At 51.6% G+C, this 139,758-nt stretch overlaps 5 protein-coding genes across 10 annotated transcripts in view; all 5 read right to left on the bottom strand.

The window, feature by feature from the left end:
- EFHD1 (EF-hand domain family member D1) overlaps positions 1-13,740 on the bottom strand; it is a 39,401-nt gene extending 25,661 nt beyond the window's left edge. Inside the window, exon 1 of the mRNA XM_002917955.4 lies at positions 12,999-13,740. Within this exon, the coding sequence (XP_002918001.1) occupies positions 12,999-13,306 (308 nt within the window). The 5' untranslated portion in view covers positions 13,307-13,740. The remainder of the gene's footprint in view (positions 1-12,998) is intronic.
- A 49,470-nt stretch (positions 13,741-63,210) lies between these two features.
- EIF4E2 (eukaryotic translation initiation factor 4E family member 2) lies at positions 63,211-93,684 on the bottom strand. Of its 3 annotated transcripts, XM_011223353.3 has the most exons (8): positions 93,296-93,684; positions 87,291-87,405; positions 85,708-85,842; positions 80,240-80,344; positions 78,904-79,056; positions 78,670-78,806; positions 71,945-72,022; positions 63,211-65,809 (listed from the first exon to the last, which is right to left on the bottom strand). In XM_011223353.3, the coding sequence occupies exons 1-7, from the start codon at positions 93,313-93,315 to the stop codon at positions 71,977-71,979; spliced, it is 711 nt and encodes a 236-aa protein (XP_011221655.1). In that variant the 5' UTR covers positions 93,316-93,684; the 3' UTR covers positions 63,211-65,809; positions 71,945-71,976. The 3 variants fall into 3 exon arrangements, with proteins under 3 accessions (XP_011221655.1, XP_011221656.1, XP_011221654.1); XM_011223354.3 differs by lacking the exon at positions 71,945-72,022 and having other exon boundaries at positions 93,296-93,681; XM_011223352.2 differs by lacking the exons at positions 63,211-65,809; positions 71,945-72,022 and adding an exon at positions 76,696-76,961 and having other exon boundaries at positions 93,296-93,676.
- A 2,001-nt stretch (positions 93,685-95,685) lies between these two features.
- On the bottom strand, positions 95,686-101,128 carry CHRNG (cholinergic receptor nicotinic gamma subunit). The gene is made up of 12 exons (XM_002917956.3): positions 101,074-101,128; positions 100,738-100,877; positions 100,452-100,496; positions 100,151-100,260; positions 99,432-99,587; positions 98,573-98,670; positions 98,064-98,264; positions 97,751-97,865; positions 97,426-97,540; positions 96,490-96,706; positions 96,134-96,267; positions 95,686-95,859 (listed from the first exon to the last, which is right to left on the bottom strand). Exons 1-12 carry the CDS (start codon positions 101,126-101,128, stop codon positions 95,686-95,688), a joined length of 1,560 nt encoding a protein of 519 aa, XP_002918002.1.
- Positions 101,129-105,734: 4,606 nt separating this feature from the next.
- Positions 105,735-113,667, bottom strand: CHRND (cholinergic receptor nicotinic delta subunit). 4 transcript variants are annotated; one of them, XM_034655397.1, is made up of 12 exons: positions 113,538-113,667; positions 113,101-113,246; positions 112,626-112,670; positions 112,014-112,123; positions 111,753-111,908; positions 111,426-111,535; positions 110,315-110,515; positions 108,984-109,095; positions 108,766-108,880; positions 107,710-107,914; positions 107,502-107,620; positions 105,735-106,803 (listed from the first exon to the last, which is right to left on the bottom strand). In XM_034655397.1, the coding sequence occupies exons 1-12, from the start codon at positions 113,587-113,589 to the stop codon at positions 106,621-106,623; spliced, it is 1,554 nt and encodes a 517-aa protein (XP_034511288.1). In that variant the 5' UTR covers positions 113,590-113,667; the 3' UTR covers positions 105,735-106,620. The 4 variants fall into 4 exon arrangements, with proteins under 4 accessions (XP_034511288.1, XP_034511289.1, XP_034511290.1 ...); XM_034655398.1 differs by lacking the exon at positions 112,626-112,670; XM_034655399.1 differs by lacking the exons at positions 112,626-112,670; positions 113,101-113,246; positions 113,538-113,667 and having other exon boundaries at positions 112,028-112,095.
- Positions 113,668-113,989: 322 nt separating this feature from the next.
- PRSS56 (serine protease 56) lies at positions 113,990-119,288 on the bottom strand. The gene is made up of 13 exons (XM_034655401.1): positions 119,189-119,288; positions 118,447-118,554; positions 118,001-118,054; positions 117,696-117,885; positions 117,208-117,307; positions 116,971-117,130; positions 116,590-116,732; positions 116,183-116,345; positions 115,819-115,995; positions 115,569-115,733; positions 115,419-115,481; positions 114,959-115,065; positions 113,990-114,576 (listed from the first exon to the last, which is right to left on the bottom strand). Exons 1-13 carry the CDS (start codon positions 119,286-119,288, stop codon positions 114,292-114,294), a joined length of 1,815 nt encoding a protein of 604 aa, XP_034511292.1. The 3' UTR covers positions 113,990-114,291.
- Between the last annotated feature and the right edge of the window lie 20,470 nt (positions 119,289-139,758).

Raw genomic sequence — 139,758 nt, 5'->3', positions numbered from 1 at the left:
AGGCTTCCCCAAACAACCCAAGGCTTCCACACCAACTCGGTCAGGCCCGGGGCAGCCCCAGCAGTGCCCCCCACCCCCGTCCTCCAACTCCAACCCAGGAGTCAGCGAGACAAATGGCAGGGGGAGGCCCTGAGGGAAGGGGAGGCCAGGGGCCCCAGGCCCAACCCAGGGGACTGTGGGGGACTCAGCCATCCCTCCAAACACGAAGGAAAAAGCAGCCGGGCTGGCAGCCCTGCGTCTCCCATCCCCACCCCACTACTTCCCTGCCGGCCAGCCCTTTTCTGTGTCCCTCTGCTGGGCTGGCGCCACCTTAAATCAGCAGCCCTTCTGGGGGCCCTCAGTGGAAAAAACATGGGGCTGGAACCAGAGGAACTAATTCAGGCTCTGCCTGCATGCTGAGCGGTCACACGATCTTGGGGACAACCTGAGAATGCGGTGGCTTACCTGTTTCCACATCTCACTTACAGGCCTGCGTCTGGGTGGCATGTGGGTGGTGGAGCTGCCAGAGGGAACGACACAGCCCCGGCCACGGCCCCCCTCCCTCTGACGGGCCGCGTGGGCTGCGAAGCACCCCAGAGGCAGCAGGCAGGGCCATGGTGCAGCTCCAGAGGCGGAGCTCAGACCCCTCTTCAGAGGTCAAGGCACCCCTACCCTGCCCCGACCCGGGGCTGGCCCTGGGGTGGGCATGGGGATTGGAGGAAGAGGTTAGCCATATTCAGGCATAAAGACCAGTCTCTGCTTTCCCATGGTAAACACTCTGGAAGGGAGGGGAACCTCACAAGAATCAACCATGACTAAGTGTAATCAATTAGAAAATGGGAGGGGAAGCCCCTGGGTGGCACAGCGGTTAAGCGTCTGCCTTCGGCTCAGGGTGTGATCCCGGCGTTATGGGATCGAGCCCCACATCAGGCTCCTCGAGCCCCACATCAGGCTCCTCGAGCCCCACATCAGGCTCCTCCGCTATGAGCCTGCTTCTTCCTNCTCCCCCTGCTTGTGTTCCCTCTCTCGCTGGCTGTCTCTATCTCTGTCGAATAAATAAATAAAATCTTTATAAAAAAAAAGAAAAGAAAAGAAAATGGGAGGTATGGGAGAGGAGGGGGGAGGGGAAGGGCAACAGCCCAGAAAGAGTGGAGCCAGCTGGGGCAACCAGTAACAGAAGAGTGCACTAGCCGGCTGGGGTGGCCTGACAGGTTATCATGAGGAGCCTGGACCTCATCCCATGGGCAACTGGGAGCCACTGAATGTTGTATGTTGTCCTGGAAACACAGAGGAATCTGAAGACAGAAGCAAGGTAATGAGATTTGGGCTCTGGCAAGAGGTCACAACATATAAGATGGATGGGGGAGGCCAGCTGCCCCAGGCACGGTGGTCAGGCAGCCTACAGAGGCTGTGCCATCCCTGGCCCGGCCTGGCTCTGCAAGGGAGGGTGTCAAGGATGGCTGAGATTCAGAGCCTGAGAAGATGAGGGGGGGGATGACATTAATGGGAGAGGCTAGTGGCACAGGAAGTACGAGTATAGGCCTTCTGGGTTCAAAGCCCAGTTCCACCACTTACCTGATGTGTGACGCTGGGCAAGTTACCTAGCTTCTCTCTGCCTCAGTGTCCCCATCTGTGAAATGGGTATGACAACAGTACCCACCTCACAGTGCTATGCTATATAAATGATAAGATCAGGGCCTGCACACAATAGGTACTCCACAAGTGATGGCTGTTCGGTGTTTTGGGGGGAGCCCAGTGCTCAATAAAGTTGACCACTGTAGGGTGGGGCGGCGGGAGCGTGAGGCCTTCAGGGAGGGGACAGAGACCCTGTCACTGAGGCCAAGCAGCACAGTGCTGGGCAGGATCAGGGACCAGCACTTCTCCAAGGCCAAGGCAGAGCTCACCAGGTCCCCCTGGGCATAGAGCTGGGACGGTCAGCAGCCAGGTCTTGTCCGTAGAGGGTTGATGCCAGGCCTGCTGTCCCAGGCCTAACAGTGTTCCCTGAGCAGGGCTCAGTGGCCTGGGGGTTCCCCTTAGAGGTGTCTAACCCCAGAGCTGACATCAGCTGCAGCCTCAGTCCATCCTTCCCACCAGGAAGGGGCGGAGGGGCCGGCCCTGGAGACACAGTTTGCAGGTCCTGGACAACGTCCTTCTGCTTCCTGCAAATCTGATCCAAGCTAGCAGAAGGCTAAGTGCGTACCGTCCACCCAGAGGCAGCCACTCAAGGGGAGGGACCAGGCAGCCACACCACTTGCCACTTCAGAATCAGACCCCAGTGTGACTGGAGTCCACCGCTCCTCGCCCTGTACCCCCCCAACACTAAGGCTCTGCCTGGCCTGGAACCAGGAACTGGCACAGGGAGGCTGCGCTGGCACTGGCAACCCAGTCTCTACCACCAAAACCAAAGAATTTACCTCCATCCTGCAACATAGTAGGGGAAGCCAGGCTAAGACTAAAAGACAATAAAATAAGGCCTGGATACCCCTCCACATACCCGTCCACCCACCTCTCGCACAGGAGAGGGCCCTTAGCAACACAATACTAGGAGCTGCTGAAAGGAAGGAGAGACATCAACGTCTATTACTGCCAGCCAAGATGGCGGCTGGCCCCCTGCACTTACCATCTCTCTACCTGTAGACCCCTCCTAAAGGAGAGGAAATCAGTGATACGAGAGTCACGATGATAAAGAGAATACAGGAAGTTTGGGGAGGGGGGCTTGGGAAAAAAGGAGGCATCAGCAAACAGTTCTCAAAGACAAAAAGCAGACTAGGAATATAATTGGCTATTCTGCCCAAGGAAGCCAGTTGGGCCCTCCAAACCCAGGGGGTGTTCAGCCAAGCTCTTGGTCAGGTGGAAGGGTTACCTGGGGCAAAAACAGGAGCTTTACTGAAAGTTGGCCTAGAGGACAGTTGACACAGACACATCCCCCTCCCCACCCCCAAATACACAACACTCTTAGCTGCCAGGGATCTACAACCACAGGCAAAGAGAGAAATCAAAGGGGCTCATGATTAAAATGGCGGCAGTGAGTGTCCTAGAGGAAAGACCTCTACATTCAGGCATCCAAGAGCCCCCAGTAATTGGCTGCTCCCTGCCTGGTCTCCAGAATCCAAGCCTGCTTCTGAAAGCCCCTCCCGTACATACAAAAACAAAGACAGACACAAGAGAGCCATGGTCAGGAAAAGGCCCAAAAGGAGCACTGCTGGGCTCCACCCCTCCCTTCCTCCCTTCCAGAACCTCCATTCTGGCCAGGTTCCTGCCCCTTAGGGAAGGGCAGTCAATGACTGGCCTGGGTGGGCCCATGACCCAGTGCTGGCCAAGGGGATGCCAGGGACTGGCTTACAGGATCTGTCTGGAAAATACTGCATTGTTTCAAAGAACCGTAGGTCTTTCCTGCCTCTGATTTTGTCACAGCTGTGTGTGACTTGGCGAGCTTGCCACCTTGCTACCAGCCCCCAGATGAAGCCAACACTAGGACTGGAGGGGTGCAGAGGACCAGACCTAGGTCTCTGACAGCAGCAGCCAAGCATGCCCAAGGGCCACCCTTGTCCTCTGGACTCCCTGTTATACGAGCTGATTCTTCACTGATGAGTTCACGGCAGGGTTTTCCATCACTTGAGCCAAAGGCCTCCCGACTAGCACAAGGAGAACGGCATAGATAGTCTCAGCATGACGTTCAGGAACTGGTCCCTAATCTGATGGCGGCGACCCCTTGGAGAAGAACAGCATCGGGCTTCCACTCTCCAAGTCATAGTATCTTCATTATTTTACAAGAGATTTTGAACAGGGACATCATACTTTTACAACAAAAAATCATTTTCTTTTAGTTGTGAGATTCTAGTCTGTTCCCTCTAGACCAGTGTGGGTTTCAGCTTCGGGGAAACGGGCCTTAAACTCCACGGAGAAGCTGGATCCCCTCAGCAAATGGATGCCCGCAACCCGATACACGACTCTCAAGGGCCCAAAGATCTGAGGTGAAAAGCTCCTGCTCCAGCCACGGGGCTCAGGGAGGGCAGACGCCCAAGGCCAAGGTCTCTGCCACCAAGTTAGCTTTACTTTTTCCTTTCCTGGAGTTTTTAAGTCTTTCTAGGGCTTGTCCACAGCCTGGCTCAAACACCTTGGACTACCTCTCAAGGGAATTAACACCAAGGCCGCCCCCTTCCCAGGGGATAGGGTCACACTGGGGACCCCCACTGTGGGGTGCCAGCTGCCGGCCCCCTTTGCTGGCCGAAGAAGCTGATGCGTTTGTGGCCAGGGCTCCGGGCTCCCTCCTCCGTCCCCTTCTGCCTCTCTTTCCCTCAGGCCCTGAGGCCCGCCTCAGGGAGTGAAACCCAGGCAGGGCCTGAGTGAGACCAGCCCAGATTCCCAGGGCTTGGGATTCAGAAGACTCCAGAGGGACTTAATTGCCTAGAACAGGGACAGTAAACTACAGCCTGCAGGTCAAATTCCACTCCCCAAGTCTGACTGGAGCACAGCCTTGCTGGTGGGTACCATAAATGGTGGGTTCTGTCCCACAGTGGCAGTTAAGTCGTGACAGCAGGGACCCGAGGGCCCACAGGCCAAATAGATTTACTGTCTGACCCGACTGAAGGAGTTTGCCCACCTGTGGCCTCGAAGGAAACCAGAAGGTCATACAGTCCATCCCCCAACCTCCCAAAGCCCTGCCCCAAATTTCTCACCCCAAGAAGTCAGACCACCCGCATCACAGTGAAGCCCCCGGAGAAAACGGCTTAACACCTTCCAGACAATTCTTTCCATTTCTCAGCAACTCCAACCGTGAGAAAGTTTTCTTCTCTACATTGAACCAAAACTGTAGTCTCCCCTCCTTGTGGCCGCCATGGTCACCTGGGTCCTCACCGCACTCCAGGCTGTCAGCTGCCATCCTCCGCCTCGAGGACCCTCAGTCCCAGGGCCTTCGGTGCTTCCGTGTCTCAAGGACCTGGATCAGTCCTGGCTGGCTGCTCTTCCCTGGCTGTGGCCAGAAAGACCAAGACCCCCTATCCTGAATGCAGCAGCCTGGGGTCATAGTGCCCCCCAGCGTCTTCACGGCGGCTGCTAGGCCGCAGGAAGGGTCTTGTATGTGCGTGGTGGACGGCCTTTCCAGGACTCGCATTCCTCTCTGTCAAGCAGCATCATTTAAATCCAGCTCCCTGTAAAGTTCATTTGAGCTTCTCGAGGGCAGTGAGTCCTCCGGATCAATCTGGATAACCAGCCCCCAGCAGGTGCTTCGCTGAATGAGGGGAAGAATGAATGGTGAATGGCTCAGAAACAGGAGGTCAAAGGAGGCTCGGCATTGCCATCATTACGGTACCACAGTGGATTATGGTGAGCAAATGTATAGGCACTGCGGGCCGTGGGAGCCCAGAGGTGGGAACACTAGGGAAGGGGTCACAAAGTGTCATGCAGCCCCGGAACCAATGAGTCCATGCCTGGGGTCCATGTTCTTGGCAGGTCGCTGACCCCAAACCAGGTTTCATCCTGCAGGACAGTGCGGTCCTTGCTCCAACGACCCAGAGGCCCCTGCACACGGGCCTTCCAAGGAGCACCTAGGATTGAGGACCAGTGGTGCTCTTCGATCACCACCACTGATGGGACACAGGAGCTGAAAGAGGCTCTAGAGGCAGGACACCAACATGAGGGGGAGACGAGCACTGAGCGTGTGAGGGTGAGCGTGAACGTGAGCACACGTGTCAGCAGGTGTGAGTGTGCAAGGGTGCACACGAGGCACAGATCTTCACGAAGCAGGAAACTGAAGGCGGATGTGGGCCAAATCTAGAGCACGTGCTGGGCTCCTCACTGGAGCATCTCTCCCTGGCTCACAGACAGGCCTGGCAGCCACAGCTCCCAAGACCCCACTCGCTCAGCACATTGTCACAGACCCACTGCCTCGGCCGCATCACGAAACCACACTCCCTAGCCCAGCGGAAATCAGGCCCTCCTCCAACCCAGTGGCAGGAGGCATTTCTATTTACTAGTTGGACTCGGGGTACAACAGGGCTAGAGTCTACACGAAGTCAGAGTCCCCTAGACATCACAGCTTGGAAAGCAGGTGCTTGTTACCTTATCTTGCAAAGGAGAAGGGAAAAGGGATGTTTTTTGCAAAATTTAAGATTTTAATAACACTGAATTTCAACTTTCATCGCTCCGTTTCAAATTCCTCTTACTCAAATTCTCATAACATGGGAAGGCTCTGTAAGGAGGGTGGAGGAGACTTCCCAGAGAGAGATGTGGGGAGCAGGGAAGGAGGAAAAAACTTCCTGCAAAGATCTCACTGCTGGGAACCGCAGAACGTCCGTCCAGCCCCCCTCCATGGCAAAGGGCTAGAAACAACCGTGCTTGAACGGGGCTGAGAAATAGTTCTAGTTCCAAGTCAAGGTGCCTTTCTTCCGGAAGCCGAGGCCCCAAAACAGAAGCCAGCCTGGGTTCTGGCTGAACGCCCCCCAGGAATTCAGATGAGCCCAGGGTTCTCTCTCTTCACCCTCAATCAGCCAGGGTCAAATGTGCAAAATCCAGTGCAGGTGAGGGAATGTCAACTCTTAGGCGGGTCACTGTGGACTGAAGCCACAATCGGGAGTCAGAAGCTCTTGCCTTTCTCTAAGGGGAAGAAGAGCACCTAGCTTCTATTTCTTTTCACGCAACTTTCCCATCCTCAAAGTCAATTCACTCAAAAGATGCACCTGAGAGTGGGTGCACTGTCTCTCTACTCCTCCTCCTCCTCCCCCCTCACCCCCTCCTCCACCCCCTCCTCGACTTCATCTCTACAGCAAATGCCTCCCCTCCAAGTCTACACCCCTTTCTCCCTCCCTAGTTCCATAACATCCTCGCCTTTCCCGGGCTCAGGGGTGATGCGGGTGTTGGAGGGGCGGCCATGACCTCACTGTTTCGGATTCTCCATAAAAAGACAACTCTCCCAGAGCCAAATACTCCTCTTCCCACCCTCTCTTTGAGGAACTGGAGCACAAGCTTCGAGTATAGCTGCAAAAACATCACAGGCACATTTCAAGATTGCTGCATTTGGGTCCTGCCTCTACGTGGCTGCCCTCAGTAGCTCCCTCTGCGAGAGGCCCCTGGAGAAGCCCGGGGGGTAATTAAAATTTCCTGTCTAGCCTTAACCTCCACCAGCTCGTGTTACAGCCCTGGACACACACACACACACACACACACACACACACACACACACACACATACACACAGAGTCAGGTTCTTCTGGGCCTCCTCGTTCTTCATTTAAAATCAGGCCACTGTTCTCTTGGCTCGGGCTATCCAGTAACACACTTGGAAATGAAGAGGGAACTTTCTCTGGCCAGGTGGAGGATGCCTCTGGCTTTCCACACTCACTCGAAAATTCTCTTCCTCCTACAACACACCATTTGGGAGCCAGGGTCATGCGCATGGGATGCCCTAAGGATACGAAGACAAGTGACCCCCAGCCCAAGACCCCAACATGCTTGCAGGCTGGGGAGGATCCGGGTTTTTCTCCAAAGCTTGACAATGTAAGACATCCCTAAGCAAAACACTTTCTTTTCTTTCTTTTTTCCTTTAGCAAAACACTTTCAAATAGGAAAATCAGATGTCAAAGATCAAGGCCCGTTCCGCAGTACGTGCACGAATCTTTCTAGCCCTGAACAAAAAGAATGGACGTACTTTGTACTCGTCAAGTCAGGTTCTGAATGAACTAAGGCGACATCACAGCCTGGATCTAGAAACTCTGATTAAACAGAAATTCTTGCTGAAAGTAAGTGCACTCCTGGCACAGGTGGGGGTTTTCTATTGGTTTTGTGTTTTGTACTTAGATGGCAAGTCCATTTCATTAGGATGGGGCTCTGGGAAGACTGATCCCCCTTCTGCTGGGGGCAGGGAATCATGCTGGCTTTGTTTAAGGCTCTGACATTCCCCCACTCCCTCCACTCAGGAGACGAGGAGGAGCCCGTCATGGGGCCACATGGACTGGGCAACTCTGCTCGCTTGCAGTATTGGGGTGAATAGGACCCCCCCAATTCACAGCCACCCAGACCCTCAAACTGTGATCTTATTTGGAAACAGGATCACCGCAGATGTAATAAATTAAACTAAAATGAAGTCATACTAGATTAGGGTGGGCCCTAAATCCAGTGACTAGTGTCCTTACGCCATCAAGAACACCTGACCAGACTTAGCAAGGTGGAGCTGGAGCAGGGTGCCCATAAGCCAAGGGGTGCCAGGGCCTGCTGGCTACACCAGAAGCTACAAGAGGCATGGAAGGATTCTTCCCTAAAGCTTCTGTAGCTAGCAGAGCCCTGCCAACACCGTGAGTTCAAGTGCCAAGCTTCAGAAGGGCAAGAGAACACATTCATGCTGTCTGGAGCCACCAAGTTACGGGACCTTGTTAGAGCAACCCTAGGACACTCCTCCACTCCTCCCATCCACAGAGCCTGGAAGGGCAATAAGGGAGGGCACAGCCCCAGCGAGACCAATGACTCAGCAAGCGGCCAGGGCGCCACTCTCCAGCTCAAACTGCAGGAGAAATCAACTTCAGAGGATAATTCAGACACTGCAAAGTGGTTTTGAATTTTTTTTTAAGATTTTATATGTGTGTGTGTGTGTGTGTGTGTGAGAGAGAGAGACAGAGCACGAGTGGGGGGGCGGTCCCAAAGGGAGAGGGAGAAACAGATTCCCCACTGAGCAGGGAGCCCGATGTGGGGCTCGATCCCAGGACCCTGAGATCATCACCTGAGCCGAAGGCAGATGCTTCACCAACTGAGCCACCCAGGCGCCCCCTGGTTTTGAATTTTAAGCAGAAAAGGACAACACAAAGTTTGCACATCCACCAAAATGACAGCTATGTGACCATCTGAAACCGAGTGCCACAAACCTCGTGGGCCCTCGCCGTGGGCCCGGCGTGGAGTTAACAATCTGCTCCACATGCATTAGCTTAGTTAATGCCCACAGTAACCCCACAATGCCCGTACTGTTCTAGCCTCACTTGACAGAAGGGGAAACCGAGGCACCGAGGTTTTCAGTAACCCTCCAGGTAGCAAGCTGTAGAGGCAGGGCCTGAACCCAGGAAGCCTGGCTCCCCATTCCTGCTCTTCCCAGCCTCAGCGCTGCTTCTGCAGTGGGTTCAGTCTGGAAAGCCAGGCGATAGGAAATAAGCTGGGATTTTAACATGCTTTGGCTTTTATTTATTTATATGTAGAAAAGCAAAGGGAAAAGGAAAAGGGACGAAGAGGCCACACTTCGACAGGGGAGAGAAGCATGGTACCACCGACCAGTGGCTGCAGACACACTAGTGGCTGCAGACAGGTGTCGACAGGAAGGGGTTTCCTGGCCCCACCCTCAGGGAGTGGCCAAGGCGGCAGCAGCTAGGGGTCAATGCAGGAATGGGCCAGGGGACAGAGGAATGAGCAATCCGGTTTTCAAGATGACCTACCTATGCATAGTTGAAAAATTGCTGGGTTTTTTTTTTTGAAGTCATGCAGGACAGCAGGAAGAAGAACCCACAAAAGAGGGCCAGCAAGGAATCAGGGCTGGGCTGTGGGCAAAGCTGGGACCAAGGAGCCCCTCAGCAGGCAGCAGAGGGCCAGCAGGACAGGCGGCACTGCCAGGCCAGGCCAGGTGGCAAATCCCCGAATGCCAAGCCCCACAGCAGCCTTTCCAGGTGCGTGCGGGCCCACGGCCTGCCCCAGCCTGGGCAAGGGTAGCAGGGACAGGAGATGGGCTGATGGGCTCAGGCAGAGAAGGTCCCAGAGTCAGCTGGCCATCTGGAGAGGGGTGGAGGTGGCAGGAGGGCAGGGAGGTCAGGGGGCTGGCAGGGGGACGGGCCAGACTTAGTGACTGCGGGCACGGCAGGGCCCCTTCACAAGATGAGGGGTTCCATCACCTAGCGTCACTGCCACGTGCTGAGCCGTGCTGAGCCGTGTCAGAAGTAGCCAGGTGACAAATCTCTCAACCCAGGGCCGGCTGACGCTGATGAGGTAGGGACAGCCAAGTCCCGGCTGCCCCCCAGGTGTGAGGAACGGGTAGACGCACAGAGAGGGAAAACCAACGAGCTCAGAGAGTGGGTGCTGAGTTTGTGGAAGCTCGGGGGTTGGGGCCATGCAATCCCTGTTTCTGCGGGGTATGGGGAGCCTGAAGCTCGGGCCGGGCACAGGGACACAGGGCTGGAGCCAAAGTGGGGGCACGATCTGCAGCAAAGGGCTCCCCCCTTCGAGGTCGCATGCCGTCTCAGCAGGTCACCCGTTCATCTCCCCAAAACCTGATGAAAGGAACAACTGCCTTCATTCTACAGATGAAAGGCCAGAAGTGGTTAAGCAACTTGCCCAGGTCAATAGTCACAGCTAATGACCCCTGAATAAGGGGGCTGTATCCCCACCCTCCCCACATTCAGGATGCATAACTGGGTCTTGATACCAGGTTGGGGGGGGCCTTGACGAACACAGTGGAGAAAGAAAGGTAGCACTTTCCGGGGGCCCTGCCCCAGTGGCCACAGCAGCTACCTGGGAGGGTAGCCATTGTGTCCATCTTACCAGCAAGAGAACCAAGACTTAGAGAGATTAAGTAGCTTGCCCAGGGTCACAGACCCTAGGCCCCATCAGCCCTGTGTCTGTCTGAATCCGAAGGTGGCACCCTTCCCCCGCTGGTGCTCGGCTGACTCTACCCAGAGGGGCACTCTGCCTCTCCTGCCTTCCTGACACAGCACGCTGATTCCCAGAAAGGCTTCTGTGCACCAGCTTGGGCCTTGGATCCCACTCCCTGATGACAGGAGCTGCCAGTCCTGCCACAGGACACTCACGGCTGAAGGGGAACTAAGCCGCAGGCCTGAGCCTGCCCGCAGTCTGCGTCCAGGATGACCTCTGAAGGTCATCACAGCCAAAGCAGCCAAAGCATCCTTCCTCAGCAAGAGCCCCCAAGATTTGCCAGTGAAAGCCCTTCTTCCCCACCGCCAAGGCCCAGCTGCTAGGGGTGGGGCACGTGACTCAGCCTGGCCAATGGGAGCCACAAATTCCCCTGGCCACAGCAATTGGTTCAGAGCCAGTAAGAAACAATACTAAAGCTAAAAAGAGAGAGACAATAAGGCCTTTGCTGTGGTTACTCTTTTCTACTGGACATACTGGAGCTGCTGTGGCCTGCCTGCCACCACTAGGGATAAGCCGCCTGAGAATGGGGACAACACAGAGAGGAAGCTGGCTTAAGAAAATGAGAAACTAAGCACTGATAGCATCATCTGAGCACCAGATCCAGCCATACCTGACACCAACTGTGAGCCAATTAACCCCTTTTTGTTTATGCCCATTTTCGTTGAGAGTGACAGAAAACACAGCCTAGAATTCTGCCTGACGCCACAGCTCTGGAGAGCTATCCTGTAATGCCAGGCACAGGCTGGGACCCTGGACCACACGCTGTCTTTCCTTCAGGTTGACCCTGTTTCCTCAGAATGCCGCCTTGCTTGAAGACCCTATGTGGACTCCCTGTATCACTCTCAGGCAGCCAACAAACAGATTTATCCTTTCACACACTGTTCTTCAGGGGAAAAAGCAATAGCATAAATAAATAAAAAGAAGCCCAAGTCACCTCAAAGCAACCTGAAGATGGAGGTCCCCAAGATGCACTCCCCCCAATCCAGCTGGACTGGGAGTAACTGCTGGGACATGGGAGCAAAGGAGCCTGAGCAATCCTCCCCAGAAAGGCATAACCCCAAGCATAACCCCAAAAAAATCAAAGGGGCGCCCACAAACCATTCACCCATTGCTTTTCCATCTCCACCCCAGACGTTTTTGTTTTGTTTTTTGCCGGAAACTCAGCCTTCCTTAATTATCCAAACTACACCCACTAGGTATGAACACCAGAGAACAGTGCCTGGAAGAAAGGGAAATCAGCACGTGGAGGAAGCAGAGGAGGCAGGGAGGCTCCGGGTGCCAGCCTCTGCTGACCTCCGCAGAGGCCGAGGCTGGACGGCAGCCCAGCCTCAGGAAGGGGCCAACGCTCTGGCCACACAGTGCCTTTAAATAGAACCTCCACGCGGGAGGACAAACACATTCCAAGCGCTTTTAAAAACGCCCCAAGCATGACCTGGCCAGAGGCCTCTGCTCCCCCAGGCATTTTTCCGGTCTTGGCCCAATTCTGGAAATAATATTAATAGCTCGGTTAGGACCTCAGGGTGTGCAAAATACTGTATGGCCTTAAAAGGCTGGGACGATGACTGCCCTCACTCTCCAGATGAGGAAACTGAGGTCCAGGGACCTCCCAGAACGCAAGGTTGAATAGTGGGGGCTCTCTACGCTGCCTCCAACGCCCAGCAGCTTCCCGGCTCGGCGCGGCTTTCATCAGAGCAAGCCCCCGTCGCGCCGGCTGCCAGGGGCTACGTCCTCCGACGGCCGCCTCCTGCCCAAAACGCCATAAGGGGTAAAACAGATATGGCGACGCCACCAGGAGGCTCCCTGGACACACTCCTCCAGGAACGTCCCGATCTTTTGCAACGAGTTTAACCAACTCTCAGTTCTCAGCTTCTTTGAGTACATCAGACCCTGCGCGGCAGCCAAGGATAACTTTCCGCTTTTGTTTTAAAAGATAAAAGGACAATGGGGCTAATTTCTCCCTTGGGAGATAAAGTTAAAGCTGGCAGGTGAGGCGCTGCGCGATTCTGTTTCCTAGAAGTTGCGCTGCGGGCACATCTTGCAACCAGCCGCGGAGGGGGCGGGACAGGCCGTCGGGACCCGGGAGCTTGGGACGCGGGCTCGGCTGTCCCAGGGAACGTCTGAGTTCAGTCAAGGAGAGCTGCGGCCACTGCTCTCGGTGTCCCCGCCCAGCCAGGTCCCCCCCGCCGCGCCCGCACGGGCTCCGGGCGCGCAGAATCTGGGGGCGTGGGCTAAATGCTAAGGGCACCCCGGATCTCCTACATTATCTCACCCTGTCCCACCAAAGCTGAGCCAGGACTCTGGGCCAGAAAGATCCGCCCACCCCATCTCCCCGCTCCCTCCCTCTCGGGTCCCCGGGCGCAGGGTCCCCCGGGGCGCACGGCGCAGGGCTGCGCGGGCGCTCACAGTTTGAACATGCTCTCCAGGTCCTTGATGAGGCGGCGGCTGAACTCCGGGAACTCGGTGTAGGGGTTGAAGATTTTGCAGCGGCGAGGCCGCGCGGTGCCCTCGTTGATGTCCAGCCGTCGGGTCAGCAGCGCACTCAGCTCCGCGTCCGCGCTGGCGGTGGGCACCCGGGCGAGGGACTGGGACTCGGATTCGGGCTCGGGCTCCAGCGCCGCGAAGGCTCGGGGCGCGGGCTGGGGGCGGCCCTCCTCCGCCTCCTCCCACTGCAGTCGCCTCTGCAGCTTGCGCGCCAGCTCCTGGCTGGCCATGGCGACGGATGTGGGGACCCAGGGACGCGGAACCCGACGCGGGGACGGGCGGACCGCGCGCTCCTCGCGGGCTCGCGGCTCGGCGACGCTGTGCCCAGGCGGCCGGAATCCGGCGGTTGGGTAGAACTGCGGGCGGGAGAGGGGGGCGGGCGGGGCGGAGCTGCGGCTTTAAGGAGGCGCGGCGGCTGGAGGACCCGCCCGCTCGGCCAGAGGCCGCAGGTGTGCCCGCGTCCGGGGGACGCTCACCCGGCTGCCCCTTCCCCGGGACTCCGGACTGGAGGCTGACCGCCCCTCAGGACGGAAAGTGGACCCTCGGATCAACTCCGACCTTGCCTCCTGCGCCCGGTCGGAGGGATCCTGGGGACCCCGCGGTCCCCGGGGAAACGGCAGCGGGAAAGTCTCATGACCGTTTGGGCGGTTCCTCTCTCGTTCCACAGACGTACGCCGACTGGAGGTGCTCGCGGCCCAGGACAGGCTGGAGGTGGGAAAAACCCAGCGCCCCGGGGTGACGCCCACTGGTCGCGAGGTCTGGGAGTGGGAGGCGCCCGCAGGGAGTTGCTGAGTTTCTGACATTCATTGAAAATAAATGTTGCTAATATATACTAAAAATACTAAAGCCAACAGAAAAGAGAGCAAGCAGGGGTGACAAAACTCGTGGCTCCCCCCAGAGGCAGGACCCCCGCGTGGCTTCAGGGGCTTCAGCTTTTTCCGTGAAACACACAAGAAAGAAAAGAAAAGGAAACTCAAGAATAAATAAATAAATAAATAAATAAATACATAAATAAATAAATCAGCATTTTTAACAAGCGGGTAAAACAAGTACGGTCGTCATTCTCCCTAAGGAAGGCTGATGCCGACGGCTGTTACATCAGCCAAGCGTTGTAAACAGCGCTCGGCGCCCGCCTGGACTCTCTCTGCTCTTNTCGTCATTCTCCCTAAGGAAGGCTGATGCCGACGGCTGTTACATTTTTTTTTTTTTTTTTTTTTTCCCCCGCTGGGTTGTGCGGCCTGCCAGGGGCTGAGGCATCTATAGAGGCCTAGTGAAAAAAAGTTATTTAAGGGCGCCTGGCTGGCTCGGTGGGAAGAGCCTCCAACTCTTGATCTTGGGGTTGTGAGTTCCAACCCCATGTTGGGTGTAGAGATGACTTAAAATAAAATTTTTTTAAAAAAATAGAAGAACCTAATAGTTTTGCCTTTTCTTTCACTTGTGAGTAGAACGTAATATTGAAGATTCTCTGGTTACTGAGAGTGGATTTTGAATGCAATTCAACGTTGTCATTTAAGTTTTTCTAAAGGAGGAAACACTCTTTTTTACAGCTTTATTTAGTGTTTGGACTTGGGCAAACGCTTGGGGTACCATCACTGCGATCGAGGTCATAAACATATCCATCACCTCCAAAAGCTTCCTTGTGTCCCTCTGGTTTTTGTTTTGGGGAGTTTTTGGTAAGAACACTGAATATGAGATTTACCCTTTGAGATTTTAAAATCCATTTGTTACTACATACCCGTGTTAGACAGTGGGTCTCTAAGGAAGCACTTCCGCGTAGTGTGCATATGAAATATGCTGTCATCGGGGTGCCACTCAACAGGCATCTCACCTGCAAGGGACAGAGTTTGGGGGCTGTGCCCACCCCTGGCAGCAAAGCCACAGATACCCATGATGCTCAGCAGGCAACACCTAGCCACGCCCAAGAATGAAGTCTCAGTATCTCACCAGGGACCCAAGGTGAGTCACAGTCACTGCCGTGGCTTGGAAAAGCCCTGCTCCCCTTCTCCCCTTCAGAGTCCAGCTGGGTGCCTGACAAACTCAAAACATGATTGCCGAGTGATGGGTCAGTATCAGCACTTACTAGGCAAATATGACCCATGTCTTGTAAAATAAATTTCTTTTTAAGATTTTATTTATTTATTTATTTGACACAGCACAAGCAGGGGAAGCTACAAGCAGAGGGAGAGGGAGAAGCAGGCTCCCTGCTGAGCAGGGAGCCCGATGTAGGACTCGATCCCAGGACCTGGGATCATGACCCAAGCCGAAGGCAGACGCTTCACTTACTGGGCCACCCAGGCACCCCTGTAAAATAAATTTCTATATAAAAAAGAGTAAAGGGAAAGGGATCAAATTACGAACAGTTGTAAATGCTGGAAGTCAGATCATTTCCATTCTCTTTTTTTAATTCTCATTTTTCTGAATTTTTTACAGTGAGTGTGTAAACTGTTATAATCGGAAAACAAATGTTGGGGTGCCTGGGTGGGTCAGTGGTTAAGCGTCTGCCTTTGGCTCAGGGCGTGATCCTGGCGTTCTGGGATCGAGCCCCACATCAGGCTCCTACGCTGGGAGCCTCCTTTTTCCTCTCCCACTCCCCCTGCTTGTGTTCCCTCTCTTGCTGACTATCTCTCTCTCTCTCTCTCTCTCTGTCAAATAAATAAATAAATAAATCTTTTTTAAAAAAAAATGTTATTGTTTAAAATGAAAAGGTGCCAGAGGGTGGGTATTGGCTGTAGAGCAGCTGAAAGTGCCTCACCCTGTGTCATCCCACGAGCTTGTTGACCGTCCTCCAGAGTGGCCAGAGGACGGTCTGCATTTCATCGGGGGATCAAATGTGTTTTAACTCTTTTGCGCAAACTTCTTCTTCAGTGACTGCTGTGTAACAAACCATCCCCAAACCCGGTGGCTCTAAACCACATTTACTTTGCTCACAAATCTGCAATCTAGGGCCGCCTGGGTGGCTCAGCCGTGAAGCATCTGCCTTCGGCTCTGGTCATGATCCGAGGGCCCTGGGATCAAGCCCTGCATCAGGCTCCCTGCTCAGAAGGAAGCCTGCTTCTCCCTCTCCCACTCCCCTTGCTTGTGTTCCCTCTCTTGCTGTCCCTCTCTGTCAAATAAATAAATAAAATCTTAAAAAATCTGCAATCTGGGTAGAACTTCATGGGACAAATGTCTTTTCTGATCCATTTGGTGTAAGCAGGAGCAGCTCCAAGGCCGGGGGCAGGAATGACTGGAAGACTCATTCCCTCACAGATACGGAATCGAAGCTGGCTAATGCTCGGGTCTTCCTTTGCTCTGTTGGCTGGAGCTCCTACACACAGCCCCTTCATAGGGCCTAGGCCTCCTGAAAACATGGTGGCTGGGTTCCCCGTGCAGGCTTGTAAAGAGGGAATCGCCTTTTCTTCTTCTTCTTTTTTTTTTTTTTTAAAGATTTTATTTATTTATGTCAGAAAGAAAGGGGAGGTGAGGAGCGGAGGGAGAGGGACACGCAGACTCCGTGCTGAGCACAGAGCCCAAAGCAGGGTTTGATCCCAGAACCTTGAGATCAGGGCCAGAGCTGAAATCCAGAGTCAGATGCTTGAGCATCTGAGCCACCAAGGCGCCCGAGGGCGTCGGGAATCAGCATAGCTGAGCTCTACTGGCCAAGGCAGTCACAAGGAGAGAGAATATAAATCTCCACCTCTCGGTGGAGGAGTGACAACATCACATCTAAGAATAGTGAGTGAGATGGGATACATACTATTGTGGCCATCTTTGGAAAATACAATTTGCCTCTTCTCCCTCTGCAGGTCCCTGCAGGACTGAGTCCTATGCCAGTTCTGTGGCTTCTGGGCAAGAACAGATAGATCTTTCAGGCCGGATGGGTTGGCACAGGTTCCAGGCCCTCTGGGAAGGGCTGACCTGCAAGTCACAAAGAAGACGGAATGAACCAACTTCCAGAAAGGGAAAAACCTTTCCAAGAGAGCAGAAAGCTGGGGACACTTCCATCCTCAGAGGCATTTGGCCTCTTGCTTGTGTTTGCATGACCAACTTCTTTAACAAGTCAAAATCTCAAGGCTCTGATTTGTTTTAGAGGAAAATGTTTGGGGGCACCTGGGTGGCTCAGTCATTTAAGCATCTGACTCTTGATCTCAGCTCAGGACTGGATCTCAGGGTTGTGAGATCGAGCCCCGCACTGGGCTCCACGCGGGGCAGAGCCGACTTAAAAAAAAAAAAGTTTGTCCTTTAAAAATTAAGTCATTGTTGATGCCATGTGTTCTTTCCGAATTTCTTCATACTATCCCTCATTGAAGTGAAAATATTCTCTCTTTTTTTTTTAATACATTTTATTTATTTATTCAACAGAGAGCACAAGCAGGAGGTAGGAGCAAGGGGAGTGGGAGAAGCAGGCTCCCCGCTGAGCAGGGAGCCCCATGTGGGACTTGATCCCAGGACCCTGGGATCATGACCTGAGCTGAAGGCAGATGCTTAACTGACTGAGCCACCCAGGCACCTGAAGTGAAAATATTCTAAAATTAGACAGTGATGATGATTGCACAACCCCATGAATATATAAAAACCACTGAATTGTACCTTTCAAAAGGATTAATTTTGTGGTATGTGAATTGTATCTCAATAAATCTGGTAATTAAAAAATGGCAATATAATCCATTGCCTCTTAACATAAATGAGAAGAACATTGTTTTCCATATTTGTATATGTCTTTCTTTTATTTTCTTTTTTGAGGGGGTTGGTGCAGAGGGAGAGAGAGAATCTCAAGCAGACTCCTTGCTGAGCGTGGAGCCTGACAACGTGGGGCTCAATCCCAGGCCCCTGAGATCATGACCTAAGCCAAAACCAAGAGTCAGACGCCCAACCAACAGAGCCACCCAGGTGCCCTGAAACTCAAATATTATTGATAGCAAATACTACCAATTGTTCACCCTGAAGTCACAGGTTCTCCTTGTTCATCGTCCAAGAAAGTGTCTCCAGGGGCGCCTGGGTGGCACCGTGGTCAAGCATCTGCCTTTGACTCAGGGCGTGATCCTGGCATTGTGGGATCGAGCCCCACGTCGGGCTCCTCCACTGGGAGCCTGCTTCTTCCTCTCCCACTCCCCCTGCTTGTGTTCCCTCTCTCGCTGGCTGTCTCTCTCTGTCAAATAAATAAATAAAATCTTTAAAAAAAAAAAAAAGGAAAAAAGTGTCTCCAAATACCCCCCTGTGAATAACCATAGTTTGTCGATTGTTCTTTCAGGTAAGAAATAATGTTCCCGGGGCGCCTGGGTAGTGCAGTCGTTAAGCGTCTGCCTTCGGCTCAGGGCGTGATCCTGGCGTTCCGGGATCGAGTCCCACATCAGGCTCCTCGGCTAGGAGCCTAGGAGCCTGCTTCTTCCTCTCCCACTCCCCCTGCTTCTGTTCCCCCTCTCGCTGGCTGTCTCTATCTCTGTCACATAAATAAATAAAATCTTAAAAAAAAAAAAAAAGAAAAGAAATAATGTTCCCTGGGAAAGGGGCCTCGTCCAACTCGTAGTGCAGTCAGTCGTATACATGCTTTTCTCCAGATAACTGCCACACTTTGGTCTTCAGCAGAAGTGCTTCATGTGTACTTCCCAAATATTAATTCAAAAGACATGCACTGAGATCAATGAACAGAAAAGAGAGCCTAGAAATAAACCCACACTTATATGGTCAATTAATCTATGACAAAGGAGGCAAGGACATACAGTGGTGTTATGGAAGGACGTGTCAGCACCGCTAACTCAGGAAGCCAGTGGGTGAACCGGCGCTGCCAAGGCCACCGGCTCCGTCCCTGGGAATCCCGAGGGGACTGGACAAATCGAAAGCACTGCTCACGGCTAGGTTTGCAAACACTGTTGCTGAGCAAACTCAGATAAACTCATCACAACAGACACTAATAACTCAAGACACAAGGGTTTGGAAAAGGGCAGAGGAGAGCTTTATTTCAGGTGCCGCCAGCCAGGGGAGGTGGCAGGCTCGAGCTTTAACAGGTGGCCTCTGCCAACAAGAGGGACCCCGAGAGTTTTATAGGAGAAGTTCAGGGAGGTACAAGAGAGCAGGAAGAGTGGATGGTCATGGGTGCGGGGCAGTAAGCGTTCAGCCCTTGACCTTGGGCGGGGAAGGGGATTGTGGGGTGTGGTCTTCCAGGCATTCCATTGCTGTCAGGGATTTCTGGCTTTGTGGTTAGAATGTTCACGTCATTGTGAAAGCCCCAAGAAAGTGTGATGAGAAGTAACTCTTGGGGTCTGTCACTGAGCGAGAGGGCTCCCTGACAACGGGGAAAAGATGGTCTGTAGCAAATGGTGTTGGGAAAACTGGACAGCTACATGTAAAATAACAAAACTGGACCATTTTCTTACACCATACGCAAAAATAAACTCAAAAGGGATTAAAGACCTAAATGTGAGACCTGAAACCACAAAAGCTCTCAAAGAACACATAGGCAATAATTTCTTTGACATCAGCCATAGAAACATTTTTCTAGGGGTGCCTGGGTGGCTCAGTCAGTTAAGCATCCGACTCTTGGTTCCTGCTCAGGTCGGGATCTCAGGGTTGTGAGATGGAGCCCCCAACCCACTCCAGGTTCAGTGAATCCCCTGCCGGAGATTCTCTCCCTCCTCCTCTTCCTCCCCCTCTGCCCTTCCCCTCAGCTCCTGTTCATGCACTCTCGCTCTTAAATAAATAACTAAATAAAATCTTTTTAAAAAAAAGGAAACATTTTTCTAGATGTGTCTCTTCAGGCAATGAAAACAAAAGCAAAAGGAAAGCTATTGGAACTACACCAAAATACAAAGCTTCTGCACAGTGAAGGAAACCACCAACAGAACAAAAAGGCAACCACGCGAGAAGGCATTTGGAAATGATATGTCCAAAAAGGGGTTAGTATCTAAAATATATAAAGAATTTATACAACTCAACACTAAAAACCCTAAATATCCAATTGAAAATGGGCAGAGGACATAGACATTTTTCCAAAAAAGACATACAGAAGGTCGACACGTGAAAAGATACTCAACGTCTACCGGCAGGGAAACGTAAATCAAAACCACGATGACATATCACCTGACACCTGTCGGAATAAAAACATGAGAAATAACAAGTGTTAACAAGGATGCGGAGAAGAAGGAATTGTGCACTGTTGGTGGGGTGCAAGTTGGTGCAACCCCTGTGGAAAACAACATGGAGTTGTTTAAAAATAGGGGCACCCGGCTGGCTCAGCTGGTAGAGCATTCGACCTTTGATCTCAGGGTTGTAGATTTGAGCCCCATGTTGGGGATAGAGATTAGTTAAAAAATAAAAATTTTTTAAAGATTTTATTTATTTAGTTATTTAGTTATTTGACCGAGAGAGAGAGCACAAGCAGGGGCAGTGCCACCCAGGTGCCCCTAAAAAATAAAATGTTAAAAAGAATTAGAAATAGAAATACCACATGATTCAATAATTCCACTACTGAGTATTTACCCAAAGAAAATGAAAATACTAATTCAAAAAAATATAAACATCCCCATGTTTTTTGTTTGGTTGGTTTTGTTTTTGTTTTAAAGATTTTACTTATTTATTTGACAGAGGCAGAGGGAGAAGCAGGCTCCCCACTGAGCAGGGAGCCCGATGTGGGACTTGACCCCAGGACCCTGAGATCATGACCTGAGCTGAAGGCAGATGCTTAACTGACTGAGCCACCCAGGCTCACGTAGAGATTTTATTATTAAATAATCTCTACATTCCACATGGGGCTCAAACTCAGAACCCCAATATCAAGAGTTACATGCTCCACTGACTGAGCCAGCCCGGGGCCCCTGCAGCCCTATATTTATTGCAGCATCATATACAACGGCCAAAATATGGAAGCAGTCCAAGCATCCATCGATAGATGAATGGAGAAAGATGTGGTGTCTATATACAATGGAGTATTACTCAGCCATTAAAAAGAATGAAATCTGGGGCATCTGGGTGGCTCAGTCGTTAAGCTTCTGCCTTCGGCTCAGGGCGTGATCCTGGCATTCTGGGATCGAGCCCCACATCAGGCTCCTCTGCTGGGAGCCTGCTTCTTCCTCTCCCACTCCCCCTACTTGTGTTCCCTCTCTCACTGGCTGTCTCTCTGTCAAATAAATAAATAAAATCTTAAAAAAAAAAAGAATGAAATCTTGCCATTTGCAACAACACGGGTTGATCTTGAAGGTAAAATGCTAAGTGAAATAAGGTAGCCAGAAGAAAGTGATTTCACTCATATGTGGAATTTAAGAAACAATAGGGTAAACAAGGGGGAAAAAGGAGACAAATCAGGCTCTTAACTGCAGAGAAGAAACTGGTGGTTGCCAGAGAGGAGGTGGGTGGCGGGATGGGTGAAACAAAGGGGATGAAGAGTACAATTATCTTACAACCATTTTTAAAAATTAAGTAATTGGGGCGCCTAGGTGGCTCAGTCAGTTTAAGCAGCTGCCTTTCTCTCAGGTCATGATCCCAGGATCCTGGGATCGAGCTCCCCCCGCCCCAGTCCCTGTTCATCAGGGAGTCCGCTTTTCCCTCTCCCTCTGCCTGCCGCTCCCCCTGCTCATGTGTGCTCTTGCACACTCGTGCTTTCTCTGTCAAATAAATAAAATCTGTAAAAAAAATAATAATAATTAGTCAAGTAAAGTAATCTCTACACCCAATGTGGGGCTCGAACTCACAACCCTGAGATCAGGCGTCTCCTGCTCCCATGACTGAGCCAGCCAGGTGCCCCAAGAGCACACTTACCTTGATGAGCACTGAGAATTGTATAAAACTGTTGAATCACTATATTGTACACCTGAAACCGATGTAACTGTATGCTATTTATACCTACATAAAAAAAAAAGAAACGTGTACTGAAGAATCAGAATCTATTAACATTAAGAATTCTCCTTCATTAAAAACGTTGTTCTGTGAAAGGGAGGCTGATGTGCAGGGGGCAGGAGCGCCTGGCTCTGGGGGTCCCAAACAGACCAGGTTCAGCCGCTCACCACGGACAAAATCCAAAGGCAGAGGGACAGGCAGTGGTGGAGCGAGAAACGAATTATTTCAGTGAGGCTGACTCTGGCAGGACAGGGGTCTAGCAGCTCGGAGATGGTCTCCAAAGTGCCGAAAATACTTTCAGGTTTGTATGAGGAAAATGTGGGACAGAGGTCAGTGGGTACGTGCAGGTGGGCCGTGAAGGGCAAATCCATCATGGTCCTGGGGTCAGTCCTGCGGGGTCTTCCTGGTCCAGGGCAGGCCTTATCGCCTGAGGGGTAATTTTGGTGCCTTCAGGGGACCTTTTGCCCTCAGGGTCTTTTGTCTGAGTTAAGAGATCAGCTGGAAAGAAGGATCCTCAATTAGAAAGTTTGAGGTCAGGGGCACCTGGGTGGCACAGCGGTTAAGCATCTGCCTTCGGCTCAGGGCGTGATCCCAGCGTTATGGGATCGAGCCCCACATCAGGCTCCTCTGCTATGAGCCTGCTTCTTCCTCTCCCACTCCCCCTGCTTGTGTTCCCTCTCTCGCTGGCTGTCTCTCTCTCTCTGTCAAATAAATAAAATCTTAAAAAAAAAAAAAAAAGAAAGTTTGAGGTCAAAATGGAGGTATCAAGTCCTCTTTCAATTTTACCTAAGTTACAACCTATTTCCACCCACATCTCACACCAGTGTTTTATTTCTGCCTTGGTCCCATTTGTTTTCATTTATTTTGTTGACTGTTCCCTGCCCGCCCCTAGAACGTAGGCCCTGAGGGCAGGGACCTTGTCATGTTTTGGGTGTTATAGGATTTCTTTTCCTTTAGTGCCCCGGGTCTTGGTCACGCCTCTTGGAAGAATGATGAGGTAGGCGGGAGGAAGAGCGGTGGGCCACAAAGCAAGGTTCGTTGAGAGTTCATAAGGTTTATTGAGTGATAGAACAAAGCTCCTGAAGAGGGAGGGGACCTGAGAGGGTTGCCACTAGAGTTTCTAAGTCTAGGGGCCTCCATGAGCCTGTTAGCCAATCAGGTTTTTGTCATCTAGCTATCACGTGGGAAAGGGTGGAGGGCACCCTCCAGGGGTGGTGTCAAATCCTTTTAACGGCAGTTTCCTCCTAGGGCGGGGCCCCTTGTCCCTGATTGCCTTTCTCCCAACTGTCCTTCATCATGGGGGACAGCCCCAAACACCTACAACGGGAGCAGGGCCTGAGTTCAGAGGATTTGAATGAATGAGGTTTTTTGATTTTTAAGCCAAATGCCGCAGAGGAGGGAGTCCACACTAGGCTCACTGCACTTCTGTGGACGCCAGACGGCAGAATCAGCCGCAGTGCCCGTCGACGGGGGAGGAGTTGGGTGCTTTCTGCTTACACACACAGAGCAGAATACTTGGCCGCCATTAAAAGACACAAGGTAGATGAATATCTCTTAAAATGTGGTCCAGAGAACTACTTTATGAATCTAAGACATCATTGACCTTTTGCAGTGTGTTTGCACCAATGGCATAAAAGCAGAGATGGGTAAAACTGATGTCCCCTTAGCCTACATCAAGGCAGTGGCACCAAGCTCTACTGAGAATCATTGTATTCTCCTGTTTTTTGTTTTGTTTTCCTCTCTCTTGTTCTGTAGTTTTTAAAGAGGACTTGAACTACCTCCATTTTGACCTCAAACTTTTTTTTTTAGATATAAACTTTTCATTTGAACGTTTATATATTATATACAGGGATGTGATATTTACAAGGCAGATCATTTCCTTCTTCAAAAGATTATATGCTTATTATTTGCACTTTATCCTATTTTCTTTTTTTTTTTTTAAAGATTTTATTTATTTATTCGACAGAGATAGAGACAGCCAGCGAGAGAGGGAACACAAGCAGGGGGAGTGGGAGAGGAAGAAGCAGGCTCATAGCAGAGGAGCCTGATGTGGGGCTCGATCCCATAACGCCAGGATCACACCCTGAGCTGAAGGCAGACGCTTAACCGCTGTGCCACCCAGGCACCCCCTATCCTATTTTCATCTCTACATTTAAAAGAGATAAATTACAGAGCATCCAAGGAAGAGCAGGAAAAAGACAAAAGAATTGAAAATATGGTCTCCTTAAAAAAATTAAAGGGATTTTTGCTCCCCGTGGAATAGAGAGGGGTGTTTTATAAGTAACTAAAATCCTGTTAAAGGTGGATATTGACCCCTTTTTCCATCCCTGTAAAATGGGAGACTTAGGGGTGCCTGGGTTGAGCATCCAACTCTTGGTTTTGGCTCAGGTCGTGATCTCAGGGTCACGAGATCGAGCCCCATGTTGGACGCCGTGCTCAGCCCAGAGGCTGTTTGAGGTTCTCTCTCCCTCTCCCTCTGCCCCTTTCACTCATGCTTCTGCTCTCTGTCGCTCTAAAGTAAATAAATCTTTTTTTTTTTTAAGGGAAGACTGAATGTAGATGATTTAAATTGTTGCAAGGCGGGCAGGGGGCAGGGGTGGTCACCATCCATCCATCCTTGAAAAAAGGATTGCTGATGCTGGAGTAGGTCACCAAGCACAAGAGGGTGGTCCCTGAGATCAGTGTGGGTGGGAGGAGGGGTGGAAAGAGGAGTGGAGAAGTGGCTGGGGGCTTACTCCACGGCCTCCTGCCATTTCCCAGGTGTCTGTAATTAATGGGACCAGCCCTTTTGCCTCTGACTACGACCTCACCCGCATTGTTGCTGCTTACCAGGAAAGGAATGGTGAGTCATAGGTATAGTTCATTCAGCCGCTTCTCAAGGACCTTCCAGGTTAGTGGGACCATTGGACAAAAACCGAATTGGAGCCCTTGGGGTGCCTGGGTGGCTCAGGTCATGATCCTGGGGTCCTGAGATCGAGTTCCACATCGGGCTCTCGCTCAGCGGCGACCTTGCTTTTCCCCCTGCTTGTGCTCACTCTCTCTGACAATAAATAAAATCTTAAAAAAAAAAAAAAAAAAGAATCGGAGCCCTTGTCAGGATGAAAATATCAGTACTAGTGAATACTCAGTGACCTTGACCTCAGACTTTCTAATTGAGGATCCTTCTTTCCAGCTGCTCTCTTAACTCAGGCAAAAGACCCTGAGGGCAAAGGGCCCCCTGAAGGCACCAAAACTACCCCCTCAGGCGATAAGGCCTGCCCTGGGCCAGGAAGACCCCGCTGGACTAACCCCAAGACAGTGATGGATTTGTCCTTCACCACCCACCTGCACGTACCCACCGACCTCTGTTCTCATATAAACCTGAAGTATTGTCGGCACTTTGGAGACCGTCCCCGGCCGCCAGACCCCTGTCCTGCCAGAGTCAGCCTCACTGAAATAATTCGTTTCTGGCTTCACCACTTGGCGAGTGGCCGAACCTGGTCTGTTGGGGACCCCCGGAGCCAGGCGCTCCTGCCCCCCTGCGCCCAGCTACAAAATGGCCAGGAGTCTCCTCTGGGAGGTACATTGAAATAACGGCCAGGAGAAAGCTGAGTGGGGTGCTCAGAACGTAAACTCAAGCTGGAGGAACTCTTCCCTGGATGTCAGCATCCCATCTACTTTCTTCTAACTCTTTCTTAGAGAGGTTTCCGGAAGATTCAATTATTTCTGCCTTTTCTCGCAGGATTTCATCCCAAGAGCAAAGTTTCGGGTCTTTGTTTTTGTTTGGGAAACCCTGAAAGTGACTCCTATCTGTCCCCAGGCTGGCTGCATCATCCCCAGTGGAAAGCCCACCGGCACTGCCTAAATGGGTTTTCTCCCCTTTCTTAGAATCCGTAACCACACCTTGCCTCCACGGGACCCCCTGGAAGGCCCTGGAAGGCCCCCGGCTGGCACGGTGGCAGAAGAAAGTCCTAGTAGAGAACTAGGGAGCAAAAGCTGTGGAGCTTTTTAAACCTGACTCCAAGCCTCAGGCCAGACCCTGAGGCTCCAACCCCAGGTCCCCAGGCCCCTTAGGCTCCAGGCATCCATGTCTGTGGCCTTGGAGACTCGTCAGGGAGGCCCCCCCAGGGGGGCAATGAGCTCAGACTCAGGTTCCCTGGGTGGCCTCAGCTTTCTCTTCAAAGGTCAAAGAGACTCCAGATGGTGAAAGCTGCAACAGAGAAAATACTCACCTCCCTATTTCTCACCTGATAGAAGCAACAAAAAACTAGGAGTGGGTGAGGTTGGACCCTCCCACGGGCCTAGGATTCCCGGCAGGGGCTGTCAGAAGATAATCCCCCCCCACCCGCCCCATCTTCTCCTCACCCAAGCCCCTCAGGGTCAGTGCCACCCTGGGGAGCCTTTTCCTCCCAAAGTTCCCCCAGTCAGTCAACTGTTGGTCCCGCCCCCTGAGGCCACTTGATTTTCTCCCCTCCCTGCCCCCCACCGACCTCAGGCCAACCCAGGGCTTGCAGGGAAGGGCAATGGGTGGCAAGGCCTCCCCTTATGGGGCCTCACCCAGGCCAGAGGGATTGGTCCAAAACAGTGCTGTCCAAGAGAAACAATGCATACTTTTTATTTTAGAATGTGTATTTTGGGGATGCCTTGGTGGCTCAGTCCGTTAAGCCTCTGCCTCCGGCTCAGGTCATGATCCCAGGGGGATGGAGTCATACATGGGGCTCCTTGCTCAGCAGGAAGCCTGCTTCCCCCTCTGCCCGCTGCTCCCTCTCCTTGTATGCTCTCTCTCTGACAAGTAAATAAGTAAAATCTTAAAAAAAATGTGTATTTTGTATTTTAAATTTTCTAATAGCCACATTATAAACAAAGTCTAAGAAAACAGGTGAAATTAATTTTCGCAATATTTTATTTAACCCAATACATGCCAAATATTATCTTCTTAACATGTAGTCAATATAAAAAATATTAATGAGATATTTTGCGTTATTTTATTTTGTAGCACAGCCTCAAAATTTGTGGTGTGTTTTATACTTCCAGCTCCTCTCAGCCCGTCCAGACACATTTCCAGTGCTCAGTAGCAGCTGTGGCTGCTGGCTACTGTCTTGGATAACTTGGGACTAAGAGACAGGTCAGAGTGGTCTGCTCCCTGGCTCTGACCCTCAACTGAGACATTCCTGTCTGGCCTCATCTCTGGCCTCCAGGCCCTCTGGTCTGAACCTAGGCCATTGACTTTTCCTCAAAATGCAAGGTACCCAATCTACCCAGATCCGACCCAGTGCTCCATGGATGCTAGACCTTTCTGGGATAGGATCCGAAAATAAAGACCAAAGGGTGCCACTGGCCCCAGTCCCCGGTGTCCTTACTGGTTTCAGTCTGGGGTCCCAGCAATGGCTGTAGGAAGCTCGTGGGTTTGGGTATAGCTGCTCCAGTATGAAGAGGGGACACTCCTGAGATTCAAAGGTTTGCCTCGTTGCCCGGAACTTGCTGATGGGACCATTTCTTAAGAAGTTTGAGGATATCGGCACGTCTGGGTGGCTCAGTTGGTTGGGCATCTGACTCTTAGTTTCAGCTCAGGTCATGATCTCAGGGTCATTGGATCGAGCCCCTCGTCAGGCTTCATGCTCAGTGGGGAGTCTGCCAGAGATTCTCTTCCTTTCCCTCTGCCCCCTGCCACATGCTTGCTCTTTCTCTCTAACAGTAAATACATAAATCCTAAAAAAAAAGAGAGAGAGAGATTCTCTTTCCCTCTCCCTCTGCCCCTCCCTCTCCCCAAATAAATAATTTAAATAAATAAATAAACCTTAAGAAGTTTGAGGATATTATACTTCATTAATCCCCTAAGTTCCCAGACAGTCTTTACATGTAGCACAGGGTAAGATGGCCTAAGCTATTTTTGGCTCTTCCCTTCAGACACAGAACCAGAAGCCCTTAGTCATGGGGCCAGAGTTGGGAGGAGGAGGGCAGCAGTATAAATTCTGGCTCTCACTCAGAGGCTGTGTGACTTTGAGTAAGTTACTTAACCTCTCTGAGATTCTGTTTTCTCATACATACAGCAGAGGTAATACCACCTACAAGACATACAAGGATGTTCTGACAACTGATTGCATGTAAAGCACTTAGCAGGTATTGAATTAACGTCACCCTGCTGATAGATGTTGCTGCTAAGTCAAGCTTTGTTTATTGATCAACATACAGGTAGCAGAAAGACTTGGATCAGCCACATCTGGACAGAGACCCTTTTAATATCATATTGGCTGATACCTCTGAACTGTGTGGTTTTTAAAAGTTAAGGCAAAATTTAAGAACACCTTGGACCCATGAAGTAATCACTCCCCATAACCTCCTCCTCCCAGCCCCTGGCAGCCACTAATCTGCTTTCTGTCCCCATGGATTTGCCTGTTCTGAATATTTCACATAAACACAAGCACATGCTACTAGGTCCTTTTGTGTCCAGCTTCTTTCACTTTTCGTCACGTTTTCCAGGCTCCTCCAAGTCGTAGCCTCTGTCAGAGCTTCATTCCTTTTGGTGGGTGAATACTATTCCGTCATGAGGATGGACCACTGTCTGCGTCTCTGTCCACTTATTGCTGGACATTTGAATTGTTTCCCTTCCCTAGTTTTCATGGCGAATGCTGCTGTGAACAGCACGTACCGCACACCTTAGGGCTGGAATTGCAGGGCCATGGGCTAATTCTGCAGAACGCTTCTGAGGAGCCTCCAGAGTATTTTCCACAGTGGCGGCATCTTTGACCTTCCTCCCAGCAATGTAGGGGGGTTCTACTTGCTCCACATCCTTGCACCAAGCATTCTCTCTCTCTCTCTTTTTTTTAAGATTTTATTTATTTATTTGACAGAGAGAGAGACAGCAAGAGAGGGAACACAGCAGAGGGAGTGGAAGAGAGAGAAGCAGGCTTCGCATTAAGCAGGGAGCCCGATGCGGGGCTTGATCCCAGAATGCTGGATCATGACCTGAGCTGAAGGCAGACGCTTAACGACTGAGCCACCCAGGTGCCCCTCTTTTTTTTTTTTTAATATTTTATTTACTTATTTGAGAGAGCAAGCAAGAGAGAGAATGAGCAGGGGGGAGAAGCAGAGGGAGAGGGAGAAGCAGACTCCCTGCCGAGCAGGGAGCCTGACACGGGACTTGATCCCAGGACCCTGGGATCATGACTTGAACTGAAGGCAGACGCTTAACTGACTGAGCCACCTAGGCACCCCCACTGAGCATTCTTATTACCAAGTAAAGAAAGGCTTAAGGAACTAACCGGCACATGCCAGCTCTCCATCGCCTGTGTGGACCTTTGTTAAGGTCAAGTACAGACATTGGGATGAACAGGCAGTTCACAGAAGAGGCAGCCTGAATGGTCCATAAAAGTGGACCGATGCTCTCTGCCTCACTGCTAATCAGCGCAATGCAAATTAGAACCACAATGGAAGAACACTTCCTACTCATTGGAGTAGTAAACATGAAAAGGTCAGACCAGGGGCGCCCGGCTGGCTCAGTCAGTGGAGCAGGGGACCCTTGATCTCAGGGTGGTGAGTTCAAGCCCCACGTTGGGTGTGGAGCCTACTTTCAAAAAAAAAAAAAAAGAAAAAAGATTGGCCAAAGCTTAGCTTGGCTGGGTGTAGACAGTGAGCGTTCTCATACACCACTGGCCGAGAGTGTAAATTCCCACAACCGTTTGAAGATTCGCATAGTTTACTGCTAGTAGGTATATATCTTAGAGGAATTCACACAAAGTCAGAGATAAGAATCCAAGGAGACATGTTTAAAAATATTTACAGCTATTGGGGCGCCCACCAACTCTTGATTTCAGGTCAGGTCATGATCTCATGATCGTGATCGAGCCCCACATCGGCTCTGTGCTCAACGGGGAGTCTGCTTCTCTCCCTCTCCCTCCCCCCCAGTTTGTGCTTTCTCTCTCTAAAGTAAGTAAATAAATCTTTTAAAATATTTATAGCTATTGATGGAATTCAAGAAACACTACCCCAAAATATGGCAACTGGACATATTGAACTTTTTTTTAAAGATTTTTTTTTTATTTGAGTGAAAGAGAGAGAACGCGTGAGGAGGGGAGACATAGAGGGAGAGGGAGAGAGAGACTCTCAAGCCGACTCGCCACTGAGTGCTGAGCCCCACGTGGGGCTCGATCTCACAACCCTGAGACCATGGACCTGAGCCAAAATCAAAAGTCAGATGCTTAACCGACTGAGCCACCCAGGCGCCCCTTGAATATTTTTAACTGAAGGAATTGAAGAAGTGGAAGATGCAGGAAGAACTTTTTGACCTTCCCCTGAAGCAAGTCACAGACCCCCGGTGAGAGGTGCCCTCTCGATACCCAGAGGAAGGAGTGTCCTTATCTCCAGGACGCCAAGAAGAATCTGAAAAAACCAGCCTTGTTTTCCCCAGTTCACTACCCTGAGCTCACACCCCCTTGTCTTATCACATTTTTCCATGATTTTTCACTCTTCATCGTCATCAGATCCAGCATCAAAACGTTCAAGTGTAACTTTGGGTCTTCGTTTTCTTGTGAAGGCGCTCATTCACATCAAACTTACAGTAGATACACTTGTGTGCTTTTCTCCCGTTAATCTGTCTTTTGTTACGGAGACCCAGCCAAGAACCTAGAAGATATTTCCTCCCCTACACCACATTGTCGTAGGAGGCAAAAAATGGAAACAACCTAATGAAAACACCACAGGTATGCCCATCAATTTGCTTGACTCACAAAAATAATGTTGAGTGTTAACGTTGGTAAAGAAGGATACACTCCTATGGCCATACCAAAGAGAAATGCACACGTGTGCACTGAAAGACATGTATCATAATGTCCATGGCAGCTTTTTAAAAAATTTTCATTTTTTTAAATTAAATTTTCTAATTTTTTAAAAAGATTCTATTTGTAAGTAATCTCTACACCCAGTGTGGGGCTTGAACTCACAACCCTGAGATCGAGAATCACACACACCACCGACAGAGCCAGCCAGGCACCCAATGGCACACAAATTCAGCTTAATTTAAAAAAGCCCCAAACCGCAAACAACCCAAATGTCCATTCATGGTAAAATAGATAAATAAATTGTAGCAAATTCACGCAATACAATTCTACACGCCCGTGGAAAGAACTGCTTGAACACGTAACTTGTGGGACTCTGTACACATAAGGTCAGGAGAAAGAAGCCGGCATAAAAGAATATACCCTGAATGTTTATATAAAGTTCAGATTAAGCAAAAGTGACATTTAGTGTTAGAAGTCAGGGATGAGGGTTGGGGGAGCGACTGGGAGGGGGCCCAGGATGGGTGCCTGAGTTCCTGGGAGAGTTGTGTTTCTTGACCTGGCTGGTCACTAGAAGTGGTTCGTTCTGCAAAATTTCATCAAGCAGTATGCTCGTGATCTGCGTGCTTTTTTTTAGAGAGAGATTTTATTTATTTATTTGTCAGAGTGAGAGAGAGAGCGATCAGAAGCAGTGGGGGAGGAGCAGAGGGAGAAGCAGAGTCCCCGCCCAGCAGGAAGCCCAATGCAGGACTCGATCCCAGGACCGTGAGATCATGACCCGAGCCGAAGGAAGACGCTTAACCGCCTGAGCCACCAGGTGTCTGTCTGTGTACTTCTTTGTATTTATGTTTGTGGTGGTTTTAAAACAGGGCCACAAATTGCTTGACACTCCTCCCATGGTCCCCACGCCTTGAACTTGGGTTTACCCTTGTGATGGGTGGATCAAAAGATGATGGAAGTTGGGGCACCTGGGTGGCTCAGTTAAGCGTCTGCCTTTGGCTCAGGGAGTGATCCCAGGGTCCTGGGATCGAGCCCCACATCAGGCTCCTCCACTGGGAGCCTGCTTCTTCCTCTCGCACTCCCCCTGCTTTGTGATTCCCTCTCTCGCTGGCTGTCTCTCTCTCTGTTAAATAAATAAATAAAATCTTAAAAAAAAAGAAAGATGATGGAAGTAATGTGACGTCACTTCTGAGAGGAGGTCATAAAAGGCCACGCTGCTCCCTCCTTGCCTGTTGGGAAGGCTCCTTCTTGCCACCCTGTCACCCTGCAAGACGGCTGGCTGCTCTGAGTCGCTCTCGTCGCCTTCCCGCCGGGGAGCCACACACGTGAGTCAAGAAAATCCTCTCGAGGAGATAATGCTAAGTGAAATAAGTCAAGCAGAGAAAGACAATTATCATATGATTTCTCTCATCTATGGAACATAAGAACTAGGATGATGGTAGGGGAAGAAAGGGATAAAGGAAAGGGGGGGTAATCAGAAGGGGGAATGAAGCATGAGAGACTATGGACTATGAGAAACAAACTGAAGACTTCAGAGGGGAGGGGGGGTGGGGGAATGGGATAGACCGGTGATGGGTAGTAAGGAGGGCACGTATTGCATGGTGCACTGAGTATTATACGCAACTAATGAAGCATCGAACTTTACATCGGAATCCGGGGATGTACTGTATGGTGATTAACATAATATAATTTTAAAAAAATCATTAAAATAAAAAAAAAAGAAAAGAAAATCCTCTCAGATGGGTACCCTCTAGGCCCCCACTCTTCCAGCCCCCACCAGTGAGGTGGCCCCAGCTCAAGTCCCAGACATTCCGGAGCAGAGGAGAGCCACCTTCCCTGAGCCCAGACTCCTGACCCGGAGGGCCCACAAACATAATAAATTGGTGGTAGCTGTTTTATCTCACCAAGATTTTTTAAAATTGTGGTAAAAAACATATAGCGTGAAATTTATCATCTTGATCATTATTGCACGTGCAGCTCAGTCAGTGAACATAATTAAGTATGTTCACATGGGGAGCACCCAGGTGGCTCAGCCGGTGAAACGTCTGCCTTCGGCTCAGGTCATGGTCCCAGGTCCTGGGATCGAGTCCCGCATCAGGGCATCGGGCTCCCTGCTCATTGGGGAGCCTGCTTCTCCCTCTGTCCCTCCCCCTGCTCGTGCTCTCGCTCTCTGAAATAAATAAATAAATAAACAAATAAATAAATAAATAAATAAATAAAAATCTTAAAAAAAACCCTATATTCACATAGTTATGCAACAGATCCCAGACCTTTCCCATCTTGAAAAACGGAAGCGCTATACCCATCAAGGACAGCTCCCCTTTCCCCCTCCCTGCTGCCCAGTGCAGCCACCATGCTTTCTGTGTTGATGAGTCTGACAGCTCTAGGAACCTCCTGTGAGAAGGATCATAGACATTTGTCCTGTTTTTGTGACTGGCTTATTTCACTTAGCGTCCTGGCCTCCTGTTGTATCCATAATGCTGACGTCACTAGTTTCCAGGTGGTTCCTTACACCACAGCAAACAGCTGCAACAACGTTGTGCCTCAACCAACGTTAAAGGGAAAAAAATGACTACACTTTAAAAAAAAGTGTTACCCAGCAGAGCATTCCTACAAAGATCAGGCAACACGCAGACGCTCAGGGAATGCAGCACCATGACCTCTTCTTGAAAACACAAACCTTTTCCGTGCCAGACGGCATCAGGCAGGGATAAATCCCAATAAACAAGACCAGGCGTGGAGAAGATGCAGCGGAAGGGCTGGGGGGTGAGTACGAAATCTACTTAAATATAAAGATTAAAGAAAAGAGGGAATCACGGTTCCTTGGGTGAGTCTGTATGATATAAACTTTGAGTTTGTAAGAAAAAGATGTGAAAATATTTATTATCTATCACTGGATGTAACTTCACGTGTAGGACTGAATAGAGCTACCCACCTGACTCTGCGCATACGTACACGGTGGGGCAAAGTCGGAGGACTGCGACAGAGTAACATCTTCCTCTAAGTATCAGAAAAGCAATCAACTCTATCTACCATCGAACTTTGCAGGGGGTTTTGTTTGTTTAATTTTGGATGATTACAAAAACAGCAGCAAAGAACGAGTGATTGATTCCTCTGATCCTCGGCTCCTTGGAAAGGGCCCAGCGCTGCCCTCAAACCCCACGCCGGCCTGAGGTTCGTGGTATTTGCTCCCTTCACCGAGGGTCACAGACGGCAAGTGCCTGGCGCAGAGGCACACAGCTGGTCGTAGGGGGGACCAAACCCAGCGTGTCTGCTGTCCGATCCTGACCCCAGCCCCGAGCCCATCCCTGCAGCCTGCGCAGCCCCCCCCCAGCATTGAAAAGCCCTCTCCTCCAGTAAGGAGAGTGTCCAGGACCAGGTGCTGGGGGCCACGTCTGCTGCTAATTTGGGGGAACTTGGAAAAATGGCCTATTCTCAGTTTCCACATCTCTAGGATGATCTTTTGTTTTTCATTCAGTCATGCAATAACAACAGTTGAGGGGCCTGTATGCCAGGCCCGGGGTCACAACGGGGCAGAGTGCTGTGATGCAGGGAGCCCTGGGAACCTCTGGACAGCGAGGGGTCAGGGAAGGTCCCTGGAGGGAGGAAGGACACTGGAGCTGGTAGCTATTCCAGGCCGGGAGGGTGTGCCCACCAAGGGGAGCAGGCACAAGGCAGAGAAGTGAGCCCTCATGGGGGGGTGGGAGGGTACCCCAGACTCCTGGTAATCTGGATCCTTTTTCTGCTACTTTCCATTCATTTTGCCTCTTCTAGAATTTGATATAAATGGAGACATATAGTATGTGTTTTTTTATGTCTGGCTTTTGCCATTCAAAATGATTTTGAGATTCATGCATGTTTTTATTTGCATCAGAGTGGCAGTCTGGGCTCTTTTTTTATGGCTGAATAGTAGTCCGTTGTGTGGATACACCCATTTATCTACTCATCATTCATGAGGGGTGCCATAGGCTGAATATTTTTGTCTCCCCCAAATTCACATGTGATGGCATTTGGAGGTGATTAGGTCATGAAGATAAAGCCCTCCTGAATGGTTAATGCCTTCTAAAAGAGACCCCAGAGAGATCCCCTTCTGCTTCTGTCAAGTGAGGACACAGCAAAGATGTCTGTCCGTGAACCAGGAAGCAGGCTCTCAGCAGACACCATGCCTGCCAGCACCTTGATCATGGACCTCCCAGCCTCCAGGACTGTGAGATCTAAAACTCTGTTGTTTATAAGTCTCCCAGTCCAGTAATTTGCTACCAGCAGCCCTAACGGAATAAAACAATAAGCACTGAGATTGTTTTCAATTTGGAGCCATTACTGGTAAAGCTACTATGGAAATTTGCATCTGAGCCTTCGTGTGGACATATGCTTTCCTTTCTTCTAATTACCTAGGATGGCATAAGTTAGATGTGTTTCAATTTTTAAGAAACTGCCAATCTGTTTTCCAAAATGGTGTAGTATTTCTATTGCTAGAAAGAGTATGTGAGTTTCCTTTGTTCCATATCCTTGCGATACTTGGCACAGTTGGTCTTTCACATGGTAGCCATTCTAAAGGGTGAGTAATGGTGTCTCACTGTGCTTTTAAGTAGTATTTCCCTAATGACTAATGATAGTAGCCAGTTTTGCTTGTCTTCATTGGCCCTCCCTGTATCTTTTTTGGTGACGTTTTCAAACCTTTTGACCATTTCTTTTGAGTTGTTTGTCTTATTATAGAGTGGTAAAAGCTCTTTATATTTTTGGATTACACTCACTTTGCAAGATACACATATTGTGAATATTTTCTCCTAGTCTGTGGCTTACCTTTTAATTTTCTTTTTTTTTTTTTTAAGATTTTATTTATTTACTTGACAGAGATAGCCAGCGAGAGAAGGAACACAAGCAGGGGGAGTGGGAGAGGAAGAAGCAGGCTCATAGCAGAGGAGCCTGATGTGGGGCTCGATCCCAGAACGCCGGGATCACGCCCTGAGCCGAAGGCAGATGCTTAACTGCTGTGCCACCCAGGCGCCCCTACCTTTTAATTTTCTTACTGATGTTTTTTGAAGCCTTTGCTTGTTTTGGTGTCAGTAAAACATCCAAAAGAGGGAGCAATTTCGTGCAGGGGTGGCGCTCCAAGCCCAGCAGACTGGGCGTCACTCAGCAATGAGGATAAAGTGAGGCTGAAATGCGCAGACTCTGACGCCATAACTGCTGTCTGGGGGTGGAAAGGTTTCCCCACTTCGCTCCTGGCAGGTAAAGGGCCCGGCAGGCCAGGTCTATGCTGGGCACTGCCCCCTGCTGGCCACTTGACCCTGCGGACTCCCGGGCCCTGGCTGGTCTGAGGAAGCCTCCACCAAGTTGGGAGAGCATGGCCACCCAAGTCTCAGAAGGCAGCCCCCCTGTTGGAGGTCCCCGGGAGCCACCTGGCTGGGAGGCTGCTGGGCCCCCCAGGGGGCGTGGGCCTCTCCTACCTGCTCTCTCGCTGTGGATGTGGGAGAGGCGTCCTGTTGGCAGCACGTCACTGGGACAGATCTTGCCTCGAGGGTTTCACATTTAGTTCTTGGAATCTCTGCAGTTTGGGAGGACACGCAGAATGCTCTGCCCGAGGGAGGGAGTCTCCGACGCGGAAGTGGCTCCACCGGTGGGTGGTAGCTGGGGGCACCGCCGGACACCCTGCGTTCTCTGCCATTACCCCAACCGACTGCCATGCAGCACCCAGTCCTGGGCTGGGCCTTGTCAAGGATTTCCTCATCCCCCAGGCGACTGGAGCCCTCGAGCTGTGGAAGCTCTTCTCAGAAAGGTAGTACCTGGGACTCTGGGGGTGGACAGCCCCCTCCCAGGATGCCACTGTGGACCAGGGTGCAGAGCTGGTGTCCTCTCCTGGGTTTAGGGCTTTGGACCGGCTCACCAAGGCTGTCATCTTCTCAGGATGGACCCCCTTCCCAGTGTGCTTGTGGGGTCAAGGGACCCTGGAGACCCAGTGGGCAAGGGTGGGGGGCCTGGTGGGGCAGGTTGTCATTCTAGTTCCCTCGCGCCTACAGATGGGGTCTGGAGCTTCCTCCCTCTGGGTCTGACTGGGGCTTGTCAGCTGGGTCCTGCAAGCTGCAGGTGGATTCTCAGGGACACGGAAACAACAAAAGAAGATGGAAATTGGGGGCACTTGATCTTCCTCTTGCCCTGACCCTGCTGGCATGTTCACCTATGGACTCTTCCAGAATATTTTAATATTATTATTTTTTAAGTAGGCTCTGCGCCCAATGTGGGGCTCAAACTCATGACCCTGAGATCAAGACCTGAGCTGAGACCAAGAGTTGGACGCTCAACTGACTGAGCCACCCAGGTACCTCTATTCTAGAGCATTTTTAAATGCAAAACACAAAACACATAGTACTACAAAGGAAACCAATTTTAGTGAAACACAATGACCAAAATATTTGAAAATGTGTCCTATGTGGTGCTTCTTGGTTAATGCAATAACAGTAGGTCTAATAATGTCAATATTTTCAGAAGAGAATAATGTAGACGGTATTCAACTGACTGAGCCACCCAGGCACCCCTAACTTTGTTTTCATTTTAAGAGCCTTTACGCTTCTCATGCTTTAAAAAAAAAAAAAATTTGTAACAGAAGTTAACCTATCCAAATGCATTATGATAATAAATATGTTTGAAGTTACTTTGTCATTGTACTTTATGCTTTTTCCCCTGGTTTTCCTTTCTTCTCTTCCTCTCTTTTGTTATGAAACTCAAGTGGTGTGCACATACAATATATTTAACAATCATTGGTCTTTATCTCAGATGTTGAATGGTTAATATACCTCCAGATACATTAACAACTACCATATCGGTTTTTGAAATCATCCCTTATTTTAAAAAGGTAATGAAATTTTATGCCTGAAAGCTGCTAAACCAGTCAGGTGAATTACCATATTCCTTCATTTTGAGCATGCCTGAATAAACATTTTTACTATTTCTTTAAAAAAAAAAAAGTCAAGTTGTTTTTTTTGTTTTTGTTTTCTTTTCCCCTAGCAACTGCAATGTTATTCGATTAGTGGTTGCCTTAAAAAATTTTTTTTGCCTTAAATTTTTAAAAAAGAAAGAAAAAATATCTGAATATATATATGTATACACACACACACACACACACACACACACACACACACACACACGGCATGCTCTACTGACTGAGCCAGCCGGGCGCCCCTGAACTTACACCTCCTTGATGAACAATGTCAAGAATAAAACACATTCTGTGCCTGCCCACCTAGATAATTGAGAGATCTGGCACACTGGGGTTCTCTCCCTATTTGCTCCCAGAACTTGCGGATTCCTTCGTCGGGGATTGGGTGTCTACTGCGTGCAGACACAGTCCCAGGCACCTGACCGCTAGCTGCTAACCGGGAACATAATGAAAGCTCCCGTTCAATGAACACTCAGTGGGCGCTGCACTCGGTGCCCGGAGCTTTACACCGACGGCCTCGCTTCCGTTCCCCAGACTCCCGCGGGCTAGGTTCCTTCTTATTTCGTCTTCTCAGTAATCTCGCTCTAGCTGGAATCGGGATCTGGATTTTAGAAATAAACCGTTCCGGGATGTCCCCAGCTTGGAGTGGACCGCGGAGGTGAGCCCCGTGCGCTCTCCCAAGCTCAGGGCGGCGCGGAACCTGCCCAGGGCGTTTGCGGCCCCGCGCGGGCCCCCCACGCGATCTGCCCGGGGCAGCGCAGGTGAGTTCCCACCTGCTGAGAGGTAAGGAGCGTGGGCAGCAGGTGCCTCCTCTCACCGCCATTCCAGATGAGAATGACTGTGGACTTCGACACCCCGGGCCCCCGACTGCAGGAGGCTGCGGAGTCTGACCAGCCTTCAGTTAGCTATTCTCCTGCAGGGACAAACCCCAGGGCGGGTTTAAACTGCAGAGGATTCCAACCTCGCGCCCCGCTGAGAATTTAAAACTGGCAGTGGCACCTAGTGGCATCCTTGAGGAATGACCGCGTCCCTGCACCCAACCAGACCGGAAATTGTATGGTTAAATACTGTACTTGAAATTTGCTGAGAGTAGAACTTAAATGTTCTCACACACAAAATAAGTAATACTTATGTGAGATGATGGATGTGTTAAGTAGCTAATTGGGAGAATTCTTTCACAATGTATACTTACATCAAATCATCATGATGTACCTTTGAAATATCTCAAAATTTTGAAGATTTTACTTATCGTACGTCATGTTTTTTAACATTAAAAAATACTTAAAAAATTTTATTTATTTATTTATTTATTTATTTATTTATTTATTTATGAGAGAGAGAGAGCACAAGTGGGGGTAGGGGCAGAGGAAGAGGGAGAAGCAGATTCCCTGGTCAGCGTGGAGCCAGCCTGGGGCTCCATTTGAGGACCCTGAGATCATGACCTGAGCCAAAATCAAGAGTCTGATGTTTAACCGACTGATCCCCCTGGACGCCCCTATTTATCTGAGAGAGAGAGAGAGAGAGAGTGCAGCACGCGTGAGCCAGTGGAGGGGCAGGAGGTGGAGGGAGAAAATCCTGGGCCGACTGCGCTGAACGTGGAGCCCGCCCCAGCATCGACCTCATGACTCTGACATCATGACCTGAGCCTAATCCAAGAGTCAGAGGCTTAACAGACTGAACCACCCAGGTGCTCCAGAAATATAATTTTAAATGTCAATTATACCTCAATAAAACTGAAATTAAAAAAAAGAGAAGTTTGCTGCTTAATGTCAAAAATTAAAGACTTTTTTCTTTTTTACTAAGATTTTATTTATATGAGAGAGAGCACAAAAGAGCAGAAGCAGTGGAGAGGGAGAAGCAGGCTGCCCATTGGGCAGGGAGCCTGATGTGGGACTTGATCCCAGGACCCCAGGATCATGACCTGAGCCAAAGGCAGACACTCAACCCACTGAGCCACCCAGGTGCCCCAAAATTATAGACTTTCAAGCCTGAAATGGGCTTTAAAGAGCACTTAAGGCAACCCTCCCATTTTATGTCTGGGGACAGTCTCTCCCACGTATAAGGACAATGCTCTCAATATGACAGGTCATGACCTGAGGAGACTGAGTGGTGACACTTTAGAGAAATGCCTCTGTTAAGAATAAATCATGAAAAGGGGCACCTGGGTGGCTCGGTCAGTTAAGCATCCGACTCTTCGTTTCAGCTCAGGTGGTGATCTCCGGGTCCTGAGATCAAGCCCCACGTCTGGCTCCACACTCAGCACAGAGTCAGCTTGTCTCTCTCCCTCTGTGCCACCCCTTCCCCCCGTTCACTTTCTCTCTCTCTCAAATACATAAGTAAAATCTTTTTAAAAATAAGAATAAATCATGAATGGGGTGCCTGGGTGGCTCAGTCGTTAAGCGTCTGCCTTGGGCTCAGGGCGTGATCCCAGTGTTCTGGGATCGAGCCCCACATCAGGCTACTCCATTGGGAGCCTGCTTCTTCCTCTCCCACTCCCCCTGCCTGTGTTCCCTCTCTCGCTGGCTCTCTCTCTGTCAAATAAATAAATAAAATCTTAAAAAAAAAAAAAAGAATAAATCATGAAAAGGGAGACAGACGGCCTGCATATTTACCTGCACCTAGTATGGCTTCTGAAAGCACACCTGGGCTCGGACCCGGCCAGTCCCGAAGGAGCATGTGGTTTGGCGCACCCTCTTCTGCAAACCACCAGTTTGTCAGTGACCCTCTTAAATTTGCTTCAAAGACTGAATGAAACTCATTATGCTCATAGCATTTGTTCTGTGTGCTTTCCCTTCATTCAGCAAATATTTAGGGATGACACTCTGTGCCAGGCACTGACTGGGGTTTGTGCTGGAGATCCAAAGAACACACTGCTCTTGGGGTCTTGGGCTCAGAGCACGAATGGTGGAGACAGATACCAAGAAAACATTCACATCACTGCACACTAACTGTGATACACAGCCAGGACGAAAGGTAGGACAATGAGAAAATATTACAGGGGACTTGACCTGATCTCACAACCTTGAGATCGAGAGTTGCATGTTGTACGGACTGAGCCAGCCAGGAGCCCCTAAAGGTCACCTTTTACGTCTTATTCCTATGCCGAGTATTTTTTTGTTGGATGCCAGACATTGTGAGACATGTGTTTTGGCTGTTGGATTTTGTTGTGTTCCTTTAAAAAGCACTGGAGTTTTTATGGTGGGCAGTTCGTTTACCTGCAAATCATGTTGATCTTTTTGTTTGTTTGTTTTTCTTAAGTTTTTATTTATTTATTTTTTTTTTTTTAAAGATTTTATTTATTTATTTGACAGAGATAGAGACAGCCAGTGAGAGAGGGAACACAAGCAGGGGGAGTGGGAGAGGAAGAAGCAGGCTCCTAGCGGAGGAGCCCGATGTGGGGCTCGATCCCATAACGCCGGGATCACGCCCTGAGCCGAAGGCAGACGCTTAACCGCTGTGCCACCCAGGCGCCCCTTCTTAAGTTTTTAAACTTTTGTTTAAGTAATCTCTTCACCAAACGTGGGGCTTGAACTCATGACCCTGAGATCAAGAGTCACATGGTCTTCTCGCTGAGCCAGCCAGGTGCCCCCACTTTGATCTTTTTGATTTGTTTTAAGCTCTTTCAAGACTGGTCCGGAGTAAGTGTGGCCGGTCTGGGATCTCAACTGAACATGCTACCATTCAGTGAAGTCTCCTACTTAACTTTGTCGGGTCGGGACTCAAACAGTTCTCATTCTTACCAGGTTTGGGGATTGTCCAGCTTATGGCTCTGCAGTATTCGTTCTTTTCCGGGAAGGCATTTTTGTCAGTCCCTGTGGAGGTTCTCCACGTGCAGGTATAAAGTGGAATTTGGCCAAGGGACCCTATGCAGAGTTCCAGAGCTCTGTATCTGCTTCGCTCTCTTCCTGCCAGCCCAGACCTGTCCATTCTTGGCCTCCAAACTTCAGTCTGTGTCTCTTCAACTCAGCGAGATTGCTGGGCTTTGCTTGCGTGTCCCTTCATTGTGCTTAGTCTGGATTTTACTTGCAGGTGGAAAGCCTGGCAGGTGGTACTTCTTTGGTCTTGACCCTCATTCTAGGTCTCCCCTAGAGTGGACTTAATGTAGCAACGCGAAGTGACCGCTAGATGGCGATGCCGCGCCCATTACATTCCGCCCAGAGGCTCAGCCGAAACGCGCAAACATCAACCCGCTCGGTCATCAGGCGCTTCATTGATCCCCACCTCGTGCCCGACATTGCGCTGGGTTCTTCGGGACTTTAGTTCGCTTGATCCTAATAGAGCTTCAAGGCGTAGAGAATCATTCCCTTCCCAGATGAAGACCTGAGGCGCAGAGTGTCCTGTGTGACCTCCCTGAGGCCACGTAGCTAGCAAGCTGGAAAACCTGTGCCCGCCCCACCTGCCTTGCAACTGCTCCCCCCCCACCCCCCGGATTGCACTTCCGTGTTGAAATTGTTTTTCTAGATAATGGGGAGTCACGGAGAGAAAAGCCACCTACCTATGGTGAAGGAAGGCTGAGACTTTGGGGGCCACAAGACTTTGACGACTTTGTCCTTAATTGAACTAACATCCCTCCACGATTGGGGGCTGTGGCTTAGTGTTTGGGTGTCTGACTCCATCAGCAGCTGAGGAGACAAAGGGGACACAGAGACATCCAGGGAGCTGGGACAGGCCCTGGAGGGAGGGGTCTGCTGAGGAGGGGTGCCTGGGGCCTCCCCAACTCTTCCTAGGCTCCACAATTACTAGATGCCCAATCTGTTAAATTGCTTCCTTTCCCAAGCCTCAGCTTCCTTATCTGTAAAATGGGATCACAATGACCTGGCTCTCAGTGTTTGGAAGGACAGAATAAGAGTATGTATAAAGACACAACTCCAAAGCAGCGTCAGTGCTAGTAAGAGAGAGTTCCAGGCATGAACGGGAAAGGGCAGCTAGGAGAAGCGTGCCCAAGGAAACCAGGAGCACTTGCAGGAGTGACAGAGGGGCGCCCGGGTTTCCAGTACAAGCCACAGGGGGTGAGAGGGACTCTTTCAGACCTGCAGAATCTGGGGTGACAGTGACAACTTGTGCGGAGTGGGCAGGTAGGGAGAGGAAGCAAGAGCCCAACACTAACCTGAGAACCTGTTGGTGGTGGGAGAAGCCAGGAGAAAGGGGAGCAGGANTTTTTTTTTTTTTTTTGTTGTTTTTGTTGTGGGGGGGGGGGGGGGGGGGGGGGGGGGGGGGGGGGGGGGGGGGCAGAGAGGCCCACCCAGAAAGCCGAGTGAGATGGGCCAGCCGAGGCCAGGGAGAATGCAGAGGGTGCAGGGGTGGGTTCCGGGGTCCAGGAGAGAGTGGGTGCCTGCTGGCCCAGAGCATTCGTTTCAGAGCCTGGGAAGGAAGAAGAGAGAGACAAAGGGTGCAGTCATGAGAAGTAGTTGGTTTTAGCTGGGAAAAGAGAGACCAGTGCAGAAGGAGATAAATGAATGCTGAAGATGAGGGAAAACGCTGGCAGCAGTCCCGCCAGGGGCGCTAAGTATGTAGATGTTCCTAAATCAAATCCTACGTTGTACACACACACACACACACACACACACGCACACACACACACGCACGCAGGCACACACACACATCCTACAGAGCCAAAAAACATTAGAATAAGCTGGTTTTCAGTAAAAGGTAAACACCTTTTGTGTAAGAGAAATATACAAACACAATACCTATTCTCTCTACCATAATTTCATTAAAATATAAAGAAAAATATATTTGCAATCACAACAAAAAATATAAAGTACTTTGGAATGAATTCAACAAAAATGTTGTAGGACTTAGATTTTAAAAAAATTTTTTTAAAGATTTATTTATTTTAGAGAGAAAGTGGGAGCAGGAACAGGAGGGGCAGAGGGAGAGGAGAGAGGGAATCTCAAGCAGACTCCCCGCCAAGCACAGAGCCCAACATCGGACTCGATCCCGAGACTGATGAGACCGTGACCTGAGCCACAATCAAGAGTTGGACACTTGGCGTGCCTGGGTAGCGCAGTGGTTAAGCATCTGCCTTCAGCTCAGGGTGTGATCCTGGCATTCTGGGTTTGAGCCCCGCATCGGGCTCCTCTGCTGTGAGCCTGCTTCTTCCTCTCCCACTCCCCCTGCTTGTGTTCCCTCTCTCGCTGGCTGTTTCTCTCTGTCAAATAAATAAATAAAAAATCTTAAAAAAAAAAAAAAAAGAGTTGGACACTTAACTGCTAGCACCACCCAGGTGCCCCTAGGACGTAGATTTTAAAATGAGCAAAGTTAAAAGTAAACAAGAAAACTTTGCTGAGAGACAACAGACTTGATTAGAGAGGAATGTACAGCCTGAACCAGAAAATAATATACAGTGGTATGAAAAATATATATTTTAATTCCATATTCAGTTTAATCATCAATCAGTAGTTAATCATTAATTAATGATTAGTTGGTTCTTCAAAAATTAATTAAAAAGATGTTTATTTTATTTTATTTTATTTTATTTTATTTTTATTCTTTAAAGATTTTATTTATTCATTCGACAGAGATAGAGACAGCCAGTGAGAGAGGGAGCACAAGCATGGGGAGTGGGAGAGGAAGAAGCAGGCTTACAGCAGAGGAGCCTGATGTGGGGCTCGAACCCATAACGCTGGGATCACGCCCTGAGCCGAAGGCAGGCGCTTAACCGCTGTGCCACCCAGGCGCCCCAAAAGATGTTTATTTTAATAGAAAAATGCCTCTGGGCATAAACAGGCAATTTACTATAATTAATTAATGATTAGCCACTAATGAATATGCATTAATTCTAATACATATATGAGAACAGACAAGAAATATTTGAAAAAGAGTCATGATAGAAGACTTTTTTACTGTTACTAAAACACATTTTTTTTTAAAGATTTTTATTTTTTATTTATGTGACAGAGAGACAGCCAGCAAGAGAGGGAACACAGCAGGGGGAGTGGGAGAGGAAGAAGCAGGCTCCCAGTGGAGGAGCCTGACGTGGGGCTCGATCCCAGAACGCCAGGATCACGCCCTGAGCCGAAGGCAGACACTTAACGACTGTGCTACCCAGGTGCCCCTAAAACACATTTTTATTATTTTTCTAAGATCTTTTATTTTTATTTTTTTTATTATTTTTTTTTAAAGATTTTATTTATTTATTCGACAGAGATAGAGACAGCCAGTGAGAGAGGGAACACAAGCAGGGGGAGTGGGAGAGGAAGAAGCAGGCTCATAGTGGAGGAGCCTGATGTGGGGCTCGATCCCATAACGTCGGGATCACGCCCTGAGCCGAAGGCAGACGCTTAACCGCTGTGCCACCCAGGCGCCCCCAAGATCTTTTATTTTTAAGTAATCTCTGCACCCAATGTGGAGCTCGAACTTACCACACCAAGATCAAGAGACTTATGCCCCACGGACTGAGTCAGCCAGGCGCCCCCTAAAACACATTTTTTATTTTTATTTATTTATTTATTTAAAGATTTTATTTAAAACACATTTTTTATTTTTTTTATTTTTTTTTAAGATTTTATTTATTTATTCAACAGAGATAGAGACAGCCAGCAAGAGAGGGAACACAAGCAGGGGGAGTGGGAGAGGAAGAAGCAGGCTCATAGCAGAGGAGCCCAATGTGGGGCTTGATCCCACAACGCCGGGATCACGCCCTGAGCCGAAGGCAGATGCCTAACTGCTGTGCCACCCAGGCGCCCCTAAAACACATTTTTTAAAAAATATTTTATTTATTTATTTGAGAGAGAGAGCTCGAGAGCGCACATGTGTGGGTGAGAGAGAGAGCTGGAGAGCTCTGCACAAGTAGGGGAGAGGAGGAGAGGGAGAAGCGGGCTCCCTGCTGAGCAGAGAGCCTGACTCGAGTCTCAGTCTCAGGACCCTGGGATCATGACCTGAGCAGAAGGCAGATGCTTAACCAACTGAGCCACCCAGATGCCCCTAAAACGCATTTTTAAATTGTGCTTATTAAAACCATATGTTATGACATAGGAATAGCCATTCAGATCTATAGATCTGAACAGAAAGTCTACACATATGTGATAATTTAGTATATGATAAGGGAAGCATTTCAAGTTCTTGGGAAGAATGTTTAACAAATTGTGTTGTCTTTTTTCTTTTAAGATTTATTTATTTATTTGCGAGAGAATGAGAGTGCACACGAGGGGTGGGGCAGAGGGCAAGACAGTCTCAAGCAGACTTGGAGCCGAGCATGGAACCTGTTGTGGGGCTTGATCTCATGACCCTGAGATCATAACCTGAGCTGAAACCAAGAGTCGGAGGCTCACAAGACTGCACCACCCGGGTGCCCCAACAATGGTGTTTTTAAAAATGTGGCTCACATCATAGGATGAAAATAGGGTTAGCTGCCTATCCAATATTTTAAGCCACATTTATTCCAGATGTGGTAAGGATTTCAATACAAAAGTGTAAAACCAACAAACAAAAAAGCGGCAGATTTACTGGAAGAAAACTTGGTATAGGTTAACGTTCACGTAACTTTAGAACAGGACAATTAAAGTAAAGCAAACATCATAAAGAAAAATTTGATAAACTTAACCAGGTGAAACATTTAAATACCATAAATAAAATTCAAAAGCAAATGATGACCTGGGAAAAATGTTTGCAACAGATATGACAAGAGATCAGTACTTTTAATTTCTACAGAGCTTTTCAAAAATCAATTAAAAACAGTTTATTTTAATAGAAAAATTGTCTTTAGGCAGAAATAGGCAATTTACAAAAGAAAACAAGTATGAATACCCAACAAATACAATGTCCAAAATAGAACAGTATAATTTCTTTTTTTTAATGATCTGTTTATTTGAGAGAGAGAGGGAGAGAGAGAGAGAACGCAGTGGTGGGGAGGGGAAGAAGGAGAGGGTGAGAGAGAATCCCAAGCAGACTTCAAGCTGAGGACAGAGCCCAATGCGGGACTCCTCACAACCCCGAGATCGTGACCTGAGCCAAAATGAAGAGTTGGACACTTAACCGATGGAAGCACCCAGGTGCCCTGAGCAGTATTATTTCTTACATACCAATTAGTAAAGATTAAAATATAATAATAAAAGCCAGAGTAGGAGAGTGTGCAGGAAAACAGGTACTATATTTTCTGGAGGGCAGTTTGCTGTACCTTTGAAAAACATGTAAAAGGTGTGTAGTTCATATTGCAATTCCTAATATGCCTGAGATCCCTGCCCTATATTGTGAAAAAAAAGAAAAAGAGTGATCATCGGTTGTTTTTTTTTTAAGTTTTTATTTATTTACTCGACAGAGATACAGACAGCCAGCGAGAGAGGGAACACAAGCAGGGGGAGTGGGAGAGGAAGAAGCAGGCTCATAGGGGAGGAGCCTGATGTGGGGCTCGATCCCATAACGCCGGGATCACGCCCTGAACTGAAGGCAGACGCTTAACCGTTGTGCCACCCAGGCGCCCCCCCCCATTTTTAAAAAATATTTTATTTATTTATTCGACAGACATAGAGACAGCCAGCGAGAGAGAGAACACAAGCAGGGGGAGTGGGAGAGGAAGACAGGCTCACAGCAGAGGAGCCCGATGTGGGGCTCGATCCCATAACGCCGGGATCACACCCTGAGCTGAAGGCAGACGCTCAACCGCTGTGCCAACCAGGCGCCCCCAGAGTGATCATCTTAATCCAGCTAGGATAACCCCTCTCTCTCACCACAGCGATTGGCCGGGTAAGCCAGTTCCCTTCCCTTGGCCAAAGGACTGGTTTAGGTTTGGCCACTTTACCCTATTTGAGCTAAAGAGATTCAAAGGGAGGTTTGCTGGGGCTTCTGGGAAAGATTACTTGTTCTTTGGCAAGGGCTCCCAGACTTGCACCCTCCCTCCTTTTCTGGAAGGAATGGAGTACATTAAGAACCCTGGAGGTGGGGCGGCCATTTTGCCACCATGAGGGATGGCGCCAAGGATGAAGCTGTCCTGAGGGAGGCAGAGTGAACAGAAGAAGAGGACTGGGTCCTTGATGGTACTGTGGGACACTGTGGATCACAGCAACCCCAAAGCCTGCTCTACCCCTGTACCTTCTTGTTTTGTGTGCCAATAAAACCCCTCTATCACTTAGTCTGGGTTCCCCCCTAGAAGCAGGCCTTGAGACAAGGATTCAGTGCAAGTGGCTTATTTGAGAAATGATTCCAGGGGCTCCTGGGTGGCTCAGTCGGTTAAGCATCTGACTTTGGCTCAGGTCATGATCTCGGGGTCCTGGAATCGAGCCCTGAGTCAGGTTCCGCACTCAGCGAGGAGTCTGTTTCCTTTCCCTCTGCCCCTTTCCTCCTCCCCTCTCTCTTGCTCTCTCTCTTTAAAAAAAAAAAAAAAAAAGTGATTCCAGGCAACACCAGGAGGAGAGTGTGGAAGTGAGGCAGGGGAGGGAAGCGGGTGCTGTGAAGCCCCTTTCCACTGGGGGCAGTTGGAGCCCAAACCCACCAGGGAGCTCGGATACAGCATAACACGTGCTCCCAAGTTACCCCAATGGAGAGGCAGAGAGGCAGGGAGGCAGGGTATTTATAGGGCTGCTCAGTACCCACCATGAGAGGGAGGCTGCCTCCGGGCGCATTAACCAGCCGGGACTGCCCGTTTGCCCCCGCTGCGCTGCCGGGAGAACAAAAGTGCTGAAGTGGAGACTCCTGCTCACCACCGCAAAAGCAGCCTGGGTCCGGGGAATGAATGCCCCGGGGCTATAGGCCGGGCACCAAGGCAGCGGAGAAAGCTGCTCATTGTGCTGTTTGAAGCAGGTACGAGGTGCATCCGCTTCGACCCCGCACTGCCCTTGATGGCAGCTTACCCTAAGGAGCAGCGGAGGGTGGTTCTCAGCGCAGAGTGCCTTTGTGGGGAAGAGCCCAGGCTTTGGGGCCAGTACCTGATTTCTCTGTGCTCCAGGGGACTCCCCTGTCAAGGAGGCATCCATCAGCGCCTGCCTCGAGGGCTGCTTGGGGATATACGCAAAGGGCTTCTACCAGGGATGCACAGAGTAAAAACACTCAGATGTTAATTGTTATTAAAATTAATGCCCTTGGTAACAAAAGGTTGGAAATTCACATCCATCCATACAGACTATTAAGTATATTATAGCAATTCACAGGGTAAATTGTAACAGGGCCATCAAAAGCCCACAGCCCATGGGGCGCCTGGGTGGCTCAGTCATTGGGCGTCTGCCTTCGGCTCAGGGCGTGATCCCGGCTTTCTGGGATCCAGGCATTTAAATCAAGCATCACCCCTCATGCAATTTTTTGGACTTTTTAGTATGGAAGTCCCACATCGGGCTCCTCTCCGCCTGCTTCTTCCTCTCCCACTCCCCCTGCTTGTGTTCCCTCTCTCGCTGGCTGTCTGTATCTCTGTCGAGTAAATAAATAAAATCTTAAAAAAAAAAAAAGCCCACAGCCCTACAGACTATACCCACGGATACAGATGCTCGTGATACATTGTTAAGTAAACCCAGCCCTTTACAAGCCTGAATGTACACTTGTGCCACAGGCGGCTTGCTGGTTTGATTGGTACTATGATTGGGTGGACTGTTGCCGGGGCTGGAAGCTGGTGAGGAGGGCACAGAACCTCTCTGGACCACTTCTGCAACTCCTGGTGAGTCCATGATTATTTCAACATAAAACACGAAAACAGGGGCTTTTGGATGGCTCAGTCGGTTTAGCGTCTGCCTTCAGCTCAGGTCATGATCCCAGGGTCCTGGGATTGAGCCCCGAGTCAGTCTCCCTGCTCACTGGGGAGCCTGCTTCTCCCCCTTCTTGTGATCTCTCTCTCTGTCAAATAAATAAATAAAATCTTCTAAAAAATAAAACACAAAACAAGAAAAACCTAAAGAATAATCCCATTTATGAGAGATCTCTAATGTGTATATGCTATACATTTATACACTTTGGTAGTAAAAATATTGTTTCTGGGGGCGCCTGGCTGGCTCAGTCAGCAGAACATGTGACTCTTGATCTCAGGGTTATGAGTTCAAGCCCCACATTGGGTATAGAGTTTACTTAAAAATAAAATCTTGAAGAAGCAGGAGAAGGAGAAGAGGAAGAAGGTTCTAGAGCCTTTTCCCCCTCCTATCTGTACTTTCTGTAATGGAGCAGTTTTAGGTGTGCAGGAAAAATTGAGCAAAAAGTATAGAGTTACCAAATCCCCTCTCCCCAGTTTCTCCCATTTTTAACATCTGATTTAGTGTGGTATATTTGTTGCAATTGACAAGCCAACGTTGATACGTTTTATTAACTAACATCCATAGTTCACACTAGGGTTCACACTTTGTATCGTACATTCCACGGACTGTGATAACTGTATAGTGAATGAGCCAGCACTATCATACAGAATAATCGTTTCACTGCCCTAAAAATCCTCTATGCCCCACTTCTTTATCCTCCCTGCTGCCACAGCAACCACTGAGGTTTTCACTATCTCCATAGTTTGGTCTTCTCCGGAATGTCACATAGTTGGAATCCTCTACTCTGTCGTCTTTCAGACTGGTCTCGTCACTTAGTAATAGGCATTTAAAGTTCTTCCTTGGCTTTTTCATCACTGGATAGCTTATTTCTTTTTATCATTGAATAATGTCCCATTGTATCCCATTGTATGGGTGGACCACAGTTATTTTTTTTATTTTTTAAATTGTTTTTTAAAGATTTTTTTTTTATTTATTTGACAGAGAGAGAAAGAGAGAAACCCAAACACAAGCAGGCAAAGTTTCAGGCAGAGGGAGACAGAGAAGCAGGTTCCCCGCTGAGCAAGGACCCCGCCCCCCCATCACGGGACTCGATCCCATGGACCACAGTTATTAAATTAACATTTTTTTAAAGAAGAAATCATTTAGAAAGGGGGATAGAACGTATTTGGTAGAGACGAGGCAGAAGGAAAAGGGCGTACAGAAAGGCACCTAACAATGGTGCTGTCCTCGGGCGAGAAGGGAAGCTTGAGCCTGGCAGCGCATTCCGAGGGGAGAGGCATTGCCTTGCCTGAAGGGGAGAGGGGCTGCGGAAGGGAGGGCACCGGCAGGAGTTACTTAGTGAGCCCTGGGCCTCTGGGTCTTGGGAGAGAAGGCAGAGGCATGACAGGTGCAGGAAGGGTTGATATCTTATGCCATGTTGACCTGTGTCTTGAGGAATTTCCTGTGTAGCTCATGGTGGATTTCGAAGCACCCCTGTCTACCCCTTCCTGGCAGCTGCAGTCTGGAAAAAGTTACCACTGAGCCATGATTTTATAAATAAGCTATGAGCGTGTCCCAGGAGGGCAGTACCTCAGAGCCTGGACATTTAGCACCTCTGTGGCCAAACTGGCAGGCTGCCTGATGTCACTGGTGCCAGGGCATAATTCACCAGCCGACAACAGCCCCATAGCCTGTCTGACACCGCTGCGGGGGTAGCTACAGGACGCAGCGGATCCCCCACACTCCCCTGTTCTGACTCCCAGATTCTAGGATTGATTGGGGCCTAAACAGGCATCTGGTCTACCTTTGGGATGACCCATTCGCCAACAGAAATCATCTTATTCTTCCTCTGTTAATCTCACACCAGTTGCCCCCTATGTTCCTTTTATGTTCTGATCATCAATTAAAATTTGGTGGTGGTTTTTGCAAGGCTCAGCTCATTTGTATTTATATCTTACCAATAGTTGTTCTAGAGACTCAGCTTAGTGTTGGTATGGTGCCCTTTTCCTGCCTTTTTGCCATGATTTTTGTTGATCTGTGACCACCTTAGCATGCCTTAACCTGGGAGGGGACAGTCTGACCACTGTCCCATCAGTGACCCATAGCTGGTGGCAGTGCTGCCTACATTTTAGACTCCAGCCCCCTGACTTGTGCAGAACACCCAGAGCGTACTCAGGGTGGGGGATCAGGAGGGGCTCCTTGACAGGCAAAGTGGGCTATGCTTCCTATTCTTGGGTCTACCCACCCCGTCCCTTTCTGCTGGTCCTTCAAGGGCCACACCTCCTCTCTGGGCTCTTTATCCCCTGCCACTTGGGGTCCCAGCACTTTTCCTCCTGTTGTGGTCAGGGTGGGATGGGGGGCCCATATATTCCTATTTGACCTCATAGCATGGTCTTTTTTGACCTGAGCTCACAAAAGTGTTTCCCTTGTGCCAAGTGGGGCTCACGCTTATTTCTTGTCAGGCTTAGGAACTTGCTCTGGAGAGTAGAAACCCAGGCCCTGCCTTGGAGCAAGATCCAGGCATTTAAATCAAGCATCACCCCTCACGCAATTTTTTGGACTTTTTAGTATGAAATTATTTTATTTTTAAAGATTTTATTTATGTATTTGAGAGAGAGCAAGAAAGAGAGAGAGGCGAGGAGCAGAAGGAGAGGGACAAGCAGACTCCGAGCTAAGCCCAGAGCCCCACACAGGGCTTGATCCCATGACCCTGAGATCATGACCCAAGGTGAAATCAAGAGTCAGAAGGTTAATGATTGAGCCACCAGGTGCTCCTGAAATAATTTTAAATTTATACAACAGTTGCAAACATAGTACACAAAGTTCCTCTATACCTTCCACCTAGCTTCTCCTAATACTATTATCTTCCCAAACCACGGCACACTGATCAAAACCAAGAAATCAGCTGTGGTACAGTACTGCTAGCTGAACTTCAGACTTCATTCAGGTCCCCCCAGGTTTTCCATTGCAGTCCTCTTTCTGGTCCAGGATCCCATATTACATTCAGTCATCGTGTCCCCTTAGTTTCTCCTAATCTATTACAGTTTCTAGGTCTTTCTGGGTGTTTCATGACACTGACACTTTTGAATAGTCCCGGTCAGATATTTTGTTATTTTGTAGAATATCCCTCATTGTGGGCTTTTCTGATCTTTCTCATGAGTAGACAGACAGGTTATGGATTTGGGTGAAGACGACCTCAGAGGAGAAGTGTTCTCATCACATCCTATCAGGGTGCATGGTATCAACAAGACCCACTTATGCTGTATAGGCACGTATCTGTATTTATGGCGGTATCTCTCTCTCTGTATACGTATGTGTGTGTATTAAAGTAAACATATGGGGCGCCTGGGCGGCTCAGTCAGTTGAGCATCTGACTCTTGATTTCAGCTCAGGTCATGATGTCAGGAGCGTGAGATCAAGCCCCGCATTTGGGCTCCTCGCTCATAGGGGAGGCTGCTTGTCCCTCTGCTCCTTTCCCCGTGCTTTCTCTCTCTAAAATAAATAAGATCTCTTAAAAATAAAACCTTTAAATAAATAAAAATAAAGTAAATGTAATCTCATACTGATGCTCCTCCTCTCACCTGGCACTGCAGGGTTCATTCCAGCATCTCCTATGATTTTTTTTAACGTTTTTTTAATTTATTTGAGAGAGAGAGCATGAGCAGGAGGAGGGACAGAGGGAGGGGCAAGCAGACTCCTGCTGGGCAGCGAGCCCAAGACAAGGGGCTGATCCCAGGACCCCGAGATCATGACCTGAGCCTCAGGCAGACGCTTCCCCGGCTGAGCCCCCAGGCGCCCCTCGCATGATTTTCAGGGGCTCTCTGATGGCAGGAGGGGATGCTGCAAGTAGCAGGAAGGCTACAGCGAACTGCAGTTCTTCCCAGAGACCTTGGCTCTCATCTGCACATGCGCGTTACCGGGCAGACGCTTTTCTAGCAGACATTGGACTCACGGATGTGAGCTGGCAGGCTGCTGGATCGACACTCCTGAGCCCAGGCTCGGGCCCAGATCCACCCTGAGGCTGCACTCGGTCTAAGCTGATGGCTGCTCCGGGGCTGCTGGCTGAGGCTTCAGGCAACCGGAGGGAGGTCAGGGAGGGTAGGCGCAGATGAACCACAGGGGCTCTCGGTCTTCTTGGTCTTGATTCATGCCCCCGCCTCCCCGTTGCAGGGAAAGTAAATGAACAGGGACTTCAGCTAGGACACTGATTTGTTAGGATCACTGATGCCTGGGCCCAGACACTGGTGAGTATCATGCAGGGCTGGGGTGTGTCCCGGGAAGAGAGACGGGGTGCACCAGCTTTACCCTGGCTTTGGTCTCCCTTTGAGCTTCAACCAGTGTGGTCAGCTGGGAAGACACACCGCCCACACACTTCTCCCCTCCTTCCTGGTTCCTCGGCCTCCCCACCATCGGCTGCCTCTCCGTGCCCACCCTCTGGTCTTCTCCATCTCCTGGAGCCACTCTCTTCCTGGATCCTGTGCCTGTGGCCCGGTCCTTCCAGTCTTCTTCTGAGACTCCTCCTCTGTCTGCTGTTTGGCCTCCTTGGGGCCCCCGCCCTCCCTGTTGCTCTGCCATGAGCCCTTCTTCCTGCCTGCCGTGGATCTCTCGGCTGGTCACGAAGTCACTGGTTGCCAGCACCCTTCTCCAGTCTGAGCTCTTCATTTTCAGCCTCACCAGCTCAGCCAGTTCCTGAGCCTGGAGATCCTGACAGGACCTGTTCCTTCCTGGTTTGGGGCAGCAAGCCAGGCCCTCCTTGAACATCCTTCCGTGCTCAAGCAGTTAGTTCCCATCCCCCCACCAAGGCTCTGTGACGCTTGCAAACCTTTGCCTTTCTCTGTCAGTAGATCCGAAGAAGGCCTTTCAAGTATGAGCCCAACTCCAGAAGTCATACAAGGAAACACTGGCCAATCCGAAGAGATAGCAGCAAGACTCTGGATGTGAAAATGTTGGGCACAAACAGTCAAGAACATTTGTGCCTTTGGTGGTTGGTGATTTCACGGGCAGCAGAAGGAAGCACTCAGCAGCCAGCAGATCAGAGCAGAGGACTGTCCAGAGGCCACAGTGATTCCTGGATGGAGAAGAGAACTGAACATGTCAACAAATCATGGTCAGAATCCTTGCTCACACGGTCCAGAAGGACAGGAGACAGTGGAACTGGACCTATCATCAGCCACGGCAAACAGGATGCATGGTAGTTCCTCCCACCAGGAGGAGAGGGAAAAAGTGTTCACATTGCCCTCATGGCATCTTGTCTTCTTAAACCCTAGAGATTCCATAGTAAGTTACACAGGCAGCCACGTTAGAGCCACACTTACCTGCATGCAATGGATTCGCTTGTTAAGAAAATACAACTCATCCTGGACTCTCTTGCCCATCCTCAGCCACCAACCGTCCCACCCCATCAGGTGAGCCACCCTGGCCTCCCGGCTAGCTGGTGTTGCTTCTGGCACCGGTCAAGCTCGTGTCACAAAGGCGTGGTCTCCTTTATACACAAAGAACTCCTAGAAGTCATTAAGAAAAGGACTATCAATTCAATAGAAAAAATGGTCACTATATGATCCGAAGAGCAAATACAAATTGTTCTTAAATATATGAAAGAAACTCAACCTCACTCATAAGAACAACACTGAGATATTTTTTTTACCTGCCAGAATTAGCATAAATCAGAAAGTTTTATACGATACACTTTTGGTAGGTATTTGTGTTCTGCTCCATTCCAACGTGTGTGTGTGTGTGTGTGTGAGTGTGTGTGTGTGTGTGTGTGTGTGTGTGTGTTGGGGGAGCTCCCCATGCCAGCAAGCAATGCTCAGACACGAGCTGGGTGTCCTACTGATGTGGTTGTGGGATATAGGTGAGGTTCAGTGGGGTGGAATCCGGAGCCGACGACCAAGAAAGAATTCTTGAGGCATCTTTGGTGCAAAATGGTGTTGTATGAAACCACGGGGACAGGACCCGTTGGCAGAAAGAGCTGCGCTGCAGTTGTGAGGGGCGGCTGATTATATACCATGGGGTTGGGGGAGGTAAGGAAAAAGGGAGGTTGAGAAAGTACTTTCATGTGTCAAAGAAGACTCGCAGGACACTGGAGGCCTTGCTATTGTCCAGTTAAGGTTGTTCACCCCTCTACAAGGTGTTAATAGTAAGATAGTTGGGGGCTTCCCGGGAGCATGTTACTTTCCTCCTATCACGTGTCCTTGTCAATGGGCTGCAGGTTTAAAAGAAATTCCATTTTATTTACATTTCCTTCTGCCTCAGCCTCCCTCAATTTTATGGAGGGGATGGTCATGTTAGGGCTCCAGGAAACTGAATTATGGGTCTCTGAAAGTTAGGCTATTGATATTGTAAATCACTAGGACATGTGTAAACTGAGGGAGACTCAGGTCTTGCAGGATTATGATCTCTGTCAGTTAACCATTTGTTTTTTCCTTTCCTTAGTTTTAGGGCAGCCAGGAGTGCTGAGGAATGTTGCATACATGGGGGGCGGGGGGTTGCAGGGTGTCAGTTTCTGCTTTGTCCTCAGCTTGCCTTCTGTTCCCTCATCACTACCATTTAACTCAGTTCCCACACTGGCTATTGGGGGACGGCATCAGGTCCCACAGGTAAAGGGTTCAGTCCTGTAAGACTGCCCAACACTTCAGACACGAGTTGTCAGCCCAGCGTGTCCCCCATGCTTCTGAGACAGTTCGGTGGATTTGCGAGAATGGCTTGCAGAACTCAAGAATACCTGTTAACTCACTAGATTATCAGTTTCTAACAAGGGAATTAAAGGATATGCGTCAACAGCCAGATGAAGAGATGGAGCGCAAAATCCCTACCAAAGGAGCTTCTGTCCTTGGGGAGTCTGGGGCCACAGTGGCACTTGGAAGCATGCTGGTTCCCCAACTTGGAACCTTTCCAAACCCCCTCCTTTTTGAGTGCTTATGGAGGCTTCGCTACACAGGTATTGACCAAATCTTTGGTCATTGGTGATCAACCTCAGGCCTCTTTCCCTCCCTGGAAGTCATCTAGTCGCCACCAGTTTCCCTGGTGACCGCCCCAGCCTCAGGTGCTTTACAAAAAGCCACTGTTAACAGGAACCCAGAGGGGGCAGAAAAGGGTTGTTTTAAATAACAAGACACCCATTCACCTTTGTGGCTCTGAATAGATTTCAGGAGCTGAGGACTAGAGACCAAATACTGTAAGGAAGATGCTCCCAGCTCCTGTTGCTTGGCAAATTCGAGGGTTTTGGGAGCTGTGAGCCAAGAACAAAGACTATCAAATATATATGCAAAATATATTTTGGTTTCTGAATGACCAAATACATATATTTCTTTTTTTTTCCTTTTTTCTTTTCTTTTCTTTTTTTTTTTAAAGAGAGAGAGTGCAAGGGGGAGAGGGGGTGGCGACAGAATCTCAAGCACATTCCGTGCCCCGCAGGGAGCCCGACCCTGGGCTTGACTTCACGACTCTGAGATCATGACCTGAGCCAAAACCAAGAGTCGGATGCTGGATGCTTAATGAACTGAGCCAGCCAGCCAGTGCCCTTCTATTTTTCTTATAAGTCACAATATCATGGTGGGGCTGTGAGGAAACAGGCATCGCTGGTGAGCGTGTAAGCTGGTGAGAAATTCAGCCCTGACTATCAAACCCATCTACTCTGTGACCCAGCCTCGCAATTCCACTTCCAGGAATTCATCTTACAGAAATGTTTATACGCGTGCAAAATGATGGGGATATGTACCAGTTAGTTATTGCAGGTTTCTTCCAATTAGCAAGACTGGAAGTAATCCAAATGTGCATTAGATTAAGGGGACTGGCTAGAAAAAACGTACATCCATACACCTTGCCCTACAACGTTTATACCTTTCGTTGTCTTCTTTAAGAGGATTAATTGTATCTTGGCTCCAAATTCAGCATGGCATTTAATGGAGACCATTAGAGGCATTCCCACCAAGACAGGAGCAAGAGCGAAGGCTCACTATTAGCAGCACGGTTTAAGAATGTACTGGAGGGGCGCCTGGGTGGCACAGCGGTTAAGCGTCTGCCTTCGGCTCAGGGCGTGATCCTGGCGTTATGGGATCGAGCCCCACGTCAGGCTCCTCCGCTATGAGCCTGCTTCTTCCTCTCCCACTCCCCTTGCTTGTGTTCCCTCTCTCGCTGGCTGTCTCTATCTCTGTTGAATAAATAAATAAAATCTTTAATTAAAAAAAAAAAAAGAATGTACTGGAGGCTCTAACCAAGGCAATCTGGGAAGAGAAGCCAGAGGCATACAAATTTGAAAGGAGAAAGTAGCACTTTCACTCTTAGAAGATAAGATTATCCACATACCTGGAAAATCCAAGCGGATCATTGGAACAACTACTACGAACAGCAAGAATTTCTGAATTCCCAGTGAACAAAATCCAAACACAGAAATCAACAGTCTCACATCATTGCTTCAGAATAATGGGCCACTGGTAAGACCGGGGAACCCTGTGAGCCCGAGCCCAGAGTGGCACTTCATTTGCTGTAAAATGAGGTCTTTGGGCAGAAGCCGTGCTGTGCAGAATACCACGATGATGACTTAGGCATTTTGCAAATCTGCTTTTGGCGGGAGATGTTCTGGGCAGCCAGTGTCTGTGGCAGCCTGCTCCAATCCATTCCTGCTCAGAGACAAGGGAGTGGCCCCTGCCATCAGGGAACACAGTCCCATCAGGACGAACAGACAAGGGCTCCCGCAAGCACCTGGCGCTATAGGAACACCGGCCTGCCCGTTATTCAGGCAGGAGGGGACCAGGAGGGCTCCCTGGAGGAAGCAATTACTGAAGGGTGATAGAGGTAGGCAAAGGGTGGAGAGGGCATTTCTCACAGCAGGAGATGAAAAGTGTGGAAGCAGGAAGCAAGAGGGTGTATCTGGGGCACCCCAGGAACTCAGTCTGGCCAAAATATGACCTGGGAGGGCATTCATTGAAGAAATACGGGCCAGTTAGCAGGGCCAGGCTCAGTGCGGTTGATGTGAAATGTTGGGGTTTGGGAGCAAACAGCTGAAAGAATTTTTTAGATGTTTCCGTGCAAGAAAGGTGGTTTTATTAAAGTATGGGGACAGGGCCCATGGGCTGAAAGAGCTGCGTGGGGGTGGTGAGGAGTGACTGATTATATTCTTTCGAGTTGGGAGGGGGGTAGGGACAGCATAAGTCTAAGGAATTTGGAAGGAAGGTTTCCAGGACCTTGAGGGGCTGGCTGCTGTTAGGATAAGTTCATTTAGTACGGTCTAGAGAAACCTTATTCATGAGACGCTTTAGATGGATATGGCGGGGCCCATAGGCTTGGAGGATGATTGCTAACATACATCTTGGGTGGGGGAGTGGTAGAGATAAAGGAAGTTTCCAAAGAGATTTTTGCATGTTAAAGAAGACTTACGGGATCCTGGAGGTCAGGCAAACTTCCAGGTGGGTTGTCTTTTGCCTCCAGCGAAGTATTCACAGCGAGGCAGTTGAGTTTCTAGAGGAAGGTCACTCTGCTTTTCTCAAGTACTTGTCAATGGGCTGCGAGGGAAACTTATTTTTCTTCTACATTTCTTTTCCCTTTGTTCTCCATATGGGAGTGAGCTACTACCTGGGGTGGTGGGGCTGTGGGGGCTGTGGTCGGGGGTGGTGTGAGCACTCTGATTACAGGAGGGGAAGTTGTTGGGGGTGCCAGGGAGATGTCAGGTTGTCCGAAGCCAACGCCTACTCTCAGGGGCAAGCGAGAAGGAGGGAAGGAAGGCCCCTCGGAGGTGGCCCAGATCTTGGCTGCCAGTGACAACTTCCCAAGAAGTCCTGTGCTAAGGGGAGGGCAGGGATCTCTGCCAGGGCCTCTGGCCATTCTGTCACACAGGAAGGGCCAGCCCCCTACCTTTTGAAATGAAGGGCCTTGTAGGTCAAAGGGGCCAAGTGGGAACCATCAGGAGACAGAAGGTGTGCAGGGGGTCGGGTCAAGAATGAGTAAGGCATATATGTGGCCGAATTAGCAATAGCTATGAGTGGACCGGGGCCACTGACAGCATGGCAGAAGCTGGGCACGGTGGACACTTCAAGCAGGGAGCACAGAACTGAGAAAACAGAGCATGGGGGTGCGGGGCTAGACCCCAGGGATCCCCGTAGGAGCCCCGTGCCAGGCAGTGCCAGGCCTGGCCAGCCACAGCTGTACTCAGCCTTTGTGGGACTCCCACCACATTCTAGGAACCATCCTGAGTGGGGAGCGAGCGGGGTCTGGGGAGGGCAGAATGAGGCCAAGGCTGAGATGGGCTTCTAGCTCTTGAGGTGTCATCGTTAGCCATCCTCTCGTCTGTGATGAGGAACATCTGCTGGCTGTGGGACATCTGATCGGTCTACCTGCCTTTTTGGGCTTGTGGACTGGACCCCCTTGATTCACATACTGGACTGAGAGTGTGGTAGGTGGAGGGATGCCCTGAACCCCGCCCACACAGATGGAGGTCAAGGGAAAGATCAAGTCAGTCCCTGGATACAAAACCTCATCGTCTGTGTTTACTGGCTGGGGATGTGTTTAAAAACTTGGAACTTTTGCTCTCAGGGTGGGAATTTACTTCCACAGAGCCAGTGCAGAGAGTCTGACAAGACAGTGGACTAAGGCAGAGAGACGATTTGGGCACAGAAACTTCACAGAAACACTCACGGTGGTGGAAACTGCATGGTGTGGTCTGGGGTGGGGTTTCCCTGTCGTCGGAAGGGTGGCATGGGATTAGGGAAAGGCTATAAAACAAACCCCCGNATGGTGTGGTCTGGGGTGGGGTTTCCCTGTCGTCGGAAGGGTGGCATGGGATTAGGGAAAGGCTATAAAACATCCCCCTNACCCCCGGCCAGCACACCACGATGCCCTCCTGGCCCTCCCTAGAGCCTCAGGGGAAGTTACCCTTCTCACTTGCTCTGGATTCTCTGTGGCCACTTGGGTGGGCCTCTGACCCACTGGGACCACCCTGCAGGGGTCATTATGTAGCCCCAGGGCCCAGGTCCACTCTGGACACCAGCATTCCCATCAGCCCAAGGAATGGTCTGCAGACTAGGTGAGCCATAGCCTCCCCGCGTTAGGAGGTTTGGAACTCGGAGCTCAACTGACCCAAGGTCAAACCCCACCTCTGTCCTTACAAGACACGTGACGTTCTGCAAGGTGCTAAGCTGTTTCTTCATCTGTTAAAGGGGGACTACAATAATCTACACACGGGTACACTAAGCAGTGTGCATGGGAAGTGATCACAGTGCCTAGCACGGCGGACTGTTCGTAACTGGTCCCATTTACCACCAGCCCCACCCACGGGAACCCCTCGAGCACGGAGCCCAGGTCTGCACTTGCAGTGTCCGGGTGAGTGAAGGTTACCTGTCCACTGGCCTGAGCCCCCACTGACTACATTTGAACCCCCAATCCCCTGGCTTCCTCCCCGGCCCTCCTGGGATGCCACAGCCCCACCCGAGCACTACTGCTACCCTCTGCACACCTCCCTCTGCACCTCCCTTGCTGTGTCCTGGAACTTATCCCCTTCAGACTGTGAGCCCTGGAAGGGTCCCACCTCAGGCTTCCCGCTCACCTCTCCCACATGCACCGCACCGCCCAGGCTCCCAGGCAGGAGGCTAGTGTCGGATGAGCGCGCTGAGCACTGCAGAAGCCAGCTGTGGGCTCTGTTCTCTTGCAGCTGACACATCAGAGGGCTGTACTTCTATGAGCTGTTGGGATGGAGACGGATTATTTGTCCAGGACATTTGAGCCTGAGTCGGAACCGTCTTAGAGGGGAGTTCAGTGTCAAGGTCCTGGGGAACTAGGCCTGGGTAAGTGTCAGGGCTGACACTTTCAACTGGCACCAAAAAGGACTGTAGCCAAGGGAAAGCAGACCCAAGGCCCAGGGGCAGGGACAAAGGAAGATGAGAAATACCAAAACAGACTATCCAGGTCTCTGCCAGGGGAGAGAGGTCAAAAAAGAGAAAAAGGGCTGGATTAGTTCCATTGCCCTCTGGCAAACTTTGTGAGTAGATGCGTCTTCCGGGTGTGGATTCGCAGTCCGTGGCCATAATATTTTTCCCAGCACAACCATCCATGGACTGATGAAATGCCCTATTTACCAGCATGGCATTCTACATAGTCCTTGTCATTAAAATAATTCATTTCACAGCAAATGAAGTCAGGCCATGGACTTGTGAACACGTACCTCCCAGGTTTTAGCACATCCCTCACCGTGCCCAAGCAGCGGGAGAGAGTGCCACGGCCTCTGGAAGACGCAGCTGTGATGCCGTGGGGAGACGGTATCCTGAAAGGGCCAACTTCTACCTTAAAGGCTGAGTACATGCTGTGCATGAATCTCCTCTCCTGTAACCAGAATTCCCGGGTCCAGGAATCAAGGGAGAGAAGTGGGAGTGGCTCCTCTCACCAGTCCACTCAAGGTGGCTCTGCTGGCTCGGAGGTCTTGGTTTTCCAAGGAGGTGGAGGGGCTCCTCGGGACACTGAACCAACAAGCTAGCTGGGGTTATTCTACTGGCTGGGGAATATTCCAGAGGGGAAACATGGGTGCTGCTACACCACAGAGGTGGGGAGGACTGTGGCTGGAGCCCAGAAAACCCTCTAGGTCTCTCTTAAGAAATCGCAACGATGAACGAAAAACTAAATAAAGGCAGGACAATTAACTCAGACCCTTTAGGAATAAAGGTTTGGATCTACCATGCCAAAAAAGAATCCAGCTGAGAGCCTGGCTGAGGGCAAAGGAAATGGAGACCAGGTAGTGGAAGAGGCAGTTATAAATATCGACTCCAGACACATACACACACACAAACACGTGCATATGCACGATTTCCTTTTCACTTCGCAGTATCCCACGCAATTTCTGTTGGAAGCCAACTTTACCGTTTAGGTAGCATTCTGTGATTCTATATTCTATTCAGACGAGACTCTGACTAGATGGGAGGAATCAGCATGGCCCAGAGATCCACACAACAATTGCTGGGCTTTATGGTTCCTCAGTGTGGGAGACGGTATCTTCTTACAATTAGTTGCATCTTGGGTGGAAACAGAGTAGCTTTTAAGATAGTACGGAAGTTCAAGTACACGCAGAAGGCTGGGTATCGACGCTGTGCAGCTAAGGGACAGGGCTGTACTAACTAAGCCCTTGTCTCTCAGCTTCACACCCAGCGTTTTTAACTGTTTTTATGAAACTGGCCACAGCACTCTATGAACATTTCTGCTTTGCTCACACGTATCCTGTGGGATTTCTCCAGCGGGATGCACGGGAGAGAAGCCTCAGTGCTGGCGGAGGAAAACCTGCTCTTTCCCGCTCCTACCGCACAACCCCTTTGCAGCAGCTGCACGCGTGTTCCTGCAGCTGCAGCTCGATTGGGGGCTGTCCATCTCCAGCACACTCAGAAGCTGCCCCCTCGTGCCATCACGTCTGCGGAGACACCAGGACCAGAGGAACGGCCTCCATCCTGAGGCAGCTTGTCCTGGAGCTGCCGTCTCCTTGATTCTTCCTTTCTGCCTTTTTACTTACTGTGTTAAAAATTCTATCCTATTGTTAAAATGACTTTCCTGTGTTGTGTTTTCTATTTGGACTATGACTGACAGACACAGGAAGTTTCTATCTATGGAAACGGAGTGTCAAGTCTGCAGTGTTTTAAGTCCTTCGTCAGCTGAGGCTCTCTTCCTTGGTATTTCTCTCTTCCTTGGTATTTCACATGGGCACTTGGTGATTTCGTCAAATTCTAATCCTTCGAGTTTCCTTCAAATCCAATCGTCCTCACCCCACGTTGAGAAGGGAAATGAACAGTATTTTGACATTAAAAACTTTGTATCAAAAAATTTAAGGGAAGTTTTGGCAATGATTAATACCAATTAGAGAATATTTTTAGAACACATTTATGTCAATGACCCTGCATTGTCTGAACTATCCCCAGGTTTTGTTCTGGAATGGATTTAAAAGCCCCGTGCACAGAAGGCAGACTGAGCAGCCACAGCTACCGGTATCCCCACTTCCCTGTATTAAAGAGTCCACAGCCCGGTTCTTGCGGATATTTTCCATTTATTACTGCAGTAGACAATTCCTCTGAAAGTGCAACACTAAATCACTTTGTCACAGCCTCTGCTCCTCCACTGGCAAATTCTTGGAAGTTCATTCTTGGAGCATCGTGGACCACAAGCTTCTCTCGAGGTGGAAAATTATTGCCACTGCCAAGGTCACAGGAAAAAAACCCACACACGAATAGAAGACAAAATGAGAAGAGCACTGGAGAGGGGGAGGGGCCAATTTCAAGTGGAAAACCCAGCAGAAGGGTCATGGGGAAACAGCCCGCCTGTGCAAAGTGGAAGGTGACTCCCCGTCTCCTGGCAGCAACCTCCATGTTTGTGAGGTTGGCCTGGATGTACCTTTCACCCCTTTGTCCCCAGAGCAGGTGATACCATTGCCACTGCTATGCCACACTGCGGCGTAGCAGAGGCCCAGGGAGTCAAAAAGAAATGAAAGGACCTCTCAAGCTAGTTTGGAAAATGGGCGGTTTGACTAAACTGCCACTTCAACCTCCCACTTAAAGCTGCTGGGCGGAGGAGTATCTGGGAGAGTTCTGGGGGTGAGACACTGCCTAAGAGAAATAACTCTCGCTCTAACCAGCACTGGGTCAGCATCTCTAGATGGTAAAAAAAAAACTTTCAAATACTGCAATGACAAGGAGGAAGAGAAACATGAGCAGCTCTAGAAAACACAGGAGATTAAAAAATCTGAATGAGACCAAAAAAGCGTGAAAATATGAATATGGACAATACACCTAAGCACTCAGCCTGACAGAACCCTCCCTCTTGAACACATTATACACACACGCACCCGCTCGCACACACGTAATAGTCAGGCAGATGCCCCAAGGAGGGCAAATCCAAACATCTGCTCTCTTTGGAATTCTCATGGCAAATCTTGAGTGTAGGCAAAAGTGAAGCCCTTCCCGGGGTCTAGACAAATACTCACGAGGCAGCCTTTGCTCCCCATTTTAGCCAATGTTGCTCCTATATTTGCCTGAGCCCTTCACTATTGTCTGGGCACTACAATTCATTCTTCATACCCCTGGAGTTTAAATCACTGCTAGATCTTCTCCTCCGATCTAACTTCACCTATAATGGAAGCACCTCCCTTTTGGCTCCTGTACTCCTGTTCTTTTGGGGAAAAAGCATCCCAAGACAGTGGTAATTAGAAGGTGTTCAGGAGTTGGAAAGTAGGAAGAGAGTAATATAAATACAACAAGGAAATGCCTGTTACTCTCATATGATTTCTCTGAGACCAGGTGGCTAAGGCCCTGGCCTGCGAAGATAGGTTTTAGGAGAGGCCTTAATTTAAGGTACTGCGATCTCTGCTCACAAGAGCCAAGTAAGACAGTGCTCCTTGGAGGTTGCTGTAGGACTCGTACTCAGCACTTATTTCAATCCTAGGTGCTCTTTTGACCTCTCTGACTTCAGCTTCTCTGGAGTCAGGTCACCCGGCTTCTCTGATGCATGACCGGTCATTTCCAGCATGTTTGCAGTGGCCTACAAGAGGTTTCTGTCCAGGTATTAGATCAGCACAGGTTTACTACCATATCTACCAGGTGATAAGGACTGAAAGCAGGTTTCCTCAACCACTGCAGACAGGCACAGCCATGCAAAGAAAGCCACCCGTCACGATCACCTTTTCATCAGATGCCCCAGTTTCAGGATCATAGAATTTACCACATTAAGTATTAATACTGGGTGACAATCAAGCTTTTGCTTCCCTTCCTCAACGAGGGTCACGCAAGAACCACACAGGCCCTGCTTGTCTGGTTTCAGACATTGCCCTCAGCTCCAAATCCTGCACTTGGAACTGCTATTATAACCTAGCTCCTAATCGCACTGGATTCTGCTCCAGTTTAATTTACCAAGGCATACCTTCTGAGCCGCCTCAGTGAAACCAGTGTGGCCCACTGGATTAAAATTCTAAGTGCAGCAGTGCCTAAGAAGAAAGAGTCCCACAGGAGGGAGGACTGGAGGGCATAAGGCAGGAGACTATACAAAATCAGTAACACATTTTCAGAAAAATGGTGGGCTTGGGGGAAGAGGGGAGAGAAATAAACAAAAGGTCCCAATAATTTAATGGCAGAGCTAGAAGAGAGCATTTATAGCTATTCCGGGACTCTCCAACAAAAAGCTTTTCCTGGATGCACAGACATTCATAATACTGATAACTCTCAGTTGACAGCTCTGGCTTGTACACGTGGTCACGATGCCCTTCGTACAGCAGAGAAGAACAAAACAGAACGCCCGACAGGCATCTGGACAGCACACAGCAAAACGAAAGGCTGAACTCCCCCCCCACCCACAGAACCCCATTTAAAAAAAAGTTTGTCTATTACAAAGTCACGTTTTCTGTTTTCCGCTTTATAAAGTCAGCGATGCTGGAGGGTGTCTAGCGGAATCCGTCCTCCAGGAATGAGTGCAAAAGGGGAGCGCACGGCTCAGGGACGTCCCTTCAGTGAGCAGATGGAAGGACCAGCTGGAGACCTCCCATCCATTTCGGACAAACATACACATACAGAAAAGGATTATTGCCAGCTTGTGTACTTTCACAATGTGATTTTTGTATTTCGAAAGCTTGAATTGTCCCTGAAAGAAAAAATGGGAGAAAACAGAGCATTCAATACACAGATCTTCTATAGGCAACAACACACATGCAGGGCAGGGGCAGGGGCGTGGGTGGAGACCTGAACTCAGCAGCTCCAGGGCCCTCATGGCACACCCCAGAACTTCCCCCCCTTGCTAATCTAACGCCAACATAGCAAACCACCGCCCCCCCCCCAACACTTCAACTCAACTATTTTCAAGAGCCAAAGATTAGAAACAATCCAAATCCTTAGCAAAAGGGCACTGGTTAAATATGAATATTATGGCACATTCATTCACTGGGACACTTGTGCAGCTTAAAGAAACAAACCAAGGAAGCTCACTACTAATATGGAAAACTCTCCAAGAGAAACTGAGAAGGTCTGGAATAGTGTATGTACATAGTACACCACCTTTTGTGTAAGTGGGGGTGGGGGAAATAAGGTCATAGTTCATATCGCTTGTATGGACATGCAGTCGATAAGGAGACACAAGAAACCAACGACAATGGGTACGTGGGGCAGTGGCGGGGGAAGGGGAGGCGGCACAGCAGAAACTGAGCAGATGGAGTTAGAGTGGGAAGAAACCTCTTTTTTCTCACACACACCAAAAAACTGTTCAAAACTTAGAGCTCTCTACAAAAGGATGTTCCATGAGGTAAAATACTCGTAGCCTTTACTTTAGACACTTAGCTGTAACTCTCAAAGAGAAGCGTGTGTATGTAACACACGGTAAGTCACATCCTCTCACTGCCCTCTATAGGATGCGCACAGGCGTGGCCACCCACCAGAAACCTTCCCTGTTCCACACTAGAAATCCAACATCGCAGCAGTTCATACTGCCTTTGAATTCCACAGTCTCAGCGCTGAAAGGGCTTTAAAGGTCTCCTCATGTGCTGTTCTAAGCCCAGAGCTTCAGACTTTAAAGCATCTGAAATTCTAGAACAGAAATGCTCATTAATCTGATTTCTGAGTCATTATTTCCCTTTAGTTTTAGTGGGATATTCTAGAAGCCTTAGCTTTAACTGACCCATCTTAAAATTGCTACAATTTATTGGGCATATGGGTACTGGTGCAGAGTAAATATAAAAGAACACGCTCAGCCCAGACAGAGAGCAGTCTCCAGTTAGCATAACAGATTCTCCCCCGTGACGGCAGCGGCAGCGGGCCGCCAGTGAACAGCCCTCAATACACAAGGAGAGTGACTGTAGACAAGTACACTGAGAGGGGGAAACGAAGCTGGCATAGGTGAACTCTGGCTGCGAAGAAACTGATGCTATCGCAACAGGCCACTAGTATTTTTATAACTGACATGCATGACCATGTAAGCCCATTTTTCTGTGGCTACTGAGCGTTCTGATGATTTCCATCTAAGGAGATAAAGACTAAACGTGAAGAAAAACTTAATGGGGTGATCATCTTTTTAAAAGGCCTTTCAAAAGGACAGATCCCACTGAGGTGCCACAAGTAGCTAGCAGAGGATGAATAAGGAAGTATCTGATTATAAAACAGAAAAGCAGGCGTAACTGATGTGTGCGTGTGATTTAAATCCCCTCGGGGATGATGTACTACTGAGACCGTGCGTCAGAGAAGCCCTCTACTAACAAAAGAAGTGATTAGGAAGGGATGGTTTGCTCTGTTTCCTTTCGGCCCTTTTGATGCCACCTCTACCCCACAGAGCAACTGGATCACAAAAGTCAATCAGCAGGGAAAAATAAAATGAGTAAATAGAAAGGTGGGTTATGGGACGGTAGCATCACAGGATTTTCTGACTGTGGGAGAATGATTTATCTTGGAGTAAGAGAGATGGCAGTCAAGTGTCTCAACCCAGCCCTTTCATCTGTTTAGTGATGAAGAGGAAAGAACTTTTCCGACAAGTCATCACTGCAAGCAGGTCACCTTTATCTTCTGGAAGAGTCCCTATACTATGCTGGGCTTAGGCCACAAATTCTCTCTGTGGCAGGTAAGCTGAAGAGCTTTACAGTACTTTATCATCCAGATATTAACTATTTATTCTAAGTACTTCTATTGTCACAGATCACTTCATGGTCAGAAAATCTAAGAAATCACAATTATTCTAAGGTTTATTTGTAATGTGGAAAAGGGGAGAAGAGTAAGGAGCCAAGAAAATCTAGCTGAGCTTCTCCAGAGTTTGAGATAAAGGAAAACAAAGGGCATCGAGAATGGGTGACAGGCTCCTGACAACGACAGGCTGGTGGCAGCTGGTGGCTCTGGTCCAGCTTTTCTTTAAAAAAAAAAAAAAAAGTGGGCTGAGAACAGCTCGCTGTCAAATTTAGTCTCAGGAATGTGTTCACCTCAGACCAGCTGAGAACTAATCCGCAGTTTGGTCCCTCACCCCGGCGCTGCAGTGCCAGAGGGATTAGGAGACAGAAAAAGGAAGGAGGAAGACAGGAAGCCGCAGAGGTCACAGGCAACTTCTAATTTTTTTTTTTTAAAGATTTTATTTATTTATTCGACAGAGTTAGAGACAGCCAGCAAGAGAGGGAACACAAGCAGGGGGAGTGGGAGAGGAAGAAGCAGGCTCATAGCGGAAGAGCCTGATGTGGGGCTCGATCCCATAACGCCGGGATCACGCCCTGAGCCGAAGGCAGACGCTTAACCGCTGTGCCACCGGCGCCCCAGTAATTTTTTTTTTTTTAAGTTGGGCTTCTGTTCTTTTAAAAGCAAATTTTATTTTTTTATTTTTTTATTATTTTTTTTAAAAGATTTTATTTATTTATTCGATAGAGATAGAGACAGCCAGTGAGAGAGGGAACACAAGCAGGGGGAGTGGGAGAGGAAGAAGCAGGCTCATAGCGGAGGAGCCTGATGTGGGGCCCGATCCCAGAACACCGGGATCACGCCCTGAGCTGAAGGCAGATGCTTAACCGCTGTGCCACCCAGGCGCCCCTAAAAGCAAATTTTAATTTAGAAAATCCAGAGTGAGCTCCTAAAAGCTAGCCCCTCTAGCCACCTAGCAATGTTGTGATGGTACATGGGTGACTGGGAAGGGTTTTCTGTTTTTTTTTTTTCAATGATACAACAGATCTTTTAGAAGGAAATAAGAACATTTTTACAACCTCATCTGTCAATTTATGTAAAATAACTAACTGGGACTGGCCCAGTGTACTGATTTAAAGGGGCTTTTCAGAGATCAGTTTTTCCACTGTATCTTAATTTATTCCCAAGTATTTTTACACACCAGGGCACAGGAGCCAACAGACCCACAAGGCCAGAGAAGTCAGAAAGACATTCTCTACAGGATGACTCTTTGTCCTGATACTGGGGGCTCAGAAATATCAGAGCCCTAACCAAACTGGCTTCGAACTTCACGTTCCCAGGCACCTTGGGCAAATCTATTGGCCAAATACTCTGCAACAGCTTTCTAATCTGCTCTGCCTCCGCATAATCACCTTTTTCATCCTTCTAGAGAAAAGGACAAGTTTGAACTTTGGGAAGAATAAGCTGAGACAGAGGCTGGCTCCCAAGGTGCACAACAGAGAAGCAAGGTGGCTGGTTCCTCAGAGGAATGCCTCTGCATTCTTGTAGGAAGCTGTCGCTGTGCTCGTGCCCAGCAGGGACGGCACAGTGGTTCTGGGGCCTCAAGGGAAAACTGGGAGCAGAGCCACTGAGGAGGAGCCCTACCTGACTCTGCTCTGGAGGGGGGTCTGAAGGTACACTCACAATTCAGCCTACACATGGTCTTCAGAGGAACATTCTCTATCAGCTGTCCACCCCAGGCCAGCTCTGGCTTCCTCCTCTCTCCCTCACCGGATATTAAATAAAACTGCAAACTCTTCCTAGGTTCAGTGGGGTAAGTTTCAATCTCTAATCTCCCAATGAGTGCCAACTTCATTCCCCCAAAACACAGATCACTGCTCTGCGCATGCCAGGCCAGCTAACCGGGACTTCTATTGAAGCCATGGTTAAAAGTACAATACTGATTTATAATGTAGACCAAATGGAACAGTTCTAGAATATTAGCAGCTATATGTAATAGCATAACATATCAGATAAACTGAGGAGAAGTATTTGTGGTTCAAGAAGAAATACTTTAAAAAAATTATTTAAATTGCAGTTTTTATTCCTCCCCAGATCATGGTCTACTTGGAAGGGGGAGAAGAAAAGTCAGAAAGGATGAGGGGCTATGAGCTGGAGGTACACAGCCTCTTAGAGCACCTCTTCCAGGGGTAAGGTGATAGGAATGAGATATGGAGTCCTTTAAAGGTCTTTACGACAATGAAGTGAGGTGATTTTTTTTTGTTTAGATGCTCACACTCCTCTCAGATTTCCAAGGCCATGCTTCAAGAAGGAGAACACCTAGGGGGCACCTGTCTCTGTCAGTAAAGCATCCGACTTGATCTCAGTTTGGTGAGTTCAAGCCCCACGTTGGGTGTGGAGCCTACTTAAAAAAAATAAAGAAAAAAAAAAGAATACCTAAATTATGAAGTGCTCATGAGGTGCTTTCTGCATCTGCTAGATAGAAGAGATACAGGGGCAACAAAAAGGACAAAGAGACTGCAAAACAGCAATGATATAAAACGTGATTTTGAGGCAATTCAAAGATAGCCTTCCCGAGGGATTCGGTGTTAGTGAAAGGGGAGGGAATAGTTTTAAGTTTTCTCACATTCTGACTATTCCAATTTCATTTTAAAGCCTTTCCCCCCCCTCATGGAACATAAGATGCTATTGATTTTTAAAGATTCCATCATTTTATGTACTCTAAACATCACTATGTCAATTAAACTACGTCAACATTTTTCTTATCATAGTCACTGTAAGCACCCTGATTTTAGGGACATTAACCCCCCCAAAGGAATCCTAGAAATAATCAAATATGGTAATGTCATTAAAACAATTCCATTACAGTGCCAGGCCTCTGGAAATCTGACTTCTTTTCCCTCCTGCACATCAGTGTAGCTAACATTACAGCCCACGCATGTTTTTCATCCCTCCTGGTATATTAGCAGCCACCTCAGAATTCTGTTGACTCTATTTTACAGAGAAACCTTTTAAATAAACTGCAGTTTTAAAACTCTAGTATCATCTAAAAATTGAATTTATAATGAAAGAATTAAACTATTAAAAAAGACACGAGTGGCAGCATCTCTGAGTGGAGTTCTGGGACTATGCCTACAGATCATCCCAGCTCCACAGAATACTCAGACCCTGGGCCACCTGCTTCTGTCCCTCTGCGTCATCCCCTCTTCCTGCCCAGCTGAGGGACACAGGTCTCCTTCTCTTGAAACTGCCTCATTTCCTTCGTGGGAAGGAGGAGTTCTGAAGCAGCTACTACAGCTGACATGTTCTGCTCCAATTTTAGCAATTCTCTCTCTCACAGGGATGGGGGTGGCAGGGGGTGGGGGTAGTTAACGTCCAGGAATATGCTCTCAGGGCCAGGCACGTGCAGATACTGTCCTCTCATCCAGAATAAACTGACCCAGTTCCCTCTGCTAAAGAGGCAGACATGGACGTGGCACTCTCTTAATTGAAATACAAATGTTCTTAGGGTGAATGTGTCAGTTGACCCCGCCTTCCATTTCCCAGGGACTCTCCCTGCCAGTAAGCCTGTAATGTTAGTGACAGCACACCCTGCATCTACCCCAGCTCACTCTCATTGTGAAACTCTCAGGTTCTATCACTGTTTGCTCACAACTGACAAACACCACCAGCAAACAACAGCCATACCTCTCACCTAACCCACACCGGAGCCTATGCAATTGCCCTGTTAGTCACAGACACTGCCAGATGGCTTAAAAATGGCCACGTCTGGGCAAAAGACAAAAGGATCTGTGGCACATGTATAATCATGAGATGTTGGCATCGGAAGAGATCTGATACATTTTAGGCTGTGGACCCTCACTTTTCCAAATGAGAAAATAGGGGTATAGCACATTAAACAATCTTCCCAGAGGTTCACCAGGAGACAGGTGACCCAACGAGGACGATTCAGTGGTTTTGTACTCAGTGCTTCTCTCTGAGACTGTGGCCATCAGTCAAAGAGGAGAGGCTGGAGCAGGCTCCGTGCCGGCAGAGGCAAGGCTGACAGTAAATGGGGAGAGGGCATGCCCTTGGGAAGACAGGGCCTATGGCTGAGACGTATGTCACAAGGTTACAGAGAAGATAGACAAGGCCCTACCCTGAGTGTGAGAGACAGAGGGGAGCGTCCGATCAGCGGCCGCTGCTGTTCACCAGGCCATGAAACTCCTCCCAGGCCCTGGCAAACCAGAGACAAAAAACACAATAGCACATTCAGGTCAATAGCTTTTTAACAAAGAGAGCACAGACACGATAACCCCACATCCCACTTCAGATACCTCCAGGTCGAGTGAAGCCCACCAGTACCTGGAAGCCCAGTTGGAACCTAGACTTCTCACTCACATTAGCAGTGGTGGCCAGCTCCTCTCAGGGCAGTGGGAACTGCTCCCGATCTGCTCCACTGGCGAAGTCTGGCCCTCACTAGTCCCTCAAGCATTTGCCACAGTGCTACCTGCTGCTCCAAGTCTACCAGGGAGGCCACTGAGGTCAGAGCTAAGCTTAACCATCCCTGGAGACACCTCTCATGACTAGGGCAAAGGGCAGTGGTGCTTTCTGCCTCGGGGGCATGAGGACATGCGGCAGAAACTATTTTTCTTCATCAGGCTTCACCCTGGGGGTAAGGTCAGGTACCCAACAGCATCATGATGTCTGGAGATGCAATGAGGCAACTATAGCGCTTTCTCTGCTTTCACATTTCCAACCTTCTGACCCCTCTCAACTCATACCCCAAACGCATATCAGGTTCCATCCGTTTCTGGAAATACCCATTTAACTATTAACTTAAACTTTAAACTGTGTAAGTCACAGTTCAACATTTCTAGGGATCAATGCTCCTTAGAACTTTCTGCCAATTAACTCGATTTAGTAATTGGGATTAGGAAGGGATAAGAAATGTGACCGAGGGGTACACAGTCTTTCTGGGTGCTGTTCCATGAAGAACAAGCCCTTGGTAACCACTGGTCCAAAAACAGGAGAAAACCAGATCCCCCAGGCATCCTGAAGCCCTAAACCACCTCGAGTTTCCTTGGAGGAGCTGATGTCCTACCTTTTTGCCCTAGCTACTTTTCAGCCCTATTAGGGACAAAGTGCCTGGTAAGTTCCCTGGGAAATATATATATATAATGGGTAATTTGGTGCTTCTAAATAGAAAATTCCTTATTGGCAATTATTCCGCTCTTGGTTTAAATGGATGACAATACCCAGGGTGACAACAAATTATGTCACTCACTACAGGTTTAATATTATGACCAAAAGAATATACTTCATTACTAGGCCTTCTATGGGTATTCTTTTTTTTTTTAAATAGGGAGGAATTAAATACAGAGATCTGGTATGACAAATTCCTTCTGTCGGGTAATATTTGTACCAGTTTCATTAGCTTTTCCCTCTTTTGAACAGCAGCAGCAATGACAAGTTAATGATCTACCTCTGATTCTAAGAGATAGATCTGCGGTTGATGGTTTCTTCAGAGAGTATTACCAAAGCTACTCCTACATGCTAACTGAATTGAAGAAAAACATAAGACCGCCAAACAAGCGTGCCAGTCTTTGTCAATTCACAAACTCAATATCCACAGCAAGACATCTGTTCCACAGCCCTTTCTGGAGAGGTGGTGATGCGGTGAACTTCCTGAGTCCATGAGTGACGTCAGAGGCTGTTTCATTCTCCATTCCAAACGAAGATAAGGGCAAAGCAAGTCCGATGCTTGGGCAGCAGCCTAGAAAACCCCTCCTGTCTCCTTCTAACAGTGAGGTTTCAATTCTATCTTAAGCAACTTAGGTGTCAACAAGAAATTACATGGCTGTGTTGAAGCTTCATCTCATTCATCCTTTTGTTTCCAGAAAGGCCTACACTAGTCCAAACAGAGCAGTTCTCTATGTCAAGAACCTGCAGAAACACAGATTGCAGAGCTCCCCTCTAATCCATTCCAGTATGAAACTGCCCTCCCATTTTCTTCAGAAGGATCTTCTTCAGCTGCTAAACCTCAACATGAAGAATCTGGGTACAGAAATATCCTCACATGGGTTCAGTGGAAATCAGTTGATCATAGTCACTGGAACAATCACTCTTACTCTCTCTCGTAGGCCAATGCTTGGCTAAGAGGCAAGTCAACCACCTAGAGCTAGGTGTGAATTTTCTACCTATTCTCCACCTGGCATCCCAGGCATTTTAGGTAATATTAAAACTTGCTTCTTTTAAAGGTAAAGAAAGAACAAGTTAAATGTTAGAAGTGTCATATGAATGGAATTTCTTTAAAAAAAAAAATTACCCTGAGATTAACAGAGCTTACAGGGAATTCTGAACAGATTTCAAATGAGAGTGACAAACAGTCCTTTAGAGACCACTCTTGTCCCAGCTCACTTACCAGAAAACAAATTCTGACAGCAGAGATCTCATTTCTGTGTAACTGTACTTGCCCCCACCCTGCCGAAAGCCTGGGCGGCTTTCTTCGCTTTGAACATCAGTATGGGGGAACATTTCATAAACGCAAAGCCAGGCCAGCAATTATGCTGGTGTGCCTCAGTGCCACCAGGCTATGATTCTGATTTAGCTAAGATAGGAGAAGGGATGGTTGGTTCTTGCCTACAAAATTCAGTGTTTAAATACAATGATATCTAATGTGGTAAAGCAAAATCCCCATGTTTAACCCATCTCTCCTCTAGAATAAAGTAATAAAGAGAAGTCACCTACCCTCAACTTCCTGTGCAGAGGGGTCTGGTCAGACTCCCCAGTACTGTGGCCCACTGAGTGAAGCTGGCCCTGTCTTCCCCTTTTCCACTCCAGGCCAGATGCACAAAGGAACTCAATGGGACTATTCCAAAGAGAAATTTCCTCACAAAAGATACTGCTGCTTTATGTGGCTCTGTGCCAAGTTTTGTCCTGGCGGTCCCCTGGTGGTTGCAAGTCTGGCTGCGTTATGAGATTTTTCCTCAAAAGAGGATAGTTAGTTACTTGATGTTTGCAAGGACCCAAACCTATGAAATCTCAACTATGACTGGTCTCATTAAGAGGAGCCATGCACCTGAGCTAACACTCAATTTAACAGGTTTCCCATTTCTCAGTGGGACCTGCTCACCCTTCAGGGGCGGAACTATTGGCAATGAGCCCCGGTAGGAGGCAGCAGGCAGGCAACTCCTCCGCAGCAAAGCACCGCACCACGCACAGTATGCAGCAGCGCTGGCCTCCGCTCACCTGGGAGTGCAGCAGGCAGAGGCCACAAGCAGCGTGATTAGGGAAAGACTGGAAAAACCAAACAGCTGAAAAAGGACATTGAACTGGACTGAAACACAGCAAGGTGGAGAAACGTGACTGAGAAATCTAAGCCACTCCTAGAAAAATGCCCTTCACTATTGCCAGCAGCCCTACTCTCCAGAGAACTTGGGGGAGAACAAAGGTCGGCTCCTTCTTCCTTCACTTCCCCTGAGTTCTCAAGTTCTTGCTGCTGCTCCTTGGCTTAACCAAAGCTACATCTGTGGGAGAGCCATAAGGACTAGAACAAAGCAGAACAGCTCTGACTTCTGTTCACATTTGGCAAGGATCACACAGGGACCTCCACGTGGGTTTGGTGCTTTCTGATCAACTCTTACTCTGGATGCTGACATCAAGCTCGTCTCCTGGACCAGTTATATAGCTGAAATTAAGGTCAATATGGGTAACATAATACCGGAAGGCAAGAGGGAAAAGGCCATAGAAGGTAATTCTTTGACAAATGCTGAAAACACAGAGAACGGGCATTTCCATATGCCAACAAATCTCCCATTTTCCAGGTACTTCAACCAATTTTGGATATGCAATAAGCAGAGACAATCACACAAACACCTCCAGAATGTTAAATGCCAGTCCCATCGTGTGTCCTGTGAGATCCCGGGCCACATGCAGGCTGGTGGTCAATCAGGACAGTAGAAGCGCAGGGTGTTGCTGCCAAAATGGAAGAGCCACTTTGGAAAACTCCACATTACACCCATAGCCACCTTCAAGATGCTATCAGGCAACCTGACCTAAAGTTCTGCAAAAATTGTTTATTTGTGGTTTGAGTAGTAGCTCCTAAGAAAACTTAAAAGTAACATGAGGCCTGCTGAAATCCTACATGCAGGTCAGGGGCCTGAAGGCCGTGCTGCAGCACATACAAGCCAAGGCACAAAGCATCTGAGGGGCTGGTATGTGCTACAGTCAGGTATCCTAAGGAGCAAACGCTGACAGGATGAAGACATTTCCCCACCCCAGATCCTGATGCACAATAACCTGGGAACCAGGAGAAAGGGAAGGGCTAGAACCCTGAAACCTTGCAAGCACGACTAGCTCGAAGAGGAAGAGGATTTGGCTCTAAACGGAAAACAGAAGGGAGAAGGCCGGCAGAGAGCTCGTGGCTTGGGCAGCTCTGGCACAGTGAGAAAACCCTGTTAACACAAAGCGAGGAAACTACATACACACAGCCACACACAGACGGAAGCAGGGCTTTACCTCCAAGCAAGAGAGTTCTTTGAAGTAAAGGCAAAGGAAGTCAGCGAAGCAAAGGCCGAGGATCCCCCTTTCCAACCTTAACAGACTTTCAAGCTGAATTCTAATCAGAAATTACTCTGGTCTGGTCATCAGCGTGACCAGATGGGAACTACAATTCAAGTACCAGAAAATGGGGTCTCATTTTGAGAGCGAGATGTCACCTCATTATGTCAGACCTCAGCAGAACTGGAACAAAATACCATGTGACACTACAATGGGCTTATGGAAACGAGGCTGCATTCCCCAGATGGCCCTCCATGGAGAAGTCTGTGCCATTCCTTAATATGGTGACAGTCAGTCTGAAAGGCCACTTCTTTGATGCACCATAAAGAGCGAGAGCATGAGACAAGCTAGTTTAGCACCATTTATTAAGTGATCTCAGCTGTTGTTGTAGCTGCTGCGTGTCAGCCTGTTCTTAAAACATAAAATGCTCTTCCAATTCCTCTTGTCCAGGACAGAAGGATCTTCCAGGTAGCACGCCAACAGAACAAGAGACTCCGATGATGCCAGCTTCAATGATGGTGCCATCCAGAGAGGGAGAGGGTCATGGCACATTCAACCGCGGCTTCCAGAGGTTTTGAAAAAGGAGCCTTTGGGGGCCCAGCCTGCCTGGCATTCTAGTGGAAGTGCAAAAGGTGGGCACATTGGGAGAGGAAAGAGAGGGAGACGCGAGGGAAAGTAGCATCTGGGACTCAAGGAGGGTTTCTGGTCCCTGTAGCTGCAGGGCTGGAGTGCTAGGCAGATCTCTTGATAAAGCAGCGAGCAGCAGACTAAGGCAAAAAGCCCACGGGCTCTCCTAGACTCTATAAGGACTTGTTCACGTTTCTACAAAAGTCAGGAAGAACCACCTCAGGGTATTAGAGAGGGAGAACAGTGGAGAGGGGAGAGTTGTAAAATACCTCTTTCCCTTTCCTATCTAGGTGAAAGCTTGCTTTTGAGGGGAATGGGGGGTGGAGGGCATTTGGGAACCTTGAACGTAAGAGTCCTAGAAAGTGTGGATTTCCCCAGACTGAACTGTGTCTGGCTGGAGGGCAGATACTATTCTCTCCCAGAATGAAGAACAGGTAAATCTGCCTAGAGAAAAACAATGCTAACTCCGGACTGCTAAGGCAAGAAACTGGGGCCACGACTGGCTAGTAACTGTTGGTGGCTACGGATGAGTCACAGCCAGCCATCTGATTACGGACCAACTCCTGTGGCAGTGTTCCCAGTAAAAAACTGGCACTTAGTTAGTTTAAGCCAGCTCCACCCACAACATTCTCTGTGAATGCATGGGAAAAAGATTCCCAAACAGTTTGCCTGCTGAACACCATCACTGGGCTTGTTACTAGTCTTTAATAAGAATATCATGATGATGATATTATTACTAATGATGACGATGATAGCAATATACATACTTCGCCCTGTAAGAGCATTCTCCACCTGAGGACCTTCAATTACAAAGATTAAATCAGCCTCACAACAACCCTGTTAGGTAAAGTATTATTATCCCCCATTTTAACGATGGGGAGACTGAAGCAGAGCGGCAGAGACTTGCCAAAGGCACATACTGATACTGGAGTCAAAGGAGAATTAAACCTAAAAGTCCTGACTCCTAGTTGGCTAGCTCTCCCTCCAGTTTTGAGAAAACCTGACAGCCACTCCCCACAACTTCTTCCTAATAACTTGATCACTGAAGGAGCAACCCTAACCAGTGGTTCTCATTTGTGGCCATCCAACTCTAGGTACCCCGAGTCTTAGACCACAAAGCTTACTTCCCCTTTGGCATTCATGCTTCCCCCTTAGATTCTACTCTCACAAACACACTATTCTGCTTCCTCTACAAGTCCAGCTCTACACACAAGGAAGTAGAGTCATCATTCCCGATAGAAGTCAGTTTCCCAGGACAAAGAAAATAGACTGACACTCACAGGTTAAAAAGACATGCAAAAGTGGGGTGAGGGGTGGACAGGGAGGAGGACTTCATTGTTCAGTGAAATTATCTTAAAAAACAGCAAGAAAACGAAGAGCACTTTGTCTTTCATTTCAAGATAGCAGTTAGTGAATGAAAGACAAGACAGCCTGTGTAAATAAAGCAAGCCCAGGCGGTGCAACTGGGATTCAGCAGAAGGGCTCTTTCTAATACAAAGCGCCCCACAGTACAGGTGGGCAGGAAGCCTCACCCTCAAAGAACTGCTACAAGTGGCCAGAAGCACTAGAGGGGAAGACTGGTCTGTCTCTTCTCCATAAGTCAGGCTCCTGTACGACCATATTCCTCTGGGCCCAACTAAGGACCTACTTCTCCTAAGCTTAGGGACATGCCCCCCAAGCACCCCCAACACGTACTTGATGCTGTCGGTGTGGGTTTTGTACTCCATAATGGTGTTGGGAGGTAGGTTAAGCACTCGCCGAAGCGTATCCCGGATTCGGGCTGTGGTTGCTTGGTCACTGGCAGTCTTATTCCATATTGAAATAATGTCCTCCTACAGGAGGAACAGAAGGAATTGTCAAAGCACACCGGAGGCAGTGAGGAAAGCAAAGGCAACACAAGAAACCAGACCTGCTCACGGGGTGGCTTACCTGAAACCGGACAGAGACCACAGCCCCACAGATCTCCTCCCCAACCATGAACTGTTCCCCCAACATGGCCAGGATAAGATTCTCCCAGCAACGGGATGCCAAGCCCTTCCGCAGCCGAATAATCCATTTGCCACCATTTTTATTTGCATCATCCTGTACAAGAGAGAAAGCATTAAAATTAAAATGTGGTTTTGCAGGTCTTTTACTTTTGTATGAAGGCAGGGAAAAAGCAAGGATTCCTTAAACACTTAAGACGTCTTGTCACTTTCCAGTTATTCAACTTCATAGGAAAAATGGCAGTAGGACTAGGGAGACAAGAAATGGGAAAAAAAGAAAAACAAGGTGGGACTCCTTGGTACAAGCCATAACAATGAATGGCTAAACTGACCTTTTAAAAATAATCCTCTTTTTCTCGAACTACTTTAAGAATCAAAATGAAGTGATGTCAGATTTCAAACACAGGTCCTTCCCCGCTTCAGTCACTAAAAGTTTAGAGTGTTACTATGTCTCAAGCACACAGACGTGAAGCCACACTTTCTACCAAATCCAGTCTAGAGACAGCCAAGAAAATTAATCGCAGCAGTACAGTCTGACAAGTGTTGCTGTAACAGAGATATACTAAATTAAACAAGAACAAGACAGAAACACTCAAGAAGAGGAAACATTTACGCTGGGTCTTGAGGAATGTAGAGTTAGGCAGGTAAAGCAAGTGAAAGGGCTCTGCAGGTGTAGAGAAAAACATGTCTGTGTACAAACTGGGACTCTGGGTTAGGGAGACATGCAAAGAGGAAGGCTAGCTGCACTGAAGGGAAGGCCTGAGGGTGAGTGAGTGCAAGATCATGTGAGCAATGCAGAGTTTTGTAGGGCCTATAGTTGGGTGTGTGTTGTGTGTTCACATTTGTCTTCTAAAAAAATGCCCTAGCATCAGAACAGAAGATGGATTACAGCAAAGAGAACACAGAGCTCATCTCTCGGTCTGCAGCTACTGCCTATAACTAAGCTTACTTTTTACCCACCTTCAATCGCACATACACTATAATAGTATATCACACACACACCACACACACACACACACACACACACACATTTTGATGGAAATAAAGGTAATTTAAAAAAAAGTCTTTTAGTGTTGTTATAATACCATGTTACTGATAAAAAAATCTTTGTAAACACACAGACGAGCAATGACATCAGTGCCTTTTCCCAGAGGTCCTGGCTCCAAGGATGTACCAAATAGGGATGCAACTTTGAGAGACTTTAAATACTTTTAACCTTAGCAGGGCTAAAAAAAACCCCCAAACACTCAGAAAAGTAGTCTGAGGTCCTCTGTGCTTACCTCCCACATGGGTTTAATTCCTTCTTTGAAGAGATGGAAGTCACTGTGGCCTGTCAGGTCCCCGGGACGTACCATGTGGCTATAAAACCTCCAGAACTGCTCCACCTGTACAGAGATGGCCCCAAAGCACAAAAGACGTGTCTTTTCTTTTTCTCTGATAATGAGTATGACACTTAAGAGAAGAACATAAACATGGAAGACACTCCGCTAAGACTCTACTTTTTGGAGGATACATTTTCATTTGGGGAAGTATGTGCGAAGGAAGGCATGTTGTATGGGAAGTAGAAAAAATATAATATTGCTGATATAAGAATAAACTCTAGGTGAAAAATACCAGCCTCAGCCAGGAGCCCTAGTTATGGAAGCCCCAGGATAATCATTGCATGCTCTAAGAGGACCCTGTTTTACACAGTGGAACCCTTTCAATTTATTTATTTTTCTTTCTTTTTTTTTTTTTTAAAGATTTTATTTATTTATTCGACAGAGATAGAGACAGCCAGAGAGAGAGGGAACACAAAGCAGGGGGAGTGGGAGAGGAAGAAGCAGGCTCATAGCTGAAGAGCCTGATGTGGGGCTCTCCCATAACGCCGGGATCACGCCCTGAGCCGAAGGCAGACGCTTAACCGCTGTGCCACCCAGGCGCCCCTCAATTTATTTATTTTTCTTAAGTAGGCTCTATGCCCAACGTGGGGCTTGAACTCCTGACCCTGAGATTAAGAGTCTCACACTCAGGGCCCCTAGGTGGCTCAGTCCGTTAAGCATCTGCCTTTGGCTCAGGTCATGATCCCAGGGTCCTGGGATTGAGCCCCGCCTCAGGCTCCCTGCTCAGCCGAGGGCCTGCTTCTCCCTCTCCCTCTGCTGCTCCCCCTACTTGCTCTGTCAAGTGAGTAAATAAAATCTTAAAAAAAAAAAAAAAAAAAAAAAGAGTGTTGCACTCTACCGCCTGAGACAGCCAGGTATCCCAACACAGTGGAATTCTTTTAGTCTTGAGGTATATTAAGTGCCACATAACCTCAGCCTGAATGTATTTTTTTTTTTTAGAACCAAATCACTTTTTAAAAAATACTGTATTATTAACTATAGTCACATCCCCATGAAGTTTCATCACTTCTCAATCAAAGACTGTTTATTGGCAGATACAGCATTAACTACAATGAATACATTTTAGTTCTGTTTGGTTACTGAGCATAAGTGATAGGATCAACCACATGCATTACTACTCTAAACCACGGTGCCCTTGATAAAGCCGGGACAGCCAAAACCGACAGAACTCAGCCTCTCATATTTGGGGTTTAAGTCCCTCTTCTTAGCTAGAAAATTTATGTTTCTCCTTGCCTCTCCTTCACAATCCTGTTAGAAAACTAGACATATTTCTCTATCAGATGCATGCTTACTTCTTCTACTCAAGCTATTCCCGTCTCTCTCAGTAGTGCCAGGATAAAGAGACCTCGCTTCCCTAATCCTTTGTAACTCACAGGGGACACCTACAAAGTACCGGTTAGTGAAGAGGCACACTTTAGGAAGAAAGAAAAAACACGGAATAGTATGAAGACAGTTGGTATTTGCCAACACACCAATGAGGTGGCTCTAAACAGACACCCAGAAAGACGTTATAACATGTAGCTAAAAACAGGTATTGAGTAGACAGAGATTCAGATCATACTTCTAGATATGGATTATCCAGCAACTAAGAAGGAGACTTTACACTTTATGAAGCGGCTGTTCCCCCAGTTCCTCTAGAACAGGAACATGGGAACTGTCTCCTGTTATAAAGAAGTCAGGAACGAATGCCATTCATAGGATTCTGAAGCAGTGTCTCATCTCAACAACTGCTATGTTTAATCGTATACAGCAACTGGAGACAGTAAGTGGCCGTATGTATTAAATGAGCAATCCTTTTTCCACTCTGACACAGTGGGAAGAAACAAAATACACCCACTAGAACCTGTAGTTCATTGCAAATTAGGAATTGGGGGTTGGGGGTGTTTAGGGAGAAGTTTACCAGCCACCCCCAATTCCCCGATCAAGCATTGCTTTTTTAGCAGTTTGGTCTCTTCCAATTTTATAGCCAGACTACAGAATCTCATAGTCACAACCTTATATCCAAATCACAAGAGAGATGAAGTAAATAATTTGAGAAGTATTATTAGGCTTTAAAAGATTTTTTTCTTCCTTCTCTTTAGGCAATTTTGGTTTTTGAAACTCCTCACTGAAACCAAAAAATAAATGTTCAGACTCAGAATGTGAGCTGCACAAAAGACTTCAGAAATAATCTCGGGGCTCCTGGGTGGCTCAGTCGGTTGAGCGTCTGACTCTTGGTTCCAGCTCAGACTATGGTCTTGGGGTCCTGGGATCAAACCCTATATCAGCCTCTGTGCTCAGCAGGGAGTCTGCTTCTCCTCTCCCTCTCCCCCTCCCCCCTACTAGCACACTCTCTAAAATAAAATCTTTGAAAAAAGAAATAATCTCAACTACCTTCCTCATTTTATAGTTGAGAAAATAGTTTCAGAAGTGGCCCTGCCCTGAGGCTAGCACCACAGCAGAGAAGCCACGTGATCCCCAAGTCCACTGCTCTCCCATTTTAAGACACTGCCTTCTTAGTCACCCTGCCTTCAAGAACTTTTAAATATGGTCAAATATTAGGATTAAGGAGCATTGAGAAACACTGCTTTGGATTTGATAAAAGGTTCCACAATGTGATTACTTCTCTGTGAGGAACCTAATACTGTAAGATATTTCCTAATGCCTTGAATTACACTGACAGCCAACTTTAAACACTGTGGTCACACATCCATTGCGTCTGGAAGAATGACACCCCAGATGATGCTGATGCCAGAAGAAAAGAAAAGAGAGGCGCCTGGGTGGCTCAGTCGGTTAAGTGTTTGACTTTGGCTCGGATTGTGATCTTGGGGTCCTGGGATTGAGTCCTGCATATGGAGCCCCATGTTGGGCTCCCTGTTCAGTAGGGACTCTGCCTCTCCCTCTACCCCTCTCCCCCCAACTTGTGTGCACGCTAATAAAATAAAATCTTAAAAAAAGAAAAGAAAACCCTTTGTGCACAAGCTCAGTAAATCACATCTACCTTTCCTAAAAGGAAAGGAAACATGCTAGAAATATTCACAATTACCCCCAAATAACTAAACAGAAGCCTGAATGAAAACTCCTCTCCTTCTCCACCCTAGTTCAGTCTTCTCTGACCCTCTGAGTGCTCATCCAGTTGTTCAGAACATAATGGGCAGCTACCTTCCCTGTAATGTCTAACACTCCCAAATGGCAGGTCATCAACATTTTTGTGATAGATTCAGGAATGTTAGGAATGCACTGATATTTTCAAAAGTGTATTTCTATTATTCCCTTTACCAACAATTCTGTTCTTTTCATATCTCCTGTTCAAATTTTTAAGTTCAATTTTATATATACATATTTTAAGTTATTTATTTATTTTCTTAGTAATCTCTACACCTAATGTGGGGCTTGAACTCATAACCAGGAGATCAAGAGTCACAAGTTCTTCTGAATGAGCCAGCCAGGACTGCGTAAGTTTAATTTTAAGCCCATCTACTCCAAAGAGGCTTTCCCCAAATTGGAATTAATCCCTTCTTTCCTCTGAACTTCAAGAGCACTTTAGCCATGCCTTCCCTATAGCACTTCTCACAGTCTACCTGTATTAAAATCCCTGGGAATGACTTACTTCTCTAAGGGCAAGGTCTTAATTCATTTTAGAACTGTTAGTGAATTCATTCAACAAACATTTCTTTTTTTTTTTTTTTTTAAAGATTTTTTTTTTTTTTATTATTTATTCGACAGAGATAGAGACAGCCAGCGAGAGAGGGAACACAAGCAGGGGGAGAGGGAGAGGAAGAAGCAGGCTCATACCAGAGGAGCCTGACGTGGGGCTCGATCCCATAACGCCGGGATCACGCCCTGAGCCGAAGGCAGACGCTTAACCGCTGTGCCACCCAGGCGCCCCTCAACAAACATTTCTTGAACCAAATATGCGCCCAGTGCACAAGCTATTTTTAGTATTACAAAACAGTCTACATCTACCAGTAATAAGGGAGCACAGGCAGGCACCTGGCTGGCTCAGTTGGTGGAGCAACTCTTAATCTCAGGGTCGTGACTTTGAGCCCCATGCTGGGCATGGAGCCTACTTAAAAAAAAAAAAAAAAAGTAAATAAAAAATAAGGAAGCACAGACTAAAACAAATCCTTGCTTTGGGCTAAAATTATATCAACAACTCAGCAGAATAAACAGATAATCTGATTACCAGATATGTATATATACACATACACGCTGATTAGTAACAAATGGATAGTTTGCTAGAAATAACATTAAAAATATTGGAAACACTTGACTTGCACTTTGGTGTAATAGAGAGTGAATGAAAGAGTATGTATGGGCTTTGGAATGTAGCTTTTACAGCCTACCCAACCAGAGTTTTAATCCTGGCTCCTCCACTTCAAGTAGATTATGACTGACTTAACACTTTGATCAGATAGTTAACTCAAGTCTCACTTTCCTCGCTTGTAAAATACAGATAATATCACTGATCTAACAGGGTTATTATATGATCAAAGGAAATTACATCAAGTGCCTATTACTGTGTCTTTCTTCTTTACCAATTTATTGTAATGTTTACTGTCTGTTATACTTTCCTTTTCCAGTGTCCGCATTTTAAATGGGAAAAAACCTCCACAATTTCAAGTAAATAACAAATCCCGCATTTGATTCTGCCCAGAGATCAAATGTACAGCACATAGGAAGTGCATAAAAATTTTTGTTGAGCAAGACTGGTGTTAGTTGCAGATCGTTTTCAGGGTACACAAACCTAGCCACCTGTGAGGGAGATAAGACAGAGCGAGAGGGCTATTTCTGACTCTGACAGTACCTACAAAAACAATTATTAGGATTTCATTTTCTTTCTGAACGTAGGAAAAAGATGCTACTTTATGCACAGTTACTAACATATCCAAAACCCCAATAGGAGGTTCCTTTTTCTTTTTTTAAGTAAGTTTTATGCCTCCAAGATTAAGAGTCCCATGCTCTACCAGCCAGGTGACCCGTTAATAGGAGATTCTTAGTATGAGAGAAACTTCTGAATTTTACTCTTGACTTTACAGTCAAGCTTCATAAAAATAGATACAATGTATTATAAAATCTTTTATCCTCCATGACACTTTGCACGTAATAAGGACTCAATGCATACCTACTTAAACAAACCTGTAGTTTTATATCGTCCCCTTAGGTCAGTTTGACAATTCACATACTTCTTGATACCTATGTATGTTATCTATGGATGTCTAATGAGAAATCTAAGACGAGCAAGCCTAACCTTAGGGACTCAGGTCAGTCAAATAAGGAAACCAGAGTCCTAAATAGGTTACCAGGAAAGTAAATAAACACAATGAGGTAAGTATAGGCATGAATGTACTACCAAGGCTTACTACATTAAACCAGTAAGTACTTACAGAGGCAAAGGTGCCAATCTGTTTGATATTCTGTTCATAGCTCTGTGAGCTGGTGGGACGGCCAGGGGTTCTCCTGGAGTACCAGAAGGTGTAGTTGTACTGCAGGGGATGTTCTGCTGGTCCAGGAACAACAGCCTGTGAAGTAAAGGTGTATTAATCTGGGGCATTTTTCACATGATCTGAGACTGAGAAAACAATTTACAGTGTCACCCCTTACCACCTCCACAAAAAGGACACATCTTCAATTACCTGTAATATGCCCAAGAGTCCACTTAGTGGTTAACTAACTCTTTAGTGGTTAACGGACTCTAAGTTCCTATAACATTTTATTGGTGTTCTTATTTCTGTTTTCTATCTTAGGTATTTATGTTTATATCTTATCTCAGCCAAGTACTCCCAGGCCAGGTACTACCTCCTCTATGACCCTTTATCACTTACTGGCTAGTAACCTGGGCAAGGTGCCTAACCTGTTTGTGCCTCTGCTGCTTATCTCCAAAATGAAGAAAATAAAAATACCCATATCGTAGGGCTGCTGAGAGGATCACATAAATTCACAGATGTAAAGTGCTTAGCCCAGTGCCTGGCACATAGTAAGTGCTCAGTGTCAGCTACCATTATTATTGCTACTATTAAATGTAAGCCCCTTGATCTAGAGTTTCATTCACCTTTGTGCTCTTTTAGCATCTACAATGCTTGTATCTGGATAGTTCTCCACCTTGTGAGAGAAAAAATTGTTTTGATATTTCAAAAAAGAAATTGATCTGGGACACCCGGGTGGCTCAGTCGGTTAAGTGTCTGCCTTCAGCTCAGGTCATGATCCCAGAGTCCTGGGATCAAGTTCCCCATCAGGCTCCTTGCTCAGCGGGGAGCCTGCTTCTCCCTCTGCCTGCCATTCCCCCTGCTTGTGTGCACGCTCTCTCCCTGACAAATAAATAAATAAAATCTTAAAAAAAAAAAAAAGGAGAAGAAATTGATCCATCAATCTCTCATTCTCTAAATTTTCTCCTTTCTCAGTCACTTTCAGCTTAAAGAGTCTAAAATTTCAAGGGATGTGTAGGATTAAATACTCAGCAGCAGCTTATGAAGCAACAAATAGCCCTGTTAAACTCCAGGGTTACTCTCTCATGCTGGGAGAATGCTGGAAAGCAAGGCAACATCTCAAGATCCTGTGGCAAGGGAAAAGTTCTAACTCCCAACATGAATGCCAGTGATTCAACAATCTTTCTTTGAGAACAAAAGCAGATATTCCAAGGGCACCTGGGTGGTTCAGTCAGTTAAGCGTCTGACTCTTGATTTTGGCTCAGGTCATGATCTCAGGGTTAAGATCGAGCCCAGCACTGAGCTCCATATGCTCAGTGTGGAGTCTGTTTGCCCCTCTCCCTCTGCTCCTCCCCCTGCTTGATCACATGTGCACGTGCATTCTCTCTCTCAACTAAATAAACCCTTTCAAAAAAAAAAAAAAAAGCAGATATCCCAAAATAGGATGCCATCTAGTTAATCTGGCATCTTTAACGTAACAGATTCCACAAGATAACCACGTCTCAAGTCCAAAGGCAATTCTGTGTATATAGCACAAAACTCACCTTCCTCTTACTGCTGCCCTGACTCTTGTCTCGTTCCATTTTTTCCTTCTCACCATCTTTCTGTGTGCTGTTTTCTTCATTCTGATCATGGTCCCCACTGTCATCATCTTTCAATCTGAATGGGAAGGCAAAACAGTGTTAGGCCATGACTGAGCTGATTCTTGTCACCTCACAAAGCCACCAGGTCAAATGAACTACCATATAACCAACCCCAGGTCACTCAAAATACAGGCAATGAAATGTACAAGAGATGAGGGAAGAACAAGGGAGTGTAGAAAGGCAGTTAGGAGGAATTCCAAAAAAACATTGTCTGCCAGTTTTCTAACAGGCAAAGAAGCAAGAGGCAGTTTAAGGGACTGTTTTTTCGCCAAAAATAATGAATCAGTAATAAGAGTTTCTGGACTGTATAACTGCTCTGGCATTTCAAATGAAGTTTAAAAACTTACCTACCTCTCTCAACACTTCTAACCATCTCTTCTATCCTTCCCCACTGCCACTGCTTTAGCTCAGGTCCACTTCTCTGTCATCTCAGTTATCATAATAAATTCCTAAATGGTCTCCCTAACACAAATCATCTCCACCGTCTATCCATCCTCCACACAGCCACCAACATCTTTCTAAATCCAAATCTGAGGGGCGACAGGGTGGCAGTTAAGCATCTGACTCTTGGTTTCGGCTCAGGTCATGATCTTAGGGTCCTGTGGCTAAAACCCCTGATGAGCTGCGCATCGGGCTCCAAGTTTAGCGCAGAGTCTGCTTAAGACTCTCTCCCCCTCTGCCCCTCCCCCTGGCACTCACGTGTGCGCATGCACTCGCTCTCTCTCAAAATAAGTAAATAAATCTTAAAAAAAAAAATAACACAAATCCGATCATTTAACTTCCATGCCATCAACTTCCCTTGCCTTCTGATGCCCACCCTGCAGGATAAAGTACAATGAAATTTAAGATCCTCTAGAATCTGATGACTGCCTACTGATTTCCTCTTTCCTTCCCCATTTCCCAAAGCAACCTATAGTCCCACAGCTGTGCTACCTGCAAACACTACCCCTCAGCCCAATGTGCTATTCCTCCCATGTCTGTTTTTCCTATGAAATGGAGGGATCTCTCAGAACAGTCTTATTAATCTTTATATCTCCAGCACCGAGGACAAGATACTGCCCTAACACGCTGCACAAGATGTTGAATCAATGTTAAATGAAAAGAAAAAGAAATGACTGAAAGAAGGAATGAATGTCTTCCTGCCCGGTAAGACTGGTCAAATGTACGGTAGGTGCTATCCTTCTAGAAGCAGTGAAACTACCCTAAGGCTTTCAGGTACATCTAAATCTCACTGGATTCAGATAAAAAGATAAACAGAAGGTGAATTCACAAAGATAATAAGAATGCTATTTAGTTTAGAGCTGGAACATTAGCTTATCATGGATCTTCTCCAAAATCACCTTTGGCCCTAATGACTATCTAGTCAAATGGAATTAGGTCATTCTCAAGAAAGGTACTAGAAATGCTCAAATAATAACAGAAGATATTACCTTATATACCTACAGAAACATATTGCAAAGCATTTTGCATTTTCTTTTGCCCATGAATTTCCAGGCCTAGCACATAAAAAGCACTCAATAAATAACAGAATGCACACACTAGCCATGCGTTGAGGTGCCTCTTCTGCTCATTTCACAGCCCTAGCTGCAGGATATATTCAGGTGCACCATGCCACAAATGACCCCATCCCCACCCTGGTCAAGGTATGACTACGAAGGGCACCTGAACAAAGGGTATTCCAGCCACGGGGCGCCTGGGTGGCACAGCGGTTAAAGCGTCTGCCTTCGGCTCAGGGCGTGATCCCAGCGTTGTGGGATTNTGCTCAAAATTATGTGTAGATTCCTTCCTTGGCTTTTTATCCAGAAGATGAAACATCACACAGATTCAGGAGCTGGGGCAATCATATGGGTCCCATATGAGAAGAGCCATGAGGGAAAGACAGTGAACAAGAGCAAAGCTGGTAGGGAGAAAGGGAATGGAGCAGAGAAAGTGGAGAGAAAAGTGGTTTTGTTTATGATGCTGCCATCTCACTGACTTAGTCTGACCTCCCTAGACTTCTGGGAGAACATTATTTGTGTTTATGATACTCCTTCCCCTTTATTAAACTTGAGTCGGTTTGGTTTACTTTCCTAAAGGAGCCTGTATAGCTCCAAGTCCCACATTTAGCAAGCCACTTACTGCGTTTATCAGACACTAGAGTGCCTGTCCCCAAGGACCTGAGTGAGGAGATGAGGTACACATACTTGGGCCTCAGCTTGGTACAAAGGTCCTGCTCTGTATGAGCCAGTATCACCTCCTGATTGGTCCCAACAAACTCCTTCCACTCTTGTGTTATCAACGTACTTGCAGTTTCCCCATCTTACCCCTCTGTTATGCTCATTGTGTGGTCTCTTCTTGGAGAGCCCCTCTTCCCTTATTTAACTTGTCCTTTAGGACTCTGGATGAGAGCCACTTTCTCTCAGAAATATTTCCTAATCTCTCCTGAGGCTGGATCAGGCTCCCCTCTTCTGAATTTCACCATATAAATGTTTGTACTTGTCTTAGCTGTAATGTCATGGCTAATTTTTTGGCTCCCAATCAAAAATCTCTCATGGTTTTTTATACTGAATAGGCCCAAGAAATTAATTCTCGTCTTTAGGGCACACTTCAGGACTCAAACCATTTCCCTCTCTTCTTACCTCCCATCCTCCATTATATCCTCTGGGGTCCCTTCCCTGTAAATCTTGAAGAGGGCCAGTCACCCCACATCTCTCATTTTACTAGCCCCAAGAAAAGCATAAGTTCCTTTCTTTGCTGCTAATCACGACTAGGAAACAGAAAAAGAATACCAAAAGTAATTACACCTGAGAAGAAACAGTGCCACTGAGATCCTTGGACCACACTTCCTGACTCCCTTCAGAGATAGTAAAAGGCAATTTTTTTTTTTTAAGATTTTATTATTTATTTGACACACACACAGAGAGAGAGAGGGAACACAAACAGGGGAACTGGGAGAGGGAGAAGTGGGCTCCCTACTCTGCACGACACAGGGCTCGATCTGGGATCATGACCTAAGCTGAAGGCAGACAACTGAGCCACCCAGGCGCCCCAGTAAAAGGAAATCCTAATGGACCTTCATCTTGTGTTATTTTTTGAGAGTGGAGCTAGCCAACTACCCTGCCCTCTAAGCCTATACTTAAGGCAAATCACTTGCATCCTATCTTCCAGAGGCTACTCTTCCCAGCTTGAAGCTGGATGTGAGTCAAGATACAATCAGGACTAAAAATCAGTGCTCCATAGACTCAGGAGGGCAATTAGCATCTCTAAGGCTATCCAGACTGAGTGGCTAGTCTAAGTCAGCTCGTCAAACTTCTGCCCAAGTTCGTCCTCATACTAACTAGACCGATTCCTTGAGGATAGGAACTTCGTCTAAGTCATCTTTACATGTTCAGCATCAGACAGAGGCAGACAACAAACATGTTTAATGAATGTGCTTCTAAAATCAAGGCAATAGGCGCGCCTGGGTGGCTCAGTTGGTTAAATGTCTGCCTTTGGCTCAGGTCATGATCTCAGGGTCCTGGGACACAGCTCCATGCGGGTCTCCCTGCTCAGAGGGGAGTCTGCTTCTTTCTCTCTCCTCCGCCTTTCCCCCCTGCTTGAGTGCACTCCCCCCCCCAAAAAAAACTTAAAAAATAAAATCAAAGCAGTCCAAGGCAGAGTAGGATGAGTGCCAAACAGGTGGTTCAGGCAATACTTTAAGAAAGGGCCAAAAGCTAGCAAAGAGAGAATAGTGACAAAATCAAAAATGGCATCTAGATCTGAAAACTAATCAGTTTGGGACCACAGAACAGTTAAAGCATCTTAGGGTTTTACATGTCAACAGGATCAATGGCAGTGGTAGCAATTATGGTCCTAGGTTACACTCACAGAAGTCGAACCCACAAAGTTGGGGGAGTTAGAGCTCCTCTTTAACCTGAGTTCATCAGATTACAGTACCCAGCTCCAGGCACTGGACTTTAGGATGCTGGCAAATTGGCACCAGTCCTAAGGAACCATGTGGTGAAGAGTATAGAAGCCAACACCTAACAACGGTCTAAAAACTGCAGATTTTTGGGGTGCCGGATGCGCTCAGTCAGAGGAGCTCTTAGTCTCGGGGTTGTGGGTTTGAGTCCCATGTTGGGTGTAGAGATTACTTAAAACAAATAAACTTCAAAACCAAGGGCAGAAGTGTGGTCTCTAATTGTTAATTTCAAATAAATGAAAGCTTTGATTTTTTTCCTGCCTAGTTAAGAAATGTTAAAAAATTCTGACTCAATATAAGGAATAGTTAATAATTACAACTAATTAAAAATGATCCATCTAGGTTAATTTTTGTCAAGAGGTACTTGAACCAAGGTTAAACAACAAACCTGGGTTTGAATTCCACCACATGGGCCTTCCTGTTTTTGTGGACAAGTTACCTGACCTCAGAGGACCTCATTTTCCTATCTGTAGAAGGAGGTAACATGATTCCCTTTGTAGGGTTGTTAGGAGTAGAAATAATATGTAAAAAGTATCTAGCAAGATGCCTGTGGAAGCCATTACTACCATTCTTAAATTAGTTTACTGCAGATCCCCAAATGATTTGGGCAGGACTGGCCTAGATGACCCATAAAGTGTCTTCCGAAGATGAAATTTTGATCTGTTCAATTCAGTGGAAGAAGGGATACAGGATTTGTAGAGAGCTCTACTGAAGGAGGACTTAGATCTGGGATTTGGTGCTGCAGAGATTTAAGATGAGGGGTATAAATGGGGTAGGGGGTGGGGGGACCGTGGCTGTTCCTACTGAGATGGGCTCAGCAAAGCAGCAGGCTGGGGAAGCGTTCAGCCAGACTTTTTCCAAGTCCCACTGAATTCTCAGAAACCAGGAAACATTCCTGAGGAGCTGCCTAGAGTGCTGGAATCCAGGACTCCTTATTTGCAAACCAGCACTCATTGTCCTGGAAAAACCCCAATTTCCCATCAGCAGCCAGTCACAACCTAAATAAACAGTGATGCCACTTATGTAATTTGATCCTTATCACACGCCCCTGCAGAAGCAGGGCATTAACCACTACCGTGGTTTAGATAACAATGGCCGGGCAAATCTTCTGTCAAATAACTGGTAAACTGGTGGGTCTGGGCCTGGAAATCTAGGTCTCTGGAGATCAGAGAGATTTACTATACTAGAAGAGAGATAAGAACATAATCTACCTCAAGATACAATCGCTAGGGGGAAACATGCAAAAATACTCTGCATTTCTTTTTTGCATTTCCAACTGATGCTGGAACTAGGAACAAGACAGGGTACACACGGAAGTGGAGACGGGGGGCTATGACAAGTGTGCTCGCTGGACAAGAAAACGAGCAGCTCCCGGTAAGTGTGTCGGAAGGGAAAAGAGGGAGGAGAAAGGAAGTAGGAAGGAGCCTGCGGAAGACGAGGAGCAGTCCGTAACTGAGCAGCCTCTGGGCGCAACAGCCACATTACCTCAGGACTGCATCTTCCCAACTCTCCGACCCGGGCTGTTACCGTCCCCACTCTGGAGATGACCTGAGGTGACCTGCCCTGGCTAGAGAGCGTGTGTGGAAAGCCGGATTCAGAGGCAGGGCAGCCAGACTGCGGAAACACCCAAAAACCGCCGCGGTCTCCGCCCCTCCACGCCGCTGGCCACCCGCACCCACCGGGGCGGGACGTCCAAAATTCTCCTTCCGGGCGTCACGGCCACCTCCGCCCCGGGACCCCGCGCTTCGCCCGCGGTCTGTACGATCCCGGCGTCTCCGGGACCCCTGCATCACGCCTCCCCAGCCCCCTCTTCTTCCCGGCCGGCCGCCTGGGACGGGGAGGCCCGCAGCCCAAGCCGGGGAGGGAGGACGGCGCCGGGGAGTTTCTCCGCCGCCAGCCCCGCTGGGGGAAGGCGCGGGGAACGGTTGGGGGAAGGGGCCCCGTGGGGCGGCCACGCGCCACTCACGCGTCGAACTTGTTGTTCATCCTCTCACAGCCGCCGTCGCCACTGCCTCACGGAGTGACTTCCGCTCCGCCGGGTCGCCCCTCCAGCTTAGGGCCCGGCTACTTCCGGCTGCGCAGGGCGCAGCGGAACGTCTGCGCGCTGGCCCGGTGTGGGGCGGGTATGCCGGGACGCCCGCCCTGGGCGGCTGCGCGGAGGCGCCGGGGCCCGGCAGCGGTGAGGGTCGCGGCTCTTGGCGCTAACCGGGTTCCTGTCGCGCGTCCGAGGGGGCGCCCCGACCCCCTCCCGCGGCGGCTCGGAGAAAGAGGCAGAGCCGCGTCGCTGACCTTGCGGGCTCTGGACTCACTGCTTGGTCCAAATCCCGACTCCACCCCCAGAGCGGGCTGCACGATCCTGGACTCTCTTTTAACCTCTCCGAGGTTGTTTCCTCTTGGGTACCGGCCACCCTGTTTTATAGTACCTGCCTCTTCGGGTTGCCGTGTGGATCGAACGGGATCATCAGTGTCAGGCGCTAGACATAGTCGCCCACAATACATGTAGTATTGTAAGTTTTTGCTTACTTCCGCCAGGAGTTAAACAGGTCATCTCCGCCCTTTGAGGCAATCAGAGAAGTTGAGAGACTCACCCCAGGTGACAAAGCTAGTGAGAAGCTTACAGGAACCACAGATGGGCCCCACCATCAACAAAGTGGCTTCCGGATCTAAATCCCGGCTCCCCACACGGGGCAGCGCGCACGTAAACTGGAGTTGATGAAGTGAACCTGCTGGTGATTGAACCCCAAAGCCAGCAACCCTGTACTTGGGGGAGGGTTATTTCCGGGGTCCTCTCGCCTCCCCCAGCAATGTCCCATTGTCAGGTCTTAGTGGCACTTTCACACTTTTGAATCACTTTCACCTGCCCCTTTGATCCTTTGATGAGGGTAGATAGGAACTGAAATCTGTACCCATATTTACAGATGAAAAAACAGAGGCTGGGGGGAGGCACAAATGACTTGCTCAAGTTGTCTTGTCACCAACAGAACTCAGGACCCAGACATACTCTCAAAGCAGGGCCTTGCCTCTCTCCCAGGAAGACCTCAGCTGGCCATCTTGTTTCCTAAGTGGGGCCAGAGGAGGCTGTTTAGGGTCTCCTCTCAGAAGGCAAAGCCCAGCAGTTCCTGTTACCTCCCAGCCTCTTTGCTGACCTCGTCCTTGTCTTAAGCACCCTTTGGTACCAGCGCAAATGCCCCAGCCTTTGAGAAGAGGGGTCTGTTTTCTGGGCCGTGGAATCTTTCTTGGAGTGTCTAAAATTTGGTTGGGAATTCTGGACTCCAAACTTTATTTAGCCACCAGTGTTCTGGGAAGCCCTTCTTACCCTGGGCCCCAATTTGCCCATCTGAAATGTGGGGGAATAGTGACTCTTGCTTGTCCATGATGACATGAGGAGCTCTTAATTCATGGAATCTTCTGTGATCAATGACAAAAAATGCATACGAATGGAAAGGTCACTGGTGCAGGTGACTATTGGGTGCTTATAATACCCAGAAGGCAGGGGAGAGAGATACCAGCTGGAGTGGGCTGTTGCCATTCTTTCAAGAGAACATTACCTGCTACTCTTCACATCTCTCTTGACCTCCCTCCTTTAGGAGCCTATGGGGAACTCGTAAAAAGGAAAGGAGGCCCAGGCCCGGAGGGATGGGACCTTGCCTAGTTGGGGACATCATACAAGACAGAGTCCCTAGGCCTTCAGAAGTGACAAGAGTAAGGGGTGCCTGGGTGGCTCAGTCAGTTAAGCATCTGCCTTCTGGCTCAGGTCATGATCCCAGGGTCCTGGGGTCGAGCCCCATGTCAGGTTTCCTACTCAGTGGGGAGTCTGCTTCTCCCTCTCCCTCTGCTTGCTCTCTTGAGCACACTCTCTCTCTCTAATGAATAAATAAAATCTTAAAAAAAAATTATGGGAGTTGCTAATGCTTTGCTGAAGTGAGGATTGCCAGGACTAGCTAACCAGTGCCATGTGGATGCTGATCCCAACGGCACACCCTGCCCACAGCCATTCTCAACCACTCTAGGACTCCAGCTCCGTCTCTTTATTTCCCATGCTTTTTTTTTTTTTTTAAAGATTTATTTCTTTATTAGACAGAGACAGCCAGCGAGAGGGAACACAAGCAGGGGGAGTGGGAGAGGAAGAAGCAGGCTCCCAGCGGAGGAGCCCGATGTGGGGCCCGATCCCATAACGCCAGGATCATGCCCTGAGCCGAAGGCAGACGCTCAACCGACTGCGCCACCCATGCTTTTCTCAGGGCCAGCTGGCTCACATGGCCCTGAAGGGCACTTCCCAAGAAAGCACACTCGTGACCTCAGAGAACACAGCTGATAAGACTCCACATGTCTAGCAGCCGTTGGTAGTTGATTGGCTCAGTCAGGTGAGGGCAGGTAGGAGCGGGGGTCTCCAGGGAATGGCAGAGCGGGCACCTGGTTGTAGTGGGCCATGAGGAAGATGCCAGCGGTGCCACAGACAAAAAGCGAGAGCATGGCCAAGAAGCAGACACGGTCCAGCACTCGGCCCACCAAGAACCACTCCTCACTCCCCTGGGGGTGGGAGGCAGGGTGTGGGATGACCAGCAGTGACACCAAGCCTGCCCTGGGTCATGGTGCCATTCTTAGTCATCCAGCAGGCCTCTATTCTCCATGGCCTTGGGCTCTTCATGCCTACTTCCAGGCCTTAGCCTGGCTTCTGCCATAGTCCCCTGGCCCTGATGTCCCAGTTCCACTTTTTCCATCCCATCACCCTGCCATGGCCACTCCGCTCATCTTGTTCCCATCTCAGGTCCAAGCCCCTCCCTAGGTACTCAATCCCCCTTACACTGTCAAAGTGACTTTGCTGGTGCCGGGCGAGGGCAATCAGGTTGCAGGCTTCCACACAGGCCTGGATGGCCGGGGCGGCCTGCTTCAGGCTGCCACACAACTCCTGACTCTGCCCTGGCTCTGGGCCTTTCTCTGGTGAGACAGGGTAAGGTTTGGGAATAGAGTGAAGAAGAAACAGTCTGAGAAGGTAGTTTCTCCTGAGCAACCCTAGCTTCTCTCTCTCCACCCCGGAAACCTACCCACACTCATCTGCTGGGCCTGGTGCTTTGGCGGACAGCTAGCCCTCCCCATCTGGAGTCCCTGGGAGGAGTGTCCCCAGTGTCATACCCCCACCTCACCCCCGCCCAGCCTCACCTAGCTTCTCCAGTGCTGCCCTCACCAGCCCATTGCGCTGCCGCTGCCGGAAGAGAAGTTCACTGCGAGGCAGGCAGAGGGCAATGTCCTCCCCGGCTGTGAGCGACCATCCAGAGGAGGAACCATTCTGTAGCCGGCGCCCGGTGTGTTGCACAGCCACTGGGGCCAGTGGGCGGACATGCATCCGCAGCAGCTGGGGCAAGAGCCGCAGGAACACCTGGAGAGAGAATTTTCTGGTGGGCTTCGCTGAGTAGCCAGCAGACTGGGCATGTGGGCGTCCAGGCTGGCTTCAGAGCAGAGGGTGAAGGTTGGCACGGAGGGCTCAAACCACCGGGGGCCCAGAGGCAGCAAACCACAGTCAGTGGCTTGACCCCAGTACAGCTCGGCTGTTCTGTGCTAGACACGGAGCCTGGGTCCTCCAACTTCTGTGCACATCAGCATCACCAGGGCACTTGCTACACAGGTTCCAGGGCCCCACCTCCGCTGCTCTGGCCCAGGATGCCTGAGGGGGGCCTGAGAATCTGCATTTGCAACAAGGGTCCCAGCTGACTGCTGCAGGTGGACTGCAGATCGTACAGACTCCGGAGTGAGACTGCCTGGGCAGAATCTTGCTTCTGCTTCCCAGCCAGGCAACCTTGGGTAAGCTACTGAATCTCTCCGCCCCTCTGCTTCCTCACTTGCAAAACGGAGGTGGGACCAATACCCACCTCATAGGAGTCTGATGATGATCGAATGCATTATGATGCAGAATGCACCTGCCACACACTAAGCACTCAGTATTAGATTAATGCACCGGGCGCATGCTTCAAGATACACACCGGGTAGGTTTATCGCTGAATGTGGCAGGTGAGTAGGGAAGGGGAAGAGGGTGGAGAGGAGAACGCATGTGAGTGGACTGGAGAGGAGGATGCTGGAGTGAGCAGAGAGGGGCCTTGCCTTTCGGACCCCGCGAGCCATGGAGTGTGTGTGGGGGGACCGCAAAGACACGTTGAGCACGACCACGGCATTCACGACAATGAGGATGGTCACCGCCAGGAGGAAGGTGAGGTACCTGCCGGGGTTGGGTAGGCAGGAGGTGGGGCTGGCCCTTTGGCACTTCATCTCCAGATGCACCCCACCCTTAGCAGCTGATTCCCCCCAATTCCTTAGGGTGAGGGGCTGGTATTGAGGGGGGTGGGGGTGGGAGTGGCAGGAAAGTAGTGCCCCGAGTTCCGGTGAAGTGGGGGAGGAGGTGGGTGGCAGGTGTGAGGGCCAGCCTTACTTGCTGATAAGTGGCACTGCCTGGGAGGTCTCGGGCACCTTCTTGGCCACGAGGAAGAGGAAGACAGTCTGGGCCAGGAGCACGTTGATGGCGACGGTACACTTCTGGCCACCCGCTACCCATAACCAAGAGGCCTTCAGAGCCGATCTCAACTTCACTGCCGTGGGGCACCTTCCCCACCCCACAAGGAGCCCAATGGCCCTGGTGCCCGGGACAGGTGGTGTTGTGTGGGCCGCCCCAACCCTGTGCCCTCCCAGCTAGTCCCTGTGTGGCCACCTGGGGCCAGGGCTCCCCTCGCACGGGCTCCAGGTACCCTTGGCAGGAAGGAAGTAGATGAGGATGGCGACCGAGGAGATGAGGACGCAGGGCACGATGATGTTGATGACATAGAAGAGGGGCTTGCGCTGGATAAGCAGGTAGAAGACCACCTTCTGGTGGCCCGCCTCCTCGGCCGGAGCCGCCACATCCAGCAGCATCTTGGCCGGCCGGTGCCGGATGGCCCACTCCCCATTCTCTGCGGGCAGCAGGCAGGGTGGGCACAGGGAGTGCAGGCCAGGCAGATCCCTGCAGCCCCTGTGACCTAGCTGCAGGGCGGCCGGCATGGGCCCAAAGAGCAGCGTCCAGGGAGACTGGATACCCGATCCCTCTCCCACCCAAACTGGAGACATTAGCATGGGCAAAGGAGAACTGTGCTGAGCCTTTAAAGATATATTTTTTATGGTTTACTGTAGTTTTCATCTTGAGTTACACGGGAAGGGGTCTGATCTTCGTCTGGCCCTGCCCTGGAGGCCAGGTCCCGCAGGGGTCCTGGGAGGAGGTTACCTGTGAAGGCCTCGGGGTCTATGAAAATCCACTCAATGGTCTGACCGTCTTCCTGGCTGAGCTGCAAGTTGATCTCATTGGTGCTGTAGGTCTGGGACCTGGGAGATGGGGAGGAAGGGGGATACATTTGAATGTGTGTAGAGCCACCGCTGAGGTCACGCAGACGATCATCTGAGGGCAACTGTGGGCAGCATTGCCTCTAAAAAGTGCAGCCAGGAATTCCCGGGAATTCTCCATAGAACCCTGGCCGTGAGATGGGGGGCGGGAAGGGGATTTGGGCTCCCTGGGGGTCAGGGAAGTTTTTGCGGAAGGGCCGGGAGGCGGCAGCTCAGTACCGTCACCAGATGTTAAGAGCCCAGGGGCCACTCCGTTCCTCCCTTCCACTGCCTCCGGAGCCAAGGGAGGGGCCAAGGGTTAGAACACAGAAAACACCGTCTGTCTCTGTCTGGTCTGTTTGTTAAGGAGGGTCTCCTTGTGAAAAGACCGCTCCTCTAAATTATGGGAAAACCCTCACACAGACCTCCATTCCCCCATTTCTGGATGAGGAGACTGAGACAGGCTCCTCCTCTCCATGGGGTGTGGGGTGACACTCGTGTGTGCCTCCTTGCTCACCCACCCCGGTCATTAATTCCTCCCTTGGGGCACAGGCAAGGAAACTGAGGCAGGGAAGGAGGATGAGCGAGGGGACTGTGGCTTAGCAGGGAGGGACGTGGGCCTCTTCGGGTGTCTGGGCCTGAGATGGGCACAGAGACCCCCCAAGAGACGGGGCCGGGCCCCTGGCGAGAAGCCTTATGTCCCTCCCAGCCAGACTCCTCTAAGGGCAGCTCCCTCCCCTCTCCCCCCCAGTAAATGGCCTCACTGGAAGACGAGGGAGCAGTTCTGCCAGTCGAAGGGGAAGTAGGTGACAGAGACCGGGCAGGCGGAGCGGAAGATGGCAGGTGGCAGCCAGTAGACGCAGCCATCGGGAGATACCAGCACGTTGCAGTAGAGGGCCACCTCGAACACGCCGTCCACGCTGCACACAGGCCAGGCCCCAAGGTTGGGGGCTCATGTCCCTGGCAGCCCCGGCTTGCCCGAGTCCCACACACTAGGCCAGCCCTTGCCCTGCGTGGATGCGGCCTGGGGACACCAGCCCCTCGTGGCCACAGGGTCCACTACCTCCCCGCCGGAGGGCCCCCCATCACACCCACCTGCAGGCTTCCTCTGCCCTGTCCCCTCACCACCAGGGCCTGGTCACAACGGTACTAACATCTCTTCAGCTGTTGCAAAGGGCTGGGGGCACCCGAGTGCAGCACTCTATGCCCAGTGACTCCTGACAGCTTCTGAGGAAGCCGCCCTCATCCCCAGGCCCGAGGAGGGCAGCAGCCCACCATAGGACCCGGCCCAGAGGAGATGGAGCCAGGCTGAGAATCAGGTCTGCCGGCCCCGCCCTATCCTCCCCAACAGCTGCTTCGGCCAGTGTTCCCCGCTCTGCACCTTCTGTTCACCCGTCCCTTTCCCCAGAGCGCCCTTGTCATACCGGGCCCTGCCCTTGTGTCCTTTTGTGCCCGCCTCACCCCTGCCTGCACCCCTCCTCACTTGTTCTCCAGCACGACATCCGGCCGCCACACCATGGTGGACGGCACCCTTAGCACCCACAGGCCTTCGTAGTCTTGTGGGTCCCAGCGCAGGCGATAATCACACCACTGCTGCAGGGGGAGTGGGGTTGCCAGGCCCTGCTCTCTGCCGAGTCACCCCCACGCCCACCCCCAGGAATAGGAGCCTAGCCCCAGGGGGTCGGAAGAGGCGGGGAGGGGGCGGGGGAAGGCAGGCAGCTCTAAGGGCCTTGGGACCTGAGGTTGGGGGCCCCAATAGAAAAGGACTTCAGGTGGCCTCTTACCATCTCTATCCAGACATTGGTGGTGAGGGCCTCCTCTCGCTCATTCTAGGGGTGCAGAACAGAGGGCTGAACCCCCATCACTTGCCCTCTCCAGATGTTGGGTGCTACAGGACCCCAGCCTCTTGGGCAGCCCTCATGGGAGTTTTCCAGCTCCCAGGCCACCCCCCTGTGGAGTACTTCCCCCTCCTGGCTGCTAGAGCCAGCCCCTGACTCTCCCCAGCAGGTCCCAGGGGCGGGGTACACTGGCCCTCTGTCTCCCCCGCTGTCCTGCAGGCCTGTGGCTCACCAGCGAGATGAGGTTGGTGAGGGTGAGCTTCAGGGTGACATTGACCACGTCCGAGTCGCGCTCAGCGGGCCTCAGGTGGGGGTCGTAGTTGTTCATCAGGTCCCCGAGCAGACGTTCCTCCTGGTTCCGGCCCTCAGCTCCTGCAACAGACAGCACTGAGCCTGTCTACATGGGCTTTGGGGCAGGGAGAGGGGGAGGCCACAAGAGGGTGTGATGTGGAGAAGTAGGGCGCTGGGCGTGGGGGCAGGCTTCAGGAACCCTCCAGACCCTCTGTCCCCTGAGGCCTTGGATCTCTCCTCCAGGCCTCCCCAGGCTCCTGATCCCCTGTGTCCACACCCAAGCAGACAGCCAGCAGCGGCAGGAGGAGCAGCAGTCCCTGGCCCCTGAGCATGGTGCCGCAGCCCTCTGCAGTGATGGGTGGGACGACAGCTCCCCAGCTCAGGGTAGAGAGATGTAGACTCTGGGTCTCATGTAACAGCCCATGCTCCCACCCCAGCCAGGCCAGCCCAGCCCCACCAGCTGTCTGACCACAGCACTGTCAGCTGTTCCAAGATGGACAAAATGCCAGGCTCAGGTTACCTGGGCTGGGGAGGGGACAGAGGGGCCCCATCTGCCCCAATAGAGACAGCCCGGCCTCCGTCCCCACTCTCTGATTCCACTATCCCAGCCGCTGTTCCTTCTGTCTGGGGAGCTGAAGACACAGCCAGCGACAGAGAGATGGGGGAGGGAGGGTGTGAGGAAGGGCCCTGAATTGGGCTCTCTCCTTCTATTTCCTCCAGGGGGTCAGGATTTGGGGAGGTATGGAGGCATGTTCTGTCCCTGAGTTTCTCTGTGACATGGTTGAGGACCACAAACCTGTCCCATCAGCCTAACATCTTCATGGGTTACTCCACTGGGCCAAGACCCTGGAGGTAAAGCCTGTGAGAGAGATACACTCTGTTCCGCAGGCTCTGATGCGTTAATGCCAATTAGGGTGCCCATTCGGGGTCCTCCCAGGCTCTGAGGCATGGCACACAGGCCTGGTCAGCTTTGAAGGAAGGAGGGCTGAAGAAGATCTGGAAGTTAGGGCTCTTGGGAACAGAACTACTCCTGAATAGGGGCCCCTCAGTGTGGCCTCGGTATTTCTTAAATTGTCTATAAACTTGGGCACCTGGGTGGCTCAGTCGGTTAAGCGTCTGCTTTTGGCTCAGGTCATGATCTAGGGGTCTGCTTCTCCCTCGCCCCTCCCCCGACATGCACGCGTGTGCATGCACACACTCTCTTTCTCAAAAAAATAAATAAATAAAATCTTAGAAAAAAATTCACAAACTTAGGGAGTCCCCAGCATGTAGCAGGCCCCAGACCCGGCAGACAGCGGGGGATTGCGAGGGAGGCAGGGGTAAGCCTGCGTGGTTCACAGGAAGTCACAGTTCAGTAGGGCAGGCAGATAAGGTCAAGGTTGTGGTCCTGAGAGAGTCAGGTGAGGGGACCCAGAAGGGCCAGAAAACACACTCCATCCACTTCCTAGTTTGAGGCCGGGTAAGGGTGGGGCTGAGGCTGGTCTAGGAGCTGAGCGCCCTGCTGCCAGCTGTGGCCATGGGCTCAGGCTATCTGTCTTTTGACCATTTACTCTGAGCAGACAGGTCAGGATGTCCCAGTAAGTTTGCAAGACAAAAAACGCAGATTCCCATAAGTGCTACACACCCTTGGGCATCCTGGGGAACTGGGTGGTGAAGGCGTCCAAGGGTTGGAGGAAGAGCACCATTTGAGGACCTGTCCCCCTCCCCCCAAACAAATGATGTATCAGTAAACTGGAAATCAGCCTGCTCCCTGTCCTCGGAGATCCATGTGAGGTTGGCTCAGATCCCAGCTCTCCACAGCCCCAAGTCCCTCTTGTCTGTCCTCACCAGGACTTTGGGGTCAGGGAGACAGCGTGGTGGCACCGGCCTTCCCCACTCATCTACTTCTGTCTTTGTGTTCAGTCCTGCTCCAGGGCCCACCCCCAAGCATCACAATCACTGCCAAGCGTCTAGGTGTATAGCCCCCTTTTCCTGGAGTTTACAAAGCCAGCTCCTCTTCAACCACACTTTGGCAAGCCCATTAATAGCTCCTGCTAAATAATGGACCGCATATTCACCCCCACCCCACTGCCCCAGCCAATGGTGGTTTGGCCGGTGTTCCAACATTTATGACTTTCCCTTTCCCCTTCTCTGAAAGTCTGGGAGGGTAAAGGAAGGTTGTGGAGCGTGACTTCCCTCTGGTATGAATTACGCCACTTCCCCATATGAAGAGATTTCAACTCCTGTGTTTTCCCCTTCTCTCCAGCTGTGGGAGAGAGGCGGAGTCTCCTTGGTGTTCTCAGGAGGGGGTCACCTGAGGAGGGGTGGGGCTGCCCTGGAGGGGCTAAAGGGGGAGGTGTGGAACCATTTAGAGAAAATCTTCTGCAGGCTTCATTTGTGCCCAACAGCTACTCGCCCTTTGTCACGTTGTCTTCTGGAGACTGGAGAAGTGGAATGTTCGTTTCCCAGGCTCCCTCGCAGATAATGGCGGCCATGTGATAACATCTCGACCTGTGGGATGTCTATAGAAGTCAGCTGAAGGGCTTCAGGAGAGAGCCTTTGCCTCCTGATGAAAGGGGTCAGGAATGGCTGGCTCCTTTCCTGCCTTAAACACAGATGAGCAGCGCGGGTCTGTGGCAGTCAGCTTGCACACAGCATGAGGCGACAAGCAAGAGGACAGAGCCAACATGCTAAGGAGGGAGGGCTGGGCAGAGAGCAGAGAGCCTGGGTCTCTAATCACCTTGTGGGACCGCTGAGCCAATGTGGCAACTGCTGAATCAGGATCATATTACGCAGCAAAGAGGAAGCCCTATCGGTTTGAACCACGGTTCTTTGGGTTTCTGTTCCTTGCAGCCCAGTGCATCCCTCACAGATTCATCACTGCTTGAAGGAGGGTGTGTAGCCCTGATGGCCTGGGGAGAGTGTGTAGGGACACCCTGTGGTTTCACAGGAAGCTGGCCCCTTGTGGGTATGACTTCCTGGGGAGAGTTCCACGTCACCACGAGAGGAGACCAGTGCTGACAGCACCCTGGGGCTGCAGTGCTGGAGGAATGTGTGCTGTTGGGGGTCCCGCTGTGACCCTGGAACCTATGCACGGGGCACTGTTGGTCGGGTGTGGCATTTTGGGGTTGTCTTCTCAGGAAGGTTCACTACCACCTGAGCCTGGCCTGACACGATTAACCTGGAGGTTGCCAACAGTGCCATCGTGTGGCAGAGAGAAGCAAGGACAGTGGCTGAGGGATCTGATTCAGGGCTTCTCTTGTTGAGATGGGCACCCTCTCATAGAGGATGATTCCAGGGAGGTCCCGGACTTCCTGCTCATCTGATGGATGTAAGCCCAAGCTACTTTCCCTATTCAGAGGGAAAGAAATTAAAGATTTGTACCTTGAATCTGTGTCAGAAGTAACTAGGGTCAGTTTTCCTGTTAAGAGGTCTGTCTTTTTCTGGGCATTGGGTTCCCTAGTGGCAGTGGGCCCAACTTCTAGTACAAATGAATGAAAGCTTTTGTATAGTCACATAAAAAAAAAAAAAAGGTTTGTCTTTTGCTACTTTCCATTGAAAGACTAAAAATCTCACCTTTTGTATACCTGAGCTAGTAAGGTCACCAATTCCCTCTGAGGGAAATGGGTTGAGCCATGAAGATCTTAAGTGTATACATCAAGGAGGAGAATAGTTGGATCCTCTGTACTTGCTCCCATCTGCCCTCAGACCTGCTGCCAGCCTCAGACCCGGGAGACCACAGGCCCATCCTCTGTGACTCAGGCCCACAATTGAGGAATGAGTTAAATAATCACCCCTTAAATTTCGAGGACATGAACCACAAGAGACTCTTAATCATAGGAAACAAACAGAGGGTTGCTGGAGGGGAGGGAGGTGGAGGGACGAGGTAACTGGGTGATGGGTGTTGGGGAGGACATGTGTTATAATGAGCACTGGGTATTATATAAGACTGACGAATCACAGACCTGTACCCCTGAAACAAATAATACTTTATATGTCAATTAATTGAATTTAAATAAATTTTTAAAAATTTGCAGGACATGTGTAAGGACCTTTATGACTACTAGCAAATTCGATTTTCACAACACCTCACAAACAGGACTTACACATTTTTTTGATGAGAAAACCAAACCTAAGAGATGAGAGTGGCTCACCCCAGATAGCCCTGTAGTGTAACAAAGCACCCCAAAACTCTGTCTCTTAAAGCAACAAACATATGCTATCCCACACACTTTCTGAGGGTCAGGAATCCAGGAGCAGCTTAGCTGGGTGGCTCTGGCTCAAGAACTCATCGGGCTACACCCAAGATGTTGACCAGGGTGGTGATCTCATCTGAAGGCCCAACTGGGGCTGGAGGCCCGGCTTCCAAGGTCACTTATGAGGCTGCAGGTAGAGGGCCTGAGGTCCTTGCCAGGTCTCTCCACAGGATTGTTCCCCATGCCAGCTGGTTTCCCCAAAGTGAGAGATCCAGCTGAAAGCAAGAGCAATGGAGCAGGAGCCAGGGAGGTGCTGCAATGTCTTATAGAGTCTTATCTCAGAAGCGACACACTGTCACTTCCACCTCATTCTGTCAGTCACACAGATCAAGCCTGGTGCAGTGTGGGAGTGGGCTACACGGGGTGGGAATACCAGGAGGTGGGGATCGCTGGGGCATCTTGGAGGTAGGCTGCCATTTTCCCAGCATCCGCAGCCTCAGCCTTTGGCCCTTGGGATAGGATTGTTGGGGGCTCCCTTTAGGGTAGAGTTGTCAAATTTAGCAAATAACGATACAGGATGCTGGGCTGTCTGGGTGGGTCAGTCGGTTGAGCTCTGACTCTTCATTTCAGCTCAGGTCATGATCTCAGGGTTGTGAGATTGAGCCCCCGTTGGGCTCTGCCCTGGGTGTGGAGACTGCTTAAGATTCTTTCTCTGCCCCACCCCCCACCCAAAAAAACCCAAAACAGGATTCCCAGTTAAGTTTGAATTTCAGAAAAACAATGAATATTTTTTTTAGTAAAAGTATGTCCCAAATATTGTACGGAAACCCTACTTTGGGGAGAAGAATAGTTGCCCAAGGAGACACTCCTTGGGGGAAGGCTGAGTTCTGGGGCTCTAGGATTGTGCACATGACCTAAGGTTGACAACCTGACCTTTGGTCTCTGTGGGTGTTGAGCCTGGCCCTTCCATCCCAGTCCTCGGCTTCCCCGAGGGACCCAGACTAAGTTACCCTGGCAGAAAGGGCTGGAGAAGGCCATTTTGTAACCCTGGCGCTCCCACCTCTGCTGAAACCCTCTTCCTTAAGAGCTCTGAGAGGGAGGGGTCCCTACCTCAGCCCCAGGTGGGGCCTCAGAAGCCCAAGGCTAAGGGGTTGTTGAGAGGAGGGTGGCTGGAGGAACAGGGAAGTGAAGGCACAGGACCCCACCTGCTCTACCCCCACCTAGGGAAGGAGAGGCAAGAAGAGGCCTCGCCTTTCTGACTCCTCAGAGGGGTCCCAGCTTGAGTGACATCATCCCTAACCCCTGAGCCAGCCCCCTTCTCCCCCCAAATTTTCCCACCCCGATCCCCAGCTGATGTCCACTCTTAGACCTCCTCGGAGGCTCCTGTCTTTACCTGCAGAGGACCTGCGGCTGAGGGGGGCTTCCCCCTTCCTTCCTTAATCTCAGGAAAGCCCAGCTCTTCCTGCCCCAGCCTTGCAGGATCAGCTGCACTCAAGCCTCAGGGTCAGAAGTTGGCCTCCCCAGGAAGGGCCTGTCCTTTCTCAGACATCCCTGTCCATACAACTAGCCACCCTTCCCCATCCCTCTCAGGCCAAAGGCCCCACCCGACGCTGCCTGGGAGCTGGGACAGCAGGGCAGGCAGGCCTATTCTAGATGAAGCGCTTGTCCTGCTCGTGGTAGGAGAAGGGGTCCCCGGGGAAGGGCTGGGGTGGAGGCTGGTTGTAGGCCCCCTGCAGGAAGATCCAGGCCGTGCCCACCACCATGATGGGCGTCACCACAAACAGGCAGAGTCGGTCGACTGTGCGGGCCACTCGGTTCCAGCAGTCCTTTTCCTGGGGGCAAGGAGGCAGAGACAGTGGAGTGAGGAAGGCTCTCAAACCACGGGCCCACACCCCAAGCCGGGGGCCCGATGACAGAGGCATGGCCTTAGTGTATCTGTGGGGGTTGTCTCAGGCTTGCACCAGATGGGATAGGCTGGAGTGTCCCCAGCAGGGCCCAGGACCCCTGCAGCCAGGGTCTCTGTCCAGGAGACCAAGAGTGGTCACAGCCTCCCTCCTCACCCCACTGCAGGGCTCCAGGGGCTGAAGAAGAGCTGGGGTGCCAGGAGTCTCTCTCAGGGGGCTGAAGAGGGTACATCATCCCCTCTCCTCCTTCTTCACCCCTCCCAGAAAACGGGGCCCCTTTCTCAAGAGAGAGGTTTTAAAAGTATATAATACTGAAAACCACCTAAGGCTGCCTTTTCAACGTCTGCTTACATCTGGAGTGTCGGACTTGGAGTTGAGCAGGGACAAAAAACAGTTGGGCACGGTGACAAAGAAGGGACCCTAAGGGAGCTATGTGCCTGTGCCCGAGTGTATGCTGTGAGCTGTGAGCTGCCGGGGGCTTCTAGGTAGGGGCTCTGCCCCCCAGGGGGCCTGGCGTCTGCACCCACCGTGAACTCCTTCACCTCAGTGGGTATGTGTCTCTGAGGGGAACCGAGCCCCCCGAAGACAGGACACACCCTACGCATAGGCTACCTGTGGCTCCTCACCTCGTTGTAACTGTTCTGGTCCCTCATGTGGCTGACAATGAAGTTGGCCCCATCCACGGCTGGCTTCAGCTCGCTGAAGAGCTCCTGCTGGGCTTGCTCAGAGCCTGCGGGGGGCCGGCCTGCGGAGACCAGGCCACAGGCGGGCATGAGGCCTGCCACCAGCCCACCTCCCATGGGGAGCCGCACCCCCAAGCCACCGGGGACCCACGTGCAGCGGTGAGGCGCCGGGCCAGCCCGTGCCGCTCGGACTGCTTCTCAAACATGAGGTCACTTCGGGACTTAAGCAAGAAGTACTCGTCGGCCTTGGAAATGTAGCCCAGGGAGCTGCTCCTCCGGATGAGAGGCCCCGGGCTGGGCCCATCCTCTGCTGGGCGGGACATGTGTAGGAGTTCGGGCAGGGTCTCCAGGAAGAGCTGCGGCAGGTCAGGGGGACACAGGAAGGGAAGGCTGTTTTACAGACATGGGGTCACCTTCACACATCGAAACGTCTGCGACTCCGTGCCGGGCTGCCGCAGAGGACTCCCAAGTCATGCTGTCACCGATTCCCCCGAACCCCTCCTGACGGACACTTCTCTTGCTTCCAACTCTCCCTCATTCCTCACCGCACAAAGTAGAACTCATTTGTTCAAAATGAATTATATACGAAAAATGAAAAAGTAAGAACAAGGCCCCAAATGCTGAGCGCTCTTCTTCAAATGCTGAAGACCAAACCAGTTGCTAAAACACCCTCAGCCGTCCCAGGACAGCTAGCGGCCCTGCCGTGGCTGAGAGGCAAGGACACCCCCTCCTAAGCACGCCGTCCCCACATCCTTTACCTTCTCTTCGATCGGGGTAGAGCAAACACACGGCAGAATACGCTGCCCTGAAGTGTAGAGTTAGATGAATTTTTCAGGTACATTCAACCGTGTAAACACCCCCCAGAGGAGATCTCGAACACGGCCCCAAAGGGTCCCTCGTGCCTCCTCCCGTCATTCCCTACCCACCCCCAGGGGGACCACCCTCCTGACTTCTATCGCTAAAGGCTAGTTTTGCCTGTCCTTGAACTTCACGGAGAGTTGACCGTGCAGCCTGTGCTCCTTTGTGTCTGGCTCCTTTCGAGTGACAGTGCACTGGGAGTGTCGTCCACGCGGCGTGGATAGCAGCACATGGCTCTTTGGCCGCACGGGGTGGCAGTCGCCCGTGCAAACATGCCGCGGGGGTCTTTCCCTGCTCCCCTGCAGAGGGACAGCCCGACGGTCTCCAGCTTCTGGCCGAGAGCCCTCACCTTCTTGACCCCCTCAGACAGCACGTGGGTGCTGGGCGTGCGGAAGTGGATGTTGAGCACGATGACGCAGATCACCACGACCATGGTCACCAGCACCATGCCGAAGAGCAGGAACCTGTAGGCACACGCTCAGCCTGGAGCCCGCGGGCCACAGTGGGGTGTGGCAGGGCAGGGTGGGGGGGCTGGGGGAGGCGTGGAGTGGCCCAGGCGTCACTCACTTGCCGATGAGGGGGATGGCCATGGACGTGGCGGGCAGCCGCTTGGAGATGAGCAGCAGGAAGACAGACTGAGCCAGGAGCACTGAGATGGCCACTGACGTCTTCTCGCCACCTGGGGGAGCCCCGGACTTAGCTGCCACCTCTGGCCTTGGGCCCAGTGGTCCCACTGCGGCCCCTGCACCACTGTTCACAAAGCCACAGCACCCTGATGAACAGCGTGGGCTACGGAGCTAGAACACATGGGTTCAAATCCTGGCTCTGCCATTTACTGGCTGGGTGACCTTAGGCAAGTAGCCTAACCTCTCTGTGCCTCGGTTTTCACAGCTGCCAAATGCTGTGAGGACCAAGTGAGAGAGTGCGTGTTAAACGCTCATCGCGCGGCCTGGCACTGGGCAGGTGCTCAGTGATCACCAGCTATCACCGTTAGCCAGCTCGCTGCCACTTAACCCTCTAAAAGTCACAGGTCTGCGTGTGTCCCCCTGTACAGAAAGCTCCAGGGCAGCCTCAGAGCACCCGTATTTCCCCAACTCCTAGGCCTCCACTCAGAGACCCCAGCCTGGCACCGCCCGGCTCCTCCCACTGGAGCTCCTGAGCATGCTGCACGGTGGCCACTGCGGGTCACAGGCCCACAGTCCCGTCCCCCACCCAGGGCCCCTTCTCTCCCTAGAAACTGCCTCCCAGACCCATCTCCGGCTCAAGCACCACCTCTTCCAGGGAAGCTTCCCCCATTCTCCTACCCCGCAGGCCAAGAGCCTAGTCCTGTGCATTCCACAGTCTCGGCCAGCAACAGAGGCTGGATCGCATTTGTCCCTGGGACTCGCTGTGCCTTGCTTCTAGTAAATATTCTGAAACTATTGTGAAACCAAGAGCCCAGTTTACACGTGCCCTTCTAGAACCGGATGAGCATCGACTGCATGCCTCCACACCTGGCTTCCTAGAGATCCCATTACCCACCCACTGGTTCAAGGTGAATGGTCTTCCGTGTGCCAGGCCCATGGTCACACATGGTGACCGGGACAGACCTGATCTCTGCTCCGCCAGAGGGACAGTCCCGTGGCTCTCCCTCTCGAGGGGACTTCCTTGGGAAACCCCACCGTGAGAAGCAGAAGCGGGGTCCAAGAGGGATGGACCCCCCAGGGGCCCTGTCCATTTGGAGATGTTGGACAGGGTCATGAAACCCTCCTTTTGGCTGGACCGGGGTGTGGTGACCCCCTTGTGTCTCCCAGGAGGAAGTGAGGGGAGGGCGGGGGAGGCCGAAGCTCAGACACCCTCGGGGAGAGGGAGAGGCTGCCCCAAGTGGCCGGGGAGCTGGGACAGGCTCTGAGGCTCACTGTCAGCCGGCAGGTAGAAGACCAGGTTGATCATGAAGGAGATGAGCACGCAAGGCACCAGGATGTTGATGACATAGAAGAGGGGCTTGCGACGGATGAGCAGGTAGAAGGTGACGTCCTGGCGGCCCGGACTGTCCGGGGGCACGCTGGGGTCCACGTTGATCCTGGCTGGCCGGTGCACGATCTCCCACTCCCCATTCTCTGAGGCGGGCGGAAGGGCACCGTGGTGTCAGGTCAGGCAAGGGGGCCGGGGAGGGGGGCTTGGGGCAGGACTGGGGGCTGGTGGAGTGAGCCAGCCTGAGGGGGCACATGGAGGAAGGTTAGGATTCAGTTTGTGAGAGTTTTTCCTTGAGGGGTTGGGATAGAGGTTTCAATCTGCAAAGGGGAAATTCTCCTCTGGGAGTGGGTTTTTTTTTTTTTTTTCTTCTTCTTCTTGGAAAATGTAGAAGCTGAGGCCACGTATGGTTCAAATAAGAAGGCTTACAGGTAATGATGCAGCGGGCGGAAGACCAATGCCTAGACCTCCACGCCCTGGGGATGTAGCAGCCTTGGGACCAGTGTGATGCAGGTCTCCCCTGATGGACAGGGGCATGCAGTGGGGGCCCCATAGAAGATCTGAGCCTGGTCATAGTTAGGGGCAGGGGGCCGGGGCTGTTGGTAGGGGGCGACACACATAACATTAGGATGCCCGCTAAAGCCGCAACCACACCCCTGGGCTTACTGGGAACAGAAAACTAACTACCCTTCTCATCTGTCAGTGACATTTATCCCCAGTGACCCTGTTCGGACCCAGGAGGGTCTTCTGGCCTGGATGGCATAAGGGGTGGGGCACTGGCACCAGTCTCTGCCTTTGGGACACAATCCCCTCCGGTTGGACTTCTTTTCCTTCCGATGTGCTAGATTTGTGTCAGTACGTATGTCTGTGTGTGTTTCTCTGTGGGTCGGCGTGTGTCTGTCCATCTGTGTCTCTCTGTCAGTCTGTGTGCCTGTAGGTCCATGTTTCGGGTGTGTGTGTGCACACGTGCGTCCCTGGGGGGGCGGCGTCGGTATGACCGTATCCGCAGGTGTGTGTCTGAGGGGCCTGCCCACCCACAGCCGCTGCTCCCAGCACCTGTGAAGCCCTCCGGGTCAATGATGATCCACTCCACGGGATAGAAGCGACCCTCTTCTTCCTCCTGCTTCAGACTCAGGGTGATCTCCTTGGCCGTGTACTTGAGGGAACTGGGGAGGGTAGTGGGTAGAGGGTGGTCCTCAGCCATTGGCTGCAGGCAGTGACGGGGGGTGGGGAAGGCTAGTAGAGGGGGTTCGTGGTCAGAGGGTCTGTCGTGGTGTGGGGGAGCTCTAATCAGGACAGAGCGGGGGTCTCTGCCTGACAGTGTTTCATGCGCCTCCCTCAGTCCCTGGCAGGGGTGAGGGGTGTCTGGAGAAGTGGCTGTACCTGAACTTGAGAGAGCAGTTCTGCCAGTCGAAGGGAAAGTAAGTGACGGAGATGGGGCAGGAAGAGCGGAAGATTGCGGGCGGCAGCCAGTACACGTAGCCCGAGGGGTAGATGAGCACGTTGCAGGAGTAGGAAATCTGGAAGGAGCCGTCATTGCTGAGGGACAAGGACAAGGGCAACCATGAATACCAGCCAGCTTAGAACTGGCAGGGTTGGGGGAGCAGAGCGGGGCGGGGCTGCCAGGGAGGGCTGCGGCTCTACTTGTTCTCCAGCACAATCTCTGGGAGCCACAGCATGTCAGGGGGCAGGCGCAGGACACTGATATTTCCAAATTCTTCAGCATCCCACTGCAGCCGGCTGTCTGTCCAACCCTGGAAGCCCAAAAGAGGTGTCAGCAATAGGCTTTGCTGTTGCCCAGGCCCCCCACTCTCCTCACTTTCCTAGAGGAAGACTGACAGGGTCTGGGAGCTGTGAAAAAAGAGGTTTGGGGGAGGTGGGTACAGAATTAGGACTCAGGTCTGTCATGTACAGTTGTGTAGAATGTACACTGCACAACCAAGGGAGTATATTTCCATTGTGGACATAGAAGCCGTGTGTCTGTATTATGAACTTCTGACAGGCGGCAGAAGAGTGTCTTCTAATAAAATCAGGATATTGTGACAATTTTCCCCTAGATGAAGAATCCCAATCTACTGGATGTCTCTATCTGAGCTAGTGGCTGTACAAGGTGGTGAGAAGGGCAGCTGGGCCTGTGGGTAGGAGCCAGCTCCTCCTGGAGGACAGAAGGATCCCTTCTGGAGATCCCCAAGCACAGGGGGGCCTGGGCCCTGCAACCTCGCTGCCCACCCCCAGCTCTGAGTGGGGTATTCTTACGTGTTCAATCCACACGTTAGTGGTGAGGGTCTCCTCAACTTCTTTCTGAAATCACACAAGACGGCTGTCCCGCAGGGCCCGCTTGGTTCTTTCACTTATGTGCATCCACCAGGCACCTGCTCCCAGCCACCACCCAGGGGAAACCATGGCCTAACCAGACTCCTGCCGCAAGCACTCACAGTCAGGAGGGGGTGGGCAGACCAAGGAGCGAGGAGGGCGCATGGCCTCTGAAGTGTGTCATGGGTCTGATACAGCCCCAGAGCTGAAGCTGGAGGGGAAGGGCCATCAGCCCAAGGCCCGTGGGCAGCACTGAGCTTGCAGAATGCGGGAGCCTGCTTCCCTGGGGAGGAGCTACCATAGCCCAGCCTGGGGCCTGAAGCTTTCTCTGTGGCCATCCCAGCCGGGAGACAGCCATGCCTCCAGGAAGCTGTCCCTGCCCTCCCATCCCCAGCCCAGCCTCAGAGGGGCCTCTCACCAGGGAGATGAGGTTGGAGAGTGTGAGGGACAGCGAGACCTCCACACTCTCCCCTTGGTGTGCCGCAGGCCGGAGCTCCTTGTTGTAGCCTTTCTCTTCAAACAGGTACCGAATTAGCCGCTCCTCCTCATTTAGGCCCCAGCTGCCTGGGGAGGGATAGGGACAGGGATGGAGTGCAGGGAGGGGGGTTCGGGAAGGGAGCTGCCCTGAACTCCTGCTGGGCCATGGGGCTGGGCTCAGCTGGGGGATCCAACCACTGCCCAGGAAGGGGTCCTGGTGGTCAATCCCTCCAGGGAGAAATGGCAGTGGGGGTGGGGGTTGGGCCTGATGCTAAAGGAGGGAGCACCAGGTAGGAGGGGTGGGAGGGAACCATGCAGTAGGGGCCCTGGGTGCGAGTCCTGAGGGACCCTTCAGGACAGGGTGATGTCCACTCTTACCACACACAACCAGTATAGCCAGCAGCCCCAGCGTTAACGCTGGCCCCTCCATCCTGTCCCTCTGACTGGGTCTTGTGGCTGCCCCTCCAGTCTACAGGGCTGGGGAATGTGGGAGGGTTGGAGAGGGGACAGGTGCAGGGGAGGAGGGGTGGAGTGCAAAGGGAAGCGGCAGCCGGAAATGCAATCTGACACTTCTGGGCATGGCTTCTTTGTAGAAAACCCAAGGCAGGTGACCAGGGGGTGGGGAGGGGGACTGGCCGCCAGGCAGGAGCCCAAGGACATGAGGCAAAGATCCCAGGCTGCAACTCCCCACAACTAGCAGTAGGGGTGGGGGCTGGGTAGAGGCACTGGGCACTGGGGGTTGTGCTGGTCAGCCCCGGGTAGGGCAGTGGTGACAGGTCAGCTGTTGCCGTTTCTTGGGGGGAAGACAAGTATGGTGAAATGGGGGCTTAGCAGCCTCTCTCCAGTGTCTTTGTGACCTCTGCCAACTGCTTCTGGAGGCTGGGCCCTTTCTGGCCCTGTCTAATGTCCACCCACCCAGTTCTCATCCCAAGAAAGCTCCAGAGTTATCTCTATAGGTCATAAATAACGTTTATTAAAGCAGCCGTGATTTTCTGATGGCACATGTGGGAAGACACATGGACCCAGGCCCCCTGCCCCACACACCCAATCAGCTGTGGCTGTGACAGTTTGTCATCACAGGAGCCCCTTGGAGCGGTAGGTCCTGACCAGGGGTTGGGGGCCCAGACATGGTTCATGGCCCCCTGGCTGGAGAAATCTGAAGACTGAGTGGGGGGTGCTCCTTCCTCCCCAGCCCCTGGCTCTGCCTTGCACCCATCTGGGGTCCCTCTGTCTCTGCCAGGGCAGCCAAACGGAAGGCCTGCAGGGCCTGCACCAGCAACCGGGGGAGGCTGCGAGCCATCGTGGCCGGCTCCAGGCCTACCAGGCCGCCGAAGACCACATGCTGGCCCCCCAAGCCTGCCCGCACCCAGGCTCGGAAAAGGCCAGTCAGCGTCTTGGAACCCAGATCTGCCAGGACCTGCAGAAGGAGGAGGGTGCCTCAGGGCGCCACAACCCAGCTCTTGGTCTGCCTCCTCCTGGCCCCCAGAAACTCTCACTCAGATCCACTTCCCCCTTACCCCCCAAACCTGCACACTTCCTGCTCACTTACACCCCCACATGCCCTTCCACTCACACCTCCCCCCCACACTTTCACATCCACCCAGCACCCCAGCTTACATACAGCTGCCCTTCCCACCCCTTTCCCCCAAGACACCCCCACTTCCACCCCAAGCTGCTGGGGGGGCAGGTCCTCCCTCGTCCTGTGGAGGGTGCCCCTTCTGTCCCCCTACTCACCAGGGCTGACCCAGGTCAGCCTTCTGAGGCCACTGTGAGTGAATGTGGGAAGCCTGAGGACCTACCTCGTGAAAGTCCATGGCCAAGTGCTCTGATGGGACCTGTAGGATCCAGGCATGGGTGCCTTGAAGGGTGGTCAACTTCTGTTGCAGGTTCTCCAGCCCAGGGCAGCCTGCAGAAAGGAGAGAGGTCCTGGGAATAGCGGAAAACTGGCACCAGAAAGGAGCTGGGAGTGGGATTCCCACCAGGACCTCAGGATGGCCTCCCAGTGGGCGGATTTCTCCTCATGCTACGGATGGGAAACTGAGGATCAGAGAGGTTAAGTGATAACACAAAGCAGGTGGTCTCTGTTGACACTGAGGGGGGCCCAAAGCCACAAGTCCCCCCAAAGCGTCATCCTCCCTACTGCGCGGGGGTCGGGTGGGGAGAGCGAGAGTCTGCCGGTTGCCCCAAGAATCCCCTCAGGGCCTCGGCAGCCCTTGGCCTGCTACTCTCCCGGCAAAGGCCGGCAGGGGGCGTCATTACCGTTCGCTTCCTCGCGCGGCTCTGGCCTCCGCTTCGGGAACCGAGCGCCTGCAGTCCGAGATCCTGGGGAGACGCAGCGTTAGGGGATCGCCTCCGCCGCGCAGTTGGTGCTGGGGGGTGCTGGGGCTGGAATGTGAAGGCGCGGGATACCTGGGTGCAGCCGCTGCTCGCGGGAGGGGTGTCTAGGAGGCTCCAAGAGCGACAGAGCGGGGCGAGCCGGGGCCGGGGCCAGGCGCCGCATCCCTGGGCCGGGGCCGAGCAGCTCCTGAGCGCCCCGCAGCAGGCCCAGCAGGGTGTGCGCCAGCGAGCGCAGCTCTGCGGGCGGGACAAGGGCCGGAGCGGCGGTCAGACGTGGGCCAGGCCCCCTGCCCCCCGGCCCAGCCTTGGGAACTGGACTGACCGCATCGCCTCCGGCGCTGCAGGCACTGCTGGTGCGCCAAACGCGCACAGGCGACCGCTGGCCCGGGGCACAGGCGGGCGTAGAAGGCACAGGGCGGTGCGGCCTCTGCCGGCGGCTCCCCGGGCGGGTCCCAGGCCAGCAGCTCCCTGCAGCTGGGCTCCCGGCTGGAGGCGGCTGCTGCAGGGGGAGGCGGCGGCCAACTCAGCCCAAGCTTCGGGCCCTAGCCCCCGCAGCCTTTCCCCGAAGGGAGACAGGCTTTGCTGACGCAGTCAGGGGCTGGGGGCCGGAGGGGTGAAGACCGGCTTGTCCCAAGCGCTGTGAGCAGGCCACTCCAGGGAGAGGTGAATAGGAACGGGGCGCTCACCGCTCATCTGCTCCTGAAGCCAATCTTTGAAAACGGCCACACGTGTGTAGACCCCGGGCTTCCCTGGCTCTCCGCATCCGTCCCCCCAGGAGGTGACTCCGTACAGGACCTCCCTGGGGTGGGGGCCAGACTCAGAACAGGTCAGGGGGCCTCCAGAATCACCCTGCAGGACCCGAGCCAGAAGAGAGGGTACTACATTGATCTGCACCTCTCATTTGCCAGCCTGACACTCGGCAGGGTAAGGCAGCTCTGAGTTCTGGTGGAAGTACTACTCTTGTACCCAATTTAGCAATGGGAACATAGAAGCTCAGCTAAGTTAAGTGACAGCCAGACTAGGGAAGGGAAGAAACTGTCCTGTCCCTGGGGAGCAGCCCACCCAGCACCCTAAGATCAATCAGGGCTCATACCTGGCACGAGTCGATGCCCCCGGCCAGGTAGCCAGCACAGAGCATGCTGCTGGGGTGCAGCTCGGGCCCCAGGGCCCTTTTGCAGGTGTCAGCGCTGAGCAGGGGCACTCGGGCCTCTCTCACCGTCTCAGCCTCAGGCCCATCTACAGGGAAGCAGGGGAGGGGGCTCAGGCCTGGAGGGCAGGGGCCTCACTAAGAGGGTTTCCCCTCCCACCTCCCTCCTTGATTCCTCCCCCTTTGCAAGATCAGACAGCATTTTGCAAAGGCGTTCAGCCCTGGGTCAGGTTCCCTACTCCTGGCCTTCCCAAACTCCACCACCCTAGTCCCCCATTCTTCCCGCTCACACTCGCGGCTCACCCAGGCCCCGGGCCTGCCCCATACCTTCGAAGAGGGCCCCCCAGCCCGCGATGGCGCAAGCAGTACCGGCTGGGGGCTCCCGGGGCCCCTGGGGCAAGCACACAGGGCGCACTGCCCCCGCCCGGCTCACCGGTGTCCACAGCTGCACCAGGGCCAGGTCGTTGTGGAAGGTCCGCGGGTCAAACTGCGGAGGGGGTGGGGGCGCAGTGTCAGTGAAGCGTGGGGTTCCCAACTCCGAGAGCCTGGGGGCTGCCCTCTCACCTTGGGGTGGGGCAAGATGCGGTTCACCGGCACCTCCTCCGCTTGCTCCCCCCCGGGCCCCTCGGCCAGAGTCACCGTCCACAGAAGCTCATTCGGGGCGCTGCGGGACGAGCGGCGGGGTGATGCGCAGGACAAGGGTGAAACGAGACCCCTGGAGACCCCGCCCTCCGCCCACCGGCACCACCCCGCAGGTTCGCACTCTGGACTCTCTTTCTCCGCTGTTTCTCCCGGGACAGAGAGGGTGGGGCGGGGAGAGGCGGTGGCCCCTAGTAGGTCCACTAGAAGGGCGGAGCGTCCCCCCGCCCCCAGATACCGCGCCCAGGCTGCGAGGCGTGGGCGCCTTGAGGCCGGAAGCCGGGGAGGGCGGTGGCCGCCGCCAGGGGGCAGCAGAGACCGGCCTTCCCGCGTGTCGCCCGCCAGAAGACCCGGGAAGAGTCTGACCACGCACTGGGGATGTGGGCTGGTCAGGGGCCTGGGATCCAACGTACCCCGCGAAGCAGTGCGCCGCGGTGAGCACCCAGGACGCCGCCACCAGGACGCCGCCGCACAGAGGCTGCCCACCGAGTTGCAGCCTCACCAGCCAGGGCCAGGCCCCGGGCGGTGCAGCGCTACCCCCAACAATGCGGCCGTGGGCACGTGTCACGTTGACAGTGCTCGGACGCCTCTCACCACACGACCCTAGAAAGGTGGCATCGGCGTCACAAGGGACAAACCCTGGCCGCCCTCACCATCGAGGCCCCTCCAGGGTTCACCCTGCCTTCCGCCCTGCCCGCTTGAGCCCTTTCAGCCTCACCTGGCTCAGGGGGATCCTGGAGGAGGGGGGTCTGCGGCCTGGGACGCCCGGGGCCTGCTGAGACACACACCTCTGAGCCTGGCGGCTAGCCTCCCACCCTGCACCCCAGGCAGAGCCTGGGCCCTCTCTCTGCCCTACTGCTCCCCTCTGTTACTCTACCCCCCAGCAGTCAGGGTCGAGTTCAGCAGCCATGAACTTCTCACTGGTCACTAATCGAGCCCAGACTCTTTCTGCTCTCCTGCCTTTGCACAGGCTGTGCCGCGTGCCCGGCGTGCCCTTTCCACTTGGTGAGACCTTCATCAGCATTGTCTTGGTGGCAGCCCCACCTAGTTTCTGTCCCCAAGAGGGAGTCAAGTGTGAACGGAAGGGATAGGGCAGACAGGAGACCGGGCCCAGGGTCGTCAGTGCCAGCTCACCGGGGCATGGGACGGTATGGTTGACACAGCCTCTGCACTCATGCAGTCTGTGCTGGATCTCCATGGCCACACGATTCACTGCCCACTGGGCGCTCCTCTGGGCAGCCTGCAATGCTTTCGTGCCCTGGGCTGATAGAGCTGCTGGGACATGGGGCACAAGTCAAGCATGGTTGGGGAAGAACCTCAGGCTCCAGCCCTGAGCCTGCCTTGGGAGACAGGGAAGCAGGTGGGGCTCTGGGAGCACCAGGCCAGAATGGGGAGGACAGAGAGCCCCAGGGCCCCAGGGCCCAGCGCTCAGAGCAGGTGGCCCCTAATTCTCAACCCAAGAGCTCTGTATAATTCAACTGAACTGGGCTGGAATCTTTGAAAGGGGTCTTTCCTTAAGTCCTTGAAGGAAAAACAGCACCCCAAAGGTAGAAACATCACAAAACTCAGGCTTCTTGACAAAATAATGGTGGTCAAGCTGCCCACCTTTGGGCCCAGATAGCCAAGGAGATGCCACCCTGGACCCCTTCCTCCTGCTAAGCCCAGAACCTTCCCCAAAGCACACCCTCTGGGGGTGCTTGCCAGGTCCCCTTCCCTCTGCACCCTTGTCCTCCCTCTTCCTCGCCCACCTGTGCCTCAGTTCCTGGCCCCTTGTCCCCGCAGGGTGGGCAGAAGGGGCCAAAGGTCCCGATGAGTGGGAGTGGCAAGGTCATGCTCTCCTGCCCCAGACCCACTTCCTCTGTGCTCCTCCCACCTCGGCCGCACCCTCAGACCAGCCCGGGCTCACCTTGCAGGGTGCTGGGGGGCAGACGTGTATACAGTGGGTGCCCTCGGACAGACCAAGGGTCTGGGAGGGGCAGCAGCAGCAGCAGCACGGACAGCAGCATGATGACCGGGAGCCGGCCAAGCGACCCCGTCCTCCTTCCCCCTTGGGGTTCACTCTCCAGGTGTTTATCCTTCGGTACCTGCCTCCCACTGCCTTTCTGCCCCTGGGCACTGAATTCTTGTCCCCCAAATCACCTGACTATTCTCCTGTTCTCATCAAAATCACCCACCTCCCTCAGGCGGCCCCTCACCTGGCCCTTAACTCCCGGGAGCCCACAGGGGAATGGGGCTTGGGGGGCTATATAGAGGACAGACTGGGGGGGTACTCGGGAGGGGGGCCAGGGTTGGGGGAGGGATCGGGGTAGTGGGCTCGACCCTCACCTTTGAAGTTTCACAGTCCCGGCTCTGAGGCCCCCCTTCTGTCAAAGGAGCCCTTGTTTCTGCGGCTCCATCAAAGCGGGCTGGACAGGCCAGAAGAGCTGACGGTTGGGCTGGGGGCCAGGCAGAGGGGGGCCGGTGGGTAGGGGCTGGCCCCATCTCCAGGGCTCAGATGGGGGGGGTCCCATCTGCCTCTACTCCCTGAGGAGTTTATGGCTATGCTGGGGGCACATACTCCTGGAGAGAGGAGGGCAGGGGGTGTCCGCGGGTCCTCAGCAGCCCCACCCCCTGAGGAAGCTCCCAGCCCCTCTGCCCCTAATTGCTTGGCAGCGTCTCTCCCCCACGTAGCCATTTCTAAAGATGATCAAAGCGCCCTAATTAGCGCCGTAATTGCCGCACTGGGGGTAGTGGGGTGGGAAGAGGCAAAGGCAGGCCCGGAGAGGAAGGCGGACATGAAAGGCCCCACCAGTGGCCCAGTTTGGGTCGGCCAGGCCCCAGCAGCTTCTGACGCTCTCCCAGACCCCCTGCCCCTATGCAGCGCTCGCTCGGCCTGTCCAGCATTGTTCTCAGTTGCTATGACCCTGATCTGGCAGGAGGGAATCTTCTGGAGTCTCACGGGAAGGGCCATAAATGAGCAGCTCTCCTGAGACCAAGCTCCCACCTGGGGCAGAGAGGAGGTGCCCTTCTGCCCCACAGAATGTCCTGGGGCCAAAAAAAAAAAAAGAGAGAGAGAGAATCTTGGCACCCCAATTCATGCTGGTGACCCAGGGTGGCTTTGGCAGGCCCGGTGCCTTCCCAGAGCGGGTTCTGTCATGACGTCACCCCCATAATGTATTGTGCTTTCTTCTGCAGCCCTTTCTCCTTCTGAACAGGTGGATGAGACTCTGATGGGAACCTGCCCCCCTTCATAAGACAGAGCCCCAGACCTGCAGAGATAGCCTTGAGTCAGGGGTCCTAGGCTTGATGGGTGAGTTGGGGGGAAGGGGGGTGGGGAGCAGCCAAGTCCAGCAGCTTCTCCAGGTTCTTCCTTCTATGCCACCAGGCAGCAGAGAGTGTGCACAACCTCTTTTTCCTCCCTGAAACCCTCTTCCCCCTTGATCACTGAGATGTCCCATCATTTTGGTTCTCCCCCAGCTCTCTAGGCACTGGCCACAAAGAAGTTTGTGGAACTCCTGGAACTCCACTGATATTCCACCCACCCAGTGGATCCTGGCTCCTGAGAGCTGAAGATTGGCATCTCTTCCCAAGTCTGCACTGGCATCACCTTGGTAGCCTGAAAGCAGCCACAGTGGGAGGATTTACACCACGGAAATCAGCACACACTATAAATCAGAGCCGGGGGGGCTTCTGCCCCTCAAGACCCAGCTCAACAGCCCCCCCACACACCACTGTATATGCCCCCTTCCCCCTCCCTGGTTACCACCGCCGCTCATGAAGGTCATGCCTGTGGTTCAGGAATGCCATGAAATAATGTCTGAGTAGGGTTATTGTGAGGGACTACTGTGAAGCTGGAAATTACTTGTATTCTTCAGACTACCTATCCCTCTAGATAGGATGTGTATATAGATAGGGTATATCTACGTTTTTATCCATGATCGCAGATTCTTGGCAAAGAGGGTGTTCACTCAACATGGCCTGTGCATGAAGCATAAACAGAGGTTTGAGAAAGTGTCCAAAGGAAATTATTTGTGGTTCCAAGAAAGAGCCACCAGGGTAGGGGGCCCAGAAAGCAGAGAAGGTGGGTGGAAAGCCTCACAGGCCTCTGGGTGGAGAGGCCAACACTGCAGGCCATCCTTGGCGCCGGCATCCAAGCTGAAGCGAAGGTCTGGAGCGAACCCCCTGTGGCCGCTCCCCCCGGGGCATTCCTCCAGGAGGAGCGAACTTCCTGCGCATTGGGCACCTCAGTCCCTCGGCTGCTTGGATCCTGCCCAAGCCAGGCAGGCCAGGCCAGAGCCTCTGAGCCTCCTTCCCCCACCTTCTGCCTCGGTTGGTCTTCAAGGCGTTCGGTGGGAGGAGTAAAAAGACCCAGAGTTGCTGGTCTGTTTATTGCCCTTCCTGCCCCAGCTCACCTCAGGGTGAGAGCCCCACCACCACCAAAGAAAATCATGGGCCTTACAGCATGGATTAGGCCATTCAACCCCTACCCCCTTCCTCCCAGACCTCTGGGACTGTTCATCAAAAAGGCACTGTGGTTTTGGGGCTCCCTGGCCCAGGCACATCAGGAGCAGGCACCCCTTTCTCTCTCCCTACCCAACAGTGGAGAACTGAGGGTGAGGGGAGCCCTCCACCCACCCTGCCACCCCCCACAGAACTTCTGAAGCTCCATCTGAGCACAGGGAGGCGAGAAGAATTTTGCATCAAGCGAGAAACGGAGAAACTGGAGTTTCAGTGGACACTGCCCAGAAAGAGAAGATTCTAAGCTGGCAGGTGGAGAAGGCTCAGAATCTGGCCAGATGTTGGCGGGGAGCTGCCCCTCGCTGCGGGAACGCAGCCTCCGCCCAGCACAGCCGAGGCAGTGCCTGGAAAAATGAAATTGTTTCAAATCTATTTCCCGCCGAGTCGAGATTCCCCAATAATCGGGTTCAAGTCATCTGCAGCTGGGCGCTGGGTTATTTGTCGTCTGTCTGCTGCCAGGGAGCAGGGCTTTGTGCCTCGTCCCTGCGGTGTCCCCAGAACCTGGAACGGAGCCTGACACACTGTATTTGCTCAGCAACTGAAGAAATGAATGATCAGCACCGACCCCTCTTCCGGCTCCGGAGGTGAATTCCCCGCCTCCTGTGCACCAGGCTCCATCTGTCTGAGGCAATCCTGGGTTCCCCCGCTCCCCTGTTGGCTCCTCCTGTGCAGGGGCAGGGGCCTGGTCTGCTGCCTCTTCTCTCTCGCACCCATGTCCTGGCTGTGCAGTGCTGTTCCTCTCCCTGGAGCAGGGGTGTCAGAGAGACGTGACCGCTTCTCGGGGGGGCTGGTTGGTGATCTTGGGACCCAGCAGAGCTGGGGTCTTCTCTCTTCTGCTCTTCCCGTGTCCTTTCCTCTTTGCTGCCCTGTTTTTGGGGGTGGCAGGGGCAGGATGACTGTCCAGGGTGAAGGAGGGATGCCAAAGGGACCGGAGGGATCTTTAGTGGCATCCACAGCCCCTGGTTCTTGCACTCCCCCACCCTCCCCCCACGGTCACGGCTGCCCTACCTCGACCCCTCCTGCAGGTGCAGGAGAGCCATAGCCCCAGCCTCCCACTTCAAGAGAGAGGGAAAGAACCTTGGACCTTTTTGTTGATATTTCTGGAAAACTCCAGCTGGTTAATGCCAGGAGGCTGCAGCCCTGCAGCCTCCCCCCTCCCCGGCACAGACCCTTCTTTTGTGTTCTCAGGAGGACAATGGGGGGATCCTGGGCCTCTGGAAATGGGAAGGAGAGACCTGGGCTCTTGCTGCCCTAGGTCTGTACACTTGTCCTCTGGGGGAAGACCTTCATCTTCCTCCTCCTTCAGGACCCTCTTGTGCTGACGTGCTCACCCCTCCCTCCAACCCAAACCACACTGACCTCCTGGGCCCCGCCAGAGTAGTGGGGGGGAGACTTGGCCAGCAGCTGAGCAGGCCACCTTTGGGGGTGGTGTCTCTGCACAGGCTAGGGGGACCCACAACTATGCCAGCTCCGGGGACCAAAAGTGGCCAAGAGCCAGATTCCCCTGCACTCAGGAGCGAGGGGAGGCCGCAGTCAGGGTCTTCTAGGGATGAGATGTCGCTCAGGCTGTGATTCAGAGCTCAGGCCTGGGGTTCTGACTGCTTGTCTGGTGACCTTGAGTGAGTCACTTCTTGTTATGGGTTGAATTGTGTCCCCCCAAAAGCTATGTTGATGTCCTAATCCCCAGTACCTCAGAATATGATCTTATTTGGAGGAAGAGTTGTTGAGATGCAATTCAAGGTGAGGTCACACTGGAGTATGTCGTCGTCCCCACAGAAGAGCAGAGATACCCAGGAAGAGTGCCGTGTGACAGTGGGAGCACAGGCCAGGATCACACTGCTTCGAGCCAGGGACTCTGGTGACACCACAAGTACGGGAAAGCCACGGACCAATTCTCCCACAGACTTTGAGAGAGTGTGACCCTGCCAACACCTTGATTTTGGATGTCTAGCTTCTAGAATTGTGAGAGAACAAATTTCTGTTGTTTTAAGCTAGTCTGTGGCCATTTGTGATGGCAGCCCCAGGGAATGAACATACTCCGCCCTCCTCACCCTCAGGCTCTCAATCTGTGAAATGGGTTACCAATGAGAATTAAAGAACACCTGTTAGGCCTCCTGCAAAGGGCTGGCAGGGGTTGTCACCACTGCTCTCGATCAGCTCTCTTTAACCCTGTGGGAATAGATAAGATGCTATTTCCCTGCATGGATATGGTGACTGCAGCGAGGGCCCGATCCCATGGGGGCAGCCAGGGAGATGTGGGAGCCCAGAGAACAAGGGAGAATGGGATACAGGGCAGCAGGGAGGGTGCGAGTCCCCAGGCTGTGTGAGGCCTGAAGCTCAGAGGGTGTCTGCACAGGGGGCTCCTTACTCTTGGATTGCTGTCTCCTTCAGCTTGTCAGCTTTGCTTGCTGCTGTGACCTTTCTTTCCCTCTGGGCTGACCTTGACTTTAAGAGGGAGAGGCTGGGTGCTGCCTGGGCTGGAGGGTGCTGAGGCCAGGGCTGCCCCCTGCAGGTTGAATGGGTCTCCGAGAATGGAGGGAGTCCTGGAATTTGCATCTAGGGCTCTTGGAGGTTGGCGAGACCCCTGGCCTCCTGGCTCACTTTTCACCCAGTGTTCTGGGCAGGAGCCACAGAGCATGGATACATCCAGTCCCCCCAGCTCCCTGCGCACTTCCAGAACCCAGCCTCTTGTACACATCCCCCAGTCTTCCCGAGTTCCATCCCTTCCCACCACACTTTCCTGTCAGCTTCTTCTGCAGTGCTTGGGAGGGGAAGGGGGTCATCCCCACCACTCTCCCCTCCCCCAGACCAGTACAACCTTCTCCAGTGGGGCCACCCCTCTACCTTGGCCGCTGGGATCCTTTGGGGGGGTGGGCGCTCTGCTTTTCTGTTTTAATCAGAGACCTCCAACTTCTTTTCATTTAGTGAGAAAAGTTGGAGAGTCCAAAGGAATTTTGCTAAAATTTCCAGGAAAACAGAAACAAAGAAAAGACAAAAGCACGAGTGCACCTGAGTTTATAAAGCGCACAGTTTGTCACCACACACCCGGGTGGGCGCCACTGCGGGCGGCTAGGGGCCGGGCGGCTCACCCCTCAGGCAGAACACGATGAACTCACCATTCTGTCCATCGAAAGGGTCAGGTACATTCAGAAAAGACCTGTAACAGCTTTATTTAAAAATGTCAATATTAGGGGCACCTGGGTGGTTCAGTGGGTTAAGTGTCTGCCTTTGGCTCAGGTCATGATCTCAGGGTCCTGGGATCGAGCCCCACACTGAGCCCCACACTGAGCCCCACACTGCTTCTCCCACTGCCTTTCCCTCCCCCTGCTTCTGCTCCCTCTCTCTCTATAAATAAATAAAATCTTTAAAAATATAATAAAAATGTCGATATTTACAATGTGCCTGAAATCATGTCCTTTTTTTTTTTCTAACCATTTAAACATGATGGAAATCTTTAGAGAAGGAGGGCATCGAGGCAAAATTCTTTTAGGTTGAAAAGATGCAAATTTTTGCATACCACTGCTCAACCTCTTGATGGAAAGAAGCAGACCCTTTGGCAATTCTGCCTGTCCTCCCTCCCTTTCTGTGTCTATTGTCTTTCCTGTGGTCTCTCTCCTAGGCTTTCCTTCCCTTTTCTCAGTCATGCTGTCATTTGTGTTTCTTTGAAACTCGCTAATTTAATGCCCTCAGTTTCGACTGTAATATTCACATTTCTCCTCCTCTTACATCATAGATCCTCCCTGATCAATAATTTTTATTCTTATTGCTTCCAAATATTTTTGTTATTATGAGATGATCATTTTAGAAAACGCTGTCTCTCTGACAAAGAGACATTTGCTGGAGTCATGTGGCTCTCTTCACTGTTCCTTCTGTTTATTTTCTTTTGTTAAGATAAATCAAAATTAGATTTAATAAATTATATTTAAGATATTCAATCAGATCCCTTTATAGCAATCGTTCTATCAATTTATCTCTCTAAACGTCTTATCCGCATCAATGCAAAAAGAGATTTCTGGAAATGGTGGTTAGTCATTAATTACAGCTATTTCTGATAGGGAGATTTATTCTTATTTTGTTGTGCTTTTTACTTTTTTCTCTGTGCTTCTCTGCCTCGCTTGAATGCTTTAAAACCAGCAGGTAGCCTTTATACAAATGCAAAACATGAAAAGTATAAAAGAAAAGTAGGGATATCAGGAGGAAACTTATCAATGATACAGAGTTTGTGGCTGAAGTATTTCACCCAATAAATGCTCAAGTCAAAAGTCGGTTGGAAATAGGCAATTTCATGTGGTTCAATGTATTACAATGATCTTTAATCATGTCTGAGGCAAGTATTATCAGACCCATTTTACAGGGAAGGCCACTGAGGCTCAGAGAAGTTGAGTGGCATGCCCAAGAGCCCATCACTAGAAACTAGAGGAGCAGAGATGAAAAACAGTCCTGTGGGCTGTGGAGGGCCATGCCCTTGACGGCAGCCCCGCCTCGCCTCCGGAGTCCACAGTTACCTCCCGAATACACTGACCTCCAGGGTTTGTCCAGGTTTCAGCACAAAGGTGGAAGAGTCTTCTTGAAAGGGTGGAGGGTTTGCCTCCCCCGACAGGACGCCTGGCTGTGCCGGGAGGGGCAAGAGCAGCTGTGATGACACCTGGGGATGGGGGTGGGGGGGTCAGCAACACCGACAAAGCAGCGGGCAGAGACCAGGGACCAGGAGGACTTGGAGTGTGGAGGAAGAGGAGAAATCAAGGCCACGGATGCCTGCCACCAAAGTCCTTCCAGCACCCATCTTGCATCCCCAGCGCCCCTGAGGTCTGGAAGGCCCTGTCGGGGGGGGGGCCTCAGCCACTCTCCCCTTTCTGAGTCCAGCTGCGAGGCGTGGGGTAGAAGGGGAGCGCGCATACACCAGGGCCCCAACGCAAGGCCTAACTACATTCTAGCTGGGAATGTCCTGCACCTCCCCCCCGCCCCCCTACACCAGAGCCCTAGGCCCCATCACTTGGGGGTCCTGCAAAGGGTGCCGGGGCGGGGGGTCGGTGAAGGGGCCTGTGGAGGGCGGAGCCAATAAATCTCCTGAGGCAATTATGGAGGTAAGGCATAAACAAGGCCCTCTGCCTGCTGCCGCTGCCCCCTCTTCTGCACGCGTGCGCCCACACACAAATGCACACACACACACACACACACACACACACACACACGCTAGAGCGCGGCCCATTTGCACGGTAATGGCTTTGCAACAGCAGGAATTATCTGCGGCATTAGAGGCAGCCTGGCCGGGTGGGGTGGGGCAGGCAGGGGCCGAGGCTGGGCCTCAGGGATACCAAAGGGAGCAAGCAGGTGCCCTGACGCTGGGACCTGCGCCCCCAAGGAGGACGCCACAGGGCTGGGAGGCAGGGGTGGGGACTGCAAAGGGCTTGATGAGGGCCAGGGCCAGGTGGACGGCTCCTACCTCTGCAGCCCACAAACCTCTCCTTTCTGCTTCCAAGGCCTGTAAGTGGACAGACGAACAGGGGCACTAACTCACCTGAGCTCATGCCCAAGCAGCCCCCTGCTCCTTTTCCGGCCTCAGGGCTACTCAACCCCGACTCCTGCCCCCTGCTGCCAACCTACAGAAAGAAGCCAAGAGTGACCGCAGGGAAGCCCGGGAAGGAGCACACATGTTATACGTGTGGCGACATGAGGGGCAGGCGTGCTGTTAGCTGGCTGTTTCCCTCTGTGATTGTCATAGGAATTGGGGCCAGGTTGCCCAACAGTGCCAGGGAGGAGGCGGTTCAGAAGGGAGGACCCTGCTCTTCCCTAGATCATGACCCTGAAAAGAGCTACCACCTGGGTTCTAAGAAAAGGCCTTGAATGCCTGTTTCAGGGTAAGGATATTGGGGGCTAATCTCCTGTCCCCCTTTAGCCAGCTGGCCTTGGTAGGGGCAGCAAAGCCCCAGTAAAGATTCAGGCAAGCTGAATCTTCCAGGCCACCTGGGACCCCGAGGTTGGCAATGCGGGGGGTGGGCTGGTCCTTGGGGTCCCTCATGTTTCAGGCCGGCCTGTGGTCTGACGTGGGGGTGTTGGTGAATCATGCCCGCCAGCCTGGCAGTAAAGCCAGGGCTCCATGACTCTGGCGGCAGCCGAGCATCCTGCCCACCTGCGGGCACACCCAGATTGCATTTGCTGAAATAAATTGCTGGAGAAAATAAATCCTGCGCACATGATTAATGGGAGGCAGGGAGGCAGGCTGCCGCCACAAAGAGCCGCTGGGAAACAGAGTGACAGTCGGGCACAAAGCCAGCGCTGCTGTGGGGCCTCAGGGAAGGGGCTCTGGTGGCTGCACAGTCACGGGGGTCACTGTAGCCCCAGCATTGCCACCGAACAGGGGATGTGAGCCTGCAGGAGGCCGAGGCCCCCAGGGGATCAGGCCAGGCCCCGGCACGGCTCGCCACCATTACAGGTAGTGTGGACGGGGTTGATCCTGAGCTCGGAGCTACCCTGACCTCGGTCTGACTGCTCCTGGCCATTGCGGGTCCTCATGGACCAGAGCAGGGAAAATGCATAGCTAGGGTCTCAGGAGGAGGGACAAGGGCTGAGGAGAACGGACTTCCCTCCTGGACAGCTCGGAGTTGTTGAGCTGGTCACATCCCGTCTGGGGCACAGTCTCCTGGTCTGCTCAATGGAGCTATACCTGAGCCTTTCTCAAAGGTGGCTGAGAAGCACCGCTGAGGCCACCCAGGCAGGGTGCCTACTTGGGCGGGGTGCTCACGGGGGCCGTCTCAGCCAACAAAAAGGTATGCAGCATCTCCGATGGGCCCACATTGTGCTGGGGACTGGGATACAGTCTCTACCTGCCTGGAGCTTAGAGGCAAACCCTGAAAATCTCATCCTCATCATGACGTCATCTGGAGGTCATTTCCAACGCGCAAGGTGCTGTGAAGGAGAGGACCTGAGTGCTGGAGGGGAAACAGGGTTACTATCTGGAGGTCAAGGCAGGCTTCCTGGGGGCACCGAACACAAGAGGATTGGTGCCGCAAATGCCAAAGTTGGACAGGACACTCCGTTGGCGAGGCTGCTGGGAAAATCCTGTCACCGAGGGCCCAAGGGTACAAGCCCCAGGTAGGGCAGCAGGAAGTACCTGTTCAACCCCCACCTGAATTACAAACGCTCCTATTGCACAACTAGCTCTTCGCTTAGTGACTTTTATCCCACAGATACGTGCAAAAGCATATTTGTGAAATGATGTACACAGACGTTCACTGCATCATGGTTAGTAAGAGCAAAAAAGTAACAACCCTGGGGCACCGGGGTGGCTCAGTTGGTTGGGTGTCTGCCTTCGGCTCAGGTCATGATCTCGGAGTCCCAGAATGGAACCCCGTGTGGGGCTCCCTGAGGAGTTCCCTGCCTTTTCCTCTGCCCCCACCCCGCTTGTGCGCGCTCTCTCTGACAAATAACATAAATCTTAATAAAAAAGTAACAGCCTGGGTACTCATCAAAAAAGGACAGCGTCAGAGAAACCGTGAGCAGCCACACAGTGGAATATTATGCAGCTATAAAAAGGGACAAGGACTCCACTGTTACAGAAAGAGTGTCAAGATAGATTTACTGAAAACAAAACACAGTACAGTGTACACAGTATGCTTCCTTTTGTATAAGAAAGGAGGAAAAATAAGAGCACAGATTTTTATTTTCCTCAGAAGACTACGCAAGAAAGCACAAAAGTAGCCACCCTGCGCTTTGTGGGAGAAAACCAGGTGCATGGGGACAGCGTGTCAGGGAGTCTTTTTATTTTATATTGCTTCGATGTTTGAAGCAACTGGATGTATTATCTACTGCAAAACAAAAATTTTTTAAATAATATTTTAGGGACTTTGTTTCTTCCTGGAGGGCACGGGGCTCCTGGGTGGCATCGCAGTACCTCGAGACGCCGGAGGGGAGAGCTAGTTAGTTTCCCTGACTCCAGGCCGGCCCTCAAGCTGGGGCGGCCCGCGACGAAGTACACGAGCGCTGGCCTATTCCGAACAAACCAGGTTTGGGGACAGTTCGTTCATACAGCCAGCCTTAGGGGATCTGAGGCTCAGCACGTGCGGCCCCACAGGCCGGGACGCTCGGCCCCGTGCTCGCAGGAAGGCCCCGGACTCCGCGGCCGGGGTCTGGAGGAGTGACCGGAGCAGTAGACCGCGGACGGAGCGGGGGCAGCACGGGGAAGTGTCCGGCGGGTCACCCGGCCCCCCATGGGGTTCAGGAGAGAGACCGGGCGCGCTCCCGCCACCCCAGCCCAGGAGGAAGCCCCTCCTCCCGACGGGATCGGACCCGGCGCCCCGGCTCAGGAAGGCCGAGCAGGTGCGGGGCGCCTCCTGGTGGCGCTCCGTGAGAGACGCAGGCCTTGAAGGACAGAGAAGCCCGGGACCAGGTTCCAGCACCCCAGGGAGGCGGGGGGGGCTAAGGAAAACCAAGGGGTCGCACAGCTGGGACAAGGGATTCGAACCCAGGCTTCAGGGAGAGATCGTGGGGCAACCGAAGGAAGCTCTCCATGACTGCGGCTGTCCCCACTAGACCCCCAGCCGATGGGCCATGGGGCGTGGGAACTGGTTTCGGAAGCACCGCCCTGATAGCGACACCCTCTCCCCACGCCCGCCCTCCCTCATGCCTGCCCAGCAGAAAGGCACAGCTGCTCTGCCCGGCGTTCTCCTGGGGCGCAGGGAGGGGACGTCCTGCGATTTCTGCCCTTCCCATGATCTTTCCACCTTGCTCCCCTTCTTTTCCCAAGGCAGCACCTCTCTGTTTCCTCAGTCACCCTCCCTGCTCAAGCCACAGCCCCGGGCAGCTCTGCCCACCTGTGGAATCCCTAGGGAGCAAAGTGTAGGCGCTGCATAATGTGCTGGGCCTCTGTTTATCAATTATTAAGAATTTCAAAATGGTGATGGCAGAGCGTTGAACCAAGCGGGGCCTCTGAGTGCAACGTCTGTGAAGCTGAGTGGGACCGGAAGCCAGGGCTGCTGGTGAAGCTGGTGTTGTGAGGAGGGGACACAGAGGGTAGGGTAGCGGGGCTTCCTACCTCTAATCCCTGGCACACGAGCTCCTAGGCCTGGGGTTGGTGGCTCCTCCTCACTTCATCCTTGTGTCTGAGCATCTCCTCTGAGCCTCATTGTGTCTGAACATCTCCCAAATCTTCCCTGCTCCCCACGTCAGGTGCACACACACGACTGTGCTTATGCACATATGTACACTGGGTCAGGCAGGTCCTCAGAGCAGAAGCTGGCCCATCTGAACCAGGCCTCTTTGGGCTTTATTAAGTGCTTGTATGCACTAGCCCCTGCTAAGCCTAAAGGTATTCCCATTTTACAGATGAACAAACTGAGGCATGGGGAGGTTGATGGCTTACCAAGATGAGTCCGAATCCCCACATCTGGGCTTGGACCACGGGGGAGGCCCCTCTGAGGAATTAAAGGGGGTGTAGGGACTTGCTCTAGGTATCGTCTTGCTTCCACAGTCCTGGCTGGGGCCTGGGGAAATAAAACAACAGTCATCTGTGAAGTTCCACGAACCATTAGCACGTGCCAGGCTCTGTTCTAGGCATCCTACAGGTCCTGACTCCGGGATCCCTCACAGAAGCTTCATGCAGTGGGGGCCATAATGACCCCACTTTACAGACAGGGACTGTGTGAGCCACAGCCAGGTCACACACCCTGCTGGGGGTCACACAAAAGAAAGGGTAGAGGTAGGATTTGAAGCCAGGCAGGCAATGTCTCCTGTCTGGGCTGGTACACTGCACACTTCGGAGGGCGCCAGATGAGGCTGAACATGGTGACGGAGGGACAGGCTGCCCCACTGTGCTCTCTCTCGGTCCCTCAGCTCTGAGCCACACTGTCTGAGTTCGGCTCTGGACCTCGCTCCATCTTCTCCTCCAGGGGTCCCCGAAACTCTCAAGCCCTGCATCATGGGACCCATGCTGTGGGAAATGTGGGGTTTGATGAGGGGGGTTCCTCAAGGGGTGCTGGTACTTGGATGGAGCTGGAACCCTGGGGTCTGGTCCCCTCTCCCCCAAGAAGCAGGCTTCCCTGGGGAAGGTTGCTGTGCATGTAGCCAGAGGCCCTGCCCCTCAGCCTGAGCCAGTTCCGGCAGGGGCTCTAACCACAGCTCCCCCCATCTCCCTCTGGTGCCTTCCCAGCCCAGGAGGCTCGGGATCAAGTGGCGGGACATTAAAGACTTGAAGCCATATGGCACCCTTGCCCCGTATGAGTCAGACACCTCACCTCTCTGTACCCCCCCCCAAGTCTTTGTCTCTCTCTCCCTCTCCCTCTCTCAGACACCCCTGCCCCGCTCTGTCCCTCAGTGAGTCTGGGTCTCTGTCTCTCTGTGACTGTCTCTAACACCCCAACCCGTCTCTCGGACTCCCTCCTCCTCCCCCGCCTCTTCTGTCTCTGCTGTATCTGTGTCTCTTGTTCTTTCTCTGTGTGCCCCCCCTTCCTCTCTCGAACCACCCCCAGCAGCCCCCAGGCTTCCCAGGGCTCTGTTCTCAGGAAGCCGCCTCCTCTCCCCGAGCTCTCTTCCCAGCTGGGCTGGGGCGGTGGGGCAGCATGAGCCCACTTCTTCTCATCCAGGCCTAATATCTTAATGCAAGGCCATTACTCACCCGGAGTCCAGGCAGGGCAGGCCTCTCCCCTCCTCGTTTGTCATCCAGAGTGAAGCCTCTGCGTTGTTCCTTGGGGATCAGATTAAGGGACTGACAGTCAGGATGAACAAATTTAGCTGCGGACTGCCTCTTCACTCCCTCCCACCCCAGCCCGGGGCTCCAGGTCCCTGAATTTTGAGTAGGGGGTCTGGGGCCCCAGAAGGTCCTGTTTCTTTGTTCTGCTCCTCCTCAAAGTGCCTGGCGAGGGGTAAGGGGGTAGTAGGAGCTTTTATCCTGAGGGAGGGAGAGAAAATAAAAGGAGCTGGGTCCAGAGTGACCTCAACCCCCTGGGCACTGACCAGCATATTTACCATAAAAATAGAACAGCCAACACAAGAATGGCCCTTAAAGCTCTGCTCAAAACCCTTCACCTGGATTCACTCCTGTGATCCTTACAACAACCCTGTGAGGTAGGCACAATTATTATCCCCATTTTACAGGGACTCAGAGAGGCTAAGTGACTTGCCCAATGCCACACAGCCAGTGGAGTCTGTCAGTCATGGTGCTTTGTATTTTTGTTCATTTTCTCAACACAGTGTCTGTGGGAGAGGGACTAATATCATTCCCCTGTGACAGATGAGAAAACTGATGTGTTTGTCCAGGCCTAGAGCACGCGGCCATGGCTCTGTTCCCCACCATGGTCCTGCCCTCTGCCCTCCTGTTTCCCAGGGACAGGCTCAGCTCCGCACTGCTGTCCTCAGAGTGGGCACGACAGTAGCCATCTGGGGGAAGCAAGAGTGGGAGGCTCCCTGGCCTGGCCTGTCTGCCCCTCAGTTCCATCTTCGGGGCCCGATCCTCCACCAGGGTTCTGGGTCTGTAGGGGCAACGTTGAGGACAGAGTCACCCAGTGTCATCACACCTCTCTCAGGCCTTGTGATGAGCACCTGCTGCCTGGAACCCAGACCCCAGAGCTGAAAGCCAAGAGCTGCTTTCATGGGAGGGCCAGGGAAGGGGCCGTGGAGCCCACCTGGAACCTTCCCACTGCTGCCTGGACACCAACTCTTTCCACGTTCCACATCAGCCAGGTTCCCATAGTAACCACTGGCTTGCTGTCTCCTAGCAACAGAGTGGTCCTCAGAGGGGGAGGCAGAGCAGTGGAGAGTGGCTGACATTTGAGGCCAGAGAACTCAGGTTCCCATTTTGGCCATGTGATGTCATAGCTGTGAGGTCTTTGGCAAGTCGCTTAACCTCTCTGAACCTCTGCTGTGAAATGGAGGTGATGGTGCCCAGGGAGGAAGTATTAGGGACAAAGCTGACCATCCGTGAACCCCAAAGGGTCATGCAAAGGTGTGGAATTAATGAGAGAGGGCCCGCGGGGCACTCCTGGACCTGGGTGGGAGGCGAGGGAGGTGAAGCCGGTGTCCTGGTGTGCCTGCGCCGCTGTGTCCTGAAGGACCCCAGCCTTGCCCGGCTGGCACCCCCTGCCCAGAATCCTTGGCCCTACACATCACCACCAGCCTCGGTGTGGTGTCCCCAGGGATTCTTGCGGGGAAACCACACCCTGGTGATAGTTGTGCCTTGTCCCCTTATCCAACTACAATGCGCTGGCTACCACAATCCGGTATGTTCTGCGCCCTTGACACGTATGGCTTCATTTTACCCCATGAGCTAGGTTCTTTTGTTGTTGCGGGTGTGAGCTGTGGAACCGGGGCTCAGAGCGGTGTCCTCCCCCTGGGCTGACGAGAGGCAGGGCTGGGGCTGGAGCCCCCACTCTGACCGCCAGATTCTTGACACCTCTTTCTTTCTGTCTCACCTGATCAGGAAGGACCGAGTCTGAGAGGGAGGGGTGACTAAGGAGGGAGGTGCGCGGAGAGGGAGGGAGGGAGACCCCGGGACAGGCCCGGGGCACCGGAGGTAGGGGACACGGGGCCAGGGGACAGCCCGGAAATCCCCCGGGGCGCTTAAGCGGCGCCGACAAATAGCTCATCCCGAGCCGTCCGCGAACTCTCCGGAGGGCGGGGTGGGGGGCAGCCGCGCTGGGCTCGGGAATCAGCCGCGTTTCTCGGCACCGGCGGGCGGAGGCGAGGGTGGAAGGGAGAGGTCAAGCCCGAGAGGCAGGTGCGAGGAGAAGGGGAGGCTGCGGCCCGAGTGCCCTGGGCCAGGGGCGGCCTGGGGGAGGGAGAGATCCCTCTGCACTGCGCCCAGAGGCCGGGCCCCACCCAGCATGCTAGCCCCGCCGGCTGGCGCCAGGCCCTCGGTCCCTGTCCTCGCCGGGTTGGGGCAGGGGCTGAGCCGGACCTTGACCAATATTCCCGAGGGAGATCAGTCTCCCCCGCCGCAGGCTAGGTAGGCCCCCTCCCCCACGCCGCCCTCCAGGCTGAGCCTTCCCCGCCTTCCCCCTTNCACTTGATTCAATTAACTAATTCCCGACAAGACAGATGTGCAACTCTCCGCCGCCTGCCATTGGGCGGAGATGGAGCTCCCGGAGGGCGGGGGCGGGGCGGTGACGTCACGGCAGATAGCTGACGTCATGGGCGCCCAGCCAGGAGTCCCGCAGCGACCCGGCCCTCCCCCGCCTCTGCAGTGAGTGCTTGCTTGCGCGTGTGGTTTGCGCACCTGTATCTCCATGCGCCACCCCTCTGGGGGACGCCCGGGGCCTCAGAGATCTCCAAAGAGTCCATGGTTTGGTCCAACTAGGCTGACTCCTAAGGGTGCGACGCCCTCCCAGTCCGCCCTTCTCCCCTTTGCCCTCTGAATTTGCCACCCTCCCCTGGCCCCGCCCCCATGTCTCTTACCTTGGTAGAGTTTTCTGGTGAGTGCGTGCACAGTGCGGTCCACGCGTGTGCATGCACACCCAGGCATGCACACACGAGTGCACACAGAGCCTACCTGGACACACAGGTGTATGCCCACGAAGCATGCTTCCAGACAGGCACACAGTGGTACCCAGGTGCACACGCAGGGACACGGGGAGCCACACATGCACACACGTGTGCCCACACATGCACGCCCTGCAGGCCCCCCAGTCCCTTAGCCTCTGGCCTTAGCCCCTACTCAGGCTCCCGGGCCTCCTGCGGGGGGTTGAGGAAGGGGCAGCAGAGGGGGAAGGGAGGCCTTGTCAAGGACACCAGCAAGGAAAGGGAAAAAAAAAATGAAGTGGAAGAAATAAAATCAAAAGGCTTTTAAGGCTGCTCTCCCCAAGTAGTTGATGTCTTGGCTGCGATTGCCGGCAATGAAATATTGTGCTCTCTGATCGCTTAATGCGCAGAGCCCGGCAGCCCCTCCCCCTGCTCAGAGGCAGGGCTCTCCCCTGCCCCTCCACTCCCCTCCCCTCCTGATCCTCCCTGGCAGGTCTGCCTCCTTGCTCCCAAAGGGCCCAGAGTGTGTGGCGGAGGGCACAGCTGCTGCTCGCTTCCAGCCTGGCGTCGACCCCAGGAGGGGCTCCAGAAGCCACAGCTGGCATGGGGACCCGAGCCCATGGGGACCCCAGCCTGTACAGGAGGGGTGAGCTCAGCTCTGGGCTGGGACCCCTGACCATGCCTGGCAGTTGTAGTGCTCAGGGCTCTCCCTGCCGAGAGGCTGGGTCTGGGGGCCTTGGAACTGAGGCACCCTCGGCCAGGAGGGGAAGGTCATAGGATCCATGTGTGTCTCATAGGGATCTTTAGCAACCGGGAGAGGCTAAGACTCTTGGAGACTCTGTGTGTGTGTGTGTGTGTGTGTGTGTGTGTGTGTGTGTGTGTGTGTGTGTGTTGTGGAGGGTGGCTGGGGGGTGGAAAGGTGTCCTGGCCTAATTCTCAGCATTTAGCTAAAAACTGATCTCAGTCATGGTTAAAAGGCCTGGCTTTCAGCCTCAGCTCACATTCAGCTCCATTGCTTTCTGGCTCTGTGACCTTGGGCAAGCTCTGAGCCTGAGTTCCAGGCCGGGAAGGATGGAGGGAATCATAGAACTGGCCTCATAGGGTTATTGGAGGATTAAAAGAAAATATATGCAAAGTGCTTAGCACAGGGCCTGAGCAGGGGCGCAGAAGGAGGGCCATAGAGGGGCTAATTACATAACTGCCCACTGGCTCCACCCCACTGGCCCAAGACTTGGAGGAGCCGGCTGGGGGCAGCCTGAGAAGTGCTACTGCCCGAGGCCCCTGCCCCTGCCCCAGGCTCTCTCCTCCTCTACCCTTGCTTCCACACCCCACCCCACCCCCAGGCAACTGTTCGCTCTCAGCGCCTTTCTGTCAGGGCTGCCAAATTGGCCAAATCTCCGTAATGCTAAAAAATTGGCCCATTAGCTGGCAGGGAACACTGGCAGGAGGGGGAGCGGTGTGCATTGCTGCCACAGATGTGCCAAGGGGCCGGAGGGGGGACTCCAGGGCTCCCCAGGCAGACTAACAATGCCCAGTGAATGGCAGTTGCCAGGTGTGTGCGTGTGCGTGTGTGTGTCTGGGGCCCCACTCTATGTCAGACATATTGCTGGGGGCTTGCTTGCCACGACTTCACATAAACCCCACAGCGGGGCTGAGAGCTGGGCCCTGTCGTTATTCCCATGTTACAGATGAGGAAAATGAGGCCGAGGCAGAAGGGCTGGACCAAGGTGGCTCAGGAGGGAACTTACCCTGGTCTGAAATTCCACTGGCCTTCCATGCAGTCCCCTTCCCGGGTGTCCCAGGGACCCCTAAATCCCCCAGGGGCCTTGCTCCTGAAGTGTCTGCCCTTTGTCCCACCTCCTGGCTCTGCCCCTTGGGGGAGTCCCACCTGGCTGGGGCAGCTGGCCAGAAAGTTGATCTTGTTGGCATCAGCTCTGCCCAGCTGCTCCTTGGCGGAGAGAAATGAGGTGTGTGGAGGAGGTCACCTAAGGGGGTGCCTGGAGGAGGATGGGGGAGGGAGGCTCAGGGCTTCTGGCTGGCCCCCACCTTCCCTCCTGGGGGTGCTTAGACAGGGGCTGCCCGCCTGAGTCCATCCCCAGGCTGGGGGCCTGGTCATAGGACCAGGCTCTTCCCTGACCTCCTTGTTCAGGATCTCAGATAGCCACACTGTTCCCATTCTCAGGTAAGAAAACTGAGCCTTGAGGAGGCCCAGTGACCTGTTCACAGCTGGGAAATGGCAGCTCTGGTTTTTAATCCAGATTAGTCTGACACCAGAGCCTGAGGTTTTAATCCTATTGCTCTAGTGATGGGGAGCGACCTCACTGGTGTCATGTTCTATTAGGGGACAGTTTTAATCCTGAAAATGTTTTCATTCATTCTTTCATCCCTTAAATGTTAAGCACCTCCTAATCCCAGCACTGTGCACTGGGGACACAAGATAAATGAGACCCATCCCTACCCTGGCCCTGGCCACTCCATGCAGTAGAGATCAGTCCTGTCTCACACACAGACCCCTAATCTGTGCCTCTGTACCCGCCCACTTTCTGCATCTACTGGCATATAGATATGCCACTGCGCTGAGCTACATGGACGTGGGGGTCTCCATGCCTGTCCTTGAGAAGCTGAGACACCTGCTAGTGGGTCTCGGGGTCCCTCTGGTCCTTCATCTGTGGTCCCCAACGCCCCATCCCCCACTCCCAGCAGACCTCAGGCAGGGTGACAGGTACCTGACGATGCTGATGGTGGTGCTGGTGGTGCTCATGGGGTGGACATGTGGGTGATGAAAAGGATGGGGTGACGCAAGTCCAGGCCCAAACGAAGGGAAAGAACAGGCAGAGAGAAAGAGGGTGCCTGCAGAGAGGTGCTGCTCAGTGACCTTTCACCTGCTGCACCCAGCGAGGCCCAGATGCTGCTGGCCCATTTCCCCAGCCAGCTCAGGGGAAGGCGGGGGCCTTGCTCCTTTCCAGCCGGGGTCTGGCCATGGCCTCTTGGCCCTACCAGCACCTGGTAGGTCCTGAGAGACAGGGCGAACCCCAGCTCTCCTGGCCCAGGGGACCTGTCAGCAGGGGACCACAGGGTCCAGAGCGGCAGGCATGGTACTAGTGTATGGGCCGTGGGCAAGGGTCCTGAGGCTGTGGCCCTTCCCTCAGGGCTCTGAGGAGGGGAGAGGTGGAGCCGTGGATCGTAGGAAGGGACAGGTACATGGGCTGACGTGGGCAGGCTGGCACAGTGCTTCTCAGTTTGGGGTCTGACCGGTTCAGATCCAATTGCACCGCTGACAGGCTGGGGGGCTCCCTGTTCCTTGATCTCTCGGAGTCTCAGCTTCATCACTGTCCTGACACATGGGATGATAATGCTATCTACTTGGGAGCCGGGATTTTTACAACAATTCTGCAAGTTGGAGGCTCAGCGAAATGCTTGGCATGAAGGAGGCACTCTGGAGATGTCACGGACTTCACTCTTCCGGCCTTGGTTGGCTCCTGTGGGCCACGTAGATCCTGGCCAGCAGCAGCCCCCAGGTGCTCACGGCTGGGTGACGGGCTGGGCTGGGGACTCCCGCCACTGGGCCTCTTGGCAGGCAGGATGGGCTCTGATGGCCCACCTCCCTGTCCCCTCCCTGTGCCAGGCGGCCCGGCCTTCCATTGCCCCCACCTCCTGGCCTCCCCCTGTGTCCTCTCCACAGGCTGGTGAGGGCTCTGACGTGTGAAATAAAAAGGGATTTTAATTACCTCTCAGCAAACAGCAATTAGAGAGAATCACAGCCCAACAGCAGTCCCCTCCTCCACTGCCCCCGCCAGATCTTTCTCCCCTTTTTCTCCAGCCCCCACCCCGGTTCTGAGGCTGGTTGGAATAGGACATCCTCTGATTCAGCTCAGGACCCCTGGGCCCCAGGTCTGGCAATGGGGAGCCAAAGGACACAAGTTGGTCTGTGCTAGGAACAGGGCAGAGTGGGGGCAAAAGGCTGTACAGGGAAGCCCCCCAATGGCTGGGGGCTGGTCACTCGGGTGGGGCCTCGCTGTGCATCTGCACCTTGGACACAGCCAGTACCCATATCTTTGGGGTCCTCATGAACCCGGTACGTGCCCATCCGTGTGTGTGCGCGCGCGCGCGCGTGCTCGCAGCCCCCTGCGTGTCAGCGTGCATGCAAGCGTGTCAGCGCTCCGGGCCCTGCAGCCCGCAGGAGGAGCCCTCTGCGCTGGGGAAGCAGGCACAGTTTTCAACAGGCTTTTAAAATAATTGCCTGTGACCCTGAGCCGCAGCTCTCTGTCCATGGGCCACCCCTGGCCCGGGTCCCTGCTGCCCAGGGTCACTCCCCGGTCCATCTGCACAGCCTGCAGCACCTGGGCTGCATTTGGGGAGGGGGCCGGGAGGGCGGGGTGGGGTGTGCCCACAGGTGGCCTGAGGCTGGGGGCGGCGGTGGTGGGTGGCTGATTGAAGAGGTAATTGCAGGCAGCAGGCCCTAGCTAATGCATGTTATGATTAAGCCCCATTACCGAGGGAGGCCGCTCAAGCATGGGGGTGGGGGCGGGGGGG

The sequence above is a fragment of the Ailuropoda melanoleuca genome, chromosome 2 (assembly GCF_002007445.2).
Source record: "Ailuropoda melanoleuca isolate Jingjing chromosome 2, ASM200744v2, whole genome shotgun sequence".
Taxonomy (NCBI): domain Eukaryota; kingdom Metazoa; phylum Chordata; class Mammalia; order Carnivora; family Ursidae; genus Ailuropoda; species Ailuropoda melanoleuca.
The sequence above is the reverse complement of the archived record's forward strand: the minus strand, read 5'-3'. Positions and strand labels throughout refer to the sequence as shown.

Bases quoted from the DNA above. Each gene is read 5' to 3' on its own strand.
- EIF4E2 (XM_011223352.2), bottom strand. From the start codon at position 93,315: ATGAACAACAAGTTCGACGC. The intron at 79,057-80,239 runs GTAAGCACAGAG...TCTCTTGTACAG, and splicing joins GAATTAAACCCATGTGGGAG to GATGATGCAAATAAAAATGG. The intron at 76,962-78,669 runs GTACGTGTTGGG...CACTTCCACTAG, and splicing joins ACCCACACCGACAGCATCAA to AATGCCAGGCAGGCTGGGCC.
- CHRNG (XM_002917956.3), bottom strand. From the start codon at position 101,128: ATGCTCAGGGGCCAGGGACTGCTGCTCCTCCTGCCGCTGCTGGCTGTC. The intron at 100,261-100,451 runs GTAAGAGGCCAC...CTCCCCCTGCAG, and splicing joins CCAATGTCTGGATAGAGATG to CAGTGGTGTGATTATCGCCT. The intron at 95,860-96,133 runs GTAAGGGGGATT...TCCCACCCCCAG, and splicing joins AGCAAAGTCACTTTGACAGT to GGGAGTGAGGAGTGGTTCTT.
- CHRND (XM_034655397.1), bottom strand. From the start codon at position 113,589: ATGGAGGGGCCAGCGTTAACGCTGGGGCTGCTGGCTATACTGGTTGTG. The intron at 112,671-113,100 runs GTGAGAGGCCCC...GTGTGATTTCAG, and splicing joins TCTCCAACCTCATCTCCCTG to AAAGAAGTTGAGGAGACCCT. The intron at 106,804-107,501 runs GTGAGGAGCCAC...CCTTGCCCCCAG, and splicing joins ACCAGAACAGTTACAACGAG to GAAAAGGACTGCTGGAACCG.
- PRSS56 (XM_034655401.1), bottom strand. From the start codon at position 119,288: ATGCTGCTGTCCGTGCTGCTGCTGCTGCTGCCCCTCCCAGACCCTTGG. The intron at 116,346-116,589 runs GTATGAGCCCTG...CGGGTCCTGCAG, and splicing joins GGGGCATCGACTCGTGCCAG to GGTGATTCTGGAGGCCCCCT. The intron at 115,482-115,568 runs GTATCCCGCGCC...GCGTCTCCCCAG, and splicing joins CGAGCAGCGGCTGCACCCAG to GATCTCGGACTGCAGGCGCT.